The sequence below is a fragment of the Cryptomeria japonica genome, chromosome 7 (assembly GCF_030272615.1).
Source record: "Cryptomeria japonica chromosome 7, Sugi_1.0, whole genome shotgun sequence".
NCBI lineage: Eukaryota > Viridiplantae > Streptophyta > Pinopsida > Cupressales > Cupressaceae > Cryptomeria > Cryptomeria japonica.
The window spans coordinates 28987379-29131557 of record NC_081411.1 but is presented as its reverse complement, the minus strand read 5'-3'; the positions used below and the strand labels follow the sequence as shown (position 1 = coordinate 29131557).

Below are 144179 nucleotides of genomic sequence, written 5' to 3'. Positions count from 1 at the left end.
GGTGATGCATGACTAAATCAGGATCAAGCCTAGGCATGTCTGCATATGACCATGCGAAGTTGATCTGACGCTTCTGGAAGAACTCTATAAACTTAGGCTGTTCCTCTAGAGTGAGAAGAGATGCTAGATGTATGATATGAGGATTTTCAGGAGTCCCCACATTGTACTCTTTGGTTTCCTCGATGAGAATTGTTGATCGTTCTTGTTCTGTATTATCAGGGAGAATGTCAAACCCTTCATCCTCAGGTGCCTCAGAGAGGTTTTCACCATTGGATACGCTCTTTCTTTTTACTTTTGTGGGATCAAACAGTGCCACAGTGTGGTTTTCACTGGAAGATCCATGTTTCAATGTTATATTTTTGCAGCTGAAAGGTTTGGCATCCGCCCCGAAGTATGCTGCGCTATTAAGTTCAATGGCGAATCCAGCTTTGTGATCCCCGCTTGGTAGATTATCCCTTAATTCCAAAAAGTCAATGATAGCCTCATCGTTTTGGAAGAGGTCAAGACATGGAGGATTTGATTGGTTCCATTCGATGAGTTCAGGGTGGATAATGGGCATTACTTCATCGATTAGGTTAAGTGCGGGAGATGTATCAGTGAGGGTTAAGACATTATGGTGAAGGTCGTTGATGGTACTTTCCCTATCAGAATCAGGCGTAGGATGAGACGTAGGGTCTGTGGAAGATGTTTCCAGCTCAGGAACCCAAGTGGTCTTTATCTGTGCTTCTCCGTAAATAGGGATGTCTTTGCGTGGTGGAGGTGGTGATGTGTCTTCCTCATCTGAAGTATTAAGCTGTACAGAATCAAATTCCCACTCATGTGAGTCGGTCTCTGAATCACTTTCCAGCATCCGATTGCTATACCATACTGGGATGTCTTTAGAATTAAACACGGCAGGTGTGATTGGTTGATGTACCTTTGTAGTGATCGGTGCTACAGGAAGTTTGATGGGGATAAAAGAATCTAGCACAGGAAGTATCGGCAGTGTTGACTCAGTGGCTTCTGCAGGAACTGCTGGTACCATAGATGCTGCTGCGGATTCTGATACAGTTGTTGCTGCTAATGGTACTATGGATGTAATGGCTGTTGCGAATGGGATTACTGGCTTGATTGGTGGGATGATTGGTATTGTAGATGGTGGAGTTGTGAGCCTCGATGGGGCAATGGGGATAGTGCTTGATGGTGCTTTGATTATGAAAGGTGTCCTCTTTGTAGTAGGTGGGCAAAATGGTTTGCTGGGTTTTCCTTTGAATCTGAGTTTAGGAAGGATCTCTTTTTCAAAGCCAAGGCCTGTATTACCTTTGGGCTTGAATTCTGGTAGCAGAGGTTCGTGTCATCCTTGTTTGCAGTATCCCAAAGCACTCTGACCATCATATCCCATTCTTTGCATAATGAGAAGGCCTTTGCCATACTGATCTGTAGGAAGTGTAACTCGCGGTATGTCAGTGGTGATGGGATCTTTATAGATCCATTCCGCCAGGTCCTCATCTTGTGTTTCTTCCTCTTGACTCTTTCCAAGAACGAAAGGTGTCAAAGCACATGCTGGTATGTTTAGTGGTTGCTGGAGTAACTGCTGTGGCTTACCATGTGTTCTAGGAGAAGTGGGCATTTGTCCCACACAAAAGAGCTGACTCAAGTTGTATTCTCCGGGACCTTCCTCTGCTACTTTCATCTTAAGCTTTTCTTGCTTGGGTATAGGGGTGTTCGAACTGGCAAGAGAGGCGGGACTTACATATGATGTGGAGGAAATGGCTTCCCTATTATTAGGAACAGTAATTTCTGGTTGATGGCTGATCTTATGGCAAAATGCAAAGGGATTTGCATCGCCCAGGATTGTGATCTCTACACCGTTATGTGGGAACTTGATACATTGATGGTAGGTAGATGGAACAGCTTGCATGGCATGTATCCAAGGTCTGCCTAATAATAGATTATATGGCAGAGGAAGGTCCAAAACCTGACAGATGATGTGCTTTACCATAGGGTCCACTCGGATTGGTAGTACCACAGCTCCTTTGGATGAACGCTCTGCATCATCATAGGCCTTGATGGTGATCTTCTTGCGAGGATCCACTGATTCTATTGCATATCCCAATGCTGTGACCAACTATAGTGTACAAATGTTTAGGCCTGCTCCATTATCTATCAAGACTCGCTTGATCCTGTGTTGGTTGATAAAGCCTTCAATGTGTAGCGAAGCATTATGAGGTTGTTGGAAAGAAGAGTTGTCACTTTCAGAAAAAGTGAGACAAGGTGATGACTTTAGATTTCCAACCATGGCTTGAAATTGGTCCGTGTTCAGGTTTGCAGGGACTGACGCCTCTTGGAGTGCTTGATCCAAGATTGTTTTATGAGAGGGTGACAGATGCAAAAGCTCCAAAATGGATATAAGTGCAGGGGTTTTGTCTAATTGTTCCACAAGATTGTACTGCTTCGGGATGGAGGTGGTGCCTTGTGGAGCTGCCTTTATGGTGACCTTGCCACGACGTGTAACAACATTGCAATTTGAGGTGGGATTTTTGAAGGTGATAGTTGCAATTTGTTCACTGGCATCATACAGGTGATTTACAGTGTAGTTATACGCAGCCTGCGTATAATCAGTGGTATCAGTGCCTCGTCTGGAAGTGGAAGGATCCCTTTGATCTTGTGATGGAAGTGGATTTTTGAACATCAGATGATCATTATTGGTTGTTTTTGGGTCATGTCCTTCAATTTCAATTTCTCCTCGATCAATAAGATCCTGAATGAGATCTTTCAATCGGTGACAATTACTTGTCTTGTGTCCTCTTCCTTGATGGAATTCACAGTGTTCAGTATCTCTCCACCATGCTGGTTTGACTTGAGGCTCATAGTTTGATAGCTTAGGTAGAGTGACCAAATTTTGAGAGAGGAGTTGTCGCAACACTGTTTCAATGGGTTCCCCTAAGGGAGTGTATGTTCGTTTTTGTTTTTGCTGACGAGGTCTTGGTTCATCATGAGACGTGATGCGACCTTGATTAGAAGGAACATTTGTGTTATTCTGAGGTGGAGGATTTTGTCCTGCAAACCGAACCACAGGTTGTGCATTTTGGATAGTTCGAGCATCCACAACCCCATCGTTGACGATATTCTTATTCTTGTTCCAGAAGTTTGGTTTATCACTATTGAAGCGCGGGCGAGGACCATCTTTTGGTTCATTAAAGATTTTGATGAGTCCTTTCTTGATGAGTGCCCTTTCACATTTTAAACCCTTGGTGATCATATCGTTAAAAGAGTCTGTGTCTTTGACATCCAAGTGAAATTCCATTTCTTCGTTTAAGTTGGAAATGAAAATTTCCACTAGTTCTCGTTCAGGTAACTGAAGAGAATGTGTGCTAGACATTTGGCGCCATCGTTGCAGGAATACTGAGAATAGTTCACCTGGTTTTTGTTTGGTATTGCATAGATCAGCCATGGTGATGTCGCGTTCAATGTTATAAGAGTAATGAGATAGGAACTTCTGGATGAGTTCCTCAAATGTTCTAATGCCACCTGGTAGTCGGGAAAACCATGATGTGGTTGTTCCTCCCAAGCTTTGGGGAAAAAGGCGCATTAGGTAGGTGTCTTCATATGCCACTTCAAGACAAGTGGAATGAAATTCTCGGACATGATCACGGGGATCCCCCTTTCCTCTATATTTTTCAAATTTGGGTGTTTCGAACCCGCGTGGAAAGGGTGGCATATAAAGATTCCTATCAAAAGGATAGGGACAGATGTCATTGAGTGAGAATTGGTTAGTCTTGACACCACTATGAAGCTGTTGGGCGAGATTCTCGACTTGTTGCCGCAACATCTTCATTTCATTTGGAGGAGGAGGTGGTGGGTTACCTCGAGGGATGTTATCTCTGATGGGATCTCTACGCCCTTCCTCCTCATGGCGACTTTGTCTTTCTGATGCTTGTCTTAATTGGGCAAGATCAAAGTCTGAGGGGAGTTTGGCTCCTTCTTGAGCAAGTCTTAAGAAGTGAGCATCTGCATTGCTCCTGAGTATTTCGTCAAAAAGTCTGTTAAAGAGAGGGTTATGCTGAGCCCTTTCTATTGTTGCAGGAGTGGGAGTACTTGGGTTTTCGTCATGTGCATTTCCTCCAAGTGCTTCTTGAAATTCATTGAGATTTTCCTCTTCTTCTTCTTCTCTTTCTATTTCTCGTTGTCTCGACTGTGATCGGGTTTGAGCCATTTTGTTTGCAAGTTTGTGTTTGAAGTTGATTGAAGATGATGATGAGTTGGTGATGAAATGAAAGATTGATGGTTGGTGATTTGTGTTGTATGGGAATCTCTAGCACTTTAAGGTAGATGTAACCGAAATTCCTTCTTTGAATTGCTTGTTTGTTTTGAGGAGTTTGGATGTGATAAGGTGTAGAGAAATCTGAGATGTGTTACAGATTTTGACTACCTAGTAATGAGAGGATTCACTCATGAACTAGTTTTAACCTGCGTAGATGTGTCTCTTAGGATGAGCTTATCCTAGATGTAGAAACAATCTAAAAAGTGATGTGATGTGTTTGATTTCAAGCAATATCTAAAAGAGAACTTGGGACAAGAACCTCTTAATGTTTTGAGAGTTGGGACGGATTGATGATGAAGTGATGATGTATGAGTGAGATGATGGATGAAAATGTTTTCAACTTCAATAAAAACTTTGTGTTACAAATGGGACAAACTCTATCTCTTCCCTTTCAGGCATTGGTGGCGCTTCTCGAGCTGTGTTGTAGGTGATACAGATGTTTGGGAAGAAGTTGGGATTAATCTTTCCTCCTTGATTTTTGTGATAACTCAAAGCTCTATATTGCATAAAATCTCTACGATTCAATGATTCTGAATCAAACTCGTTTGTTTTACCTTGAAGGTATAGACGCATGCGATGTAGAAAGACTCTATGTGAGACAAAGATTTGTCTATTGAGATAGAAGAAGTTCCTCCTTTTGATCAAAGCCTTTGAGCTTAATGGTCTCCTTTTCAAGTTGATATTCTGATGACACTTCTTCTTTCGCAAGATGTGAAGAATGGTCATAAAATTTGTCTCTTTGTCGTTTGCACTTTGTTTTTGGTATTTTTGTTTGTTTTTGAGAAATGTTGGATGAATACTATGTTTTTGGGATTGATTTTCTGATTTTTCTTTGACAAGAAAACAAAGCAAGCACACAAACACAAGAATGTTGCCTCAAAGGCACAAATGAGTATGGGTCTAGATCAACCCAATCCTTGGACTTGTTTTTGACCCTTCCTTTAGATGTATTTTAAGGTGTATTTCCAAAGCCTGAAGTCGGTTCAATTTGCACTTGGTCTTTAAAACGAACACACTTCAAACACTTTTTATCCCTAAGGTCAAATGGCCAGTTGTGATAAATTTAGCCCACATCTTGATATGTCTTCGACTTTGGTACTACATACCTTATGAATCCCGCCTTGGCAGGTAAGGATGTGATATACTAAGTCTTGCACGAGCATAACAAATAGATGATCCCTATGATGGGGGAGTCACCACTTTTATCAAGCCACAAGTGACTTTTCAAAAAGCTATGTTTCTACTCAAGGAAATATGTATGGTGAGTATCTTAGGAGCAAAACCGTCTATGCTCTTGCACTAAATTATATCTCAAATATCCTCAATCAATAGAATAGGTGGGCTACTACTTAAAGGTGTTTAGTCATGTTCGATGTTTTTGGACATAAGTTCATTCTGCAGTGACTCACTTAAGAGCCTTGTAACTGGTGGTGGGGCCCATTTGTCCTTTCGGCCAGTTACACTGTAGGAACAGCTATACCCAAGGCTACAGCTTTCGCTCACACCTGATTTCTATAGCGGCTCGAAGGATTTACCGCTCAAGGTCGTTCCCAAGAGTGATGTGTCTCTTGGCAGGCCTCTCTTAAAAAGATAAAATTTTGAGTGTTACTAACACTTTTCTCTTGCACCTAGGACCACGAAAGCCAAGGGAGAGGATAGTGTGCGTTAGAAGTAGGACCACTCGACCAACTCTTTGCACAAGTGTGCCAAGCACGAAAAACACTTGTTCTTTTTAATCTATCATTGCAATGTGATATAACTATTTGGAGATGTTGCTCCAACAATCATGGTGTTCTTTTTAATTTTCAAAAGCAATTGTTTGAGTAAACTAGAATTTGAAAATCTTGGTCAACTTAATTAAAAACACGTTTGCATGAAGTAAAATTGCTTTGAAAATGAGACAAGTTGATTGTGAATTTTATTTGCACCAAAAATGGAAGTGTGGATTGTGAGTTTTATCTTGATGCAAGAAATAAAATTTGCCTTGTTGATTTTAAGCACCAAAACGAAGTTTGTTTCCTAACTTGCAAAAAAATAAAGTTGTTTTTGTATAAGTTTGTGGTTCTTTTTACCTTGGAACAATGAAATTCTTTTTAAGAGCCCCAAACAAATGTGTGATTCTTTTTTAAAAGCCCAAATTTGAAATGTGAAGTTAATTTTAAACCAAAATAAAAAGTGAATTCATTTTTAAAACCAACTTCAAAAACAAGTTAGTAAAAAATATAAATCTACTTTTTAATCTAATTTAAATCTGCACAAAAGAGAAAAATAGTTAGTAAAATCCGCCTATTTGGTGGGCTTCTACAAGCCTAATTTTTTTCTTTTTTTTTTTGGTTTTTTTTTTTTTTTGGTTACAAGGTGATTTGTACAACGTTTTGTTACAATAGCGCTAGTCTGCGTTTGAATAGAGGCACTATTTAACACAAACGCACTAAAAGAAAGGGAAAGACAAGAGAAGGCAAAAGCACTGAAACGGGGTGAATAGCACCAAAATAATGTCAAACACGCTAAAACAGTGTAAAAAACGCAACCTGTGTGACATTTTCAACATTCAAACATGTTATTGGTTAAAAAAAAAAAAAGTTGATCTTTTTGGTGTTGGATTCACGTCGGGTTCACCAAATGATGCTCTGCAAAAAGGATTAGAAAATTTGTTTGATGGCAACACACACAAGAGCACAAGAAACAAACATTAGTGTTAGCAACAAAAGATTATCCTCAACAGGCATATCAAGAGAGATATTAAGCATGAAATAGAAAGCATATAAACATAGAATAAAATAGCTAATCAAGATGCTCATAGTTGCTCCTCCCTTGTTCCTCTCCTCTCCAAGTCTCAAATGAGTGTAGCTCTCAGCAGCTTTTTGCACTATGGATGCTTATGGAGGATTGAGATTTAATATTAAGCTTCAAATATGAAATGAAAAGCTAAATACTATGCTATTGATGCTAAAATGATTGATTTTACCAAAAAGACAAGATTTTAGTTATGCTATGCTAAATTCTCTCTAAAAATGTCTATAGCCTAAATGCATACAAGTTTTCAGGATCTGGATTATGAAGAAATGGGCTCTATTTATAGGAAAAATGGAGCAATGGATGGCCAGGATTGAAAGGTTTAATCAAGGGTCAAGCTTGAAAGTTGGGGATCCATGTGCACAATTTGCACCAATGAAATGGTGACAAGTGTCAACATAAGATTGGGTTGAGAGAAGAGGTTGGAGGCATTAAATGCCTGAGGAGACCTCATGGTTATCTAGAAGGTAAGGGTCAAACCTAAATTAGGATTACCCACTGGATTAGGAGTTAATGCAAGGATAAACCTTTGTGCAAATGATTAAGAGATAATCATGGTCAAAGCATTAAAGGCTTGATGAGACCCTTGGGTTGGGTAGAGGTTGAGTCAAAACAAATGTTTTAACCATGTGGGAGGGTTTGAGGTAACCATTAATGGTTATTGGAGACTTTGGTGATTAAGTGGTAGAAGGTTGAAAGCCTTCAATGGTTATCAAAGACTTTGAGTCATTTAGTGGTTGAAGGTTGGAAGTTTTCAAAGGTTATCCAAGACTTTGAGACATTTAGTGGTTGAAGGTTGAAAGTCTTTAATGGTTATCAAAGACTTTTAGACTTTGAGAAGTGACTCCATTTTGCTTAGGAATGTGACAATAATTAGAGGATGGATTAAGTTAATTAGGAAGGGGTTAGAAGAATCTAGAAGGGGATTAGATTTTGCAAGTGGATTTGGTGGGTGAGGGAAAATAGGATTTTATTAAAATAAAAATTCATTTATTTCAATAAATGTGTGCAAGTTGTATTTGGATAAATATTCAAATAAATATTAATTTATTTAAATGAGAAAAAGGAAGATAAAGCATTAAAATGCTTGAAGACTTTGAGGGGAACCATTAAAGGCTTGAAGACTTTAAGGAAAACCATTAAAGTCTTAAGAAGACTATAGAAGGAAGCCATCAAGTTTGAAGACTTTAAAGCCATCAAGTTTGAATACTTTAAGGGAAACCATTAAAGGTTTCAAGTGGGTGAGGATAAATAGGATTTTAAATAAATAATTTATTTAAAATAGTTGTGCAACTTGCTTTTGTAGGAAAATACAAGTGGGTGGAGGATAAAGGTAATTTAAATAAATTATTTATTTAAAATAATTGTGCAACTTGCTTTTGTAGGAAAATACAAGTGGGTGGAGGATAAAGGTGATTTAAATAAATGATTTATTTATTTAAATGTGAGAGGTGAGATTTTGGGGGATTTAAATAAATATTAATTTATTTAAATGTGAGAGGTGGGATTTTGGGGGATTTAAATAAATATTAATTTATTTAAATGTGAGAGAAGATTTAATTAAACAAATATGATTTATTTATTTAATTAATGGTATGAATTTGGTTAAGTGAATTAAATCAAATAAATTGAATAATTTATTTAATTAATAGGAGAAGAGGGTTAAGATGAATTAATTAAATATTAATTTAATTAATTATTAATTGATGGTTAAATAATCAAATAAATACTAAGTATTCATTTAATTAAGTGGACAGATTTATGTGACTACAAAAACCATAGTTGAAAAGAAATTGAATACTTAGAATGATTTTCCAAATTTCTGCTATGAAGATATATGGGTAAGAATAGCAATGAGTAGATTCCACGATGAGCTCTTGTGGTTAGATAAGATATATAATATCACTAAGGAAGTAATGAGGGTTATTATTGGTTTAAGTGATTCTAGGACTATTCCTATTCCGAAATTGGCAAAGAACAAAGATATGGTGACCCTAACAGGGGCAATCTGTGATGGGCATTCCTTGTCCATCACTTCTGTTAAGAAAAAGGTTATGAAGTATTTGTCAATGATGATAGGAAACAAATTGTACCTTACCAACTAGGAAAATTCCATTCCTGCCATGACAGAAAACATGGCTTATGAGATAGCTAAGTTAAATAAGGACTTTGATCTTTGTGAAATTTTGAAACAACAATTCTTGGACAACCTTACGTAGTGCAAAAAGAAGAAATGCCCTTTCAAGCTTGGAACCTTGGCATTATGTATTTTGTTATATTTTTTGCAAGTAATTCCTAGTCAAGGAAGAGTGCTTTGGTCACTAGACAGACCAGTAGCTCATCAGATTGTGAAATGGCTAAAGAGATTTCCTAATAATGAGGCAAGGCAAAACGCATTCACCTCCTATTTCTCTCTCTTTCAACTCAACATGCAAAGGAGACAAAATATTTCCAAGGAAATTGTTGAGAAATACAAAGATATCACCTTTGTGTTTACAACTAACAAATGCTTCATGGAGGTCGTTGTCCCAAGAAAAATTTGGATTCCACCAATCCATTATGAGGTTACTGGGGAAATGATAGAGGGTATAGCTCAAGTGTTACTAAAGAGCCCTATGGATAACACACAAGAAAGGTTTGGAATGGCGACGGATAAGTCTTTGAAGATCCAATGGAACATACCAAGAAAACTCATGGAAACAACGTGAAGAAAGTTATTCAAGAATCAATGGAGAAAGAAAATATGACTGAAGACGAGATTGCAACGTACAGGCGCTCTAAAAGACTAGTTGGCTCATCCAGAGCCTCTGCCAAAGAGAATCTAAATGTACTTCCTCTATTTGGTTCCATCCCAGAAGAGAAGCAGAAAGATGCAAAAAGGAAAACCATATAAATTGAGTCTAAGAAAGAAGAAGAACTAGAGAAATACTAGATACACATCCAAAGTTAAGAAATTCAAGAGACCCCTTGATGCGAATAGCCTGTTAGAGTCAATTGCACAAGGAGAAAGCCTGAAAGAGGTAGGTGACCTTTACAATGAGGCTAGTAATGAAGTTAAGATAGTATAGTAAAAGCAATTTTACTATATTGTGTTAAGTTAGATGCAATTGTTGAAGAATTTAGAAAGGATACACAAGATGAATTGTGAAAAGATATAATTAGAATTAAACAAGCTGCAAGAGAAGAAGAACAAGTCATCAAGGATCATGCTTTTGATTGTATTGGTTCTGCTCTTTCAGAAGGAAAAAAGATAATCTTATAGAAGTCTACAAGATAGAATTAAGGACAAAGAAAAGTTTGGGTAGTTTCATGTTAAGAGAACCATACGCTAAAGAACGAATAAATCACTGAAAATATAATGTCTATAGCCAAAAAGCTTGGAATGTTACCAACTATTGATTCCAATACCCTTACCGGTGAGTCTGAGGATGTGAATACTAGTCCTATACAAAATGTGCCTATAATGGATGATGTAATGAGTGTACCTGAAACTTCTTTTGGTCCTCTGGTAAACACTGATTCCAAAAAAGATAAAGAAATTGAAAGCTCGAGTGATAGAGATCAAAAAGGTCAGGTGACAACAAAACAAGAAAGTCGTGAATCTAAACCCAAGGCAACAACAAAGGAAAAGACGAAGAATCAGAACACTATATCAAGTGAAAAAGTGTCTGACGTTGTGACTGTGATTGGTACCAGTTCTGGTACAATTGATGACTCCTCGAAGAGTCTATTTGCCTTGTCTTAAACATCCAACCCATAATTTCTTCTAAATTAAGAGTTGACTTTACTAAGGTTGATCTGATACATAAATTTCATAGTAGAGAAGCTTTTTTTATTTTTCGCTAAACATGACTTTATAGGTGAATCACAAATGAAAGATAAAATTGTTGAAGAAATACTTACTGCACTTCATGCTGCTATGCCTAAATGTGAATTAGATTCAATTGCCCCCAATGCTGATAAATGCAAAGTGCTGATAAGTTCTCTAAAAAATCATTCAAAAAAACTGAAAGAAAAATATGAGAAGACAGAGAGGAAGACAAGAGGAAACGGTTACAAGAACTTAAAGGTAAATGTGAGATCACATTTCAACAGCTCTCCAAAATCATCTCTCATGGTCAATCATGTTTGTTGAACAGGAATATACTTTTCTCATACAATATTCAATGGCCAGACTGCACAAAAAGTATTAAAGATGAAATTAGCATTATTGAAGACAAAATCCAGCAAGCCTATACCAATTACCAGTTAACTCAGGATCTATCGGGCTCCAGTAAATTGGTAATTGAAGAGCTACATAAGAAATATTATGAGTTGCAAATTGAAGAGCTACATAAGAAATATTATGAGTTGCAGCAACAAAGAGACAATGTGATCCTTCCTTTGGGTCAATTGAGGGACGTGTGCAGTGAAAGCAAATCTATTATGAACTGAGCTCTTTCCAAACCTCTACAGTTCAATTACTTTGACCCTAGTTCAGTGGAAGTAGCAAAGCAAGTGCATGTGTCCTTGTAGATGCAAATCGAGTTCCTGACAGAAGTCATTTCACATTGGGGCAAGCACAAAGATTCTTGGCTAGCACATGTTCAAAAGATCAAGCAGTTCTTTGGTTAACATTGTTGTTCTCCCATATGGGAAGTTAAGTATATGAACATTTCTTTCCTTGATTTTTCCCTTTATCATTGTTGTCAAAGGGGGAGCAATGCAATGTTATGTTATTTATGCAATACTTTCAAACAGTTTCAGTTGTTAATTTTTAACTTTAGTTTTCTTTTTGAGCAAACCTTTACATTATTACTTTATGTTCCCATCAATGACAAAGGGGGAGATTGTTGGCCTATTGTCATTGATGTCATTGATGTAGTCCAGTTCGGCATATATGTTTTTGGTGTGGTCCAGTTGTATGCTTCAGCATATGTTTTTCATGTAGTTTTTGCTCCTTTAAATATGCAATGTACGGACACTTGTTTTAGTATTTATCTCATGCAATTTTGTTATCCTATAAGGCATCTTAGGTTCGGTCCCATCCAGAGATGTTCAAGGCATGTTCTACAAAGCAGTTTTGGATTGGGTCCTATTTGGATATGAAGGCGTACTCTACACAGTGTTTTGAATTCAAGAGTGTAGCTGACATCGTATGAAGCTATTTTGTAGTAGCATGTGTATATAAATCTCATCCCCTCTTCAGTTGAGCTGACTTATCAAAGTTTTAGATTTGGATATATAAACAACACTTTTGCGAGATATAGCTATAGTTGTTTAAAAATAGCTAATGTGTACAAATTGTATATGCAAAATTTTTGCGAATATGAATTTTTGTTTATGCAATATATGCACAAAGGATGTAAAAGCATTGTGTACTTCAACAGAACTATGCCTCATGCATATGCGAGATGCAATTCTAGCAATTCAATTTTGTATTCCTATGCCTCATGCATATGCGAGATGCAATTCTAGCAATTCAATTTTGTATTCCTACTATAAGCCTATTCTCTAGTAGTGAACCTTTTTGCATTAGGGTAGTGAGCTTCCATCGACAGTGAGCCACCTTTGTACTATGTAACCAGTTACATATTACACTATACTTGAGAGTTCATCCTCTCTGTGGTTTTTCCCATATTGGGTTTTCCACATATAAATCTGGTGTTATGTGTTTTGTGTTAATTTCCCTGTACTGCATTTAAATTATATTATGTGGTTGGTTAGTTAGAAGTTTTAATAAGTTCAAGGGAATACTAATTTACCCCTACCCACTCAATCTTCTAGATATTCAACATTATTTGGTAGTTTTTATTTCAAGCTCTTGTTAAGTGGAGTTGATGGCATAGTGGTCTGATATTCTTGGTAGGTTTGAAGGTGGAGGTGATAAGGCATCTAAAAGATTTGAAGACAATTTCTAAGTTGGGAAGATGACATTCCCTTGTTTGGGTATGACTATTTGGGGAGGACGCTTGAAATCATAAGTGATTTGCATATGTGGTTTTGGTTGGGAATTTTCCTTCTTTCATCAATATTGAAAGCTTATGCCATGTGATTCTAACTTCATGAAAAAAATGACTAAATATCAAATTTCAATATAACCTTTTATGATGATGTTCTAATCAAAATTTGCATTCAAAATGTACAATACACAATAACTTACATCCCTATCATCAAAAAGATAAATATTGTATAATATATATCCATTCATTTTAAGAATAAGTATGTGTAAATAAAAACAAAGTGCTCTTGTGCATCTACACATGTCGTTTACATGTGTCTAATTGTTGAAAAAATATAGAATCAAATTGCTTATTTTTAACATGTTTCTATTCCACAAAAATATTGGTCTAATCACATATATCATCCACTGCAACTAATGGTTGTCTGCTAAATAATTTTTCTATTCAATGCAAAAATTATTTGATCTTAAATGATAAAAAAAATGTAAATTTTTTATGAGTATCAATCTATCCACATTTTTTAAGGTCATTCTATCCTCCACATGATCCACTTTCAATTATTTTTTAGCTAGCAAAATTCTATAGCCACTAAGCTGCAAAATATCCACATAAGAATGCGATCACAATTAGAAAACAAAAAATATAATACAATATGCAATTTTGAAAAAGAATCAATTTCACATATGTAAAAAACAAACCTATTACTAAATTTACAACAACAAAAAAAAGCATCACTTTATATGAAAGAAAATATAAATCAATCAAATAATGTCTCTCTAATTGAATTTTCCTCCTAATTCACCAAAACATAAGCTCTTACATCTGATTTAAACACATGGATTTAAGAGAATAATATAAATCATGAATTAAGGAGATTAAAAATTCATGTGGCCATTTTTTTAAAATGTCATCAAAGAATCAAACAAGCATTCCCCATTTATGTGTTGGTGCATCTTTCTAAAACATTCTCACTACATAGAAACAAGTACACTATATAATATTCGAATTGGCATGTTCCACATGTAATAATAAAAAATGCCATAAAATATTCTTGTAATAGTAAGTGATAATAAAGAAATAAACCTCATATTTGCATGTCCAATTGGCCTCTACCAAATTGTTGTCCCAATTTTAGCAATTTAGAAGGATATTATAACAAAGACAATATGTGAAATCACTAGCACATCTCATGACATCAATATTACTTAGTGGAACTAAAATTCCTTAGTAATTCAATGGAATTATCCTCAAATAAAAAAGATGTTTTCAAAGTGTTCTTTAAACTTATGTAATATTTTGCACAAATATTTATTAGCATTCAATATCACTACTTTATTTGTTGCATAGTTGATTGGTAAAGGATTGCGTTCTCCATATAAGATGTTAGATGTTTACATATAGAGAGCTATAGGGTCATACACTTCAATAAACAATATAAAAGATAAATAGAAAAACCATCCTAGACCAAGAAATAATAGAGAAGAGTCATGACACATACAGTGTTCATAAGCTTTATCCTTTTCTAAAATCCAAAGATCATCAAATATCTGTATCCTTTCTATCAATTTTTCTTCTAATAGAATTTCCCTTATTAGCCAAATCATTTGTCTATATGTATGAATAATATTTTTCTTCAGTCTACATCATAAATATAAGAAAAATGCAATATTTATCCTCATCAACAATTTTGCCACTTGATATTTTTCTCCATTTTCTGCTTAACATCCTTACTTAGGACACAAAAAATTCCAAGAAATTATAATAAAAAACATCCCAACTTAAGATTTGCAAGATATTATATTGGTTTCATTAAAAATTACCTAATTGTCACAACAAATTGTTAAAGAACTAACCCAACATAAACCACTCATAAGTCAACCCAATTGAGGAAAACCTTTCAGCATGTAAAATGCAATCAAGGAATGCATGGTTGGCTAAACGTGACCATTTCAAAATTTATTGACATTTTTATCCTCCAAATTCACCTATTTTATGTTCCTTCACAAGTTTTTCTTCCTCAATTTATTACTTCTCATTTTTTTAAGATATATATTGTGTCATTGTTTACAATAATTGGGTCCTAATTGCCTAAATTTATTAGGAGACACTTTTTGTTTTCTATACTCTGATCCATTTTAATGTGTGCATCCTCTACCATTTATTTAATAGTTGACTATGTTTCACTCATACAAGTAAGATATCAATTGAGGTGAATAATATACTTGCAACTGGTGGTTTTCTTTGTTTTTTATTAAGTTAAAAAAAAAGTTTTTAAGGGACACCAAACTCTGTACAAAGCAGGTTTAATAGGGAGGACATGAAACCCATAACTAAAAGTATTCAGGATTATCCTCAAGACAAAGCGGAACAAAGACGAGATGGATCAAAGTCAAGAAAAGGGAATCTAAGCAAACGGACCCCTCCATAAAGAAAAGTTGTCTGACAAACAAGAACATATGCATGGAAAGTCTACAAGTAGTTCGAACAACAAGTACCCCCAACCAAGAGCAGCCAACGAACATTAGGATTTCCCTTTAGATCCCTTCTTTTGGGATCTAAGGGTCATATCAAAAGAAAGCAAAGACCTTTTAGAATGTTTGCTTTTAACCAAAATTCAGCCTTCTTCAACCATAGCAACCTCAGCTTGCCAAACCAGCGAATCCAACCTAGGAAACCCAGCATCCAAGGAGATACCAAAAGACCTCGAAAAGCCAGCAGGACCAACAGAGCCAAGGCCAGGCACATCACTAGAAGACGAGACAGATAGTGAGATAGCTCCAGCATAAGCTGTAGAAGCAGAAGCAGGCAAAGGGGCAGCACCAGCAGACGTACCCACAAGAATCTTATCACATCCAACAGCAAGGGCAGCTCCGACAGACAAATCAAAACCACCAATTGTCTCAAAAGGAATCGAAGTAGGAACACCATTTGAGACGTCAGCTACAAGAACAACACCATCAACAAGGACCTTGGGGGAGAATCCAACAGAATCTACCACAAGAACTTTAGAGCCATTAATGGGAAGATCCTGCCCAACCGTTTGAGAAGAGCTCTTAAATATTGTGTAATGTTGAGAAGAGGCACCTTTCCACCATGAAGAGGGCTTCTTCACTTTAACTCTCTCTAAATCACATTTAGCCACGACATGCCCATGAGTGAGAAGACAAAAGGAAGGCTGGTGGTACACATGAATTGTTTCATCTATCGGTAAGGCACAAACCGGGATGAAGGTTGGTTGTTTGTTTGTAATGAAGAGGCGGAATGTAAAAACAATCACAACAACATCCAATAAGCATAACAGAGAGGATGACATGAATGATGGAAATGTGCCTCTAATTCACTCGACCTTTGTTCATACTGATCGAGTTAAATCTGGCCGATGAAATAGTGTGAAGAAAATCTGCGAGCTCTATCGACACAACCTTTGTCGATGAACTCAACATATCGGAGTAGGTGTCGACTATCGGGAGAGGTCTCAATCTGCTATACCGATACCCGATGAGTCCTCCTTCCTATGTCTTGAAGTGTAATGGAGCTTGGAGAAGCAGATTTGAAGTCATCCCGATGACCCGATAAAGTCACCTTCGGTCATCGGGGTAGTATCGGCTATCGCGTGGACTTGTTCGGCGTTACGCCGATAACCGATGAAGTCGCCTTAGGCGATCGGGTTGACATCAGCCATCAAGAGGACTACATCGAAGCTACGCCAAAGTTCGATGGATCCTCCTTGGGTCATCAGAGTGCTATCAGCTATCGGAGGAGTTTGTGAGAAGCTACGCTGATATCTGTTGGATTCGTCTTCGATGATTGGGTCTGCCATCAGCCATCGGAGATGCAATTTTGGAGTTATGTCGATACCCGATGGAGTCGACTTGTCTGGAGTCGCGTGTTTAGGAACCGCATACTTGTTCGTCGGGGATCGGGGTAACCTCGTTGAGGGTCTTCTGATGACCGATAAGGTGCGACCGACCGCAGGTGCTCACTTCGAACCGAAGTCCAAAAGATGAGCTCGTGGTCACATTAGAAGTTCCTGCCGGTCTATTTGAATACGAACCGGTGCGATTCCTGGGTGCATGTGGGATAATTGTTTTCTCAGGAATGCAGACCGACGCAGATAGTTAGATATCTAACCGATTGGTGCAAACTGACAATTGAACGGTCGACATGGAAAATGTATATGAAGCCAAGAGGAAACTCAAATATGGTTGTTGTTCTGATGGTAAGTCGTATAGTGTGGTATATAACTGAAGTGATCAGAGTGAACGTCTGTGTTGCGATAACAGACTTTATTGTAAATATTCTTTGTTGTGAATAAAGTGCTCTTGTTGTTGGTGGTGGGTTTTTTCCCGAAAGGGTTTCCCACGTAAATTCATGGTGTTTATCTCTCTGTGTGTTTGAATTTTGATGTTGTTTTTGTTTCGTATATGCTAGTCTTAGTATTCTGTAAAGTTTAAAACATACTAGTCTTATTTCCCCTACAAATTGACATTAGGGAAGCGTTTTTCCGCATTGTGCTTTCCTTACAAGTGGTATCAGAGCCTGGCCAGTTGTGTTATCCTGGTTGGGTAGGGTTGGTTTTTTGTGTAAATTTGTTTCAGTGGGAGTCTATTAGTGTGTCTACTTGTTTACAGATTAAGATGGCAAGCACTTTCGGAAGAATGGATATTGAGAAGTTCAATGGCTCCAATTTTGAGTTGTGGAAACTTAAAGTTGAGGACCTACTGGTTGACTGAGATTTTTGGATTGCAATCAATGGACAGAAAGCTTCAAGCATGAAGCAAGAAGATTGGGACTTAGCAGACCGGAAAGCCAAAGGACTCATAAGACTAAGCCTTGTAGACTCAGTTCTATTGAACGTACATGAGGAGAAGATTGCAAGTTCGTTGTGGAAGAAGTTAGGAGACATCTATCAGGGCAAATCCTTGGTGAATAAACTTTTCCTCAAGAAAAAGTTATATCTCTGAAAATGGATGTAGGAACACCCTTCGCAGATCATTTGAATGTGTTCAAGATGGTTCTCACTCAATTGACATCAGTTGGTGTGGCTATTCAAGAAGAAGAACGTTGAATGTTGTTGCTATGCTCATTGCCAGATTCATGGGAACATTTGGTGATGGACATTGGAAGCACTACTCTCCAATTCAAGATGGATACAGTAGTTGCTTCTTTGTTCTCAGAAGAAATGAGGAAGAAATCTTCTGAGACAACTAAAGAGACACTCTCTGTTTGAAGCAGACCAAAGGACAAAGGCAAAAAGAAGGACAATAAGTCCAACTCCAAGTCTCAAGAGAGGTCCAAGTCTCTTGGAAAGAAGTCTAAGGTGAAATGCTGGAACTGTGCACAAAAGGGTCATATTCGAAAGGACTGCAAAGAGGAGAAGAAGAGAAAGAACTCTTCTGATAATGAATCTTCTCACAGTGATGCAGATGGCTTTGTAGCAGCTATAGCAATACCTACTTCTGACAATGTGTGGTTGATTGACTCAGGGGCATCTTTCCATATGACGTCTCGCAAGGAGTGGTTCTCAAAGTATGAACCATAAGCTGGTGGGAAGGTGTACTTAGCAAGTAACTCAACACTAGAGATTGTTGGGAGAGGAAGAATTAAAATCCAATTTCCTGATGGGAGAATAAAGGGAATCAATGGAGTTCTGCACATACCAGGTTTGGCAAGAAACCTACTTTATGTAAGTAAGTTGAATGATGCTGGAGTCCAGGTAACATTTGTGTCTGGTGGTTGTAAAATGACTAGAGGGTCTATTATTTTGGCTAAGGATGAACGTATTGGTACATTGTACAAGTTAGATGTTGAACCTGTGTGATGTAATATAGTCACTAAGAAATCTGATAGAACTACCGAGTTGGCATATGATGTAAATCATATGGAAGCTAAACTTCCTGCAGAAAAGACAATGCTCTGGCATTATAGGCTTGGTCACATTGGTGAAAAAGGTTTGAAAACCTTAAAGAGTAAAAATCTGGTAGAAGGACTTACTAATTGTAACCTTGAGTTTGATTTCTGTGAACATTGCATATACGGAAAACAAAATTGTGTTCAATTTTATTCAAGTCCTTATAAATTTTCTGACATTCTGGACTATATGCATTCTGATGTGTTTGGTCCAGTGGATGTACCTTCTTTGTCTAAATCAAAGTACTATGTATCCTTTGTTGATGATTATTAGAGAAGGACATTTGTTTATTTTATGAACAGTAAGTCAGAAGTGTTCAGTCGGTTTAAGGAATTTAAAAACTTGGTTGAAAATCAGACTGGAAGAAGATTAAAATGTTTAAGAACTTATAATGGTGGTGAGTATTGCAATACAGATTTTGACAAGTACTGTGTAGACCATGGAATCAAAAGGCATAGGACTACGCCTTATACTCCACAACAAAATGGAGTTGTTGAAAGGTTGAATCGGTCTCTGGTGGAGAAAGCAAGGAGCATGTTGAGTAGTGTTCGGCTGGGACAGAAGCTTTGGGCTGAATCGGTTGCTACAGCATGTTACCTGTTGAACCGGTCTCCTACCGCAGCGTTAGTAGATAAGACACCTATGGAAGCATGGTCTAGTAAGAAACCTTCTCTAAGACACAATCGTGTTTTTGGTTCAGAGCCATATGCACATGTGCCTGATGTTAAAAGATCTAAGTTGGATAACAAAGCAGTTAAATGTATTTTGATTGGCTATGGAGTTGGAGTTAAAGGATACAAGCTTTGGAATCCTCAGACCGGAAATTTTCTGTACAGCAGAAGTGTCATCTTCTGTGAGTTGAAACCTATGTCTATAGATAAACCAACAGAGAAGGAAAAAGAGAAGGATGTGGTTGAAGTTCCACTAGGAGAAGAAGTGAATACTCCAGATCTACCTGAAGATGAGAATGAAGAGAGTTCAAGTAGCTCTGAAAGTTCAAAAGAAGAACAAAATGAAGCCTCAACCCAAGTGTTAAGAAGATCCACACGAGAGAGGCGACAACCTCATAGGTTTACTCCAGATAGGTATAATTTTTCAATGTTGAATGTAAATTGTGCCTATGTTTTACTTGTTGATACTGATGAGCCTAGGGCTGTAAAATAAGCCATGGATATGTCAAATTCAGATTATTGGTTGGAAGCCATGAATGATGAAATGAAATCATTGGACAAGAATGGAACATGGGATCTTGTATCCTTGCCTAAAGGTAGAAAGCATGTGGGCTGTAAATGGGTTTTCAAAAGGAAGTATGGTCCTGATGGCAACACTGACAAGTACAAGGCCAGATTGGTTGCGAAGGGGTATTCTCAAAAAGAAGGTATTGACTATGGAGAAATCTTCTCTCTTGTAGCTAAGATCACATCTATTAGATTTCTTTTGTCACTTGCAGCAGCATATGATTGGGAAGTCGAGCAAATGGATGTGAAAATGGCATTTCTTCATGGGGACATTGAAAAAGAAATCTATATGTCCCAGTCTAAGCATTTTGTGAAAAAGAGTAAAGAACATTTGGTATGCAAACTAAAGAAGTCTCTTTATGGTTTGAAACAGTCTCCCAGAATGTGGTATAAAAAATATGATACTTTTGTGTTGTCTTTGGGATTTGTGAGATTGAAAGTTGATCATTGTGTGTACTACAAGGTTGAAGATGATAAGATACTTATTATTGCTTTATATTTTGACGACATGTTATTTATTGGAAATAACAAAGGTATGATCTCGGACTTGAAGTCCCAATTATCCTTGAAGTTTGAAATGAAAGATTTAGGGTCAGAAAACTACATTCTGGGAATGGAAATCAAGAGGGACAGATCTAAGAGAAAACTTTGGCTCAGCCAAACAAAATACATCACCAATGTTCTTGATAAGTTTATTATGTTTGACTGTAAACAACAAGTTGTTCCTATTTTGTAGGGAACCAAACTGTCTGTGCATGACAGTCTAAAATCTCTAGAAGAGATAGATGACATGAAGAGTATACCTTATGCAACTGCTATTGGCAGCTTGATGTATGCAATGGTTTGTACAAGGCCAGACATTGCCCAAATAGTGGGAGTATTAAGCAGATTTATGTCAAATCCAGGAAGACCGCATTGGGATGACGTAAAGAGAGTTTTCAGATATCTGAAGGGTACTTCAAACTTTGTGTTATGTTCTCATGGTAATCTGAATTATTCAAAGAGAACTCTCAGTATTTGTGGTTAGGTGGATTCTGATTGGGCAAGGGACATTGACAGCAGAAGATCCACCAGTGGATATGTTTTTGTTTTGAATGGTGGAGCAATAAGTTGGATGAGCAAGCGACAGTTTGTAGTCGCTTTGTCCACTACGGAGGCAAAATACATGGCAGCCACACATGCTTGTAAAGAAGTTGTTTGGCTCAAGCGTTTGAGTACATATGTTAGTTTTGATGCAGGGCAGGTTGAAGTGCGAAGTGACAATCAGAGTGCTATATGTTTAGCGAGGAATCCTACATACCATGCCAGGACTAAACACGTAGATGTGCATATCTATTTTGTGCGTGACATGGTAGAAGATGGAAAGATTAATCTGAACAAGGTAGACACTCCGGAAAATGTTTCGGATGCATTAACAAAACTGGTGAGCACTCACAAGTTCAGGTGGTGTTCTAACTCGATGGGTCTCAGTACCCATCCCTCTCTATAATGTTCGGAAAGTGCTCAAGTAGTCCAGTGAATTCCTCGTCAAGTGGGAGATTGTTGGAAATGTGCCTCTAATTCACTTGACCTTTGTTCATACTGATCGGGTTAACTCTGGCCAATGAAACAATGTGAAGAAAATCTACGAGCTCTATCGGCTCAACCTTTGCCGATGAACTCGACATATTGGAGTAGGTGTCGGCTATCAGGAGTGGTATTGGTATGTTATACCAATACCCAATGAGTCCTCCTTCCTATGTCTTGAAGTGTAACTGAGCTCAGAGAAGCGAATTTGAAGTCATCTCGATGACCCGATGAAGTCGCCTTCGGTCATCGAGGTAGCATTGGCTATCGGGTGGACTTGTTCGGTGTTACGTCGATACCCGATGAAGACGCTTTAGGCTATCAGGTTGACATCGGCTATCGAGAGGACTCATGGAAGCTACGCTGAAGTCTGTGGATCCTCCTTAGGTCATCGGAGTGCTATCGGCTATCAGAGAAGTTTGTGAGAAGCTACGTCGATATCCATTGGATTCGTCTTCAATGATCGAGTCTGCCATCGACCATCGGAGATGCAGTTATGTCGATACTCAATGAAGTCGACTTGCCAGGAGCCACGTGTTTAAGAACCGCACACTTGTTCGTCGGGGATCAGGGTAACCTCGTTGAGGGTCTTCCAATGAACGATAAGGTGCGACCGACCGCAGGTGCTCACTTTGAACCGAAGTCCAAAAGAGGAGCATGTGGTCACATTAGAAGTTCCTGCCGATGTATTTGAATACAAACCGGTGCGATTCCTGGGTGCATGTAGGATAATTGTTTTCTCACAAATGCAGACTAACGTAGACAGTTAGATATCTAACCGATTGGTGCAAACTGACAATTGAACGGTCAACATGGAAAATGTATATGAAGCCAAGAGGAAACTCAAATATGGTTGTTGTTCTGATGATAAGCCGTATATTGTGGTATGTAACCGAAGTGATCAAAGTGAACATCTGTGCTGCGATAACAGACTTTATTGCAAATATTCTTTGTTGTGAATAAAGTGCTCTTGTTGTCGGTGGTGGGTTTTTTCCCGAAAGGGTTTCCCACATAAATTCATGGTGTTTATCTCTCTGTGTGTTTGAATTTAGATGTTGTTTCTGTTTCGTATATGCTAGTTTTAGTATTCTGTAAAGTTTAAAACATACTAGTCTTATTTCCCTTACAAATTGGCAGTAGAGAAGCATTTTTCCGCATTGTGCTTTCCTTACAATGAAGACATACCAAAAGGCAAGATGAATTATCAAGAGGTTGTGTTGTTGGTACAAAGGACGTTTGTTGGTCATGCCAGTAAGGTGAACTGAGTCGGTAGTCAACATTGGTCAACAACAAAGGTCAAACCGACATAGAAATCCAAGCAAAGGTGGATGTTGACAAACATGATAGCTGGATGCCAGGTGGTGATATTGCACAGGTCGGTTGAGTGTGCATCGATGTAACAAGTCAGCAAGCAGGTCGACTTTTATGAAGAACCTGCCAGTCATGAAGGATGCCAGAGGATTGCGGCTCGAGGAAGGCAAGCTGGCAAATGACTGAATTGATCCTACAAGAAGATTCGATCTTCGTACCTGTTTGTTGAAGGAAACAGCAAAGCCATTAATGGCGTATGACAGAGAAAAGCAAAAAAGCATGGTGCAAACCTCCAGATTTAGAAAACACACATTAGAATGCAAAGCTTTGCTGGTGTGGATCGATGTCATGAAGATCATATCCCTAGAAAAGCATATGAAATCAAATCAGATTTGGATCGAGTGGGAGAAGGCAAAACCTAACACGACATTGTTTGAATGCAGTTTTTGCCAAGAATCAAAGATTATAAATATGTGAGCTCGAGACAAAAATGATTGATGCTTGATGTGAAGGAGTAGAGTGAACAGAGCTTGAGCATAGAGAAGGATCATCTTCCTTAGAAATTATTCTAAGAAAGTTGCATAGTGAGTTAGCAGGCAAATCGGTGAGAGGGTTTAACCGGCAAAGACAGAGTATCGATAAACTGTTACAAGTCTGGCAGTTGAACCAACAAGTGAGGTGTGATCGGTTAAGAAGGCATCCAAGTGTGATGTGAGGTTGAGAGACAAGAATATAAGGCTGTTAACCAGCAAAAATTGTTGGCATATCGATAGGAAGAAGATATTGTTGGCATTTCAATAAGGTTATTGAGAAGGTTGTTGGAGATTATTGATATAACTGAAGAAGGATGACTACTGTCTTAATAATATTATTTTGTCATTGATGTCAAGAAATTGATTTTCTGATTCAGTATGATGTTGTCATATCTTAAGAAGTATGTTTTCATGAATATTAAGATGTCGGTAAGTGACACAGAAAGAATAAGAGAATGAAGGGGAGTAATAAGTTATTCAATGAGCAACTATTATCGAGTTAGACAGTGATGAGATTTTGTTGTTTTGATTATGTTGATATCCTATATATATATGTGTATTCATTGATTGAATAAAGATGTGAAAAGATTTTCATTCAAAAGATGAGTTAAGGTTTAATATTGTTCTATGTTACCGAGCAAAGAACCTAGTTGGTAAACCCTAAGGTTATCGATATCGATTAAACAAGGCTGAGTATCTACCTAGTAAAGTTCAGTATTTACCGAGTTACAACCGAGCTATAACAAGATGCATTGGATGAATAAAAGCATTATTAAATGAGGGATGCCAATGAACTGGAGATGTATAGTTGATTTGTATGTCGTGCATGAAGTTTGTTAAAGATCTACGGCATTGAATATTCACGAATAAGATCTACAGCGCAGGTTAAACGGTCATAACCTAGCACAAGTTCCAAGGAAGGAATGCAAGTTCCAAGGCGACATAAAACATTTTTCAAATCGAAGGATACAATGAATCTAGTCAAGATTAATGATCTGATGGCTAAGATTGATCATGGGAAATGTGATCAAGGAGATTAAGCGGTTAGGAATTGTTTATAAATAAGGAATTGTTGATGACCCATGGATGCGGGCAAATGGATCCACAGTGATGCTACAAAGGTGATTATCGAGCACAGAAGATTGAAGAACATATTGAGAAAGCCAGCAAGGAGTAAGATAAGTCTATGTCAAGATTATCTCAAGCATATTCAGCACATAAGAATCTACTTTAGAATTTTTAGATGTGAAGTTGCAGATATATTTTATTCCTATTATTTATTTTGTAAGTGACAAAGAAATCTCTTAACCGAGTAGACTTAATAGTCTTATTTGTAAATCCTCTAGCAAGGTGACATTCTAGTTGAGTGTTTGAAATCCTTTGACAAGGTCAGTTTAACAAAGTGTAAGATCCTAACAGATCTGAGGGAAATCCCTTAACCGGGTCACATCTAGCAATGTGTTTGTAATCTTTAACAGGATTTGATTTTAACAGAGCATACTCTAGAAGGGTATATTTCTTAGTGGGTCTGAAATCCCACAATGGTTTTTCCTATTTGGGTTTCAACGTTAAATCTGGTGTTGAATGTGTCACAATGCTTTAAGTTTATGAGTTTGTATGTTATATAGTTTTGCTAAAGGTTACCAAGGTTGAATCTGAAGTTTAAATTGGATTTGAGTTTATATGATTCACCCCCCCACCTCTCATACAGATTAACAAAAATCTATTTGATCAAGTGTTGCAAAACTCATTTGCAACTAGAAGCTATAACTGTATCAAAATTGTATTTCAATATACATCACCAAGTTGGAGCTTTGTACAGGGGTTGGTGTTCCTTGGGTTGGTGTCAAATCAACAGGGGTTGGTGCTCCTTGGGTTGGTGCCCTAAATCTTTGTAATTCATTGTCTCACTTGTGAGAATGGATTGGAGCAGTAGTCTTCAACAGCATTTATCACCGAGGTTTTTCCCATATTGGGTTTTCCTCGTACATCAGGTGTTGTGGATTGCATTTTGTGTGTTTATCTCTTTTGGTATACACATTTGTCTTACCGGTTTGGCTGTTTAGTGCTTAGAATAATAACCGATTTTCAAAGGTTGTTTTAAAAAGAAAAGAATTTAGGAACCACTGATTCACCCCCCTCTCAGTGGTACATTGTGTTCAACAAAGATATATGTCAACTACTCAATTCTCTAATCCGGAAGGTAATTTGCCTGGACGAAGCTCTGATACCATGATGGAGAAATTATTAGCCTATTAAGTTGCACACACTTCAATGTATCAACCAACAAATTTTCCAACCACACACGAGAATCTTGCAACTTGAGCAATGAAAAACAAGATCGAAGAGAAAAGATTCACATTAACCTACTATGAATTGCTATTTGATATGATACAATGTACAAATGAGCTTTCTTATATAGACAAGAGGCTAAAAATTTAAAAGCACAGGTAATAAAATGTGGCTCAATGAGATGATAAGGTAGGTCGGAGTAGGTACAACTACCCTACATAAAAATAACTTATCTCTATCTAAAATGACACCAAAGGTAACTAACATGAACAATATTAAATGATTGTGTCATGTGACAAATAAAGCTATCGTAAGTAAACTTAACTAGAGTAAATAGAATAAATCTAATTTACTGCAACACACCCTTCCTTCCTTGACCATATCTCTAACAAAATTATACTAAACATCAATGTGTTTGTTTTGGGCATGAAATGTCGGTTTCTTAGCTAGGCATATCGCACTTTGACTGTCACAATAAATTGTCGTTGCATGTTGTTTATATTTGCACATCACCTCTTAGGCCAAATGGTTTCTTTACAAACATGGGTAGCTGTCATATACTCTACTTTAGTAGTGGATAAAGCAACCACAACTTGTTTCTTCCTCATCCAATTGATTGCACCACCAAATAAAGTGAAGACATAAGAACTAGTGGATTTTCTACTATCAGAATCACCTACCCAGTCTAAATCCATCTAACCACGAATATAAAAGGAAATCTTGTCTCCTATCAAATTACCATGATAACATAAAGAATATTCTAAGGTACCATTAAATATCTAAAGACCCCTTTAACTGCATCCCAATGAATTCTACCAAGATTAAACATAGATATGGAAAGAACTTTCATTGCTTGGGTAATGTTTGGTCTAGTACAAACCATAGCGCACATCAAACTGTACTTTGGTAAGGTACTTTGCTCATGTCTTCCATCTTTGATGGGGATGTAGGACAATCTAAAATAGATAACTTTATTTCAATTATAAAAAAACAACACATAACATTCTACAATCCTACACATTCAACCTCTATAAAACTTGTAGTCACATAAATCTGTCCACTTAATTAAACGAATATTTAGTATTTATTTGATTATTTAACCATCAATCAATAATTAATTAAATTAATATTTAATTAATTTACCTTAACCCTCTTCTCCTATTAATTAAATAAATTATTTGATTTATTTGATTTAATTCACTTAACCAAATTCAGACCATTAATTAAATAAATAAAACATATTTGTTTAATTAAATCTTCTCTCACATTTAAATCCCCCAAAATCTCATCTCTCACATTTAAATAAATTAACATTTATTTAAATCACCTTTATCTTCCACCCACTTGTATTTTCCTACAAATGCAAGTCGCACAACTATTTTAAATAAATAAATTATTTATTTAAAATCCTAATTATCCTCACCCACTTGAAACCTTTAATGATTTTCGTTAAAGTCTTCAAACTTAATGGCTTCTTTCTAGAGTCTTCTCAAGCCTTAAATGGTTTCCCTTAAAGTCTTCAAACTTAATGGCTTCTTTCTAAAGAGTTCTTAAGCCTTTAATGGTTTCCCTTAAAGTCTTCAAGCATTTAAATGTTTTATCTTCCTTTTTCTCATGTAAATAAATTAAGATTTATTTAAATAACATCCAAAATTCACATTCACATTTAAATAAATTAATATTTATTTAAATATCTATCCAAATGCAAATTACACCATTTAATTGAAATAAATGATTTTATTTTAATTAAAAATCCCAAAATTGCTCCCACTTGCATTCTCCTACAAAATCCACTTGCATGCATAAATCCCTTCTAAATTCTTCTAACTCCTTCTAATTAGCCTAATCTTATGCTAATCATTGTCACATTCCTAAATAAAAGGAAGTCACTTCTCAAAAACCTCCAAAGTCTTCAATAACCATTAAAGGTTTTATGTCTTCAAATGGTTAACCTCTAAAGTCTTCCAAACCATTAAAGGCTCTTACATAACCATTTATGGTTAACTCACCTTTTACCTTTGGTTAGAGACTATCCTCTAGCTTAACCATCATTTTGACTCATGGGTCTCTTCAAAGCATTTATTTCTTTGACTAAGGTAACCATTTAACCCTTGCACATTCATTTATCCCTTGGATAAAAAGAATATCCGTTAACCTAACCCTAACCCAACCTCCTAAGGTAACCATCATGTCCCCTCAAGCATTTAATGCTCCTTATCTCTCCTCTCAAGCCTCCTTATGGTGACACTTGTCAACATAGAATTGGGTTGAAAGTCTCACATGGATTGAATATCTTTCAATCCTAACCCTTGTTAAGATTGCTCAATCTTAACCCTTAATTTCCCCATTTCTTCTATAAATAGAACCCTTCTCCTCAAGCAAAGAAGGAAGCATTAGAGTATTGTTGCTATACTGGTATTAGCATAGAGCTTTTTCATAGCATGACTCTCTACACTTGCATAGCATTTGTTTATCACATCCAACCATCTTGAATCTCCATATGGCATCCATGGTTAGTGCTAAAAGCTGAGAGCTACATTCTTTCGGGACTTGGAGAGGGGAGAAACAAAGGAGAAGCATCAAAAGACATCATGAAAGCATCTTAGGGAGGCTCTTCTCTTTTCTTTTGTTTTTTGTTAAACTTCTTTCATGCTTTTTGAAATCTCTTTTGATATGTTTGGAATGGTTTTTAGTTCTTTGTTTTGGTTTTATGGTTGAAACTAACTTATTAACATTGAACTTTGTTGTTGCCTTGTCCCCATTTCCATGACATCATTTGTTGAACCTGACGTGAAAGAATAGAATTTTGCTTTTAAATTAGTTTTCTTTCTTTTTTTTCAATAAGCCTTTTTAGTTAGTTGTTTAGAGTGTTTTTTTTTTTATTAAATGGTTTCTTTTTTAGAATAGACTTTTAAATTAGTTGTTTAAATTTTAATTTTTTAATTAGTCTTTTAGAATAGATTTTTTTTAAGTTTCTTAAAATAGTTTTTATTTAAAATTAGATTTTTTTTTTTTTTTTTAAAGTAGTCTTTAAATTAAGTTTTTTCTAAATTAGTCTTTCATTTAGTTCTAATTTAGATTTTAAATTAGTTTTTATTGTAGTTTTCGATTAAATTTAAATTAGTTTTATTAATTTAGATCTAATTTGTTTGTTAGTGTGATTTGTGTTAATATAATTAATTTAATTTTGGGTTTACATCTTATGCAGAACATAAGGAGCGTCTTTCTAACATATTGTTGCAGGTGTTGAAAGTGTCAAATTTGCAAATTTTTCCTTAACATGTTCTAAATTGGAAAAATTGATCAATCCTAGGACAGTCATTCACATTGTCTTCATTTTGCTATCTTGGTCTAAAAATGAACACACACATTGCTATCTTGGATTAAAACGAACTATCATTTTTGCAATCTTGGCTAAAACGAACATTCACATCTTGCAATATGGGCTAAAAAGAACAATCAACTTGTTATTTTTTTGAGTTTAAAAAGAAAAATCACATTGCTATCTTGGATTAAAACGAACTATCATTTTTGCAATCTTGGCTAAAACGAGCATTCACATCTTGCAATATGGGCTAAAAAGAACAATCAACTTGTTATTTTTCGAGTTTAAAAGAGAACAATCATTTTGCAGTCTTGGATAAACCGAACACTTCATTTTGCTATCTTGGCTAAAAAGAACACCATGGTTGTTGGAGCAACATCTCCAAGTAGCAAATAGATCACATTGCGATTATGGGTTAAAAAGAACAAGTGTCTTTTGAGTTTGGCACGCTTGTCCAAAATCTATAGAGTGGTCCTACCTCTAACACACACTATCCTCTCCCTTGGCTTTCGTGGTCCTAGGTGCAAGAGAAAAGTGTTAGTAACACTCAAAGTTTATATTTTTAAGAGAGACCTGTCAAGAGACACATCACTCTTGGGAACGACCTCACTCGATAAATCCTTGGAGCCACTATAGAAATCAGGTGTGAGCGAAAGTTGTAGCTTTGGGTATAGATATTCCGACAATGTAATTTGCCGAAAGGACAAATGGGCCCCACCACAAGTTACAAAGCTCTTAAGTGAAACACTGCGAAATGAACTTATGTCCAAAAACATTGAAAATTACTAAACACCTTTATGTAAAACCCCACCTGTTCTATTGATTGAGGATATTTGTGAGAAGTTCAGTGCAAGAACATAGATAGTTTTGCTCCCAAGATACTCACCATACATATTTCTTTGAGTAGAAACATAGCTTTTTGAAAAGCTACTTGTAGTTTAATAAAAGTGGTGACTCCCCCATCATAGGGATCATCTATTTGTTATACTCGCGCAAGACTTATTATATCACATCCTTATCTGCTACAGCAGGATTCATAAGGTATGTAGTACCAAAGTTGAAGAAATATCAAGATGTGGGCTTAAATTATCGCAACTGGCTATTTGACCTTAGGGATAAAGTGTGTTTGAAGTGTCTTCATTTTGTGTCAAGACCAATGATAAACTGAGCCGACTTCAAGCTTTTTGAAAAAACATACTCAAAAACATTTGGAAAGAAAGGGTCATAAAAGTCCAAAGATTGGGTTGATTTAGACCCACGCTTATTTGTGCCTATTGAGGCAACATTCTTGTGTTTGTGTGCTTGCTTTGTTTTCTTGTCAAAGAAAAATCAAAAGAAAAACCAATTCCAAAACAAGTATTCATCCAACACAAAAAAAATTCAAACACCAACCATAAATCAAAAACAAAGTATCAAACTATATGACCATTCTTCACATCTTAAGCAAGAAGAATCTTCATCAACACATCAATTTGAAGAGAAGACCATTGAGCTCAAAAGCTTTTATCAAAAGAAGGAAATTTTTCTATCTTAATAGACAAATCTTTGTCTCACATAGAACCTTCTTACGTCACATGCGTCTATATCTTCAAGAAAAATCAAACGAGTTTGATCAAGAGTCATTAAACCGTAGAGCTTTTACTCAATATAGAGCTTTGAGTTATCATCAAAACAAAGGAGGCAAAATCAATCCTGCCTTCTTTCCAGATATTTGCATCACATATAACTTAGCTAGGGAAGAACCACCAACCCCTGAAAGAGAAGAGGAAGAGTTTGTTCCTTTTGTAACACGGAGGTTCTATTGAAGTTCACATTTCACCATTATCACATTCACATCTCATCAAAACCATTCCAACTCTCAAAACATCAAGAGGTCGTGTCCTAAAGTTCTCTTCCGATATTGTTTGAATCAAACACAACACATCACTTTTTAGAGTGTCTCTACATCTAAGATAAACTCATCCTAAGAGGCATTTCTATGTAGGTTAAAACTAGTCTATGATTGAATCCTCTCATTACTAGGTAGTGGGGTCTGTAACACATCTCAGATCTCTCTAAACCTTATCACATCAAACATTGTCAACAAACATGACAAGCAATTCAAGGAAGGACTTTTGGTAACATCTACCTTTAGTGTTAGAGATCCACATGCAAAACACTTCACCAAACATTAATCTTTCATTCCATCACCAACTCATCATCATTTTCACCAAACTTCAACAAAAACTTATAAACAAAATGGCTCAAACCAGATCAAGATCTAGACAACTAGAAATTGAAGAGGAAGAGGAGGAAAATCTCAATGAATTCCAAGAAGCACTTGGAGGAAACGCAAATTATGAAAATCCAAGTACTCCTACTCCTGCAGCAATAGAAAGGGCACAACACAACCCTCTCTTTAATCGGTTTTTTGAGAAAATACTCAAGAGCAATGTTGATGCTCACTTTTTAAGACTTGCACAAGAGGGAGCCAAACTACCCTCTGATTTTGATATTGCACAACTAAGGCAAGCATCAAAACGACAAAGTTGTAATGAGGATGAAAGAGGATGGGATCACATCAGATACAACCTTCATCAAGGAAATCCCCCACCTCCTCCTCCTCCAAATGACAGACATGTTGCGGCATCAAGTCGAGAATTTAGCCCAACAACTTCACAGTGGTGTGAAAGCAAACCAGTTTTCACTTAATGATATTTGCCCCTATCCCTTTGATAGGAATCTACATATGCCACCTTTTCCATGAGGGTTTGAAACACCTAAGTTCAAAAAGTATCGAGGAAAAGGAGATCCTCACGATCATGTTAGAGAATTTCATTCAGCATGCTTAGAAGTGGCATATGAGGACACATACCTAATGCGACTCTTTCCCCAAAGCTTGGGAGGGGCAACCACATCATGGTTTTCCCAACTACCAAGTGGCATTAGGACATTCGAAGAACTGGTCCAGAAATTCCTTCCTAGCACATTACTCACACAACATTGAACATGATATCACCATGGTTGATCTGTGTGACACTAAGCAAAAACCAAGAGACTTATTTTCAATTTTTCTGCAACGATGGCGTCAAATGTCTAACAAACGTTCTCTTCAATTACCTAAACAAGAACTAGTGGAAATATTTATTTCCAACTTAAATGAAGAAATGGAATTTCACTTAGACATGAAAGGCACAGAATCCTTCAATGACATGATCACAAAAGGTTTAAAATATGAGCAGGATCTCATCAAAAAAGAGCTTATCAAGATATACAATGAGCCAAAGGATGGCCCTCGCCCCACTTCAATAGTGATAAGCCTAACTTCTGGAAAAAAAATAAAAACATCGTCAATGATGGGGTTGTAGATGCAAGAACTATTAAAAGTGCACAACCTGTGGTCCACTTTGCAGGGCAAAACCCCCCTCTTAAGACCAACATGGTTCCTCCCCCACCAAATCAAGGATGCAATGTATCGCAAGAAGAACCAAGACAACGCCAACAAAATTATAAACAAAAATGAACGTACACTCCCTTAGGGGAACCTATTGAAACGGTGTTACGTCAATTGGTCTCTTCAAATCTGGTGACCCTACCAAACAGGTCAAACCTTCATAGTGGAGGGATAATGAACATTGTGAATTCCATCAAGGGAAAGGGCATAAAACAAGCAATTGTCACAGATTGAAAGATCTTATTCAAGATCTCATTGACCGGGGCGAGATTGAAATTGAAGGACACGACCCAAAAACTACAAATAATGATCATCTTATGTTTAAGAATCCACTTCCATCACAAGATCAAAGGGGTCCTTCCACTTCAGGGCGACACACAGATACCACTGATTATACGAGAGTTGCTTATAATTATATTGTGAATCACCTATATGATGTCGATGAACAAATTGCAACCATTACCATCAAAAATTCAAGCTCTACCTACAATGTTGTTACGCATCGCAAAAGGATCACCATTAAAGCAGCTCCACAAGGCACACCTTCCATCCCAAAGCAGTATAACCTTGTGGAACATTTAGATAAGACGCCCACGCTTATCTCCATCTTAGAGCTTTTGCGCCTATCCCCATCTCATAAAACAATCTTGGATCAAGCTCTCCAAGAGGTGTCAGTCCTTGCGAATCTAAATACAGACCAATTCCAAACTATGGTTGGAAATCTGAGGTCATCACCATGTCTCACTTTCTCTGAAAGTGACAATACATCCTTCCAGCAACCTCATAACACCTCACTCCATATTGAAGGATTTATAAACCAACAAAGGATCAAGCGATTCTTGATCGACAATGGAGCATGCCTAAATATCTGTACACTACAATTGGTCACAACATTGGGGTATGCAGTTGAATCAATGGATCCCCGCAAAAAGATAACCATAAAAGCTTATGATGATGCAGAGCGTTCATCCAAAGGAGCAGTTGTGCTACCAATCCGAGTCGGCCCAATGGTGACGCACATCATATGTCAAGTTTTGGACCTTCCTCTGTCGTATAATTTATTGTTAGGAAGACCTTGGATACACGTCATGCAAGCCGTTCCATCCACCTACCACCAGTGTATCAAGTTTCCTCATAATGGTGTAGAAATTACAATCCTGGGTGATGCAAATCCATTTGCATATTATCACAATATCAATCATCAACCAGAGATTACCGTTCCTAACAACAGAGAAGCCATCTCATCCACCTCATACGTTAGTCCAACCTCTCTTTCCATTTCAAACACCACTATACCCAAGCAAGAGAAGCTCAAGATGAAGATGCCAGAGGAAGGCCCTAGAGAGTACAATCTAAGCCAACTCTTTTCTGTTGAACAAATGCCCACTTCTCCTAGAACCCATGGTAAACCTCAAAGGTTACTTCAAACGCCACTGGTCAAGCCTGCATGCACTATAACGCCTTTCATCCTTGGAAAGAGTCAAGAAGAAGAGACCAAAGATGAAGACTTAGCAGAATGGATCTATAAAGACCCTATCACCACGGACATCCCACAAGCTAAGCTTCCCACAGATCAATATGGAAAAGGCCTTCTCATTATGCAAAAAATGGGTTATGATGGTCAAAGTGCTTTGGGGCCTTCCAAGCAAGGACGACATGAGTTGCTACAGCCAGAATTAAAGCCCAAAGATAACACAGGCTTCGGCTTTCAAAAGGAGATTCTTCCTAAACTCAGATTCAAAGGGAAACCCAGCAAACCTCTATATCGGCCGACTACAAACATAAAGAGGTCACCTTTGATTATATCAGCAGCACCCAGAACCCCACTAATTGTCCCAATACAGTTGAACATCCCAACAATAACATCCACAGCACCAATCATCCCACCAATCAAACCAGTAATCCCATCAACCGCATCAACAACACCATTAGCAGTATCAGAACCCCCAACAGTATCAACAACATTGGCAATTCCAGCAGAAGCAGCAGATTCCACAATGCCGATACTCCCCGTATCGGATACATTGATCCCCATAATCCTTCTTCCAGCACCGATCATTTCATCTACAAGGGTACATCAACCGATCATACCTGCAGTGTTTAACTCAAAGGACATCCCAGTATAGTATAGTAATCGAATACTGGAAAGCAACTCAGAGACTGACTCACATGAGTGGGAATTTGATTCCGTCTAGCTTAATACTTCAGATGAGGAAGACGCATCACTACCTCCACCTCACAAAGACATCCTTGTTTACGGAGAAGCACAGATAAAGACCTCTTGGGTTCCTGAACTGGAAACATCTTCCACAGATCCTACATCACATCCTATGCCTGATTTTGACAGGGAGAGTACCATCAACGACCTTCACCACAATGCCTTGACCCTCACTGATACATCTCATGAACTTAACCTGATCGATGATGTAATTCCCATTATCCATCCTGAACTCATCGAATGGAACCAATCTAATCCCCCATGCCTTGACCATTTCCAAAACGATGAGGCAATCATTGACTTTTTGGACCTAAGGGATAACATACCAAGCAGGGATCACAAAGCTAGATTCGCCATTGAACTTAATAGCGCAACATACTTTGGGGCGGATGCCAAACCTTTCAGCTGCAAAAATATAACAATAAAACATGGATCTTCCAGTGAAAACCACGCTGTGGCACTATTTGATCCCACAAAAGTAAAAAGAAAGAGCGTATCCAATGGTGAAAACATCTCTGAGGCGTCGGAGGATGAAAGGTTTGACATTCTCCCTTCTAGTACACAACAGGAACGATCAACAATCCTTATTAAAGAGACAAAAGAATACAACGTGGGGACTCCTAAACCTCCTCACCACATACATCTGGCATCTCTTCTAACTCCAGAGGAATAGCCTAAGTTTGTCGAATTCTTCCAGAAACACCAGATTAATTTTGCATGGTCATATGCAGACATGTCTAGTCTTGATCTGGATTTAGTCATGCATCACCTCACCGTCGCAGAAGGAGCCAATCCTCTCAAACAGAAGCTTCGCAAGATGCACCCCTAGATTGCAGTGCTAGTCAAAGTAGAACTTAAGAAACTCCTGGATGTTGGTTTTATTAGACCAAATAATTATGCATATTGGATATCCAATATTGTACCTGTCGGTAAACCCAATGGGGGCATCCGTATCTGTACTGACTTCAGAGATCTAAACAAGGCATGTCCTAAGGATGACTTCCCCCTACCAAACATCGACATAATCGTAGACCTAACCGCAGGACATGCCATGCTTTCTCTCATGGATGGCTTTTCAGGGTACAACCAGATCAAGATCGCACCAGAGGATCAACATAAGACGGCATTCACATGTCCATGGGGAACATACTACTGGAATGTAATGCCTTTTGGTCTAAAGAATGCAGAAGCGACCTATCAAAGAGCAATGACAACCATCCTTCATGATATGATGTATACCATAATGGAAGATTATGTTGATGATTTACTAGCAAAATCACTAACAAGAGAAGGTCATCTGGACAGATTAGAGAAAATCTTTGACAGACTGGAACAATATCATGTTCGACTCAACCCAAAGAAATGTGTCTTCGGAGTAACTTCAAGGAGGCTTCTAGGATACATTGTCTCAAGCAAAGGCAGTGAGGTCGATCCAGCAAATGTCAAAGCAATCATGGGCATGCCACCTCCATGGAACATGAGTCAGCAAAGGACATTACAAGGGCGGCTACAATCCATCCGAAGATTCATTGCAAAACTGGCAGATAAGTGTCACCCCTTTACACACTTATTACACGAGAACATCTGCTTTCAATGGGATACCAGATGCCAGCAAGCATTCCAAATGCTTAAAGACTATCTCATGAATACACCATTGTTGATCCCACCAGATCTGAGCAAACTTCTATTGCTTTGTATTTCAGCAACAAATACAGCATTGGGAGTACTGCTAGCTCAACACAATGCAAAAGGGAAAGAGTGTGTTGTTTACTACATCTCTCACACACTGGTCGGCTATGAACTCAATTACACACCTATTGAGCGAGCTTGCCTAGCAGTGATCTTGGCAGCCACTAAACTAAGGCACTATCTGTTAACACATAAAGTACAACTCATTGCCAAGATCGATCGACTAAAATACTTACTCAGCAAAGCAGCATTGACTGGTTGCTTGGCCAAATGGGTGATGATTCTAAGTGAATTTGACATCGAGTATGAGGACCGTAAGGCTATCAAGGGTCAAGTTATTGCAGATCAGTTGGCCAATGCACCACTCATAGGCGATCATCCTCTCATTTCCAATTTTTCAGATGAAGAGATATTCCTGATCACAACAGCACAACCATGGAAACTATATTTTGATGGTTCATACACTAGGCATGGCTCGGGGGCAGGCATTTTGTTTATCACACCTCAAGGTGACAGCATCCCAAAGTCTTACAGGCTCACATTTCTATGCACAAACAACATAGCAAAGTATGAGGCCTTGATTATAGGACTCAGACTAGCCATACAATGGAAACTAAAAGAGTTACAAATATATGGCGACTCCCAACTGGTCATCCAACAAGTAACAGATGAATATCAAACAAAGGATGACAAACTCATGTCGTACAAGCAAATGGTGGATAGTTTAAAAGAATCGTTTACTACTATCACCTTTGAGCAGATACCCAGAGATCAGAATCGAGTTGTTGATGCTATGGCTACCATTGCATCTCTCGTAGATCTTCCACAGAATTCAACACGCTACGAGTTCTTGGTAGAACAACTTTGGATTCTCGCTTATGATATCCCCGAATCTGAGATGATATGTCGCCTTGTTGGTTTTGAATCCTCATGCTACGGTGAGTTCTACACATATCTCAGTGATCACACACTTCCTCCTAACCAATCGAATAACCAACGTAAAAATTGCATTCCCCAAACCGCTCGATATACCATCATCGTTGAAACCCTATACCCACGCAGTCTTGATGGTACTCTCCTTCGATGTCTGAAACAGGATGAGATAACAAAGGCCTTGGAAGAGGTACATGAAGGAATTTGTGGAACTCATGCAAGCGATCCTTCACTAGCCAAGAAGATCATACGAGCTGGATACTATTCGCCATCCATGGAAAAAGACTCTTACTACTTTGTTAGAAAATGCAAGAAATGCCAAGTTCATGGAGACCTGATACATGCACCAACACAGGAATTGCAACCAATCACAACTCCATGGCCTTTTTGTCAATGGAGACTTGACCTTGTAGGTAAAATCCATCCATCTTCATCCAACTACCACAAATTCATTATTACTGCCACTGAATACTTCACAAAGTGGATCGAAGTTGTTCCACTTACCCAAGTTACCGGCAAGTAGATCGCCTCATTCATCCTTAATTACATCATCTGCCGGTATGGTGTACCCATGTCCATCATCACAGATAACGAGCTTCCATTCAAAAATCAGGATGTTCGTGAACTCTATGAGAAGTTTCACATCCAACACCGTTTTTCCACTCCCTATTACCCACAAGGAAATGGTCAGGCTGAAGCATCAAACAACAACATATTAAGAATCCTCAAGAAGACAGTCAATGATGTCGGCCGTGATTGGCACGTTCAATTGAATCCAGCACTATGGGCGTATCGAACTAGCATTCGAACCCCTACAGGCACAACTCCCTACTCACTGGTCTATGGAGCAAAAGTTATCTTACCTATTGAGGTCGAGATACCATCTCTATGGGTTTCCTTGCATAATCTGATAGATGATGAAGCATACCGAGTCTCCCGTCTTCAAGACTTGGAACTACTTGATGAGAAACAACAAACTGCATACAATCACCTCAAGGCCTATCAACAACGCATGAGCAAAAGCTACAATCACCAGGTTAGGCCTCGTCCATTTGAGGTAGGTGATCTTGTTCTTCGAGAGAGTCCTCGTAACCAGCCAAACAGAGAACATCAGGGAAAGTTTGAATCAAACTGGTTGGGTCCATATGTTATTACTGTTGTATTTGGGTCTGGGGCATATCAGTTGGCTACATCAGAGGGAGAACCGCTAGCAGATCCAATCAACAGCATGCACCTCAACGGTTTTACACATAAGTTGTACAGAGCATCAGGCTCCCATACCTACCAAAAAAACACCAAAAACATTCAGATAAATGTCCTGAAGAAACTACAAAAAATAAATAAATCATGCATCCAAACGGTGAGCAACCACTCTGGTGGCACCTTGGGTAAGTACAATGGTGAAAACCTAGCAAACATGCGCCACTCGTAAAGGCTATGGCTCCATTGTCTTTCAGACTTCTTGTGATCACATTTATTGCATCCACTCATCCATTAGTCAAAGCCATGGCTTGTTATTGATCTACAATCAAGGATAGTACTTCATGCGTCTTGCATCCCGCTTTTTCATAGTCATGTCTAAACTGGGGGCAATGTCTTTAACCTATTTGATGGAAGTGCATTCTGCATTATTTGTGATTAATTGAGTTCTTCATTCAAAACCATCTCACAAAATACCAAAAACACTCAAAAACAATCACAAAATATCAAAAACATTCAAAAACACTCACAAAATCAAAAAAAAAAATATTATAAAACATCAAAAGTCAATCAAAAACATGGCAACACATTGTACATATGCATCTAAAAAGATACCAAGCAAACATTGTGAAATACTCAACCGATGATCACTTATCACATCGACCAAACAATCCTTCCTTACCAAAACAAAGACATGATACAATTTTTCTTTGACAAGAAAATTTTGTTTAAGCTATCAAGTACTTGGTCGGTTTGTTAGTTATTTATTCATTTATATCAGGTTCCTACGCTACTCCGAGATATCCACAAGTGATTAGAGTGGTTGGGATGGTTCCTAAGTATTGTTTTTGTTTGTGTATCTTCTGTGATTTATTCCAATAAAGTTCTGGGGCATGTACTAATGGTGTCTACATGGGAAATTCACTAAGCTATGTGATCTTATGCAAAATATAATCATGGATCACTATGGCTTGCTGACTACAGCGTATACCTCGACCATATGAGCATGAACCATTATGGAGGGTCCATATTCTTTATTCTTTACTTATGTTGCTTGTTTGCAGGTACAATGCTCCATCCTTGGTTCCTACTGCCTTGTCCAAGATTGATACTACCATGCTCAATGATGAAAAATAAAGCACTATGGATCGTCATTCCATCTCATCTGTATATATTGCATTTTGTTGCATTCCACTCATCCATAGATTCATAATAGATGCATATCATGCATACATAATAATGACAATGGATACTCTATTAAGTTGCATACATAGTTTGACTGTTTGACTGTTTAGTGCGTAGAATAATAACCAGTTTTCAAAGGTTGTTTTAAAAAGAAAAGAATTCAGGAATCATTGAATCACCTCCCTCTTAGTGGTACATTGTGTTCAACAAACATATATAACAAATCTTTTATCAACTACTCAATTCTCTAATCCGAAAGGTAATTTGCTTGGACGAAGCTCTGATACCATGAATACCCTTGTTAAGATTGGTCAATCTTAACCCTTCATACCCTTGTTAAGATTGTTCAATCTTAACCCTTCATTTCCCCATTTCTTCTATAAATAGAACCCTACTCCTCAAGCAAAGAAGGAAGCCTTAGAGTATTGTTGCTATACTGGTATTAGCATAGAGTTTTTTCATAGCATCACTATCTACACTTGCATAGCATTTGTTTATCACATCCAACCATCTTGAATCTCCATATGGCATCCATGGCTAGTGCTAAAAGCTGAGAGCTACACTCATTTGGGACTTGGAGAGGGGAGAAACAAGGGAGAAGCATCAAAAGGCATCATGGAAGCATCTTAGGGAGGCTCTTCTCTTTTCTTTTGTTTTTTGTTAAACTTCTTTCATGCTTTTTGAAATCTCGTTTGATATGTTTGGAATGGTTTTTAGTTCTTTGTTTTGGTTTTATGATTGAAACTAACTTATTAACATTGAACTTTGTTGTTGCCTTGTCCCCATTTCCATGACATCAAAACTAAATACACATATTTACTTTAGCCTAGCCATAGCTTTTTGTTGACTCTATCTCTTCTAATTTCCATCCCAAAAATGTGTTTACCTGCACCTAGATCTTTCTTTTTTATTTTAGCAGCAAGTTGGGACTTTAGTTTTGAAATCATACTTTTTCCTTTCCCAATTAATAACATATCAACATATAATGCAATGTATAGGAATTGATCACCATCAAATTTATAATAAACACAATGATCTAATTTAGAATGCTCAAATCTCAAACTCAACACATACGTGTAAAATTTTCAGTACCACACTCTAGGACTTTGTTTGAAGTCATACAAAGATTTCTTCAATTTACAAACCAAATTACTTTTACCTTTTACAACGTAGTGCTCTGGTTGTGTCATATAAACATCCTCCTCCAAATCACCATGAAGGAAAGCAATTTTGACATCTATTTGCTTAACTTCTAAATCATAAGCAACAACAATAGAAAGAAAAAATCTAATGAATATCATTTTTGCAATAGGAGAAAGTATCACCATAATCAACACCTTCAACCTAAGAATAGCCTTTGGCAACCAACTTTCCTTTATACTTCTCAATACCTCTATCTAAACTAATTTTTTTCTTGAACACTCATTTGCAACAAATAGGTTTGTATCCTTTAGGCAATGGTACAAGATCCTATGTATCATTAATTTTCAAAGCTACCATTTCTTCTTCCATAGCAATATTCCATGATTATGCATCATACATACATAATGCCTCTTCTACAAATCTAGGTTCATCCACATTAGTATTCAAAGCAAAAATACATCTCCAATCATCAAACGAATACTTTGCATGTGGTTTTCTATGTCTTATAGACCTTTGAACAAGATAAGGTGGAGGTTCTTCCTCCTCTTTTAAAGATTTAGAGCTAAATGAGCTCTCCTCAACTTCATGCATATCTAGGGGTCTCGATTTAATTATTTCAAATATAAAAGAAAATTGGATCACATCTTGTTTAGTCTATTCTAGCTGCAATGTAAAAGAAGGCGGCTTAGTTTCTTTTAAAATAACACTTCTATTATGTATTACATTATGTGGAACAAGTTCTCAAAGCTTGTAGCCTTTCACACCATAACTGTATCTGATGAAGATGCATTTCAGAACTTTGATCTCGAACTTTGTTCGATTCTATTTTGACACGCATATGCCTCACAACCAAAAAATCTAAGATGGATCAATGAAGGCTTATGAATTGACCATGCCTCATAGCCATTTTGTCAATAAGAGCTGATGTAGGAGACTTGTTAATGAAGTTGCAAGTAGTGGCAACAGCTTTAGCCCAAAACTTTTGTTCTAGATCAATGCCACTCAACATACTATTAGCCTTCTCCGTCAATGTCTCATTCATTCTTCCTGCAACTCCATTCTATTGTGGAGAATGTGAAGTTGTCTTTTGTCTATGTATGCTACAATCTTTACAAAATCATTAAAGAGAAATTCACCACCATTATCAATCCTCAAACATTTTGTTTTATTTCCAGTCTGCAACTCAACCATCGTTTTAATTCCTTTAAATTGACGAAAAACTTCAAATTTACTATTTAGAAAATATACTCATATCCTCTTTCTATAATCATCAATAAATGAAATGTAATATGCGGATTTTACAATGGAAGGAACATCTACAGAACCAAACAAATCAAAATGAACAAGATCCACAACGCCACAAGATTTATGAGAGCTTGGGTAAAATTGAATGTAGTTTTGTTTTCCATGAACACAATGCTCATAAAAGTCAAAATCAAGATTACAATCATTCAAACCTTCAACAAGGTTTTTCTTTTTCAAGGTCCTTAGCCCCTTTTCTCCAATATGGCCAAGTTTTTGGTGCCATAACATAGTCTTATCTGTAGATAAATTTGATTCAAAAGAAAACCCCCCTTAGGTATCCAAAAGCCATGACCATCTACTAAAGGTGAAACCTTTACCTCTTTCAATGAAGTGTTCACAAATTTACTTTTCACAAAAGTACTATTACACTTAATAGAGTATGCATCCAAATTGTACAATGTGCCAAATCTGACACCTCTAGCAATTACCATAGCACCTCTAAACAATTTGCATCCTACATCAGAGAAAATTACTTACACACTAGCATCTATTAGTTTGCTCATAGACAATAGATTTTGAGCTAGACCAAGGTTATGCAACACACCAATATTCATTTTTATTCTACCATCAAGAAATCTGATTCTAAAACCAATCTCTATTAAAAGTCATACAAAAATATGCAGCTGACTCTATTAAGCATGCATCGTTACATATATGAGTGGTCAAAGCTACAATGAACACATCACCATCTTCATTCTCAAACTCAAAATCAGAATCAAACTTCTTTTTCTTTTTCTTTTCTTCTTTGCAATCCTTACAAAAGTGTCATGATTTACCACAATTCCAACAAGTGACTTTAGACTTTCCAAGAGATTTAAATCTCCCTCTCGACTTGGATTTGTCACACTTCTCAATCTTCTTTCCTTTTTCCTTAGGTCTTCCACAAACTGTTAAGGCTTCCTTCTAACTAATGGATGCCTTTCTTTGCATCTCTTCACCAAGCAAAGCACCCACCAAATCTTCATCCAACTTCAAAACATTTAAGTGCTACATGTTGTGACCTTTTCACACATCGCCCCATTACAAATGGGGACACCCCCCCTCTTTCCTGCTTTTTGTGTTAGATAACTTAGGGTTTTGGTAGCATAGTGGGCAATTTTGAGTTGTCGTGCTTGAGTCTCGGATTTTTTATCATGCCTATTTGTCGTTTAGGGTTTTAAGGTTATAGGATCAAGTGCATAAAAGTTGAGATTTTAAATGATCCTGATTTTATCTAGGTATAGACCTTTGAGCATAAAAGTATTTTTTTTAACATCTTCGTCGGTGACATTTAAGTGCCTACTTGTTTTAGGACCTTTCGGAGTTGTTTCACTCAAATTTTGGTTAATTTGCCTAAGGCCCGATCTGTTTTATTGAAAATTCTAAGTGTCCAGATGACTTTGAGTGGTTAAATTGTTAAATTCCTAATGAAAATCCATATTCTAAGGATCAAAATGTCACATTTACGATGACCCATGATTTTCCCTCACTCAAAATCCTGATGGGAGGTGAATTCCCCCTAGATTCCTCATGGACCTCTTTTTTCCCCCACTCATTATCCAAACATGGGGCAATTTTCCACCAGGGAGGTGAAATTTTGACTAAGTGTTGGGAAATCTTCCTGATGACCCGTGTTTTTCCACTAGGACTGCAGATGACTTTGATGCTGACTGAAATGATGATTCCTAATGTCAATTGATTTTCCACCAAAGCTTTTCACGACCACTTTTCGAGAATTTCCACCAGTGATGACTTTGATGATTTTTTATCTACAAAATTATCTTGACAGGAGTCGATTTTCCCACGAAGTGATTTTTTTGAGTTGAATGATGAATTTAAGTTGGAATTTTTCATTCCAAACAAGGTTTGATTTTCCGTTCAAGGCATTTTTGTGCAAATTTATAGAAATTTTGTTGGGATTTTTTTTTATCCCAATAGGGATCGATTTTCCCCCAAATGACATTTTGATGATTTTAATGAATTTTCCATTGGGATTTTTATCCCAATATGGGGCGATTTTCCCCTAGGGGTCAATTTTGATCCACATTTTTAATATTTTTTTAATAAATGATCCCAAATTTAATTATTTTTGTGATCATTAATGATTATTTAAAAACAAAAATAATTAATAAATGATTTGCAATAAACATTAAATGATTTTTACCTTCTAGAAGCAAATTGATTTTGTCCAAGCAAGTATAAAGAGCAAAGTTTTATCCCACATTGCTTGTGTGGTGAAAACTCAAGGTGGAAGCATATTTAAAAGAGGGAGGCCAACAATATTTATTATTATATTTGTTGAGTGTGTGTCCAAGTGGCTAAGTCTGGCGATTTTTTTCAATTAGGCGATTTTTTGCTAAGTGTCTTCTTGACACCATTGGGCCTGAAAGTTAGCTTTGTTGTTCATTTTCTGATTATTCCTAGTTGGGCAATATTTTTGGGCTACCATTGGAGTGTGCTTGGAAGACTTTTTTTCAGACTTTTGCGATTTTATTGAGGCGCCATTTGTGGAGTTGGGTGATTTTCTTTAGGATGTCATTTTCCTCCTTTTTTGGTGCATGTCCTTCATCATTGTTGGCGCCATTGTTGGGAGCTTGTTGTTGTTGCCTTAAGACCTGCACATTTTCACCATTGCTGAAGATTTTTTACCTCCATGGCTAACTGGGAACACAATTTTCAGAATTAATTTTCATTGCCCAACTCTTCCACACTTAGGCAATTTTCCTTGCAGGTGATTTTCTTAGATTTTAGGAGCATTTTTAGACCTTATAGTTGTTTTTGCAGGTCCAAGACACCATTGCTAGGGGTTGTCCTCATAAATTCTTCATTTCCGACCTTCTCTCAACTTTAGTGATTTTGCTTGAAAGCCATTTTTTCACCATTTTGGGATCATTTCAGGGTTTCTTGTCACTTTGCAAGGTGTTGGTAAGTCTGAAACACACATTTTTCAGACTTCTCTTCAGAAAACTTTTATTTTAATAGCCAAACATACAATACCCGGATTGATTGTTTTCACCATGGGAGGATTATTTTCATAAAATTTGTGCATTTCCGCGATTGCAACATGATTTAAGTGACTAATTTGTAGATTTGTGGGTTGTCTTCAGACTTGCTAGTAGCCATTATTGATCTTGGGAAGGTGTTCTCAGACAAATTTTAAGTGAAAATTCTACTTTTCACACCTCTCCTAATTCGTTTCCTATTCCAATACACTCCTTTGCACTCTAATTTCGATGAAATTTATAAGTATAAGGAGGTGTCTTCAAACTTTGTTAAGTCTAAAAATTTATAATTTTAATGAATTTCATGAGGGTTTTGTACCCTAATCTTGTCACATTTTTTTGTTCTATTTTTCAAAATTCGTTTAGAATGTGGATAAAATTATTGATTTCCATTCCTAAAATTGTCTAATCATTAAGAAATCAGAACTTATTCAATTCTAAAAATAATTGTCAGGTAGATTTTCCGAAATTTCTAACTTCCAGCTTCATACAAGTACAATGTCGAAGTCCGAAATTAGCATTTGGAAGGAACAACAAAAGATAGTTGAGACGTGATTCTATCCAAAATCAAAGATGTCATCCAAATGGAAGGAGATTACAGACACGAACATGCAATTCCTGAACATGGACTAGATGTGGCAGCAAATGTTCGGAATTGGAAACCAGATTCGTTCCCCTACTTATGCAAACATTATGAAGAGTAGTATCTACCATGCCACTGGATATTCGCAGTCCATCTAGTGGAGCGAGCTAATCATGGAATGTGCAAGATGTTATGGTCCCCGCTCCCGAATGATCAAGACTCCTAAGGGTGTCACCATTGTTTTCCTGGCTGAAGATGTGATTCTTGTGATGTTTGGAATTCCACGTGGAGCAGACATGAAAGATAGGGCAACAGATGAATATGAAGAAAATACAAGAAAAGGATGGATGCGTGCAAAACTATAATGAACAAGGAGTGGATGATTGAACCTAGGGCTCATCATTCCAAGGCTCCCAAAACACTCATGTGCATAGATTTGAAAGAGGAATATAGCGACTTGGTATTCCTACTGAACCAAGTAATGGGAATGTCACAATGTGCATTATATCATGGATGCATGTTCTATTTTATCTAGGATTGTCTGAAGGGAACATTGATCAATCGGTCAAAAATCATAAGAGACAATTTGGATTTTTCAGCTGAGGAATGTGGATAGATCCAAATCATTTGCCATGACTTCATATCTCGTGTATATAATTGCATGATTTGTTACTTACAAAGGACTGATATGCAAGGGTGAAGTTGGGAATGGACAAGGGCAATATAGGAGTTATGAATGCTATCCACAGTTGAACATGTATCAAATTGAAGATTATAAGAGAGTGAATGATGCATTCACCATGTACATCACATAGATGTTGCAGGGCAGAATTCACAAGAGGTTGTTCAAGGACGCAACAAAGTTGATTGAGCAGTATGGATCATGGTACATGCAGTTTCCCACTTTCACATACCTAAGAATTCATGGATTTCAATGTGAACCTTACAAGCTTCTTAGGTATCCTACAGACAAAATGATATTACTTGAGGAGGTGAGACCGCTTCTGGAGTTTGATTCCATCCAGAAGGACAAACACAAAACAGGGATGACATTTCTTATTTCGGTATGGAACACATTGGAGGTTTGTCATTCCGCCACTACAGCTAACACAGTTATTGAGGAACTTGCATTTTATCACTTTGAGACATACAAGAGAAAAGAAAGATTTGATCCGCATAAGAAAGTTGGAAGGATCAGGGCAGATAAGTTCATACACAAGGGTGGACATAGAAGATTATTGGGCCAACCTAATGGACGAGCAAGCAGTGAAAAGAAGAATGTGGTCCAGAATGTCCGGAGATTTCATGAGGAAGTGTGGACTTTTCCTCATTCCTGATCAGATATTAAATGACAAGGATCATACGCATCCACAATATGAGAATGGAATGAAGGCCCTTCCATTGCCTAATTGGTCAGAACAAGAAGTGACAAATTTAAGTGTATTGATGAGAGAAGTCTTGAGTTTCTCCCAATGGGTGGACAATCAAATGAACAAGTTAGTTGACATGGGTGTTATCTTCACATATGGAAAGATGAAACAAGAGGAATCCTCTTCCAAAAATGATCAAAGAAGTATCAACGACATAAGGATTCATGCGGAAGAGGAAAGTCAAGCTCCTGAGCAAAGGAAGAACACACCGGGAGAAGTCAAGGCTAGAGGGAAGAAGATTGAGGAGGTTAAGAAGAAGCAAAAGATTACCATTCCTTGACCTTCCCTTAGTGTCTCGTCAATCAAGGAAATTGAAGGGTCAGAACAAAACAAAGAGATTGAACAATGTTCCAACGGAGTGATATTACCAAAGAATGTTCAAGACTTGTATGTCACCACTACATCCGCTCCACCTAATGAAGACGATGATCAGTAGAAATCTCGTACTATCCATTTGGAGGTTATTTTGGGGAAGAATGTATATGATTTGACTAAGCATAATCTTGATCATGATGATGATGATGTTATCTCGACATTGAGAGAGCTTGATCGAAAGATGTGTCTCGACGATGATATGGAGATGGCCGTTATTCCTGATTGGTTGATGAAAAGTATGGAGAAAAGTAAGAAGATGGTAGAGGTGCAGCCAATTGATGACATTAATGACTACTTAGCTAGGAGCAACAAGGGAAAATAACCAAAGAGATTTTGTCATGTATAGCTAGAGATGAGACAAGAATGCGGATTGCACAGCTGGTTGTTCCTATTAGAGATGTGACGAAGGATGTTGCTACTCCCATAGATTTTCAAATTACTTCAATTGCCCTTGGTCGTACTACAAAGGAACAAGAATTCCAGGAAGTAGATGATACTCTCAAGGCAATCAATGCAAGATTGAATAGGGAAATAGAGAATAAAGAAGAATATAAGGAAGAAAATATCAAACTTAGAGAGTACATTGCAGGGATAGGGTGTGAGAATCCCACCCTTATTTCCCCTATTGCAGTTGATCAATGACTACATACAGATTACGAGGCAATGAGAGACACTCTCGAAAGTGGAGAAATAGATTGAAGATACGAAGAGAGGCGGATGATTTTCTTACTTACTTTGTCCAGGCTTTCAACAGGACAATGACACTCATATTCAGGATACAATATCTAGAGGGAGTTTGGGAGGAATTCTGACCTATTCAAGAGAAGACTATTCCACACCTCAGAGCCTTGAAGACAATTCCTATGTCCGCATTTATCAAGGAGAATATTGTGCATAATGGAGATAGATATGATTTCCATGGCTGGTATTGTTCATTGACCATGAAGAAATCAACTTATGAGCACGCACAAAGGATTGTGCAGAGATGCAAGAATCAATTCATGATATTCAGTCGAAGATCCTTGCCTCAATTGAGGAATTATTGGGGATGGATGTCAGCGAAGCCAGTGGTTTATACTTAGAAGAATTGAGAGACAAGATGAAGTTCATGTACTTCAGTCAATTGGACTCTTTGAAATGACTCTTTTTCTTTGTTGATTCATGTTCACAATTCACAGAAGCTCGTGCCAGATTAGGAGAACACTTTGGATGCTTGCTCGGATGCATTGGACGTGATTGATTTGCAACAGGATACCTTACTCGACATTTCCATGGAGGAATTAGATTTTGTATTAGTTAGATTCTTGGATTATGCTATGAGAGAAAGAGATGCAGAAGATTCCCTATTTGATGACTAGGTGTCTTTCTATTGGGCCAGATGTTGGTGGTTCCATTTTTTATGTAAACCCTAATTAGGGAAAATCTAGAGCTTTGTTGGCAAGATCTTGGCCCTCGATTTTGATTTAATCTTGGCCATCCATTTTGTATGAGATTATAAAAACCCCATTGCCTCTAATTTGTAAGAGAGATTTTTTAGAATTGTTGGTAGGTGTTGCAAATTTGAATATAAATCATTGTTAGAATTGATGGTGGTTTTGTTTAAGTGTTATCTTGCATTCAAGGTTCTCAATTCCTCTAAGTTAGAATAGAATTAGCTTTCAAGTTTTGCTAAATTGAATAAAGGAATTTGTTGAATGTATTTGTGTGGAATCCATTTATCCATACCACTAGCATCTTGTTGATTCTAAGTGTGTCCTGCGTGGTCAACTGGAAGTTTATGCAAGCTTAAATTTGATTATTATGTGTCCATTGTTATGAAGAACATAAATGATCACTGAGAGGGGGGTGAATCGGTGATAATCCATAATTTAAAACTTTAAATTAAATTGTGCCAACACAAATAAGAAAAATAGACTAAGAAAGCACTTGCAAACAAGAGGCAGACCACAACACAAACATATACGAGGAAAACCCACGGTGGGGAAAAACCTCGATGAGAAATTTTACTGGAGTCTATTGCTCCAATCCAACCTCACAATGAGAAACTGATGACAATATGTTTTAGGGCACCAACCCAAGGAGCACCAACCCCTATTCTAAGAACCCACTCAGAGATTTACAATGATTCAAAAGCAATTTGATGCTATGAAAGACCTTGTTACAAAAGAGATTTGTAACACCATACTAATTTCCAGCTGCTTGCTCACAGAAAGTTATGCGTGTTCAGCTTTTGTGTTATGTTTCTACGTTAATTTCTCTTCTCTTGTATACCTCTTCCCTTTTCAGTTCTAACTTCTTCACCTCTTTGCTATATCTTTTTGCCTTGTTTGATCTACCTTCTTAATCCTCTATTTTAGCTCTCTACATCGACCTTTTGCTACCACTTATCTTCTCTCCACCTTCTGAGTATTCTTCTAGCAGGAATTTCTGTGATGTTATTGACTGCTCAAGCTTCGTGTTATTGACACACGCGGAATACGTTTTTTTGTCTCCTTTTTTACTCCTTGTTCACTCCTACTCAGTTTTTGCAGAGCTACTCTTTCTCTACACCTCCAACACTCTTCCACATCAATATCCTCAACTCCTCACAAACTTCACTAAGAAGCAATCTACATCCAACTAGATTTCTCCCACCAAGGATGAATTAAGAAATTAATCTTCTCGACATCTAAGAAATCTAATCTACCTGTTGATTTGATCCTTTGAACACTTTGTCCAAACAACTAGCCGTCAATAATAAATGATCCCCTTTGAATCATTATTAAATTAGATTGTATCTCTAAGCATAGATTACTATATAATTTAGTAATCTCGGATTTTGCATCCCTTTTGAAGATGTTCATATAATTCAGGAGCTACTCCACCTTCTGCAGTGTATGTCACTTCATCTTTGTCTGCAACTGCCATATTAAATTGCACACTCCTATTCTCAACAATCTCATATATCATATTTTATCTTGTACACAATTCTCATTCTGAGAATATATTTTTAACTGCAACTCTGCCCAACATTTACTTGTGTTTTTGTGTGTTGCTCAGACTAGAAAATCTTATCTGATACGTATGCTCTTGCTTCATCGACCAATCAAAATGATTTTATTGTCCACCTAACATGTACCTGTCACTTAGCCACTTGGTGAATGGTGGGACCCATTAACAAAAACCTCATCTCACAAAGGGTCCACGTTGGATTCACAGGTTGTGCAAATGTGTTCCACATATCATATAACACGTGTTATACGCGTCATGAATTAGCAACTCTTACTTCATGCGAGCTGGCAAGATAACGCACTTTCTACCAATTTCCTTATCTCGTGTCATTTCCTCTCAGGCCTTCTTACCATGCGAGCTAACAGGGTCCATCTATTCCCTTTGGTATTTTTACCCCGCACGACCATCCCTCTCCAAGTTTGCATGGCGCGGGATAACAAGGTGCCTTATTTACCTTTGTTTATTGTTACCCCGCAAGGTTATCTTATAGCAAATAACATCTCGTGGGAGAAGCCGAGCACATAACCTACGTGTTATTGACATCTTTGTCACACTTTAGTGGTACCCCACAAGGTTATCTTAAAGCGAATAACATACCGCAGGATAACAAGGTTCACTTTCGCGTCACTTAAGTGTTATCCCACAAGGTTAACTAAGAATGAATAACATGCTGCAGGATAAGCCAAGCAGCATAACATGCATGTTATTGACATTTCAGTCACAGTTTAGCGACTAGCCCGTAGAGTGTTTTGCCTTAGGTGTTTCTTGTTGCGGGATAGCAGGGCAACTAATTTGTCATGTTATTGACTTCATCTGCCATAATGCAGTGTTATCTCACATGGTCGCTTATCTTCAACCGTTCATGTTGCAGGATAGTGAAGGCCGCATAACCAACGTGTTATTGACTTTCCAGTCACAGTTTTGCAACTTTATAGGTAGCGATAACCTGCATGTTATTGACAACTGCGACTGATACTCACTGTAACTACATGCGACTAACATAGCGTGTTATTGACAACTGCAACTAACTTTTTTTTTGAGTCAAACCAAATTTCAAAATACATTTCCAACACAATTGTTTGTGTCCTCCTTGTCCATTTCCATGCCCCAATGACACATTCCATGCATTCCTTGTGTATCTCCTTGTGCAAATAACACGGTGTGTTATATGATGTTGCAGCAACACTTTTGCCAACATGTTGACCTAATCTCTCCACTGCATCTTGTCAATTGTTGACATCAAAGACAATCTAGCCAACATGTTATGCATCAACTTGGATGGTATCAATGTTTGATGGTAGTAATTTGAAAATCTATGAAATACACCTTAGATGATTGCACTAAGCTTGTGTCAAAATCTATTCCACTTGATGGTGAGACCTTGCCTAGTTTGATTCCAATGAATTCATTCACCCTTTCCTTGCATTCTTGGCTTTAGAATAGAATTCCTAAACCCTATTCCCTTTTTCCCTTTTTTAGAAAATCTTATTAGAATTAAGTCCAAAGATTCATTGCTAAGTCCCAAGTTATCAGCACACTCATTCCATATTCATGATGAGAAAAGTTGATTTGAACAATTGTGTAAGTCCCCAAATGAAAACAACAATTCACATCGACCATTAAGTTATCCACTCGTCAAGACCTGACTGTAGAAACCTTGGAATCATTTTAGTTGATCTTACTCTTAGCATCTAAGGTGATTTTGTTCGAGAAAGGGTAAAGTACTTTGGTATTGTATTTTGATGCTTGCATGTGCATAAAACGCACATCAACACTACGAATAGCCATAACAAGATAATCCCATGAATCAGGTAAAAAACAAAGCAAGACTTAACATTTCTCCTCCTCATCCATTTTGACATCAACATATGCCAATTAAGCCACCGAAATATTGAATGCTTCCAGGTGATATGCAATCCATCCACCCTCTTCCATTCTCAATGAATATAATTTATTCTTCAAGAAAATCTTATTCAATAAAGATTTGACTCCTTATATAGAGAATACAAGAGGATCTTTCCATAACGAAAAATGATTGAGAATAGAAACACGAAAGACAAAAATGAAACATCCTAAAACCATGTAAAGACAAAAGACAAACGAATTTTTTTAAATACTAAGTAAATGTCTAAGATGATCATTATAGCAATATTATAATATTATTATAATAGGATAAAGACATGACTTCCCATCACCGATACAAGGATACAAATAACCTCTCCAACACCCAAGGAAGAGGCATTTTAGTGATCAGATTTGATATATAATAAATTAAGACATACAATAGTTCGACCATATACTGTGATTTTGGTATGAGTTTCTTGTGATATACATACCATAATGAATCGTGTTTATGACTACTCATTGTTGATTAATGTACAAATTAGAAATATGATATTTGTTTAGGATATATATATATATATATATATATATATATATATATATATATATATATATATATATATATATATATATATATATATATATATATATATATATATGATTAATGTGCATACAAATTAGAAATGTGATATTTGTTTATGATTGTTTATATCATTGGGATCCTCTTCTAAGTATGCCACCTCATGGTGGTGATTGGGGTCCCATGAGGTGAAGGGGGTACAAGTGTTGCCCTTGGGCTTACAAGGGAAGGATTTCTGGAACACCCTATAATAGATCCAGACCCCAACCCTCTATCATGGTGGATCACTATGTTAAGGAATCTAATCATAGGAAGTGTAAAAGGATGTCATTATGAAGGGGAATAGTTATAGGACACGTCACTAAGTACACTGTCTCATATGGATGGCAAGGACCACATGGGGCCAAGAGAGATGGTATATCCACTCTTGACCCTAGGGTAGAGGATCTTTATGACACCCTATCAAGTCACCTTATTCTAGCTTCCCTAAGGTTGAAATTCCCCAAATGGATTTGAGATATCTTATCAATAAATTAATGTCTTCAACATAGTAGGAAAGATCTATGTTTCTGATGTCACGAGGAGTTACTTTCCCTTGCACTTCAGTTTTTGGACCACCCATATTGATGACACAAATAAGATGGTTCACATAGAAAGTGAATAGAGAATAATGTTTTAATAAAATCACCCTTCAAAATCGGTACCTTCTTATGAGGACAAATAATTTTTAAGACCAACTAATGCATCCTAGGTATCTTACTAAGTTGGATCTTAAGTCTTAGAATCGTAGGTATCAATGAAAGAAGGCACTTGGAAATTTGCTTTCAAAATGAAACAAGATCTTTAAGAAAGGTCATTACATTGTTTTGGTTTCAATAACATGTCTACGATTTTAATGAGATTGATCAATAATGTTTTAAGGGACTTACCAAATAGTTTTGTGATAGTCAATCGAGATGATATCCTAATTTTCAATGCAACTTGGAAAGAAACATCTTGTCCACATTAAACAAGTTTGCAAATGTTATAGGAATAACAAATACTATATAATCTAAATAAATGTAAATTTGGCAAAGAATCATTAGTTAGAATACTACATGTTGTAGGTGAAAGGAAGCTAAGATTGTGAAAATGCCTCCTACACTAATATGAGGAGAGATGTAGATCAAGATATTTTGCGAGAAAGAATAAGATACAAAATAAAACCATAGCATACTAGCATGTCCTGGAAAGACCTTTTCAAAAGAAGAAAAAATTCTCAATCTCCTAAACTCAAATCAACAAAGTTCCCAATAACAACAATCATAGTACAATTTTTAGGCCCAAGTCTTCATAGGAGAGTTACCAAAAAAAAAATTGAGAGATTCAAGCAACATAATAGTACTATGAAACTTTAATCTCTAGCATCCAATTATAGAAGAAGCAATACAAACCACCAAATGGTAATTGGGAAACTATGAGCCAATGCCACCCAAAATGTGGTACCTAAATCCCAAATCAATTGCAATGCCCAAATCCCAAAAGGAGTCCATGAGCTCAAGATAGCATATTCCTTGCACTTGTTGTCATGATCCAAGGAGACTCTCCCTCAACCACATAAACAATAAAATCCAAAGGTGCAAAAAAAAAAAAAAACCTAATAATTTTATTCCATTCGTCATTTTACATATAAGTTTGTTTTACAAAATATGAACTAACACAAACATTGTAAATGTTTGTTCAATTTACAATTCAATATGCAAGATGTATTCTAATTTTATTCTTTATATCTATGTATTTTATCTCTATTATAATTCTGACTATCTTCTTTGTTTGGCAGGTAAGAGGAGTATTTATCGATTTCAATATCCTCTTTCTCAAAAGCCAAATGATATATATATATATATATATATATATATATATATATATATATATATATGAGAGGGGAGGATCAAGCAATGCCTTGACCGGTCATGTCTTATGGACATGGCCGATCAAGACACTACTTGATCGTACCCTTTGGTATATAATATCAACCGGTGTTAAACATATTTGTCAGCCCGATATTAATCGGAGTTCACGTAACATATAACATATTTACCAACTCGATATTAACATATTAACATATTAACCAATATGCCAATCGGTATTAATGATGGCGTTTGGCATTGCAAATTAACCGAAGCAAATCGGTGTCTATGTTAACCGACACCGATCACTAACTAAGGACTATATTCATTAACCGGTGCATACCATGCCACCCGATAGCAATATAATAATCTCTTGTTGAGAACACATCCGATATAGATCAGGATAGATGGTTAATTAGATAACTATTGTTGATTACCAATATGTCATGATATGATTATCGATATTGATATACATGAGGAATAATCATCAAATAAAATAGCTTGAAGTTTTTCTTAATGATTTAATCGATAGGATAAATGATTGAATGAGAGACATCATTTATCTCTCATTCAATCATTTATCCTACCGTAGCTACCATGCATTAACAAACATCGCCTTTCATGACCTCTCAATATCAAACTCACACTCTCTCTATATCTCTTCCAACACCATGAAGTTTATTCTCTATCCTCAATGCAGCATCATAACTCTTATTTTGCTGTTCCAATGTATATTTTATAACTACTCAAAGTATCACCAAGAATGGGTTGAACTCGTCTCATCTTTTTCACGCTTCTTTTCCCACTTTCCAATTTCTTTATCGCATCCCACCTCTCTCATTTTCCATGCTGCTGTATAAAATAATTTTTTGTTGTTAATTGTCTCCAAAAATGTGTCTTTTGCTGATTTTAAAAAGCCCCCATAATCGGTGGTTTCCTCCATGATTCCCATGTCTTTTCTCCACTCTGTCTTTTAAACGAAGCAATCCCTTTATCTTCGTCTTTTAGACGCTCACCTCTTCTGTTCTTCTTAAGAGCACACTTCTCTTTTTTAAAATGCCAATTTTAAGTGACATTGATCTCACATAAAGGAGTTCTAATAAAAATAAATTTCAATGCCTCACAGAATGTTAAGGAACTGTTAACAATTTCATTTTGGTTTTTATTTTTTAAATGCATGATGCATCCTTTTGAAAAATAGGCAATTTGAATGTTGTGGAGATGTCAAAACCACAAGAAATTAATAAATTTGCGTTAATCATTTCATCTTATTCAGAAATCAAATAGCAACGTCAAGTTTTGATTTCATGATTGTGAAAGAAAATCACGTTTTGAGAGCCTAAATTATGTCGACTATATGCGAAACGACTTTTTGCATAATTTATAACCGAGTGCAGAATCACCTGAAAACGAACCTGGATGCATGGGATGATCTCCTTAAGATCCCTATAAAAATATTTTGCTCCAGCTTTTAAAAATATTGAAACTTAATTGTTCTGGTAAATCAGCTGGTAGAACAAAGAAAAATAAATTCTCTCAAATGGGGAAGAATTCGCTCACAAAATCTTTGCCAATTTAAATGAAATATATTCAAGAATGTTCCTGCAATCGCATTTTAGTTCAGCTCTCATAGATTTTGAGAATAGTCATTTCCGTAACTGCCTATAGAGCATTAAAACTGCAGTCGGACGAAAAACTTAAATTTTACAATTTTGATGAAATTAAAAGCCCCTTATTATAAAGAGATGTCAACATAAGCCAAACCAACCAAAAATAAGAAATAAAATTGAAATTTTTGTTAGACCCAGATGCTCCTACATTAGACACACCGAGTAACAAAAATTTTGTGAACATGGCTCACAAAATAGAATTGAATGATACAATCACGCTTCTTTCAAATATACAACCTAAAAAATTTCCATCGTTGCAACAAGTTTATTGGAATTCTTCTTCCTTCTCTTCCAGACTTAGCTTGCACAACCTTCATTCTCGTCCACCAAGTTTGCTCTTCACTCCTTGTGGAAATGAATCCACCACAAACTGACTTCCTCCTCCAATAGCCCTTTCATCTCTTTTCTTCTCTCGTAGGATTAAACCCACAATAATCCGACCTCCACCAAAATGTGTTTTCACCATCCTCTGTAGCACCTACATACAAATTTGCAATAACAATATCATAGAATATAAAGATTTACATCTGCATTTCCTTTTCACACTCCTTTACCTTAACTACCACCTTCTCATCCATCTCTTCTTCCACTTTTACCACCTCATTTGCACACAACTCAACATCATTTTCACCATTGATAAAATTAGAAAAATTAATCATTACCTCTATAATCTCTTCCTCTTCCACTACTACATCATCTTCTACCTTCTCATTCTCCACTTCATCTTGCACCACAATCAGTCTCTCTCTGCTCTACTACACATTTTCCAACACTTTCATGTCCTCCAAAGGAAATTCAACTGCATTTGCAACATCATACTCCTTTTTATCCTCTACCTCTATATAACCTAGTTCACGACGTTCTTCATGTCTTGCATGCTGCAACTTCTACAATCTCTTCTTTTTCTTCTTTCTCTTTCTTTATATACATTGGTTCACCCAGAAACAAATCTTTGTCAGACAAATAATGACTCGCCCTTACCCCTATTCTTCTTTTCTTTTCGATTTGCTTTCATTTTATTTTTCTCCAAGACGTCTGTTCTCCCAAAAATCTATGCACACTTCTTCCAAAATCTCTCCCTACTCTCTTCTTTTAACAAAAGAAACTTTTAAAGCCTTACAAGGCTAAACTCATACTCTTCTTCTATGGCATTTCTACCAACATTTGCGCACACTTACAATCTATACCTTGCACATACACCTACAACAAAACTCACACACACCTATCCCCTATCTAACAGAAATCTTAGAAGATGCACCTCTCAATGCTTCCTCCACCCACTCTCTCCTTGTGGAACGACTTTGTACACCTTCTACCCAGCTTAACATCTGCTAGAGAACATAAAACATACTTCATACACATTTTATCCAATCCTAGGTCTTGGTATACACTGCCTCACATTCGGCGATTTGTCTACACATTCAAGATCTCTAGCTCTGATATCATTTGATGCAAGGAGACTCTCCCTCAACACACATACTCACAACACAAAATCCAAAATACAAATAAAACTCATAATAATTTTATTTCATTCTTCATTCAGCATATAAATTTGATTTACAAACATGGCTTTTCATGACTTCTCACTATCAATCTCTCACTCTCTCCATATCTCTACCAACACCATGACGCTTCATCTTTGTCATCAATGCAGCAGTATAGCTCCTCTTTTGCTGTTCCAAAATGTATTTTATAACTGTTCAAAGTAGCACCAAGAATGGGCTATCCTCATCTCATCTTTCTCATGTTTTTGGACACTACACTCTGTTTACCACATCCAACCTCCCTCATTTTTCAGGCTGCTATATAAAATAATTTGCTGTTGCTTAATCCCCAAATATGTGTCTTTTGCTAATTTTAAAATCCCCTAAAATGGGTGGCTTCCTCCATGATTACCATGTCTTTACTTCTTTTCTATGATCTCCACATTATTTTTAACACAGCAGTCTGCAGATTTCGTTATTTTCCTTTATATTTATTATGTCACCTCTCTATCTTACTTTTTTACACGTCCACCTTTTCTTATTAAAAGCCACTTATCTTTTTAAAACTATCAATTTTAGGTGGCTGTAATCTCCATAAAAGGTCTAATAAAAATAATTTTCAGTGGCTCCCAAACCTGGAAGAAGCTGTTGGAGTGTTATTTTATCTTTAAATGCATGATAATTCATTTTTAAAAATACGCAATTTGAATGTTGGATAGACTTTGAAACCGTCAATAAATTAATAGAGTTTCATTTAATCAGCTCATCTTAGTCAGAAATGCAAATCTATTTGCCTCCAAACAGCAACTCCATGTTTTAATTTTATGATTTTCTTGATGAGTATAAATTACATTCACTATCTATAAAACAACTTTTTGCTTAATCTTTAACCAGTCACTCAAAATCACAATAAATATGAGACTCGTCTAGACTCACTTGGACTCAGCAAGTCCCAAGGGCCTGGACTCGGACCCAAATGAGTCCGAGCGAGTTTTGAGTGTCTCTTTGAACCCTCATTCCACGGGGACGCGTCCCCCCCCTTTTTGGGCGCGTCCCCCCGTCAGAAACGTCTCGGGGATGGGGGGATGGGGACGCGACGTCCCCCGCCGTCCCGCCACCACCACCCAAGCACCGCCGGGACGCGGAGACGTCCCCCGCGTCTCCCAAGGAGACGGGGAGACGTGGAGACATCTCCTTGGGAGACGTCTGGGCGTCTCCCAAAGAGACATGGAGACGCCTCCACGTCTCCTTGGGAGACGTTTGGGCATCTCCCCATCCTTCGAGAGACATGCAGACGTCTCTCCAAGGACGGGGAGACGCCCAGACATCTCCTGTCGCCCCCACGTATATGCAATATTTAATATTAAATTTTTTTTAAAAAGTGACTTTTTAAGTTTTTTGAGGGTTAAGGGGTAACTCTAATTGGACATGGGCCAAAAGAAAAATAACACCCGACACCTTTAGAAAATAATAAAAGTATTTTTGGCCTCGCGGGGCGCTGCCCCTCGAACCCACCCCGTATCGCGACAGGGAACACGCAAGGGGCGCTGCCCCTTGACCCCAACTTGGGGGCGCTGCCCCCAAACCCCCGTTGAAAAATATAGGGGGAAACCGTGCCGATAGAAGTAGGGAAAATCTAACCTCTGAGTCTGATTAGGCTCCATATAACAACACAACTTAGAAATCTTGGTATTTAGATTTAGTATTTCAAATTTCCTATAGTCTCATTTGAAATATAATTCTTACACTGTAATACTGTCATACATCTTTTCAAAACTAGTTTTTCAAGTACTATATGTATATGTATAACTATATCAGCACCACCACCCCGCCACCCCCCCGTCGCCGTCCCCCCGCCGTCCCCAAACTTAGGCCCTTGGTCCCCCCGTCCCCAACGCCCGTGGAACACTGCTTTGAACTTGCAACCCAGCTCGGACTCGATGAGTCCCGATGCCCACACTTGACCGGCAGCAGCTACTTAAAAAGTCCAAAAAAAACAATACAAATGAGTGATTTTACTTGCTATTTTTTTTGTTGTATATTATCTCTACAACCCTAAAATTGAGTTCATCAAGTTTTCATCAACATATCACATTCGATTAACTCAATGCTCACATTTGGTGCATCAAGGGCTCTCTACCAATGATCATATTTTCTCAATGTCTACTCCTAGAACCTCAGCTAAAACGGACCCAACTTGGAAACATGCTGAAATTTTTTAAGGTCAAAAAAAAGCGAGGCAAAATTGAAATATTGCAAAACAATTTTTCATGGAGGCATAAATAGATTGAAATACCATCTGGCCCTCATATGCGGCCATGATGTTGAACCATGCACCAAAGCACATCCTCTGCAAATAGAAACGTTTGAATTACAAAAGAAAATGAAGAAGAGGCAAAGGGAGGAGTTAGCAAACATTGGTGTGTTGGAGAGGCTTCTTCCAGGCCTTCATTTCGTCTTAGTGCTAGTGCTTCTGCTAGTGTTGGTACAGCCGCAACCAGTGGTAGTGAGAGCATTAGCATTGGTCCTAGAGTTTCTAAATCGAGGATAGATTCATATTTTGGACCACAAATTACTCCAAGTTCCCCACTGCCCCTTGAGAGCATGGGTTGGAACAAGGAGGTACATGATGCAACTAGACGTGAAATTGGCCAATTTAGGTACTTATGCACCATTCCATTCTTTGTATTCAAGCAACTCATTTTTATTTGATTGTTTTAAAATTTACAGTTTGATTCTTTGTCTAATGAATTTTTATTAGACATGCTTATTTAATTTATTTGTGACATGTGCTAGGTCTCCTTATTGGCAGAACATGGTTGATGTCATAAGTCTTTGTGGGGCGAGGTTCAAACCCCCTTTTGAAGCTACGTTAAGTGGCCCAAATTTGGTCGAAATAGTGGCCAATGAAAAAGCTAGAGGAGCAACATCAGATATGCAGCAGGAAGTGTTGCACCATCATGATCAATGGTTGGACGATAGAAGAAATAGGACATTCCTGAATTTTCTTGTTTCTTCAACAGGTGATTGATCATTCTACTTCCCTCAATGCATTGAATAATTTGAATTTGATTTAGTGATTAATATTTTAAATTTATGATTTATTGAATGATCAATGCTTTTCCTTCATTTTCAAAAGGCACCATGTTCCTCAAGTCAATTGATGCTTCCGCACATTCAAAAAATGTAACATTCTTATGTGAGGTTATAGAGGAAGTCATACTTGAGGTGGTTGAGGAGAACGTGATTCAAGTGGTGATTGATAATGCAACAAATGGTGTTGTTGTGGGTAGACTTTTTGATGGATAGACACACAACTATATTTTGGTCTCCATGTGTCACCCATTGCCTTGACTTCATATTAGAGGATTTTGGCAAGCTTCCATGGATTAGGACATGTGTGGATGAGGCCAAATATATTTGCAAATTTAGCATGGGTTCTTCGCCAAATGAGGCAATACACAGGGCAGAGGGAGTTGGCTTGTCCTAAAATTACTAGATTTGCCACTAATTTCATCATATTACAATCCTTAATTCAGTCAAAGGCAACTTTGAGGCATATGTTTGTTGGTGAGGAGTGGACTTCCTCATCCTATTCTATGACCATTGCAGAGATTGATGTGGCAAATTGTATTTTTTGATGAGTCGGGCTTTTGGGCCCCTTGTGCAGAGATTGTGAAAGTAAAACTTTTACAAATTCCACGTTATATTTTAATTTTTATTCATATTTTTCTTTTATTTGCTTATTTTCATTCATACTTAAGTTAACAGTTAATGTTTCACAATACTTGCAGTTCATTGAGCCCTTGGTAGTTCTCTTACGAGTTGCTAATGGGGAGAAGCCCGCAATGGGCAACATATATGAGGGCATGGATAGGGCCAAAAAGGCCATTAGATCCATCTATGGAGGAGATGAGAGTAAATATCAGCCCATTGCCCATTTGGGAGAGCATTGATAGGAGATGGCACCTCCAACTTCACAAGCCTCTCCATGCAGCCGCTTATTTCCTCAATCTAGCATTCCAATTCCGTCATGATTTCAAGGCAAATGAGGAGGTTCATAATAGGCTCTACTCAGTGATAGAGCAAATGTCCCCTAGTGATACCAACACTATAGTCGACGAGATAGAGGCCTTTTCTAATGCACAAGGAGAGCTCTTTTCTCATCAAATTTGCAAGGAAAATCAGACAAAATTGTAGTCAAGTAAAATATATTTTAAGGGAATAATTTTAATTTTGTATTATAAAATTTATTATTAAATATATAAAATTGAAACTCAAAGTCTTCAAGTTGGAAATGAGATTAATTATTTTTCTTTTTCTCATCTCAAGAAGATGGTGGCAAATGTTTGGTGCCCAAAAACCAAATCTTTCAAGGATAGCCATTCGCATTTTGAGTCAACCGTGTAGTGCTTAGTGTTGTGAGCACAATTGGAGTATGTTTGAGCACATACACTCCAAGAGGCACAATGGACTGTCTACGGAGAGGTTGAATGATCTAGTCTATGTTCATTACAACCTCCATCTTAGACAAAAATAGGTTTTGAACCACAACTCCAACTTGATCATGCTAGAGGAGGTCGATCCAAAATCTGAGTGGATCACTAAGGGTAGAGATCCTATCTTTAGTGATGAGGAACTTGATTGGGTTGACCAGGTAGATAGAGAAGTTGAGACTATAGCCATGGCAAAGGAGGAGGATAGAGCATGAGCAGACACAGGCACAGTTGATGTTGGTGAGGGTAGCATGGAGTCACATGCAAAGATAATGGTTGTCAAATCATCCAAAACCTACCTTAGATGCCTCTGTAGCAAGGATGCAGACTCCTTTGAGCCATAGACTTGAAGTTATTGTTTTTATATTTGTTTGGATCATTTGATGTCATGGATTTCATATTCCATGATTTTTGTATACATTTGACAATATTTATATATCTAAGTTTGTTATTTCCTTCATCTACAATTTGCATTTATACTTATGTGATTGATATATACTTGTGTATGTGATCAAATTAGCTTCTATTTGATAGTGTTAGTGTTCTTAAGTTTTATTTAATAAAAGGTGCATGAAACAAATTTTAAATCCTTAAAAATCTCTAAATTTCTTAGGTTTTTCACTTTTTTGAATCTATGTTGAGTTTTTTTCCCAAGTCTCGAGTTTAGAGTTGAGTCACCCTCGCTAAGTCCAAGTCTCGTTTCTATGAAAATCACTTGAAAACAAACTAGGATGCATGAAATGATCTCCTTAATCTAATTTTTCTCCAACTTTTAAAAATCATGTAAACTAATTGTTTCTATACACTAAGTGGCCAGAATAGAGAAAATTGAATTCTCCCAAATGACGAAGAAATTGGCTATAAAATTTTCTTTACTTTAAATGAAATATATTCAAAAATATCCTTGTAAAGAAAATTTTATATGTGCCCTCATGGATTTCGATAAACAATTGTAATGTAAAATGGCCTTTGAAGCATCAAAATTGTGTTTGGACAAAAACACCACTTTAGCAATTTTGATTAAATTAGAAATCCCTTACTACAAAGAGATGCCAAGATTAGCGGAAAAAAAAAAAAAAAAAAAAAAAAAAACTGAGAAATGAAATTGAAAAACTTTTTGGACAATTGAAGATCGTTTATGGCCCTAGATGCTCCTGCATCACATCAATCGTTGTGACTTTTTCATAATCCACTCACCAAATTAGGTGCTCTATTTTATCATGTCCATTCAAAAATGCTTTATGATGCATCATAAGTTGATCAACAAGTCAACTCAATGTAACTCCCCTTTGATATGCACTTAAATTTGATGCAGGGGCATCAACCCCACTTGTTTGTTTTCCACATTTCCCATCTTTGAACACTCCCTTTTGGCAAAATTCAATTAATGGACCAAAGGGAAAGTTATTTTGGTATGGTGTGACCAACAATGGAGGAGTCAGGGATAGGCCGATTAGCGAACCGATCAAGCAAAAGATGAACTCACGGGTAGGGGAAGTAAGAAGAAGGCGTGAACAAATGAAGGAATAAAGATTTGTAATTGTTTTTTTTCATATTGGAGGAATAAGACATACGTTGTGTTTTCTTAATAGTGATTGTCTCTATTGGAATTTAGTGTCATTAAAAAGAGGTAAAAGCGGTACCATAGCACAATGATGATAGTTCAAGGCAATGAAATACCAAAAAAATACGAAAGATCGTTCAAGTGATTAGAGAAACAAATTGTCTACTTTGACGAGTAGGTATACTATTCTCTAACATCTACTATTTAACAACCATTTGAGCCTCGTACATTGTAGATGCCAAAGAGTAACTTGAATCAGAACCTACCATAATAGTGGAGTTTGATGCCTAGGTATAAGAAGAATTGGACATTGTCAGAATTACCCCAAGGCAGGAAGTATACTGATGTAAATGGATTAATAAGGTTAGATGTAAACCAAATCTTCTCTACGCAAACATAAAACTTGTCTTCTTGCTAAAGGCTATGCACAGGGGGAATGGGTAGATTGTATAGACCCAACGTGTACCAAAATTACCACTATTTTATTTGTTTATTGGGTGATACCAAAATATTGTGCCCATCTTTTGCAACATTCTAATTTTTCTATATATAAGGTTTGAGAAGTTCCATTTAAAGGATTTAAATCACAAATGGTTAGATCAAACCCCCTTTAATAGTGCCCATCTAGTCTTAAATCATGCCTACAATGGAGTCTCTTCTGCACCAATCAAAATGCTAACAAAAAGCCACTTTTACTTTATCTTTGGGTGAATCAAATGGATTTATTTTGAAGTTATGTTTTGTATGTATATAGCCCTTATAAGTTTTACAAAAGTATAATTTTAAATATATTTAATTTGATTATTAGATTTATTTTTGTTTCTTGTGAATGTAAATTTTTCACTAAACATTAACGTCTTTGTTTCACACGTGGAAAATAGGAAGTAGGAAAAAAAATGCTAAAAAAATATTTGTTCCCTAGGTATTAAGGTGCTCATTTCAACAAAAAATGAATAAGTTAATTCAAATGCATACAATAAAAGTTATGCATAACAGTATACACCTCTATCCAAATTAAAATTATTTTGACTTCAAAAAGTAATTAAAAATATGAAAAAATAGCCACGCATTAGATATTGATGTGACAAATCTATATTTTTAAAATTATAATTTTATAATTGTTATAAAAAAAAAGTTATACATTTTGACATAAATGACTCTTTTTAAAAATGTTGTTTACTATAAAAACCAAATTATCAAAAGTTATGTAAAAAGATTCACAATTTTCTATATTTTTTAAATATATATGGTTTGCATCATCTTTGAATTCTAATTGGTTTAGTCGTTATAGGTATTAGAAAGTGAAGATCTAGTGTAAAACTTGATTTCACTATCATGATTTGACCAAAAAGTGGGACTCGTTATTGTGAGTTGACCCTATTATTATTTTTGCTCAAGTTGTTAGTGTTCATTCATCTACATACTCAATTACTTCCATCCATACAAGATAGGCATTTGTCCATTTGGAACAAGCATCCAACCACATATATGCCAAATACATTCTCTACCCAAACACTTAGACTTGCCAAGATCAAACAAATCTTGAATCACTCATTGAAAGTTACATTGCACTATGGAAAGTGCACCAAGGTCACTATCTTTCAAGAGTATATTTTCATATGTATTTGTAAAAAAATAGGTTTGATTCTCACTGCAAAATTTGGCCTAAAGCCTTGTGGAGTCCACCAATCTATCTAAGATTCAAATTATACAATGAGTGTATTTTATCTTATATTTATCTTCATGATTTCATCCCTAGTTGTAGTGAAATAGTTAACTAAATATAAATGTTTAAATTGATAATCAATTTCTTGGATACTACCCCAACCTTGTGCATAAACACTTGCATATTAGGAACCTCCTTCACTCACGAGATTGCCTATACATACTGCTCCCAGATAGGATTGAGGTGTAATATATGTCATTCTATTTTTTAGACTATGATGTGAACTATTTATGTCAAGATAAATTTAAATTTACTACTTCATAATTATCTCATTCTTGGCCTAATAGTTATATGGGAAAGTGAAGGATGCACTAGAATAATAAGAAAACAATTGCATTTCCTCGTAGTAGATTGCAATCATTGCACGATATACACATAAAATTCATTAGAATTTTAATCCACCTTTCAAGGGTCCTTAACAATACAAAATCAAATGAAAACAAGTCACAGAGATTATGAAAACACCTTTTCCTCTACACTAAAGATGGTAACTTTTCAATTGAATATCTCCATTGCAACCCAGTTTGGGTACAAGGAGTAGATTCATAAAGTGTCTTCTTGAATAGAGACTTGGAGGAGGAAAGTACAAATGGCTCATCTATTAGATTCTAAGTTCTTAGAAATAAAAATTTGATTTACGATTTGGTAAAGCCATGTATAGAATTAAGTAGGCTCCTCAAGCTTTACATTTTTTGAAATTGATAAGTACCTCAGATATTATGACTTCATAAAGAGTTATTCTAAACTAAAGCTAATAGCTTTAGGTAAGAAGCAACATAAAATAAACCAAATTTGATACCCGAATATTCACTTTGATAACCCGCTACCAATTCTTCTTCCCCTTCTAGTAATCAAAGGGCAATCTCTCACTATATATGTAAAAATTATCAATGATGTCACAGTAATTCATATTTTTTAGGATTAAAGTGTCATCTACCTTGTAAATCCTATGTCATATTGCATGGTTCCAACATCCTTGAAAAGTGCCCTCAAGCACTTATGTATTGAGAAAATAATTTGTAGCATTTATTCTCACTATTGTTTATAATGCATTCATTAGGGATGATGGGTTTCACTAGCAATGATAAAGGTGGGTTGTGACACAATAATTTAATGGTATCTTCTCTACATGTGGACACCTAGAATGGGATAATAAATGACATGAGAGGAAGACAAATGAGGTAGTTTTGAGCTGCTCAAAGTAGGTGCTTGGAAGAAGTGTAAGGAAGTTAAGTAGCAGAACAACTTCTGATACTAATCTTCAAAGGAGGCTAATGCAAAACTTTTACAGATCTTTACAACAGTTATAGAAAACTAACAGAAATAAGCATAAATTGCATGCATACCACAACACAGTGATCTATGTCGAGAAAATCTTTTTGGGAGAAAAACCCCACACTACAAAAGCCACCCAATATATTATTCAAAAATCAACAACAAATTACAATATACTTGCAATTTAGCAAGCTTCTCACAGAGTATCACCTACGAAGATCTAGATGCAACTCAACAGCTATTAGATGATTACCCACAACCTCCATCTAACACACCTAATATATAAGATACAATACATGAAACGGTCAAACAGTATTGCAAAACCATGGGCTAAAACCACCTAAGAGTGGCGCCAATCTTATCTCCAATACAAGATGACCTATGATGTGTCGATACACATACCAACATGTGTAACTCCGTTTTACAACTCATTTATGTGTCAAACATATTTTTTATATTTCCTATTTAAGGAGACCCAACTTTTAGAGGCCATAACTTTTGAACCGTGTGTCTAATTAACAAACCATTTAAAACACCAAAAAGCTCACAACATGTTCTATCAAGCTATAATTTGCTATGCCATTTACAGACAATGTTTGGTTGTTTCAGAGCCTCTAAGGCCCTCAAAATTGACCTGAAACTTTCATTCACAACATTCAAAAATAGAAACTTTAATATCTTCAAATCTAAACATGATCTTGCAGCAAAAATTTACCAGCATGCTTACCTAGCCAATTCAAAGCTTTGGAAAGAATTTCAAATCAATCCGTACTCAAATGAAAACTTCATAAAAATAGTAACCTTATTTATAAGCAAGGTTGAGACACCATTTTTCTAACATTATCCCGCTTGTTGAACACCTCGCAAGTGCTAAAAATATAAGTTTGTATGATTGTCATTGATGTCAAACTTGGTTGTTTAGATATGTTGCTTTGGTATTGGTTGTGGCAATATGTAGGAAAGAATATTTAATGCCTTTTTGGCCGAATGGTTTGGTTTTTCAGTTCATAGTTTGCATAAGTCAGTTGTTACTATTTTCTAAAAAGAAGAGTGTCTATCAGACTCGTCTGAAAAGTCCTCAGTGGCCTTTGGATATGTTGAAGTTTATGTTGTGGATTAGTGGACATGGTTATGTGGTTATTACAGCATTCTCAATATGATTCTCTCGTGGTGTTTTTGTTCCGCAAGTGAGTTGTGTTGATTTGAGTATGATACATTCAGTTACGTTGCGATTTGGTGTGTCCGTTTGGATTTACCTATTTGGATCATGTTTTTGGTCCCGATATGCATTGGATGACTAGCTAGAATTTTGTTATGGGTCTCACCTTGGTGTGTGGAGATCTGCATGTACTAATTTGCATCAAAAAATGTCTTTTTGGCCAACTATTTGACAAGCTTTATTGCCTATATACACGTTACGTTTGGTGCTGACTTTGGAGGATGTGTTAGCATGTGCCGATTGTTGGATTCATCTTGGAAGGATGTTTCATGATGTATTTGGATCCCCTCTTTCTCTTGGAGTGGACCGCCTTGAGTATTTTTGGTCTTGGTGGCTTATTTTTTCGATAATGTTTATTTTATCTTGGTCGGCCCTCAAATAGGTTTTTGGTGTTCTACTTCATATTTAAGGAGTGTAGATGGATGAGTTGTGTAATAAATGTGTGTGGATTGATGAGAAGTGTGTATGAGTGATATGCAAGCAGATTTGAGTTTGTGACTGTGCATAAGTCAACTTGTAAAGAGCTTTGAAGGTGATATATTCAGGAAGACGGTGTGTAAAGACAACGACAGAGTCCAGAGTTGTTTGACATGATATCAGTCGCTTGATTCTGATGTTCAAGGACAATTTCATGTTCAGGAGATGCTTCTCATATTGGTTCTACTATTTCTTATGTTGCTAAATGACAGTGAGTCTTTTAGCAGCATTTTTGTATCTTGCCTAAAGCAGTGGGCCTCAGTTGTGCAAGTCCTTATCTTGTATCTTGCCTAAGGTTGTGCCTCTTAGTTTTGCAAGTCCATCAAGTGTTATTTCTCCTTAGCAATGAGCCTAAAAATTTGTAATCATTGTTATTCATATTGTGAGTTAGATTCTCATTGTGGCTTTTTCCAATTTGGGTTTTTCCACGTTAAATCTAGTGTTCATGTGTTGATGGTTAGTGATTTTTTCAGTATTGTTTTGTATGGTTGAATGTTGTTAATAATTAATCTATTTTGAAGATTTGGGCTGATTCACCCCCCCTCTTAGTCTTGCCTTGAATTCAATAGCAACAGAAAAGGGAGTATCTACATAATGATTTAATTGCTAGGGGTCATAAAGTCGATAGACTCTGAACACCATATGAATTTATCAATGCTCATAGCCTTAACTAAAGAATCTACAACATTCATCAAAGACTCTACCTTAACCAACTTATACAAAGTTGAGACACTATTTTCTTAACATTATCCCACTAGTCAAACACCTTGCAAGAGCAAATAGAGTATCCACAAAATGATTTAATTGCTAGGGGGTCATAAGGCCCATAGACTTTGAACACATGAACTTATCAGTGCTCCTCTATCTAAAGGATACTAGACATCTGAAAAAATAGGTTGACCTCTCAGGGCCTGTTGTGACCTTTTCCACACATCGCCCCATTGCAAATGGGGACCCTCTCTTTTCCTGCTTTCTAGGGTTTTTGTTAGCGCTCGTGACCTTTCGCTTCAATTTTGCCAAGCCTTGCTCAGTTTCGAACAGTTCAAGCCCTTACGGTTGAAAGTTAGTTTTTGAAAATCATGTGATTCCAAAGTGCAAACACCACCAAAGCGCTTAGGGACGCCAAAGAACGAAGATCGCAATCGATTTGGATCAATTTGAACAACTTTCTATTTTTAGAAAGTTTGCTTTTTTGCTTTTTCCTATTTTTTAGGAAGTTTCGTTTTTGGCATTTCTAGCCCAATCCCCGGTATGTCTATTTTTAGAAAGTTTTCTTTCTATTTTTAGAAAGTCCGCCTTTTGACTTTTCAGAATGGGTACTCAGGGTTTGCACTGCCACCATTGACCTGCCTCGACTGGGATCCAAAAATCCAAGTTTTGACCTAAAAAAGCTCAATCCCTAGATTTTAGGCTTTTTTGCTTTTTCGGGATGCAAACCTAGGGTTCACATTTGCACCACTGACCAGCTCCGACCAGATCTCAAAAAATCCAAGTTTTGACTTGAAAAGCCAAATCCTTAGATTTTAGGGGACGTGATGCCTCAGATGATCCACCTAAGCATGGATTTCAAATTTCAAGTTAATCCGGTTAAATTAGATTAAACTGTGAAATTTTGGAATTTCTCTTAAAATTCTTTTAAGTCTGGCTAACAAAGGTTTTGAAGTTTTGTTTGCAGGTTCAAACCCCACCACGATGCGAGAGAGGCCATGAAGGAGCCAAGTCCAAAGTCCGCCCCACCTAGAGAGGCCACGGAGGAGTCAACACCAAAGTCCGCCATAGTCTAGGGAGCCATGAAGGCCCTCACTCTCAAGTCTGCCATGTCTTAGGGGGGTCACATGGGTGCTAACACCAAAGTCCGCCATAGGTTTGGAGGCCATGATGGAGCCAAGTCTAAAGTCCGCCCCACCTAGAGAGGCCACGGAGGAGTCAACACCAAAGTCCGCCATAGTCTAGGGAGGCCATGAAGGCCCTCACTCTCAAGTCCGCCATGTCTTTGGGGGGTCACATGGGTGCTAACACCAAAGTCCACCATAGGTTTGGAGGCCATGATGGAGCCAAGTCTAAAGTCCGCCCCACCTAGAGAGGCCACGGAGGAGTCAACACCAAAGTCCGCCATGAGGTTGATGCTCTAGCCAAAGTCCACCATAGGTTGGAGGCCTTGATGGAGCTCACTGCAAAGTCCGCCAAGGTTGAAGGGGCCAAGATGGGTGCCTAGTACAAGTCCGCCAAAGAAAGGGAGGCCATGAAGGAGCAAGGGTCAAAGTCTGCCTCAATGCCTTAGCCAAATTTTCACTTTAATGGAGACCAAGAAGGAGAGACCTCCAAAGTCCGCCATACCTTGGAGAGGTTGGCAAAGTGCGCCAAAACTTGAAAATGGAAATTCAAAATTCAAAAAATTCCACCTACACATTGAAAGGTCAAAATGATGTCACAAAACTTATTCAAAATTTCGAATTCGAAGACCAAAATAGAAAGTTTTCTGGAAGAGAATGTTGAAAGATTAACAAAGATTTCAAACTTGAAAGTCAAAATGGAAAGTTTCTAAAAAGGGAAATTCATGGATTGTCAGATATTTTCCAACCTCAACCAAAATAGAAAGTTTCCAGAGAAGAATATTGGAGGATATATTAATATTTCTAACTTATAAACCATAATAGAAACTTTTGAAAGATATTTTCAAAATTGGAAACATGACAAAAAACTTTCCGAAAGGACTGGAGATGAAATTAGAAGTATATCTTAAAGGGTTTCTACTTGAGAATTCAACCTTGCATACAAATACTTCATTATCAACTCCATTATTACTCCAACAAGTTCGAGTTTACCAAGAAGAGCTTAGTAAATAGTTCAGTTCGAAGATCATCTGAACAAGGATTTTGACATTTCTGAAGTTGGACAATCATCTTTAGGCCAGATTTTCGCAGTTTTTTGGAAGGCAATCAAAGCGTGAGAGGATTATTTAGCCTTTGCTGAATTTTTCTGAATATTTTCGAGAAGATTTCTAGCCCATTTCTGCACATTCGAAGGTGAAATAAGATTCATAATGCAGATTTATGGACTTTTTTCTGAATATTTTCAAGAACTTGGGAAATATTTTTTCAAAATTTTTGAAAAAAATATTTTTTTGGTTAAGTATGAAAATTTTTGAAAGTTTTAACACTTGATGGTAACTTCAACCAGCCTCAAGATTGAGGGTTTTGAGGTGAAAATTCCATTTTGGTGGCTAAGTATAAGAGTGAAAAATGGAAAATTTTCCAACACTTAGCCATTTCGCGACCCCGTTATTTTATTTTTTTTCGAAATTTTGCAGAAATTTTCTAACTTAAAATTTTCATTGTTCATCTGCAGGTCCTAGACACCATGAAATTCCAGGTAGATAAAGATGCTCCCCTAGAGTCGAGGATGACTTCAAAATAGAAGAACGTCAGCAACACCAACCTCGGACACATCAATCTGAAAGAATTCAAGAAGCCGATGTTTGGTCTGGACAACCTTGTGCCTACCACCATTGCGCGGAAGATGATGAAGAGCGGTATTGTACATGCCGCTAGCTTCCTTCCCACCATGCAGTGTAATAAGCTAGTGGTCGAGTGTGCCAAACCTTACAACCCCATCAGCAAGGACATTGTCGCACCTGATGGGAGGATACTAGCGAACATCAGTGATGAGGCCATCAGAGAAGCCTTCAGGAACTCGGAGTATCACAACGCAGTGTATATGGCTAAGGATGAAGCAGACAATATGTATCAGGACCACCTCGAAGAGTATGATGCCATAGTTAACCATTCCTGGCTAGACAAGCCAAGGAAGGGCGCCTCTAAACTTCAGAGGAAGAGCCTAGTGCGAGCATACTTCAAAGAAGACATCGGAGATATGATCGTCCTACTCAACAGAATAATGGGAAGCCCTCAGGGAGCCCCATTCGAAACCTGGATGTATTATTTCATTAATGAAATAATCAATGGAGTAAAGATGATAGACTAGGCCAGAATGATCAGCGAGAACCTGAACAGCCAGCTAAGGAACCTGGAGGCGAACAAGACTTTCTTTATGAGTTCGTTCTTGTTCTATTCCTTGGCCAGGACATATAGATACAGGGGTCTCACTTGTAGAGGAGAAGTAGGGAACAAGGAGAACCAGTTTCCAGTGTATGATTGCTATCCTCAGCTTCACATGGAAGAGAAGTTCCATTACAAGAGAGTGAATGATACTTTCCTTATGCATATCACTCGAACATTGCAAAGCGGGCTGCACCAGAGACTCTCTCAAGAGTCTATGGACTTCATCAGTCGGTTTGGATGTTGGTACATCCAATACCCAAAGTTCACTTACCTCCAAATCCAGGGATTCTCCGGACCTCCATACAAGCTTCCAGCTTATCCTACCAACCAAGTGGTGTTGCTTGAGGTTGTGAGACAGTTGGAGGAGTATATAGTAATTCAAAGGGATAAGCAGAAGAAGGCAGGGACGTCCTCACTTACAATAGGCAATGGGCTGGAAACATGTCCATCATCCCAAGCTTCTGCGACCGCTGAGAAGGAGCTAGCCTGGTATCCCCTCTATCAATACAAGGAAAGAAGGAATTTCAATCCATTCCACAGGATAAGGAAGATCGAAGGAATGACATTTGAGCATAGACCAGACCTAGAAGACTACTGGGCTAACGCAGCCGATAGCTTCGAGATTAGAAAGAGATTCTGGTCGAGAATTCCTTTGAAAATAGTGAGAGCAACAGAAGTATTCAAAGTTGCAGATCAAGTGGAAGAAAGCTTAGAGCTTCATCAGCCTGGCTTCGAAAAGATGAGGAACGAACCCCTATCTTTGATAGATTGGACAGAAGGGGAGAAATCAGATCTGGCAGACCTCATGAGGTCAGTAGTTGAGTATTCAAGGTGGTGGACGTCTGAAAAGACAAAGCAGTTGAAAGCCAAAGGTGTGACCCTGACCTACGACTTGATGGGAGCAGATGATACTCTGTCCACCAATCCTTGTACCTCTGTCGGTGATGCCCAAAATCCAAAAAGTGTTGGATCTAGGAAGTGGAAGGAGTTAGTGGGGAGCTCGGTAAAAGTCACAGGGAAGAAGATCATAGGAGAAAGAAGGAAGTCCAGCGAAGGCCAATCCATTTTGAGTGCCGCTTCTATCATGCCTAAGCAGACTGCCATCAAAGAACGAGAGCTAGACACCTGCGTAGTTGGTGATGAAGGGAGAATGCCTTCTCCTTCAGTTGAAGAAGTAATGAGAGAAGCTATCCAAAGTCCAGACAGAGAGCAAGTGGAAACACCTACAGTCTTCCTAGACGGCATACCAGCAAACCCAAGAGAGGCAGATGATGAGTTTGACCACAATACTGTCGAGCAATCAACTGTCCCGGATTGGCTAAGGGAGAGAATAAAGGCTAAGGTCCCCAAGGCGGCCTGTTCCGAAGAGGTCACTGCAGCATTCCTGGAGAGGGTGAATGAACCGGTCATGATCAAACCACCCAAGCCAGCTAGGAAGTTCTCCTTGATCCAGAGAGACACTGCAGGCTTCAGAACAGTCCAGATAGCAATACCCAGAGAGGGAAAGACTAGAGACAATGTCGTTGCAGATGACTACAAGGTTACTACCATAGAGCTAGGCAAGCCTACCCAGGAGCAAGAGGTCCAGTACTTCGATGATTCATGTAACGCCCTCAAGGCTAGTTTAGCCCAAGAGAAGGAACAGAGGAAGAAGATTGAAGAAGAGAATCAACACTGGAAAAGGTATGTCCAGCACATTACTAGGCCGCTCAACCGTGAGGTCCCCATCACCCCTCCGCAACCTCTTCAGCAGAAATCAATGAGAGATTACGATGACATGAAGGGCTCATACATTCAAGCAAGGGAATGGATGTCAGATGTTTCAGTACGAGGTGATACCATGGTGGAAAATCTAGTTTCAGCTCATGAATCTGCTACTTCATTAATCAGCCGCATCCAAGATCTAGCCATCAATTGGGAGGATGTGACTGAAATTCAGAATGAAGTACTTCCACACCTAAAGGTTATCCGAGGCTTATCGAAGAGAAGCCTGGTGGAAGCAGGTATCATACAGACCGGAGACAGGTACGACTTTAGCACATGGTACTATGCCCTGGTCACTCGGATTGAAATTCTAAAGAAATCCAAGACTAAGTGCTCAAAGAGAGAAGGAAGTGTTAGAGAGATCCTTGGCAAGGTATTCCGTGTGGTGTCAAAAATCTGGAAGAAGGAAAGCATAAAGGAGAAGCACCTGCAGGCAAAAAACCTAAGAGCCAGAATCTAGTCTAGCTTCTTCAGAGATTCAGGGATGATGGACAAAGGTGATTTCTCAAGAATTGCAAATTTTCTCTTCATCGATGAAAATTTCCTCGCCCAAGCCGTTGAGTGGGAGAGCATCCTCGCCACCTGTACTGATGAGGTGGACGTCATTGACTTCCAAATTAGCAACTCGCCAAGTGTTGCCATGGAGGAGGTCAAGCTCATTGTGTCCAGATACATTGAATCTCTAAATGAGGAAAGTGGACACTCACCGTAGTCAGATTAGCAGCTTCGCCACTTGTCGCCTTCTTATTCATTTGAACTAGTATTTGGGGAAACCCTAATTAGGGTTTGTAGCTATCAATCTTGGCCCTTGATCATTGTTCAATCTCGGCCATTCATTGATTTTCGAAAAACTATATAAGGTTGCCTCCTCTCATTTGGAGAGGGTAAGGTTTTTGACATATTGTTGCTTAAGGTCATTTCCAGATAATATATTGCATGTGCGTTGCTTTGTAGTCACTATTATTTGAATGATTTGCATGGTTTCAATTGGCTCAACATTTAGTTAAAGTTAATATAGATTTGCTTCATTGTTGTTAATTTGAGTAAAGGATTTGATAAGTATTGATTGATTGTGTTTCTCTGCTCATACTTTTGGTAAATGGATGATTTCCATTCTACCGTGCAAAGTTAATATGAGCCCATCCCCTGTGCATCCCAACATCTTGATCATAAGCACAACCCATTGAAGATTGCACCGGCCTTGTGTAGTTGTCCCTAGTGTGGCAAAGCAAGGTTTGGTTTCTCGAGAGCACCCAGTCGATACCGCCTCCTGAGTTCATAGGATTAGATTAGCCTTCCTAAACCCTATCTCCTTTTCCCCTTTCTTTTGAACGTCTGAATCCCAGAAAACCCAAAAAAAAAGAGAAGAGCCTAAAATTGCCAAATCTATCTAAAGTTCAACAGTTCAGGATACTGGTCAAACGTAAGTCCCCCTTGATATTTCAACATACACTACCCAAGAAGCTATTCCACTAAAGTCGCTTGTTTGCACATATAGACCTTGGAATCAGTAGTGATTTTTCAGGAGAGGATAGAATGCCTTCGGGTATCCTATCCTAATGTTTGCGAGATGATAAAACAGACACCAACGAGGCCCTATTATAGGCCTGCTATATATAGTTGTGCCAAAAAACCCTTGCTCTTCATTCATCTTTGCCTAGAATGAATGATTGTCGATCTGCTCCTATAAAGCCCCTTAGAATAGTAGAGCCTTGACTAAAGAATCAACAACATTCATCAAAGTCTCTACCTTAACCAACTTCACTGTAATGTCCCCAACTTTGTCTTAGAAAGCAACAAACAATTATGTGATCAAGTGTGGCAACCTTGATGACAATCTTTAAGTAGTTAGGAGGTGATAAGTGTACATAGTACCAAACTTAGGTTGTATATGTTTCTTATTAAGGAAACATGACACATGATTGGAATGAATTAATGAAACTGCTAAAATTATCTCATCACCAACTTAGCAACTTGTTGGACATTTTCTATTTAAACAAGGTGTTGGAAGTAATTATTCACGACACGTTTTGGAGAAATTCAAGCCAGAGCAAGAGTGAAGAAAAACACGGGTGAAGTTTTTTATTATTATCTAGAAGTTTTTGGAGGTTTTTATTTATTCCAAGCCTAGAAGTAGCAATGTGGGATTCTTCCCTTGGCAGTTTTTTGAATTCTCTTGTCAAGAATTTAATATTAGTTATTTTGTTTTGCAAGAATGGTAAAATCCAACAAGGTGGCAAATACTTCCTAGAAAGCACAGATCAATAACGAACAAAGAGGATTCCTCCTGGAGAAAAAAATCATTTCAAAATGGAGAGAAGTCGGCGATGCCAATCTGAGAACTTTAAAGTTGGGAGAATTCAAAAAGAGAGTATTTGACCAAGATGGGTATCCTCCATCAACTACTACCAAAAAGATAGTCATAGTGGAATTGTAGCAATTGTCGGCTTCCCTTCTGCCATTCAGTGCCCAAAGTTGATCATGGAATGTGCAAAGCATTATGATGCTTAAAGAAGAGCAATTTTTGCAACTGATGGCAAGTTGTTGGCAAATATCACCATTGAATCAATTGGTGAGACTTTTGGAATTCCAGCATTCCAATCCATGATGTATAAGACCGAGGAAAGAGCGACTTTGATTTATGATTTTGGCTTTGAGAGATACATTGGAATCATTAATAGAATATGGATGCAAAAGTCGAAGCCTCACATTTCGAAGATGCCCAAGCAGCTCACTAGCATGGATTTTAAGCAAGAATATGGTAATCTTGTGCTGAAGATGAGTCGAGTCATGGGATGTCCACAAGCTTACATCTTTGAATCTTGGATGTTTTACTTCATTGAAGAAGCAATGAAAGGCTTAAAGTTGGTAGACTGGGCAAAACTAATTAGCAACAACCTGGACGAGCAACTAAGGAATTTAAAGCAATCTCAATCTTTCTACATGAGCTCATATATTGTCTACCTTTGGCTAGAATGGGCATGTTCAATGGATTACCAAGCAAAGGACCCATGGGATGCGGCCCAAGACAGCCGAAGGTCCATGACTGTTATTTACAATTGCGCTTATATGATCCTACTTCTTTCAAGAAAGCAAGCAACACGTTCACAATGCAAATTACCAAATCTTTGCAAGGAGGACTCCACACAAGGTTGTCACAAGAGGCAAGGAAGTTTGTAAAGAAGTATTGGGCCTGGTACATTCAATTTCCAAAATTTACTTACTCCAAGGATTCTCTACCCAACTATATAAACTTTCAAGATATCCAACAAACAAGATGGTGCTATTAGAAGTTACTAGATAGTTGATTGCCTACGACAAAATTCGAAAGAAGAAGAAGAAGATTGGGCTCGAATTTCCAATTGTCATGGAAGATTACGAGGAAATATGTCCATCATTGGTGGCAACAAAGAAATCAGCAAATGAATTAATATTCTACCACCTAGCACCTCATACCGCAAGGACATTGTTTGACCCATATGATAGGATAAGGATGGTAGCTAGCATAAAGCACAGGCACAAGATTCAACTAGAGGATTATTGGGCTAATGCCAAAGATTAATGTGAAATCAGGGAGATGATGTTTTCTAGATTACCTCTTAAGTTGATAAGAATATATGAAATCATACAAGTACCAGATCAAATAGAAGAGGATGTGAATACCGTTGAATTGAACTATGAAGAGGAGAAGGATAAGCATATTCAAGCACCTAACAAGTCAAAACCAAAAGTTAATGATTTAGGTGTTTAAAGCAAGCTAATTATAAAGTTCACTAGGCACTAGGTTGAACAACACATTGCTAAGTTAAAAGAAAAAAATGTTCACCTACTTGCAATCTGATGAGAGACTTGGAATCCCATGATGAAGCAACTAAGGGGTCATTAAGAGCCCAAGCCGAAGAAGAAGCAATTCCACAGGGAAGGATAGTGCATGGAAAGGAGAAAAGTGTTCCTAGGAATTCACAAGGAAGGAAAAGGAAAGAAGTTCCAAGGGAGGAACTATAGCAAAAGAGGCCAAGGTTGGAAGAAGCGCAATCACCTGTTAGCTCCTTAAGCGTGCACGAAGTTGATATGTTCACAAGAGAAGTAGCAAGAAATCAGCAACAAGAAGATGACTAGAACATTTCACAAGCATAGGATATTCTCAGTGTTAATGCTTCCCAAAGGCCTATTCAACAGAGGAATGAAAGACAAGAACTTTCTCCGCCTACAAAACAGCAGGTCCCGGATTATTTCAGGGAAACAAACATGGGAGACTTAGTACCTGTTGAGGAAGTCACACAAGAACGGGAACAGCTGGACATACAAGATCAGTAGGCAACCTTTGTTATCTTTTGAGGATGTTCTAATTTTGCGAAGAAGAGATGGATCCTACGATGGAACTTGAAGAACTTTTGAATACGATAAGCAAGCCAGAAGAGAAGAAAGTGGTGTAGAAATTCTACAAAGTTACAAGGGATGAATCAAGATCCATGACTTTGCACATAGTTGTACCAAAAGTGGACAATGGCCAAAATGAGATTACTCTAAATGAGTATGATATTACAACAATTGACTTGGGGCGTGCCTCCAAGGCACAAGCGATAGAAGAATTCGATGAGTCTTCCTTAGCATTGAAGGAGTGGGTGAAGAAAGTAGAAGAGAAAAACAAGAATTTGAAGGGCGAAAACAAAGCCTTATGTGAGCATGTACGACACTTGATGCGTCCATTCAAAGAGGAAGATCAAACTTTTGTTCCTCCATCTTCTCTTCCGAAGGAATCCATGGATGGGCTTGAAGAAATAAGGAAAATATCTTAATGTTCTAAGGAATGGGTGGAAGACATCTTCACTGCAGCTTGTGAATTCATTGAGGACTTGGCTCATTTCTATTAGAGGATCCTAGCTATTCTAGGCACTTTGGAAAGTGTGGAAAATTCATGGGAGGATGCACACAATTCCACACCTTGAAGCATTAATGGAAACTTCTAAGCAAGCATTAAAAGATGCAAAGGTCATCAAGGAAAATGAGGCATATGATTTCCCTCGATGGTTCTATGCAATAAGCACTAGGAAGGAATTCTTTGAAAAATCCAACAAGGAGTTATAATTATTGAGGACATCAGTCAAAAAGGTTCAGGAGGAAATCCTTAATGCTATCAAGGCTTTGTTTGCAAGAAGATTAAGTGATGAAGAGCTAACAGTGGGCAACTAGAAGGATAGGTTGCAGGAATTCTTCTTCGTGGAATCATTCTTGAAAGAACATTTGGAAAATGTTTCCTTGTTCTCAAGCACAATGCGCAAGACTCGGGAGGTTGTGCCAAGATGGGAGAAGGATTTCTCCAAGTGTGATGATGAGATAACAGTGGACAACTTGAAGGATAGGCTGCATGAATTCTTCTTCGTGGAATCATTTTTGAAGGAACATTTGGAAAATGTTTCCTTGTTCTCAAACACAATGCGGAAGACTCGAGGTTGTGCCAAGATGGAAGAAGGATTTCTCCAAGTATGAAAAGGATATTGCCATGCTGGAATTCGAATTGGAGATTCTGTCAAGCGTCTCCATAGGAGAGCTTGAGGTCGTCGTGACCAAATTCATCGCATTCACCATTAAAGAAAGGGATAATGGCCATCCTATTTTGGATGAGAATCTATTAAATGCATGACGACATGATAGGTCATTTATTGCATGGTGGATGCCTTAACCAAGTGATGGGTCATTCATTACATGGTGGACACCATATTTAGGGGTTAGTGGGCATTGATGCTAAGTGGACAAGATTCTTCATTTATGACCATGCCCACTACTTGGCGCTATATTTGGTCTTTTTGGGTCAAACCCTAATTAGGGTTTTCCATGGGCAAATCTTAGCCATTGATCTTAATGTAATCTAGGCCATCCATTTTCATTTTGGGGCCTATAAAAGGGCTTCATCCCTTCATTTGTAAGAGGCATAATTTTAATAAATTATTGATTAAGGTTGTCAAGATAATAAGAGTGATTCATTGATTTTGGTAATTACTTGAGTTATTATGAAGTCACATGGTTTCGCTTCCTCACTTAGATTAGATTTGTTTTCAAAGCGCTTAGATGAATGAGATAGATGGCATTGTTTTATGGTGAAATCATGCACTCATACCTTTTGTAAGTAGATGATTTCTACTTGTAGTGCAAGATTGGATTGAGCCTTTCGAATGTGTATGTTTAACTTCAATCATTGAATCAATGTTGTTCGTCTTGATGGTATTGATTGGCGCTAGAAAAATATTATGCACAACCTTTGAAGATTGCACCTCTCTTTGCGTAGTTGTCTAATGTTGGCAAAACAAAGGGTGGTTGATTTCACTTGAGCCTTTGTTATATTTTGAGTTCCTTAGATTAAATTAGAACCTTTCTAAACCCTTTTCCTATTTACTTTTCGCATTTCATTGAGAAACATTTCCAAAAAGAGCTATATATTACTAAATCATTCGCAAATCTCCTTGAAGTTTCAAATTTGTTTAAGTCTTCTTCACTGCACATAAGTCCCCCTGGATTACCAGCAAACATCAAAGCCAAACAAGCCTATACCATCACAAAGTTGCAAGTCCACAATTGGAACCTTGGAATCATTGTATGATATTTTGCAATCTTAGCATACACGAGATTTTGCTCAAGAGAGGATAGAGTGACTGTCGGAAACTTTATTCTGTGTTGGTGTGGTCATAAAGCACCTGTCTACAAGTCTCCCCTCTGAAAGCATCTCTCCTTTTACAATGCAAAAGCCTTGAGTTTATAGGCTTGAGAGAATAACTACCTTGTAACCACTTAGTATAACCACCTAGGGTAACCACTTAGTATAACCACTTAGAAAAACTTCCTAAGTGATCATTTTTAATAACTACCCTTTAAAAGTAACTTAGGATTTACCTAGGTTTTATAGATTTTATGTCTAATCCCTAACTTTAGTTATAATAAGTGGTTGTCACTTTTACAACAAGTCAATTTAAAGCTTGTTACATCAATAGAATGAAAAGATATTGATTTTGTCAAACCAGCAATGTCTTCTTCCAATCCATATGATAACAGCTTGGTCTTTATGGACATAAACTAACTACATCTGTTGAGAAACTTCTTTTCTTCCTGAATCTGCAACCTTTCCCAAACAATTTGTAGTGATTTGTATCATTATGGACTTTTCTTTAAAAAACTTCATTAAGCCATTAATTAGTAACAAAAGAATCTATTTCTTGAGATTGACTTGGACCATCATTTTCTCCTATGAAAGAATGTCATATATATTTTTATATTCAAGTCATAATGTCGTGTTAAGGACATTCTTTCATTCATGTCGCTCTTTTTAATAAGATTCTTTGGCATGATGTGGTTTTGTACCTCCTTGGTAGCCTTTGTTTCTTAGAACTTGAAATCATCTTTAGTTTTGAATTTAGAGCTCTTAACAATTGTATCCTCCTCCCCTTTAAAGAACAACTTCATTTGAAAATAACAAAGGGAATCAATTATATTTTTGGGTTATCCATTTATATGCATCGACTGCGAGACCCAAGATTGATACTGAAGTCAATGCCAATCTACGGTTCTACTCTCTTTATCATGTGAACAAAAAATTCAGGACCACCTCTTTGAATAAAATTAACTGGTGATGTAGTCTTCTATTGTCCTTCATTTTGACTTGTGCAAATCAGCTTTTCCACTCTTTTAGCATCTTCATATGTAATGACATTCTCTCTGTCACACGTAAGGTAATCAACAAATCAATTTTGTGCATCTCCAAAAACCACGACATACCATGAAATAAAGTATCCTGGGAGCTTATGTCAAACAATTTGCATGCTTTGCTTGTTTTCACGCTTTGCATACATGTCTTCGAATAAGGAACTTGCAACAAAAAGATAGAACCGATGTCCTCTTACCCTTTGATGAATGCCCATACTCTGTCGCAAGTCTCCCATTTTAGCAGAGGCATAAAGATTTCAGCTTCGACACCTGCCAATTGCATTTGCTTGAAAGTTTAGAAAACATTATGTGCATATCTTTCAATCATAGCATTCCATGAGAGCACATTTCTTCGAAGCTTTTGGTCAAACAATTCCTGTGGGCCTTGTCTACGCCTCTACAATCATTTCATGTCATTCCTTAAGATGACATCTGTCTGAGCCATTCTATTATAATTCAAGTGCATTGTCTATGAGTCTACATTTTGCATGTAAATTTGGTTCTAAGTTTGGCACCCAACTTGTAAAGATAAAAATCAAAATTAAAATTATCTTTAATTTGGGCCAACCTCCCCTATTGTGGCGTCCACTTAGTGATGTTTACATTACAAAAATAAAAATATTATCTTCTGTTTGGGCTGACCCCATCTTGGGCACCTACTTTGGGCAAGCAAGCACAATCAAATAAATATTATTCTATGCACTTGGCTGACCTGTTTTGAAGAGGTTCATCATTTGGATAAAGGGGTGTAAATGCAAGTATAAATAGGAGATCATTTGGGGTGCATTTTATCAGACCTGAGAGAAGATATAAGGTTAATATATGAACAGATTTTAAGGTCGATTATTGCAGACCTCCAAGTAGAGATTTTTTAAGATCACAAGTAGATTTAAAGAAGCACTATTGCAGACCTACGAATAAAGATTTTTGAAGATCACAGGTTTAAAGAAGCATTATTGCAAACCTATGAACAAAGATTTTTGAAGATCATAAGCAGATCTAAAAAAGCATTTTTGAGAAGATTTGCAGACAAGAGTTAGGTATGATTCAAGAGGTAGATCAAGTACTTATCACATCGTTCTTTGGAGGTTCGTGCCTCATATTCAAAGAGATTGGTGTCTCTTGCTAAATTGGTGCTCATTGTGGGAACTGGGTTGGTGCCTACGAATCATCTAAAGGGGACTGGTGTCCCCTAGAGTTTGTTGCCTACAAACATTATAAGAAGTTAATACAAAAACAATATTTTGTCATGGTTTTCTCCCACAAGGGTTTCCATGAAAATTGTGTGTTAATCTTGTTCTTAATTGCTTGATCTTGCATTTATGTTACTACTATGGATTTTTATGTCTTTAAGTATTGCAATTGTGATTCACTAAGTTTTAATAAGTAAATATTTGTTATACAGATTCACCCCCCCTCTCAATATAACTAAGGGCTCTTCAATTTGTGATAAAGTTGGTTCCTTTGTATATAACCTAACCACTTGAAGGTAGATCTATAAGAGCACATGATCGGGCAAACAAGGATATGAATTCTCATCAAACAAGGTACCATTCTTCAATGCACTAGGATATGATATTTGGCAATCGGTTGTAAATGGTTTGACACCCCCATCATCTCCCCCGATAGATCAAACCAGGAAGAAAGAAAATGAGAACGACACAAAATCCACGCATGCGATTTTGTGTGGATTATCCAAACTAGAGTTTGTGAAGGTTATGCATCGCAAATCAGTTAAGGACAAGTGGGATAAGTTGAAGAATATCTATGAAGGAGATGATAAAGTGAAAAAGGAAAAGCTTCAAACACATCCAAGACAATTTAAAAGCCTCCAGATGTACGAAGAAGAGAATATACCCTCATGTTTGCTTCGTGTTGATGAGATTGTGGACACAATAAGAGGTCTTAAAGAAGAAGTTGATGAAGCCATAATTGTTCAAAAGGTACTAAGGTCCATGCCTTTAAGATTTGATTCCAAAGTTTCGGCAATTGAAGAAATGAAAGATATAGACAAATTGACAAAGGACAAGTTTCGTGAAATTCTTACCACTTACAAAACGAGGATTGAAGACAAATCATCAAAAAAAGAGGCTGCAACTACAATACTTGGAGAATGCGGTTCCACGCATATTTTCCACTGTGAGACTTAAGTATTGTAACCTAGCTGCAATTAATGTTAGAAGTAGTTGTCGGTTTCAAATATCTTGATTTTTACCTTACCTATACTTTTTTGTGAATATAGATGTGGATTTTAGGCATGATTCAAAGGAAAACAATGTTGATAGGTATGGATGCTCTTTATCACATACCAATTAGGAGATATTAGAGTTTCATGCAAGCTTTGACATTCTTTCTCTGAGTATTAAGGATTTAAAATCAAAATAAAATATTCTTATGAAAATATTTCAAACCCTACCCTAAAGCTACTCTGAACCTTAGTGTTCAAGCAAACAAAGTTGAGCATGCAAACCCTTGGATTCATAGGAGGTCAAAGGACAAAAACCCTAAAGATCTCAATTGCCAAAGCACAAAAACCTGAGTTGTCAATTCAAGTTCGGGTTCAAATTTGGGTTCAAGGATCTAGTTCACTTGTTCAACATTTTTTTTAAAATGGGTTTTCGATTTGTTTGGGTTCATTAGTACTATATATATATATATATGCACCCTAGAAGCATGAAATAAGATTAGTAAGCATCATATAAACAACAAATAATCATAGCATCATGATCATACCATATGCTTTGTGGCTCTGACAAGATAGGCCAAGCTCCTGGAGGAAAGAAGAGAAAGTGAGATAGAGAGAGGTAGAGAGAGGGGATAGAGGTAAAGTGATAGAGAAAGAGAGAAATAGGTCTAGAATTCATGCAAATAAACTAAGTGAGATAGAGAGAGTGAGAGAATGCTAATAGGAGCTTGTTGATTACTGAAATATGACTACCTGAAAAAATTATAAGATCTAAAACCTAGAATTTGTATTATAGCTCCTAGAGATCTCAAACCACTCTTAGACATCCTCCTAATATATACATGAAACGTAACTTAAAATATAAGGAAAAAGACATATTGAAATGTGGCTGATAATTAGATGTTATATTTCATGTATATATTTTGGGCAAGTCCATGTGAGTCTCTTCTTTGTGGTTTTAATGTTCACTTTTATGGTTCCCATGGTGTTGAAGTCAAACTGGATGCCAAAAAAGGTGTAAAATTTGGGAATTTTTAATTTTTTTTGCACCTAGGTGTTTGGGTTCACCCGGGTTTTCCCACGAGGAGCTAGGCCCCAAGATGGTGCACCCTACTCGAACCTATAGGGGAACTAAGTTCGGATCCAAATTGGGTTCAAGCCGGATCTAGCACCCCAAGGGAAGAACCCTACAACATAGACAAAAACCATATTGGACAAAGCAGCAATTCTCACCCAAAGGCGGTGTTTAACCTTTAATGGTGGCAAATATTGGTGATATTGAGTTGACATGACCCTTACAATTGTCATGGGAGAACAAACTAGTGATATTGGAGTTTTCATATTGTTCTTATTTTCATTGTAGTTGTTGCATTCCAATCGGATATTGTTGCAGTAGAAATCTTCTATAAGGCATTTTCAACCTATTTAATATAAATACAATTTGTAATTTATCTTCATGATATGAGTTATGCATGTAAATACACAAATGGAGCTGAATTTTTTTGGGTTTGCTAGATTCAAAATATATTAGGGTTTTCCATTTTAGGGCCCAATAATGAAGTCTAAAGCATAATAATGGGGTATCAAAGTTGTATCATGATAAATTAATCTAGGGTTTCATAAGATCTAATTTTACATATTTCCATGTTAACATTGTAAGTAAACACTGATACGAATTTTGGGTTTGTATGGTCCTATTGTGACCATTTCACACATCGCCCCATTCGAATGGGGACCCCCTCTTTTTCTTGGGTTTTGCTTTCCCTTAGTTAGGTTTTCTCTGCTTGCTTGGTGTTTTGAGTGAGTGAATGGTCCCCTGGGCTGGGTAGATTAGGGTTTCTTTCAAAGCTGAGTGAAGCCTGGTTTTAGGAAGTCATTGGTTGTCTGCCTTGAACCCTAAGGTTGTCTTAGAGGAGTTTTACCTTTTAGGAGATTGAAGATGGATAGATTGTGCTAAAGAGATGAAAGGGTCTCAGGTCAGGGTAGGTCAGGAGTGTTGGTCTTCATGTCAGAGTCCTGTTTTCCTCCAGGTCAAAGTCGATTAAGCAGAGTCAGTGGCCAAGGGGAGATTCAGGAGGCAATTTCAGGAATTGATGAGCAAATGCACTTGATGATGATTGAAGAAGTTTTGAAAAGTTATATCCAAGGTAAGGAAAGGAGTTTTGAGGTATAAAATGAGTCAAAACCATGAATTTCGCTCCTGACCCTTCCAAAGGGTCCAAGGCGAAATTAATATTCCTCAGCCCTGCTCCTTGTCCTGACCAAGTTTGAGACTTCTACTGCATGGTGTGGAAGACTGGGATATATATTTACCTTAGGAAGAAGGTTTGAAGCGACAAAATGATGGAAGTTAGCCTGGAAGAGGAAATTCTCTCTTGACCCTTCCAAAGGGTCCAAAGCAAAATCCTCATTTGACCCTCAATTTTGGCCAAAGGCATGAAAAATGAAGATTTATGAGCCAAGTGGATGGTAAGAAGGCATAAGAGTGATAAGAAGAAGTGAATTTAACCAAGTTTGAAGGTTAGGAAAAAGGTGTGAAATCAACCTAAAACATGAATTTCGCTCCTGACCCTTCCAAAGGGTCCAGAGCGAAATTCTTTTAAGTCACCTTTTTTCTCCTTGTTTGCACTGGAAACCTTGATTCCTTGGGCATGGGGGGGCAAATTTTCATATTCTAGCCCTAGGAAGTGATTGAAGATCTTGGAAAGAGTGGATTTTGCCTGAGGCATGGATTTTTGCTCCTGACCCTTCCAAAGGGCCCAGAGCGAAATCCACTTTTCCTCCACTTTGCTCAAGGATGTGACCAAGATTGTTGACTTTTGAGGCATAGTTGATAAGGTTTTGATGCATGTTTGCCTTAGAAAGGAGGTTGAGACTTTGAAATGGTGAAAATCAACCTGGGAGGAGAATTTCGCTCCTGACCCTTCCAAAGGGTCCAGAGCGAAATCCTCCATTTAGCCTTCTTTTTGGCCTTAAAGACCTAGTTTGACCTTGCCTGGAGCCAGTTGGATGGTGGATTGTCTTGATTGCGATAGGAGGAAGTTGAATTGATCAAGTTTGAAGGAGAATGAGATGAAAGAGGGTGAGAAACTAGCCAAGAGTAGGGATTTCGCTCATGACCCTTCCAAAGGGTCCAGAGCGAAAATCCCCTTAAAACTCAATTTCTCACTTGTCAAGACCAAATTCCTAGTTTCTAAGGCATGTATGGAAGTGTTTGACATGTTTTTGCCTAAGGGAATGACTAGAGGTGGAGGAGATGGAGGATTTTAGACTAAAATTGAATTTCGCTCTTGACCCTTCCAAAGGGTCCAAAGCGAAATTCTTGAAAACACTCATTTTCCCATTAGATGAGGTCAGGACCTTGGTGGAGATGCAAGGAGAATGGTCTATGTTTGCCTCCCAGAGAAGATTGGAGTTGGAAAAATCAAGAATCAAGCTCAAAACAAGATTTTTGCTCTTGACCCTTCCAAAGGGTCCAGAGCGAAAATCTACCTGGACCTCATTTTCTTCCTTGTTTGATCAAAAATTTTAATATCCAAGGCATGTTGAAAGGAAGAATGGACGTGTTTTGCCTTTGGGAGTGTTTGAAAGCAATGGAAGGTGGAGATTTTGTCCTAGCCGAGGAAATTCGCTCTTGACCCTTTCAAAGGGTCCAGAGCGAAATTCCACTAAACCACCTTTTTTCCAAATTTTATGCCAAGCCTAGTGCAGACTAAGGTGAATTGTGATGGGAGAGGTCCCTGGGAATGACTTTAAGTAGCTAAGAAATCATTGAATTTGAAGGAATTGTGCAAAACCAAGATTTTTGCTCCTGACCCTTCCAAAGGGTCCAGAGCGAAATTTCTAAAATCATCTATTTTCCTTGCAGGTCAAGTCAAACTTTGGGTTTTTATAGCTTGGATGAGTGTGAGGGGAGGTGTTTTTGCCTTTTGAAGTTGATTGAGATTGAAAAGATGGAGGAATAAGCTCAAAACAAGATTTTCGCTCCCGACCCTTCCAAAGGGTCCAGAGCAAAAAACCCTAAAACCATCTTTTTCTCCAAAATTTGTGTGAAGACAGGCCTAGACCAAGGTGAGAAAAACTCTTTGGATTGCCTTTGAATAACTTTTCATCATCCAAAATGAGAATTTTGAGCTAAGGCAAGAATTTTGCTCCTAACCCTTCCAAAGGGTCTAGAGCGAAATTTTGGATAGGTCCTATCCCTGGCTAGGTTTTTGAGCGAATTTTCCTTTTCAAGGCTTTTGAGGATCAAGCAAATGTTACCGGGTTGAGAAATGGATTCAAATGAGGATTTTTAGAAGGAACAAAGTGTATTGAAGTGAAGGAGATGAAGAATTAGGCCTAAGACTTGAATTTTGCTCCTAACCCTTCCAAAGGGTCCAAAGCGAAATTCATAAAATGTCATGTTTCCTCCAAGATTGTATTGAGCCAAGTCAGTGATCAAGGTGGATTAGCCTTAGAGATTGCCTAAGAAGGGATCGTGAATGAAAGAAAGGTGAATTTTGACCTAAAAGGTGAATTTCGCTCCTGCCCCTTCCAAAGGGTCCAAAGCAAAATTCTCGTCATCACATAATTTACCCATGTTGGAAGCCAAAAAATTGAATCCCTAGGCTTTGTTAAACTAAAACTAGCATATGTTCACCTTTAAGAGGATTTTGGAGTGGAAAAAAATGAGGCAATTGAGACAAAAATCAAGGAAATCGCTCTTGACACTTCCAAAGGGTCCAAGGCGAAATCCTTGGGAAAGCCTATTCTTCACCTTATTTGGACTAAGACAAAGGCAAGTTGCAAAGAAATGATGACAAGAGCATGAAGTGGTGATAAATCAAGGTTGTGAAGGTAATGATAGATGGAGTAAATCAACCTAGGTGAGAAGTTCAAGCAAGCCTCCTTGGAGTGATTTAAGCCTTCCTCATACCTTGAGCATTCCAGTGCCTATGGAAAAAATGTGCCTTCATCAAACCTTGAACAAACTCTAGCATCCACTAGGCTTACCTATATCTTCTCACTAAATTGCTAATCAAACCTCATTTAGGGGACTAAGACAAATTTGTAGGAGCTAAGGCACTTATAAAATTGATTAATTAATTTCTTCTAAGCCTTACAATAAAAAAAATTCATACTCTAGCACTCAACACATTTTTTTTGTGTTTTATCACCAAGTCAGCCAGCTTGTAGAAGGTTTTATTTTATTTTATTTATGCATTTATCAAGTCGGCCTATTAGCAAAATGATGTGAGCGCCCTATAAAGGAAAGGTGTGGTTTTTGAAATCATTAATCATTCATTCATTTTATCCTATGCGAATTTGAGGAGCAGAATTGGAAGTGCAAATTTCAGCAGGTTTAGGCGAATTTCTCACTTGAAGGCTGATTGAAGGCTGGTTGGAAGCTGATTGAAGGTTAAGTCATCAAAGGGGAGGACCTGAAATTCAGATCAAAGACCTTTCATCCAGCAAATCTTCATTTTCCTTTATCCATTTTTCAAGGTTGATAGCTAGGAATCAAGGAGGAGGTATGTACAATCAGATTTTTGAAGGCATATTGAAGATTAGATTTAATTTTCTATGTCAATCCTTTGTAAGGTTAAGTCTTGCATAATCTGATTTAATTCATAAGTAATATCAATTTGAAAATTCATAAATCTAAGGGTTTATCACATTATTTTCAAATTGTAATCTAATTATTTCCTTGAAAGGTCTCAAATCTCCTACCTTAAGATATTATGCTCAAACCTAACTTAAGCCTCTTTTGTAGGTATCAAATGACGAACCCCAAGGCAAGTGGATCCACTACCCAGCAGGCTCTCATTAAAGAAGATCAGAAGAACGATGATTTGGAGACCAGAATCGTGTCCAAGTGGAGCAATATCGGAGACACCAATCTAGGAAACTTCAATGTGAAGAAGTTTCGAGAAGCGCCCTACATCGGCAAGCCGTCACCTGTTATCAAGAGGATAATTGAGAGTGGCATCATCAAGGCCGCAGGCTTTCCTCCTGCAGTCAAATGTCACGAGTTGATGATTGAATGAGCCCGACACTATGATTCACATTCGAGGACGATCGTAGCCAAAGATGGAACTATCTTAGCCTATCTCTCAGAAGAAGCTATAAGTGAAGCTTTTCATCTCCCGGAGCCGAGAGATATGATCTACAAGAGCTTAGAAGGAGCTAGGTCTATCTACGAAGATGATCATGATACCTGTCTGAACTTCATCAACAAGAATTGGTTGCTCAAGAGTAGGCCTCGCTTGAACAAAATACCTAACACGCCACACAGAATTGATTTCTAGGAAGAATTCAGGGACTTGATAACCATGCTCAATCGGGTTACTGGTGCCTCTCAAGCCTTCTTCTTCGACAAGTGAATTTTCTTCTTCATACAAGTGATCGTCCAAGGAAAAGGAATGCTCAATTGAGCTAGAATCATTAGCAACACCCTGGACGTGCAATTGAGGAGGCTAGCCCCTACCAAGTCATTTCACATGAGTTCATATGTTATATATTCCTTAGTCAGAAGTTTTGAGTATGCAGAGCTACCACACAGAGGAGTTGTTGGGAGAGGACCCGGAGAAATAAGGGCTTGTGATTCTTATGTTCAACTGCATCATCCGCCAAGGAATGGCGACAAGCTAATCAATGATACCTTCACAATGTATATCACCAGGACATTGCAATGAGGGATTCACCATAGACTATCTCCGGAGTCACAAGAGCTCGTGAAGAAGCATGGTGCATGGTTCATTCAGTTTCCAAAATTCACCTACATCAGGGTCCATGGATGTCCTTCACCTCCCTATATGTTGCCAAGGTATCCTACGGATAGAATAATATTACTTGAGGTGACTAGACAGTTGGCAGCTTATGCTAAAGCATCAAGACATAAGCATAGAAATGGTATCCCTGTACCCATTCTACTATGGAATTCAATTGAAGTGTGTCCTAATTCTCAAGCCGCGGAGGATGCAGAGAAGGAGTTATCTTTATATTCATTCACATCCTTTGCCTCAAGGGAGAATGTCGACCCTCATGGTCACATGGAAGAGACAGTTGGGAAGAAATACAAACATGAGTTTCAAGTGAAGGACTTTTGGATGAATGTCCAGGATGATATAGAGGTGAAAAGAAAGATGCATTCCAAATTACCCTTGGATCTCATCAAGAAATGTAAAGTTTACAGAGTAGCCGATCAAGCCCAAGACAGTGGTAGATATCTCCAATCGTCCTATGAGAAGGAAGATAAAGCGGTGAAGATAGATTGGAACAAGCCAGAAGTTGCAGACCTAAGAGCATTGATGGATCCTGTTTTGAATTGCACTCGCAAATGGGTAGACGTATAGCATCAAAAGTTGAAAGAGCAGAATGTAGCCATGACATTCACCTTGGAAACAAGAACAGAGGAAGGAGAAGCAGGTGTGAGTGAGAATGCTTCTCATTCCAAAGGAATCGAAGAGAAAGGAAGGACCTGAGAAGAGAGAACATTCCAAGAAGAAACAAAAAGTGAATCTTGATCGTCCACCAAGTACATCTTTGAGGCATGAAAAGGAAATAAGTCAAGGGGATGACCAAAGACAGATAGTGTATGAGATTGATGAGTCTATGGAATCCATGGTGCAGAATGATAAACAAAGTAAAGGACAAACACCTTAACATTCATCAAGTCAATCTCTCCAGGTTGGTGCTAATGAACAACAAGAGGAAAGGAATGATGATGAAGCAACCTCTCCTTTCAAAGAAGATAGACATTTGCCTAAGGAAATACAAGTAAGGGAAAGAAAGTCTTCTATTCCAGATTGGCTAAAAGAAAGACTGACAAGGGTAGTTGTGGTTGAAGAGGAAGAACAAGTATTCGACTTGGAAAGTCTCATAGGAAATTCCCATGAAGAGATAGAAAAGAGGAAGGCTACAAAGATGTCAAAGGTAATTAGAGATGAAGCAGGATCCAAAAAGGTACAGGTAGCCACACCAGTGGTGGACAAGTATGAGGATGAGATTCTAGCAGAGGAATATGATCTAGAAACATTTGATCTTGGTCCACTTACCTCCGAGCAGGCCATAGAAGAAGCAACTGATTCAGTGAGAGCACTTAATGACAAACTCAAAGAAGAAATGGAAAAGAATAAGAAGCTAGAAAGGGAGGTTAGTGCTTGGAGGAATTACTTTAGTCACCTTAGCCAACCATTGAGGCGATAGGATCCAGCAATATCACCTTTGCATGCACTTCGTCCCGAATCAATAAATGAGGCAGAAAAAATGAAGAACTTAGCTCAACTCATGAGTTCTTGGATGATGAATCTTATAAGGTAGCCATTGAATTTGCAACAAGGATGATGAAGACAGACCATCGAGCTATCCAGGTCCTTGAAATCATTCATAATCTATTGATAATTGTGGATGCATTCGCTCACACTAGAGATGTTGTCATCCCGGTCTTGCAAGTGATAAGGAGGACGCCGAGACAGATTTTAACACGAGAAGATAATGGATGGAGGAACCCATAGCCTTCTGCAATGGTCAACTTTGCTCTAGATGAAGGAAGTTCTTTTTGAAGACATCAATACTAGATGCAGCCGAGTTAAAGGCACCATCCACCCTATTCAAGACAAGGTGCTTGATGTATTGTGTACGATCCTTGACAGAAGGATTGAGATCGAGACAGATGTGGATGTCCAAGAGTTGGAAGACAGGATCAAGATCATTTTTTGTAAGGAGGAGAACATTGTCACAGAGGAGCAACGAGGTCAGAAGTATGCTACTATGTTCCTGATCGAGAAAACAAAAGAGCTAGACCTGGATGGAAGACGACCCTTCTCACAGCTTTTGATCAAGTCCTCCACTTAGAAGAACAAATGAAGAACCTCCATGAGATTCCCATTGCTGAGATCGAAGGGATTACGTCCAGATTCATTGAATATGCCAAAAAAGAACATAGAAAAGGGAACAAAATCCTAGATGAAAAGTTGTTATGAGATGATGTGGCAACTTTATTTCCATTGGGCTATGTTTCCTCATTATTTGTGCCAATTTCTATTGGCTATGGATTGATAATGTTTATCTAAATGGGGACTTTTTTGTAACAAACCCTAATTAGGATTTAGGTGTCAAAATCTCAGTCGTAGATCTTCTTTTGATCCAGGTCGTTCATTGTATTTGAGAGTGCTATATAAGCCCTCACTCATTTCATTTTGAGGAGTTAGATAGTTAGAATCAGAAAAAGAGAAATAAGTTTAATATTGTTAGCAGTAGAGAAATAAGTAGTGAAGAGAGAAAGTTGAACAATTGTTGTTTTATTTGGCTATGAGATCAATGAAATATTGAAGTTATGGTGTTTTATTGCAATCCTTGTGGCTATTTTCATGGTTGTTTATCTTCTTGAATCACTCTTAGTAGAGATAACATTTAAGTTTTAAGATTTGAAAGACGAATGTTGTGCTTAATCTTTGATAAGACTCATATTCCAAACCACTAGCTCCTTACTAATTGTAAGTACACCATGTGTGGTCAACAGGAGACATTAAGATTGTTTAAGAGTTCAATCATTGTTGGAGGCATTGATATGTATCTTACTGATAGTATCTATCACATTGATGATTTGAAAACCATTGAATCCCCAGATCGCACCAATTCTAGTAGAGTTAGTAATCTTTTGGCAATACTGAAATTGGTAGAGTTTTATCAAGACCAATCATCATTGAGTCATTCTTAGGATTAGTTTAAGTATCAGCTCCTTAAAATCTTTATCTTTTGATCTTTTTTGAAACATCAGTTAGTATTAGGAGAATCCAGTTTCCTCATCAAAAAGTAGTTGCAAGAACAAGCTTTCCCAGAAAGTGTGTAAGGCCCCTTGTAAAACAGTAAACATAGCGACCACTAGTGCTTATCCATGAGTAGAGATCCTACATAACAGAACCTTGAAGCTTCTCTGATTGATCCTCCTGCGATATCTTCAGCATTCGGGAGCTTTATTCAAGAGAGGATAAGGTGTCTTTAGGTATTTTATTTTGTGTTTGGTCGTGTACAAAAGACACATCAACAGGTCCTAAATTAAATATTATTAAATCCATCAAATATTCACCCTAAACATTTGGTCACAATAGTATAATATTTATTAAAACATCTGATCTAAAAAATATAGGGAGGAGGTTTAAGATTTTTTGGGAACATTACACATTGTCGATGCGAACTTTGTGTTTGAATTTGCATAGAAGGACAAAAACCCTTTGCTGTATTTCTGCAATGCAGAAGGATGAAAACCCTCTCGGCTATCTTCTCTTGAGGTGAGGTCAAAACCCTGTCCTCGTCTCGGGCATTGGCAAATTCTTCGCAAGGTTTGCACGTTGAGCTGATTCAGATATTTGTGTGAATTTTCATAGTTTTGGTGATAAATATTAACAAGAAAATAATTTATTGCCATCAAGGGATCATATTTAAGAATTTGCAGACTTATTAATCATTTTATGTTGCTGATTTTTATGGAGTGACCATCAAATTCAGATTGTAGCACCAGCATAAGAAAAATTCAACAAGCAAATATTAGGAAATTAATTGTTGTTCATTTAGATGCACTTTTTTATGAATTTCAGGGCTTATTTCTCATATCATATTGGTGATTGGATGAGCCGCCCCAATCCCTGTCCAGCTGCAGTGAATTACCATGCATCTCATAAGGAAGGTACAGTGATTACAAAAAGAGTTTTATGCTCATTTGATTCTGTTCAGGGAGCCACACCAGTCCATTACCAACTCACAGCCTTGATTGCATGTTATGTGTTACCTAAGGAGGGCGATTGGCTCTATATTGTAGAATGGAGCAATTCTGAAGAGCATTCATTTGCATTTGGAGGAACTGTATGAGTTTAAGGGCAGCTTTGTAAGCTTCCTTGCTGAGCTGTCTTGCACATCTGAAGATTGTTAATCACTTATAAAGTGAATGGGAAAAGAAGAGTCAAGTTAACAGTTTTTGACAGAAAATACAAGTATTCATTTCTGCTGCCAGCATCAGTCAAACCAGTATTTCTGCCTTGTGAGTCTTGAAACTGAATATCAAATGAAAGCATTGCTGTTATGAGGAAAACAGTACATTGTGAGTAAATAATGTCTTATACTTCAACCGTTACACATTTCAACTAATTGCATTGGTGATAGTACTTATTATGTGAGGAAATTTTATTTAAATTGCACAATGTTCGATCTACTATTGAGCATGCAATTGAGGGTTTAATATCACCATATGAGGGGTTGTTTCATGAGTCTCTGGCCACATGCTTATTTTCAAATTCGCTACGCGGCCAACTCCAAGTGCTAGCAATACACCAAGCTATCCACAAGATTCACCTTAGTATAGACAGAAAAACATTCCCCCTCCAGGAGAGGAGTTGAAGCGGCTGAGTCTGTGTGTGTTAGAAGAATTCAAGAAAGTCAAGGTAAGCCTACCATTGTTCGAACTAATGAAGGTACCTGATATCAGAGATACATTAATGAATGGACTAAATGAGAATACTACCGGGAGAGCAACAACTGAAACCAATTCCAACATTCAGAGAGGTTCAAGTGTTCCTCAAGCGAGCATAAATGTGGTTCAAGATGAACCAAATAGTCAACAGTCATCAGAAGAGGCATGTGCAGTTCAAGATTCATCTAATATGCCCATTAAAGAAGAGTTAGTAAAGACGGCAAATGTGCCAAAGAAAGAAGATATGCTAGAAGGCAAAGCTTTTCTCACAAGAGATAATGTAAAGAGAGTTAAGGATTCACCAGTTATAACTGAAAATCCTACCAAGGGTGAAATCCTTCCTAAGAGTGAGATTGCTTATGTCGAAAGCACGGTTAAAAAAGATGGAATTTCAAAAGAAAGTGTGAAAAAAGAAGAAAGCTTTGAAGTCCATAGGGATAAGCCAGTAGTGAATTATCAAGATGAGCCAGCCCCATTCTTGCTTTCAGTAAGGATATTCGACAAGCTCTTACATAATTGTCTGGTGGATTCCGGAGCTTCAAGTAATGTAATGCCAAAGGCTATATGCGAGAAATTGGGTCTCATTCCCATACAGACTAGTAAAAGAGTTACACAGTTAGATAAGACAGAGGTACCTGTGATTGGAGAGTTAAACAATATTCATATGCAGTTAGCTGCAAATCCAAGAGTCCAGCACTTCATAGATATATTAGTTGTAGACATTCCAAACGGATATGGCATGCTCCTGAGTCGAGATTGGTCAAAAACACTGAATGGTTACTTTTCGACCAATTTTTCTCACATGTGGCTGCCATGGAGAGCTGTACCAAACCAGATCAAGATAGATAGTACCCCAAGATTAAGATTGATGATAACAGAATATGGGGAAAACAATGAAATTCTTTTCCTAGAAACAGACCTAGGAAATTACAGACCAAAAGTTGTAGAGGTTTTGATGCTTCAAAACCCAATTGAAAAGATAGAAGAAAATCATGAGATTGTGAATTCCACGGAAGCTGTAGTAGAAAGTGATCATGATACAAATGAAGAGATTGATATGTTTGAAAGTTTCAGAAGATTTAAATTCAAGAATATTCAGCAAGGAGTTGAGTTAGGCAACCGTGCTCGCATTCAAGATTTATTGTTGCCTAATTGGTGCCGAATCCACGATACTGCTCATTTTGAATTCTCTTGCGCGATGTGCAAGGTAGCTTTGAATCAGATACACAAGATAATTCTTGAAATTCTGACACTTGAAGAAATTAGAGAGGCCTCTCCTAGGCCAGATGAAGAAATTATAGATAAAACCAAAGAAGAAATACATGACGAAGATCAAGTTTGGACATTGAGATTTGATGGTTCAAAGTCAAAGAAAGGATCAGGAGCCAGATTTGAATTAATCAGTCCCTCAGGGGAAACTTATTTGGCCTCCCATAGAGTACAGTTTCCATGTACGAACAATGTTGCTAAGTATGAATCCTTAGTTCATGGATTGTTGTTGGCCATTCAAAAGAAAGTGAAGATTTTACATGTGTTTGGAGATTCAAGGATTGTAGTAAGACAAGTGCGGAAGCAGTATGTCTGCCATGACAAAAGATTGACAAAATACCGCAACAGGATATGGGATCTCATTGAGAGCTTTGACGCTTCCAATATCAAGCCAATATATAGATCACATAATCAAGTGGCAAATGCGCTTGCACAGGCTACTAGTTCCTTGGCACCCATCGCCATGGAAGGATTAAAGAAGTTTATAGTGGAACTTGCATCAGTTCCATCCGTACCAAATAATGTCACCAATTTCCAAGTTTTTGAAGATGATAAGCATATATTGGATTTTCTGACGAATACAGATATTTTCCTAAGTCAGGTTATTGATGAAGAGGAAGCCGAAGAAGCAGAATATGACTCAGATGGTATCCTAGATTTGAAGACAAACTTAATTCCTAAGGGAATGATAGAGCTAGAAAGAATATTTGATAGAGATAAAATGAAGATAGAAAGATTGCATGACTCAAGTGGATGTGCCTATGAAACGGTGAATTTGGGAAATGACAAAGAAGTTAAGAATGTATTCATAGGGAAAACATGCACACCAAGTGAAAGGGAAGGTATATTAAAGAACATGAGAGATTTTCCCGATGTGATTGCATGGGGATATGATGATTTGAAGACATATGATACATCAATCATTACACATACTATTCCCTTGAAACCAGACAGTAAGCCATTTAGGCAAAGACAAAGGCCAGTGAACCCTTTGCTGGAGCCTCTCATATATCAAGAAGTGAAGAAATTGTTATCAGCAAGGATTATCTTTCCTGTGCGACACTTGACGTGGGTCACCAATCCGGTCCCAGTTAGAAAGAAGAGTGGAGAGATAAGGCTTCGTGTTGATTTCAGAAATTTGAATAAAGCATCAAAAAAAGATAACTACCCGCTTCCATCATTGGATGAGGTTTTACAAATTGTGAAAGGATCGCAGATGATGTCCTTTTTGGATGGATATTCAAAATACAATCAGGTGATGGTAGAATATGAAGATAGATTAAAGGCAGCCTTCACCATAAAGTGGGGTACGTTTGCATACAGAAGGATGCCATTTGGCTTAATCAATTTTGGAGCCACGTTCCAGAGAGCTATGGATATTGCATTTCAAGATTTAATTGGAAAATGCATCATTATTTACATGGATGACATTACAATTTTCTCAAGGAAAAGAGAAGATCGTATTGAAGATTTGAGAAAGGTATTTCAAAGATGCAGAAAGTACGGGATACCTCTTAATCCCAAGAAATGCATATTTGGGGTTACAGAAGATAAATTGTTAGGACATATTATCTCGGAGAAAGGAATCTCCATTGATCCAGAAAGAGTTGAGGCTATATCTAAGATAAACCTCCCAAGCAGTAAGAAAGAACTGAAGTCCTTCTTTGGTAAGATCAATTTTGTGAGGAAATTTATCTCTCGATTTGCTGAGATAATACGACCACTGAATGAAATGTTGAAGAAAGATGCTAAGATGGATTGGACGACAGATGCAAAGAAAGCATTTGAAGAAATCAAGTGCACCATCGTTGAGGCTCCAGTTTTGGTCAGTCCTGATTATGCGAGATCTTTTTGTGTATTCATTCGCCTCAGAACATACTTGTGTTGCAGTCCTTAAACAGAAGAACGAAGATAAAGATGAACATCCCATAGCATTTATGAGCGCACCATTGAAAGATGCGGAGCTGAGATATCCGAACGTAGAGAAACAAGCCTATGCTTTGGTGAAAGCAATAAAGAAATTCAGATATTACATTTTGAGGACAAAAATTCATGCCATTGTCCCAGATGCAGCAATTAAGACACTCCTTATGTAGAATGAATTAGGAGAAAGAAGAGGAAAGTGGGTTGCCACTATCCAGGATTACGACATTGAGATACAACCAATGAGACTTGTTTGCAATTGAGGATTAGTCCAACAAGTCTATGCAATTGAGGATGTCACTCCAGATGAATGGTATAAAGATATTGTTTGCTATTTATTGAACCAAAGATGCCTCAGGCATATGGGCCCTGCTCAGAAGAGAGCATTAAAATTGAAGTGTCAACATTCTATGTTACAAGGCTCGGTTTTATACCGAAGAAATCATGAAGGAATATTATTTGAGATGTGTTGGAAAGAATGAAGCTAAACAGATTGTGGAACATTTTCACAACAGATTTGGGACTGGTCATGGTGCAAGCTTGGCTACTGCACACCAAATTTTGAGAGCAGGTTATTACTGGCCTACCTTGTTCCAAGATACTCATGAACATGTGAAGACGTGTCACACATGCCAGGTTGTTGCCGTTCGAGGGAAGAATCCAGCCATGCCGCTGCAGCCCGTAATCGAGTCCAGACCTTTCGCTATGTGGGGTGTCAACTTCATTGGTATGATCAATCCGCTTTCCTTTGCGCAACACAGGTACATTCTAACCGAGACTGATTACTGTACTCGATGGTTAGAAGGTCAAACTTTGAAGTTATGTACAACTGAGGCTGTGATTAAATTTTTAGAGGAGAACATCATTACCAGGTTTGGTTGTCCGCATGCTATTGTTTGTGATAATGGTTTTGCCTTTACGTCATTAAATTTTTCAAATTGGGCTTTTGAATATGGTATAACCCTTAAAGTTTTCATCAAATTATTATCCTCAAGGTAATGGGTTAGTCGAATCAACAAATAAGAATTTACTGATTGTGATTAAGAAATTTTTAGAGAAAAATCCGAAGGATTGGCACACATAATTGAGATTCGCCCTTTGGGCAGATAAAACGAGAGTTAAGAATTCATTGGGGACATCCCCATATTTTCTAGTATATGGCCAAGAGCCTGTCTTCCCTGTACAACTAAGAATTCCTACATTGAGATTCATACAAGATTACATGGAGGGCGAAGACAGAGTGCAAACAAGACTGACACAGTTGATGAATTTAGAAGAAAAAAGAGAAAGTATTAGAGGATCAGGGCGTAGTTAAGAGATGGTTTAACAGACAAGCACAGGTAAAAGCCTTTAGGATTTCTGACCTAGTGCTATATTGGGATAAAGCCCATGAAAGAAGGGGAGATCATGACAAATTTGACAAACTATGGAAAGGCCCCTATCAGATTGTTGAGATACTGGGAGAAAATGCATTCAAGCTGAGAACCTTAACTGGTGAGGATGTTTCGTTGCCCGTCAATGGACAATTCCTCAAGCATTACTTCCAACCATAGGTTTCTTTGAAGCCTACCCCTTGTATCATAGTTAGAATAGGTCTGCTTTGGTTTGCCTTAGTTTAGGTTTGCTTCCGGTTCTGCTTTAGGTTTTAGGTCGGCTTTGCTTAGGTGTTAGTTCCAAGGGATATCCGCTTGTGATGTGGGAGTTGTGTTAAGACACAATCTACATTTCACCAGGTTTTGCTAAGTCCATTTCTTGAGTGATACCTCATAAAGTTCTTTGAATTAGAGATTGTTTTTGTATAGTGTATCATAGGTTGAATCCATATTTGACAGGATGGGAATATACGAGTAACTCCACCGCGGCTATAGATGCCTGGCCGGCAATGGAGCAATATTCGTGGGGTTATAATTGGCCGCTTGCGAAGTATGGACATCTTACGTAGCTAGTCTCACTGGATCCTTTGACTTTACAATATTCTTGTGAAGGTAATGAACGCAATTGCACACACTTGGATAATCAATGACTAAGTAACTTGATACAATTCTTGGATTCCATCTTTTCAAATAAGTTTTTTGACCTTTTGCTATGTTGTGCAAGGATTAATTGAAGATTCTAAGAGCCGGATTGAGCTTTGTTCTTGAAATGTTCTGGAACATTTCCTCAGTGGAGTCGCCAGATGTTGTGACCTTTTCACACTTCGCCCCATTGCTAACGGGGACCCCCTCTTTTCCAGCTTTTTGTGTTGTCAGGTTAGGGTTTTGGCTGCTTAGTGGGCAATTTTGCATTTCCCGTGCCCAAGTCTCGGAGTTTTGATCATGCCTAGTGTCGTCTAGGGTTTTTGAAGTTATAGGATCAAGTTGCAAACGTTGGTATTTTAATGATCCTAAGTTTTGTCTAAGCGTTTGACCTTTTGAGCGTTAACGTGTTTTTAAACACGCGCATCAGTGATTTTAAAGTGCCAAGGTATTCCAAGACCTTTTGGAGTTGTTTTCCCGCTCCTAAGGTATTATTTAAATTGATTTCGCACTTTATCCCAATATTTTCCTAGCGTTTCGCTCATATTTTTGGAAAAATTGCCTAAGTCCAGTCTAAATTTGAAGTTTCTAAGTGATTTTGAGTGGTTAAAATGATAAATTCCTAAGGGAAATCCAAATTCCAAGGGTTAGAGGGTCAAATTCCATGCTAGAGGTGGTTTTCCCCTCACATTCCAAACTACCCAACCCATTCCCCCACTCAAAATCCATACTACACATGGGTTTCCTCTGAAATCCATACTAGCTATTATTTTCCACCACTGTTTATCCATACCTGGATCGATTGTCCCCTGGAAGTGCTAAAATTTGGTTAAGTGTCAGGATTTTTCTAGATTGCCATTGATTTTCCACCAAGAGTGCAGACTATAGTGTGGACAACGTTAAGGATGATTCCATGCCTAGGTCAATTTTCCACCAGGATGTTTTGTGACAAGTTAGTGCGGATTTTTGTCCAGATTTTCATCCAGACAGAGGTTGATTTTCCGCTGAGAGCATTTTAATGAGTTTTAAGTCCGGATTTTCATCCAGACTGAGGTCGATTTTCCACCAGGGAGTGATTTTTGCAAGTGAGTTTGGAGTGTGGATTTTCAATCTAGACTGCCATCGATTTTCCCCTGGGAGTTTTGTGTGCATTTTTTATGAAGTTATGCATGGATTTTTTATCCAAGCTAGGATCAATTTTCCCTTATGGGGAATTTTTGACACTTTAATGATTTTTAAAGGGATTTTTCAATCCCAACCCAAGTCAATTTTCCCCTGGAGGCTTAATTTGGACTTAAATTACAATATTTTAATAAGTAAGCCCCATTTAATTGTTTTTAAATAATGATTAATGATTATTTAAAATTTTAAAAGCAAAATTAAATAACTTGCAATAATCATTTAATATTTTGAACCTTCTAGAAGCAAGTTAGTTTTTGCCAAGCAAGTATATATACAAGTGTTTTATCCCACATTGCTTGTGTGGTGAAAGTAAGAGGTAAAAGCAAGTATAAGAGAGGAGCCTTAGCATTATTTTATTATTAAATCTGCCAGGTGTCTCCATGAAAGGCGATTTTTCTCCAAGCTGGGCGAATTTTAGCAAGGCATTGAAGTGAAGTGTTGGGTTGAAGATTCTTTCCTCCATTTTTTTCCAGCTTGCTGATCCATTCCCCTTGCTACCATTGAAGACCATTTCCAAATTTTTGATTTTCCAAGTTTGGCGATTTTTTGCAAATTTGGTGATTTTTGGTGAAAAGTGGCGATTTTGTGTTTGGAGACTTGGATGATATTTTCCTCCATTTTTTGTTTGTTGTTCAAAACCTCCATTGTTGCAAATCAAGGCTGCCATTGATGATATTTTCAGATATTTAGTATGGCGCCATAGTTGAGAAAATTTTGATTTTGTTTGGAGAAGTGTTTGGTGCCACATATTGATGATTTTCCATGCATATTTGGTGGCTGCCATCATTTCCAGCTCGCTGATTCACTTCAAATCTGAGGCTTGCTTCAGATTTGACCTCCATTAATGGCTGCCCATTCATTTTCAGACTTCAATTTTTATTGCCCAGCCAATTCCAACTTAGGCGATTTGCATTTGGAGGTATTTTATGGAGTTTTCTGTGCATTTTCAGACCATCTTATTGATGTTGCAGGTCTGAAAACTCCATTGTTAGGCAGTTGTCCTCAGAACTTTTCATTTCCAGCCACCTAACCACTTTGGCGATTTTGCTTGGAGCTGATTCCTTAGCCATTTTTCATCATTTTTCAGGGATTTTTAACTACTTTGCAAGGTGCTGGTAAGTCTGAAGTAATCAATTTTCAGACTTGTCTTCGGAAATTAATTTTTTACCAGCCACACTTACATTCCTGAATATGACTGTTTTCATCATTAAAACTGATTTTTATAGAGTTTATGCACATTTTTTAAAATTGCAACATGTTTTAAAGGTTTGATTTTCAGGTTGTCTTCAAAATTGTTGACCTCCATTGTTGATTGCGGAAGGTGTCTTCAGACATACATTGTGTGAAAACACAACCTTTCACACCTTTCCTTAGTCATCATTAATCTAGTATACTCCTTTGCATTTTAGCTTGCATATTTTCCAAGCATAAGGAGGTATTAGTGAATTTTATAAAAGGTTTCCATGCCTTAGTGTTGTCACACTTTGAACTTAATTGTTAAAATTCGCCAAGTGTATGGATTATTTTCGTGACTCCATGCTCTAATCCTTCGAAAGTCAGGAATTTTTTTAAGAGCATTATTTATTTTCCCAAGTCTAACTTCGAGCTTCGTACAGGTGCAATGTCAAAGTCTGGATATAAGGAAAGGAAAGAACTATTGAAGATGTTGGAGACTAGATTCTATCCAAATCTCAAGATTTCATCCAGATGGAAGGAGATCACTGATACAAACATGCATTTCCTGGACTTCGGCCAGATGCAGCGTCGGATGTTCGGAGTTGGAGATCAAGTTCCTTCCCCAGCATATGCGAATATTATGAAAAATGGCATTTTCCATGCCACTGGATTCCCACAGTCCACATAGTGCAGTGATCTTATCCTAGAGTGTGCACGATGTTACGATCCGCTCACGAAAATGATCAAGACTCCTAAGGGCGTTGTCATTACCTACCTTGCTGAGGATGCTATTGCAGAGGTGTTCGGAATTCCACGCAGAACGGACATGAAGGATGCGACCAAGGATGAATATGTAGAAAGATACACAAAGAAGATGGGTGTATGCAAGAATTTGATAAACAAAGAGTGGATGATTGAGCCTAGGTCTCATCATTCCAAGGCTCCCAAGACACTCATGTGCATAAATTTTTAAGGAGGAATATAGTGATTTGATATTCCTACTCAACAGAGTGATGGGGATGCCACAGGGAGCAATATTCGATGGATGGATGTTCTATTTCATCCAGGATTGTCTTAGAGGAACACTAGTAAACTGGTCGAAGATTATAAGTGACAACCTGGATTTTCAGCTGAGGAATGTAGAGCGGTCCAAGTCATTCGCCATTACTTCTTACATGGTATACCTGCTTGCACGGTTTGTTTCATACAGAGGATTAATATGCAAAGGTGAAATTGGGAATGGGCAAGGACAATTCCGGAGTCATAAATGCTACCCCCAGCTGAGCATGTATAGAATTGAAGACTATAAGAGAGTGATCGATGTATTCACTATGTACATCACACGGATGCTGCAAGGCGGAATCCACAAAGATTGTCCAAGGAGGCAACAGAGTTAATAGAGAGATATGGATCGTGGTATATTCAGTTTCCCACTTTCACATACCTTAGGATTCATGGGTTTCAATCTGAACCCTTCAGACTTCCTAGGTATCTGACTGACAGAATGATCTTGTTGGTAGTGGTGAGACAATTTCTAGAGTTCGATGTTATTCAGAGAGAGAAGCACAGGACAGGCATGACATTCCCTATTTCAGTTGGGAAGACATCAGAGGTTTGCCAGTCCGCCATAGCCACTAGCACGAGTGAGGAGCTTGCATTCTATCGATTTGCTACATACAAGAAAAGAGAAAGATTTGATCCAGACAAGAAGGTCGAAAGGATCAGGGGAGAGAAGTTCATCCACAAAGTTGACATAGAAGATTATTGGGCTAACCTGATGGACGAGCAAGCAGTGAAGAGAAGAATGTGGTCCAGAATGTCAGTGGATTTCATGAGGAAGTGTGGACTTTTCCTCATTCCTGATCAGGTATTAGATGATAGAGATCATACACATCCACAGTATGAGAATGAAATGAAGAAGACAATCCTATTGCCTAATTGGTCAGAGTCGGAAGAGATTGACCTGAATATATTGATGAGAGAGGTCTTGAGTTTCTCCCTTATATGGGTGGATATGTAGATGAGTAAGTTAGTTGATATGGGTGTTCCCTTCACTTATGAAAGGATGAAGTCGGAAGAGTCTACTTCCGAGGAAGATTAGAGGACTATTAATGATGTCGAGATTCATGCAGACGAAGAGAGTCAAGCTCCCAAGAGAAGGAAGAACACCCCAAGAGAAGTCAAGGCTAGAGGGAAGAAGATTGAGGAGGTGAAGAAGAAACAAAAGACTATCACTCCACCTATCATTCCTTCACCCCCACTCAGTGTCTCATCAATCGACGTGATTGAAGTATTAGAGCAGAACAAGGAGATTTAGCAGTGTTCCAACACAGTGATACTACCAGAGAATAATCAAGAATTTCATGCCACAGCGACATCTGCACCTCCGAATGATAATGATTATCAGTCGGGATCCCCTACTATCCTTTTGGAAGTTAGTTTGGGAAATGAGATATACGATTTGACCAGGAATAATCTTGATGATAATGATGATGTTATCTCGGCATTGAGAGGACTTGATCGAGAAATGTGTCTCGATGATGGTATGGAGATGGCCACTATTCCTTAATGGCTGATGAGAAGTATGGAGAAAAGTAAACAAATGATAGAGGTACAGCCTATTGATGACATTGATGACTACCTAGCTAGGAGTGCTATGGAGAAAGAGCCCAAGAGAGCGGAGATTTTGTCGCACATAGCTAGAGATGAGACAGGAATGCGGATTGCACAGATTGTTGTTCCTATTGCAGGCGTGACAGCGGACATTGCTACTCCTATGGATTTCCAGATCACTTCAGTTGCCCTTGGTCGTACATCCAAAAAGCAAGAATTTCAAGAGGTTGGTGAAAACCTCAAGGCAATCGATGCAAGGTTAGACAGAGAGATTGCGGAGAAAGAAACGTACAAAGAAGAGAATATCAGACTTAGAGAGTATATTGCAAGGATAAGGCGTGAAGATCCCACCCTTATTTCCCCTATTGCAGTTGACCATGGAATGCATTCACACTGTGAGGCAGCGAGAGGTACACTCTCGGAGGTGGAAAAGTGGATTGAGAATACAAGAAAGCAGGCAGATGATTTCCTTACTCAGTTTGTCCATGCATATGATAGGGCAACAGGGCTTGCATTCAAAATCCAATATTTGGAGGGAGTTTGGGAAGAATTTTGGCCTATTCAAGACAAGACTATTCCACGCCTCCAGGCTTTGAAGAAGATTCCTAATTCCACCTTGGTCAGCGAGAACATTGTGCACAGTGGAGACAGATATGATTTCCATGGCTGATATTGTTCATTAGCCGTGAAGAAATCAACTTATGAGAACACCCAGTCAAGTTGCATGGAGATGGAAGGATTAATTCAGGACATTCAGATGAAGATCCTTGCCTCGACTAAGGAATTATTGGGTGTTGATGTTAGTGATGCTAGTGGTTTACACCATAGATGAAAAACTCGGATTTTGCAATAACTCGGCAAGGCCAAAAAATTTTAAAAACTCGGGACTCGCAAAAACTCGGCAAAAAACTCGGCAAAACTCGGCAACTTTATCGAACATTTGAAAATACATTTTTTTTTTATATATAATTCAAAAACACACATTTACACCAAATTTGTATAACATATATGATTTTCATGATATATAAATCAAATTTTTTTGGTAATACATAGCAACAAATGCAAGTATCATAGCATAAACCAAAAACCAAGTGCAACATATGTATAAGAGTTCAATACATATCAACGTATCATAGTGACAGTCTCATAGAGTTATAGAGTCATAGACCACAAAACAAGAACCTCTGAAATTCTGATTACATATCAAGTTCAAAGTTTGGTATCAATGAAAATAAGAAATCATAAATTGCGTCTACGACTAAAGCTCAAAACAGATTGTGGCCGTTGGATGGGTGGTGCTGAAGTAGTGGCAACATCCTCAACACTAACAGGTGCCTCTGCCGCATGATCAATCTCCTGCTCCTCCTCACGTGCTGCCACTTCCGCATCCCATTCCTCTCCTGCCCTCTCCAACTCACTCAGCTGCTCATTAGTAAGCAATGGATCCAAATCATTATCAACATCATCAGGAGAAGCAACCCATTCTGCTGCATATGGATCAATGTCATCCAAGTCAAGTGCTTCATGTGAATCTTGCCCTAGCACCTTCTTCTCATGTAATCGAATGTTGTACCGCACATAGACAAGATCATTCAAGCGTTGTTGAGTCAACCTATTGCGCTTTTTTGTGTGGATGTTCTCAAAAACACTCCAGTTGCGCTCACAACCAAAAGCACTACAAGGCTGTGATAATATGCGGATGGCAAGCTTTTGAAGATTAGGCGTTGTGGCACCATAATCTTCCCACCACAAATCTGCAAGGATACAAAATGTGATTTATAACTTGTAAAGATTTCAATAATCTTAAAGAGAGAAATAAATGGTAAAAATTAAACATATGTTTTTTTTTACCTGGTCGTAAGGTGGCTCTCCTACGTTTGCAATCAGGTGAAGAAAACAATTCCCCTAAGGCCTTCTTATAACTCTGCAACTCATCAAGTATCAGGTCTCGAAGGATCTCATCATCAACTAATCTCCGAATGCATGTGTCAAGGCCAATTCTAACCTCTGCATCTGCTCTGAAACTCGGAGAGTAAAAAAACTTGGGATTCAAGAAGTAGGCAGCAGCATGAATATGTTGGTGGAGTTGATGGTTCCACCTCCGATCAATTATGCGCCATATGGGTTCATACTTGGTCTTGTTTGACCCATACAAGTGTTGAATCGCCTCTTTGGCCTTATCCATGGCCTCATATAGATACCCCATGGAGTTATGATCCCCATCCACCATTCGTAGCACCCTCACCAACGGTTCCGACACCTAGATATAAAAAATCTAACAAAATCAGCAGATTGAAATATTAGAAAATTAAATAATAAATCATCAATTAAAGTTTCAAAACTTACATTGATGATCTCCTCCACTATCTTGGCAAAATTAGTATCAAAAATGGCAATCACAACCTTCTCTGCTTCAGGCTTTGTAGCATGGGGACTCCCCAACCATCTTTCACTCACGAACATCCGCTTCAGGTTGGGCAATGTAGCAAGTATGCTCTGCAAGGTGAGGAAATTGGTAGCAAAGCGTGTGACCCCCGACCGCACAAGATCCTTACCTTCAGTGTGCTCTCTCATAAGATTCAGGACCCATGTGTGATTGTAGATGTATTTGGTGATATTCCTTCCATCTTCAACCACTTTCTTTACCCAACTTAGTTTCCCTATGTCCTCAAGGAGCAAGTCAAGACAATGGGCAGCACAAGGGCTCCAAAATAATGTCGGATGTCTAGCCATTAGAAGTTTGCCGGCTGCCACATATGCAGTTGCATTATCAGTCACAACTTGGATGACATTCTGCACTCCCACATCCATCACCACTTCATCCAACATGTTGCACAAGGTCTCCGCATTCTTCACTTCATTGGAGGCATCAATTGATTTTAAAAATACTAACTATCCTCCTGAAGCAACTAGAAAGTTGATGAGTGTCCTGTTCCTACCATCTGTCCATCCATCAGAAAGAATGGTGCAGCCATTCTTTTCCCAAATAGTCCTTTTCTCTTCCACTAATGCATGAGTGTTTTGGACCTCATCCTGCAATAACGGTCCACTTACCTCGTAACGGCTTGGGGATTTGAACCCCTTACCTGCCACAGTCAACGCGGTGACCAATTGGTCCCAAGATGGACTAGAAATAGCATTGAACGGAACATCGTTGTAGATAAAAAATCTAGCACACGCCACCTTGGCTTGTTGGTGAGCCTCTTTATTCCATGCAGTGCCAAGCAATCCAGGTTGTGCACCAGGAGTGTTACGTGGAATAAAGAAGTTTTCCATGTTGCTGTCCAAAGTTCCCTTTGCTCGTATCCGTGGCCCAAGGGAAGAACCAGATGTCCCCACATCTGTATGTGACCCCATGGAACTCAAATCTGCCCTTGGGGCTGCCATTGCCTCTGCTGTTCTCTTTTTTGTTGCCTTCCTTTGATCATATGCTTCAAGCGTTGCTATTGCATCTCTCGTAGCCTCTTCAGTACATTCCGTACAGCTTGTGGTATCTCGGCATTGAATTTTTGCAAGGTGATATTTGAACCTATTAATGCCACCTTTTACAATTTTTTTGCAATGGTTGCAAAAAACATCTCCTCGTTTTGGACCTGGTCTCCCATGTTTCCAACAAGGGTCTCTCTTTTTGCCACCAACTTTAACTGTAGAAGCTGAATCCATTTTCTTTCAAAAAGATGTGGAAAAGAACCTAGCAAAAGAGAGGCAACATTTAGAGATAAATAACATTGTTACCAAAAAAAATCACAAACATCCAAAAATTACAATGACTGTATAACTGTATTTTATTTACAGTCATCTATTAATAGATGACTCTCTAAAATTAAAATTTTTAATTGGTTGTGTATTTTTTTAAGTTTTTAACTTCAAATTTAAATTTAAATGAAATACTTTAATACACAGTTGACAGTCATTTCAAATGACTATGAGTATTTCACAATTGACTGTGTAATACACAGTCATTAATTACAATGTACATTAATGATTAATGTATTACACAGTCATCAGTCATTTGAAAATGACTATGTATTACACAGTCATTTCAAAATTTGAAAATGACTCTGTATTACACAGTCATCAGTTATTTGAAAATGACTGTGTATTACACAGTCATCAGTCATTTGAAATTTTGAAATGACTGTAATGACTGTGTATTACACAGTCATCAGTCATTTGAAATTTTGAAATGACTGTAATGACTGTGTATTACACTGTGTAATACACAGTCATTTCTCATTTGAAATGACTGTAATGACTGTGTATTACACAGTCATTTCAAATGACTGATGACTGTGTAATACACAGTCATTTGAAAATGAATGTGTATTACACAGTCATTTGAAATGACTGTGACTGTGTAATGATGACTGTGTAATACACAGTCATTTGAAATGACTGTGACTGTGTAATGATGACTGTGTAATACACAGTCATTTGAAAATTTGAAATGACTGTGTATTACACAGTCATTTGAAAATTGAAATGACTGTGACTGTGTAATACACGGTCATTTGAAATGACTGTGACTGTGTAATGATGACTGTGTAATACACAGTCATTTGAAAATTTGAAATGACTGTGTATTACACAGTCATTTGAAAATTGAAATGACTGTGATTGTGTAATGATGACTGTGTAATACACAGTCATTTTGAAATGACTGTGTATTACACAGTCATTTTCAAATGACTGTGTATTACACAATCATTTCAAATGACTGATGACTGTGTAATACACAGTCATTTGAAATGACTGTAAATTGTAATTACTAATGATTGTGTATTACACAGTCATTTGAAATGACTGTGACTGTGTAATACACAGTCATTTGAAATGACTAAGACTGTGTAATACACAGTCATTTTCAAATGACTGTGTATTACACAGTCTTAGTCATTCGAAATAAAACAATACAAAAAGATACCTGGTCGTGCGTGCAAATGCAAACAATACAGTCATTTTGACTGTGTAATACACAGTCATTTCAAATGACTGTGTATTACACAGTCAAAATGACTGTGTATTCGAAATAAAACAATACAAAAAGATACCTGGTCGTGCGTGCAAATGCAAACAATACAGTCATTTTGACTGTGTAATACACAGTCATTTCAAATGACTGTGTATTCGAAATAAAACAATACAAAAAGATACCTGGTCGTGCGTGCAAATGCAAACCCTATGCAAATCGCGTGGCGTTTTTTGTCTTCCGGAGTCGCGCGAGCCGCGAAATGGAATAAAGACTTCGGTTTTTTTTTTGCCTGCGACTTAAGTCGCGTTTTTCTCGCATTTTGTGCCGCGTTTCGGGCGGGTTTTGGCCATTAACGGCGATTATTTGCCAAAAAAATCGCGGCGAGTATATAAAAAAATCGGCCCGAGTATTTCCGCGATTAACTCGCGCGGCATTATGGATCGCGATTACTCGCGAGTTTTTGAATTGCTCGCCGAGTTTTGCAAGCCTGGTTTACACTTAGCCAAATTAAGAGACAAGATGAAATTTATGTATTTTTGCCAGTTGGACTCTTTGAAGAAGAGTCAAATAGACGACTTGGTCTCTTTGTTGATTCATGTTCATAGTTTGCAAAAGCTCATGTCAGATTGGGAGAACACTTTGGATGCTTGCTCGGATTCACTGGATGTGATTGATTTACAACAAGATACCTTGCCTAGCGTTTACATGGAAGAGTTAAATTCTGTATTGGCTAGATTCTTAGAGTATGCTAGGAGAGAGAGAGATGCAGGGAGGAATCTCCTAGAAGATTCCCTATTTGATGACTAGGTATCTTTTCATTGGGCCATATGTTGGTGGCGACATTTTTTATGTAGACCCTAATTAGGGCAATTCTAGGGTTTTGTTGGCATGATCTCGATCGTTGATCTTGGATCGATCTGGGCCATCCATTTTGTAAGAGACTCTATATATGCCTCCTTGTCTCTCATTTGTAAGAGAGAGTTTTTGTAGAATTGTTGGTATATGCTACAGCTATTTGAATCATAATCATTGTTCAATTGTTGGTGATTTTGCTCTTCAAGTGTTGTATTTGCATTCATGGTTCTCAATTCCTCCAAGTTAGATTAGATTTTAAATTAGAATTTATTTTCATGTATGTTAGATTGAGTGGAAGATTTGTTGAATTCATTTGTGTGGAATCCTTAGTCCATACCACTAGCCTCTTGCCGCTGGTAAGTGCGCCTTGTGTGGTCAACTGGAATTTAAGTAAGCATAACTTCAACTATTACGCATCCCTTGACAAGCATCAACTTGGATGGTGTCAACATTTGATGGTGATAGCCTGAAAAATCTTTAAGTATACCTTAGACAATTGCACTAAGCTTGTGTCAATACCTCCAAGTTAGATTAGAATTTAAATTAGAATTTATTTTCATGTATGTTAGATTGAGTGGAAGATTTGTTGAATTCATTTGTGTGGAATCCTTAGTCCATACCACTAGCCTCTTGCCGCTGGTAAGTGCGCCTTGTGTGGTCAACTGGAATTTAAGTAAGCATAACTTCAACTATTACGCATCCCTTGACAAGCATCAACTTGGATGGTGTCAACATTTGATGGTGATAGCCTGAAAAATCTTTAAGTATACCTTAGACAATTGCACTAAGCTTGTGTCAATACCTGATTGTGAGACCTTGCCTGGTTTGATTCCACTAGATCCATTCATCATTTCCTACATTCCTAGGCTTAGAATAGATTTCCTGAACCCTATTCCTTTTGCCCATTTTTTAGTAAGAAGTAAATCCAGAGCCATATTGATAAATCTTAAGTTGTCAACACACCTATTCCGCATCATTCATGATAATCCAAACATTTGCGTAAGTCCCCAAGTGAAACACAGCAATTCACATCGACCATTGAGTTACCCACTCGTCAAGACCTCACGTGTAGAAACCTTGGAATCATTTTAGTTGATCTCATTCTTAGCATCTGAGGTGATTTTGTTCAAGAGGGGGTAAATTACCTTGGTATTTTATTCTGAAATGTTTTGTGCATAAAAACACATCAACATTCTTTTGGCACTAGAAGGAGGGCTTGAATGCAGTGAATGCGTGAGCAGCTAGACAGCAAATCCTATCAATTTTGCAACGAGTTTTCACGCTCAACATTCTTTGCAATCATTCGAAGATTATGTTCCAGGATGGTGTTGCCTGAAGAAGAACTTATCCAAGGTGAACAAAGAGATATCATTTCACAATTCAACACTCTTGCTTGGAGAAACCAAAGTAGTCACGCTGAATTCAGAAAAGTGAAAAAAGTGATAGACAAAGGAGCGGTTGGGAAACTTGCCTCCGATTATCGTTGTTCCTGGAGCAGTTGATCGTGAGAACCAATCTACCAATTAGCCTGGAAGAAATTGAACCTGTTGAAGATTTCAAGTTAGTATGAAATACAATGGTGCTGCCTGATCCCGATAGAACGAACGAGCTTGAATTGGATGAACTTGAGTTCAAGCAACCAAACCTGGGAGACGAAAGAAAGATTATATCCAATTTGAACAACTTTGCCTGGGAAGTGAAAACAAGTGCACCACAATACATCGGAGTTTCTTTTGTCTTGGACGAAGAAGAAGAGATAGCTGAACGAATTGACGAACAAATTGAGGAGCAGATTAAAAGAGATTTACTTGCTCAAAGATTACAACAAGTACGGAATGATCCTAGATAGATCACGCTAGATCGCATCAATTCCTTTTCACTCGAGAGACTTCAGAGAATTCTAAGATCAACTCCTGGAGATTAAAGACATATTGAGTTGAGGACTCCTCGCAGATCCAGACTTGGAAGGCAGAAGGCTTCACCAAGTTCAGATATATCAGATAGAGATGGAAGGGACGTGCTGAGAGAAGACAATACTTTTCTAGATCCTCCAAATCCAAATCAAGAGGAAGCTCAGCAGTTTCAACAAGAAGACCAAGAGATGGCCAAGAATCAAGGACCACCTCCAAACGGTGCTACCTGGTTGGTTACCAACCCATCACCGCTCGCTTTCGAGGACATTCATGAGATGTCGAAGAATCCAGAGAATTTTTGTTCGAAGTACAATGCTAGCGACTCAAGCCGGACGACGGAAGATCACATCAAGAAGTTTGAAGACCATTTGAGAAATAGACCAATTGAGTATGGAGATGTTGCTTGAGGGCTCTTTTCCTATTCCCTGGGAGAAGAAGTGTATCATTGGTTCATCCATTTAGCTGCAGGATCCATCACCTCATGGGAGGAATTAAAAGAGACATTCATTGGAAAGTTTGGAATCCAAATTTCTCCATCGGAGTTGCATAGACAGTTTGTTGAACTTCTATATGTAACTAGGAAATTTGAGCATAAGATTCATAACCTATATTAGCTAACCACAAAAACTAACAGGCTATGAAATAAATCCCAATACATGCAATAGAAGAAGGAAAAGCAAGATTTCAACATATAAACATGCAAACCATATGAAGAAAACTCCTTCCTTGACTTCCATTGTTCTCCTTTCTCCTCCAAATAGCGGATTTGTGTGGATCTCACCTACAAGTGCAAAAGCATGAAGCAAGATTGATTTTGATAGCGCGAGGCTACTAGAAGCGTGGTTAAAAATGATGAAAAATGCATCCAATTTATAGAGAAATTGGAGAGATCGATCAAAGATTGGAATAAAATCAATAAAATTTGCAATTTACTTCAATCAAGGGAAAAATCAAATTGAAAAAGGAATGCCATGACACACTTTCCCATGCAAGAGGATAAGATCATGTCAAGATAAGATTTCCAAATCCTTGAATTTGAAAATTATAGAAGTAATATCTTCCAAAATATCCATAAAATAAGATAGATTTTAGGAAGGATATTAGTTGGCAAAATCAAAATGGAAAGTTGAGGAACTAGTTGGATATTGATGAATTGAAAATTAGGAAAATAAGAAGAAATTAAGAATTAGAAAGATTTGAAAAAAGGAAATTAGAAAGAATCAATAAATAAATATTCCTTATTCATTAATTCATAGTTAGCCAATTAAATAAAAATATTTAATTGTGACAAAGGGACCTAGGATAAAATAAATAAATTTATTTAACCTAGAAGGATAATGACAAAAGGATTAAATGATTAAATTAGAAAACCCTAGGAGATGAATTAGAAATGCAAGAACGACAATTAGGTCTTGACAAAAGATAATTGATGTAGGGTTGAGATGATCATGATGAAAATTGGGCAATTTATAAAGTACCGAAGTTGATTGATAAAGATAAATGATTATTTGATCAAAATTGACAAGGATGAAATTGATAGACATCGATTGATGAGGACCAATGACTAATCGATCCAAATTGACAAGAAATGATGATTGATTGAGATCGATGACGAATCGATCGAAGATTGATAAAAGGTTGACTTAATGAAGTTCAAATGACCAAAGACCAATGACATATTGGTTGCAAATTGATAAAGGATTGATAAATTGATGATTGATAAGGACCCAATTCGACATTGAAAAGGTTTGACGATGTCCAATTGACATGATAAGATTGATAATGATCAAATATCGTAATTGATGATGATGTTGACAAGACCTAATTGAGAATGCGAGAAACACAATTGAAGAGGGAAGAAATGAAGAAGAATGACAAGATGTCGACAAATGATGAAGATCAAGTGCGCGACATAGAAGAAATGTTAATAGGATGTTAAAAACCTAAAATAAGGTCACACAGACATGTTAAAGTATGACACCACAAGCGTTGACCATTTTTAGATGCCTACACTATATATTGTAACTTTTCCTCAGATTAATGAACTAAGATTTTTTACCACTGAATCTGATTTTCACATGGTATCAGAGCATAGGTAAAGAAATTTTTCGAAAATCCTATCCAATATAATATTTTCGAAATTTTTCAAAAACCCGCCTAGGGTTTTTTTGCGCTTGGCTCCTATGTCTGTTTTTTTGTGAGTCTGCCTTGGGAGTATTTTCTCCTACCCACGTCTATTTTCAGTCTGCCCTAGCGCATCCACGCATAGTCTGAAAAATTGCATTTTTTCTTGGTTTTTTCACGACCTTTCTTCGCGATTTTTAAATCGCATCACGTGATCTCTTCTTCCCTCTACGTCGCGATTTTCCTTCACATGTTTCTTTCTGACGAGGCCATTTCTGACGTTTTGTCTTGTGCCTGCACAACTTTCAGACACGAGATTTTTCGTGTTTTATACTTGCAACTCGAAACAGCCCTTTGTTTTTAAAAACCCGTGAGATTTTTTTTGCGATTTTTTTGGCGTACAATTTCTTTTTTTTCTTGCGGCAGCGATTCATCAGTTTTTTTGTCACACGAAAAAAAAAGGGTTCCATTTTTTCACGATTTTCAATGCACGGCCTGATATTTCAACCCGCAATCTTTTGCATTTTTGCCTTTTTTTTAGTGATTTTGGGACTTCCACGCCTAAGGTTTCCTCAATCTATTTTCGGCGCCAAAAATTTCAAAAAAAATTAATCTTTTCTGTGTCTACAGATTTTTTTTGCCTAAGGTTTTGACCCTATGTTTCAAGGCGAAATTTTTTTCCGGTTGCAAAATCATTATGGTTTTTCAAGATCTAAACTTGGTTGCTTTCAAAATTTTCAAGGTCCAACAAAAAAATTTGCCTCAAAAACCTTGCCAAGGTTTCAGTTTCTGCCTCAAAATTCGACTTGCAAAACTTGCTTTGATTTGCAGAACTTGTTTCCATTTGTTGTTTTTCGTGCCTTCACCAATTCAACCTCAGGGTACGTGATGGCATCTCTGATAAATATAGTGCTCAAAAGCAGCCAGATTTTCAACAACCGCAACTACAACACGTAGAAGCAACGTATGCTGACCATTTTTTAGTATCGATATCTTGATGCAATTGTTTTGGGCACGTCTCAACATCCAACCACTACCGAAAAAGATCAGGACAAATGGGATGAGCGCAACTGGGAAGCCATCATGCTCTTCAAACTCTCGATCACCGATGAGTAGCTACCTCAGGTACCGTCCGGCAAAACTGCGAAGGAGATATGGGATCATCTAAAGAGTCTCTATGAAACCTCTGACAAGAGCAGAGCATTCTTTTTGAAGAACATGCTCTTTTCGATTATGATGGACGAGAGGACACCTCTATAGGATCACTTGACAAAGATCAAGGACATCTGTGACCAACTTGAGGTGATTGGTCGTACAATGGAGGAAGAGGACATGGTCATCATCACACTGGAGAGTTTGCCCAAATCCTATGAGCATTTCATCGAAACGTTCAATATCATTTCCACTGACGTCGATTTGAAGATTTCCAATCTTTGTAACTGGTGCAAGAGCACCTAACACAAAGGCACAAAAGGAGTCTATAAGAGGATAAAAATCAATTCATAAGTATATTCAATTACATTTTCATTTGTAATGTCATTTTGAGTCAATAAGAATCAATATGTAAGGCTAAAAGAGCCCATTGTAATGAGTTGTCAAAATTGTCCCAATAAGGTCTTGAATTAGTCATTTGGTAAAATTTGTATAAAATAACCTTGGAGGGGTAAAATGGTGACAAAAATACATTATTATTGTATCCTAATATGTTTTGAAGGTTTAAAGTCGTTTGAGTCAAAAGTTGTAAAATTTGTAAAATGCAACTTTTCAAAAGCTGTAAAAAGGCCAACATGGGAAGTTGTATGGTCATAAGAGGAAGTTGGGTAGTTGTAACTTCCATGAAGACGAAAAGGCTATAAAATCTCTGTAATGGTCGTTCATAAGAGGATGTAAAAATTGGAGAAGGAACTGAAAAGCCTTGGAAACATTTTGGTATCATATTTTCATTGTTCTCAATCTCTTGTTTTGTGGTCTTGAAAGTTTTTCCTCTTGTTTCCAGGCCTTGTACGGCCATGTACAGCCTAGAAACAAGTGTATTTCTATAATGATAGTGTAGTATATTGAATAATATTTCCATTGCTTTTGGTTTGAGGTGATTTCATGAATTTCTGAGAAAGTTATGAGAGTTTTGGTGAAAACCGTTTGGAACTACCCAAAACCTTGATTCACGGCGACCAGTTTTGGAAAAATCATCATAACTTTGGATTTAACCGTTGGATCAATCTATAACTTGGAGAAAAGTTCTATAGCTAGCATTTCTAGAATCTGACCGGAGCGATTGCCCTGGTGATTAATATTTTAAGAGTTATTAATGACTGTTCATGACTGTAATTTCATGACCAGAATAGAGTAAATTTCATAGTTTGGGAAAATTCTTGGTTTTCATTTGCAAGAAATGAATAGATGAAGGGTTTAAATGATTCATATTTAATGCATAATAGATGGATCTACAAACATGATGGATTGATATCTATGGAGAAGATTTGATAATGGTTATTTGTTTGATGATTTTGTTGGGAAATATATGACAATGCCTCTAACATGTTGGAAGATTTGTGTTGATAATTGAACTTCACGAATGATTTGAGGTTCTTGGTTGGATTTTCATGATGCTCTGCATCAATAACAAGCTTTTACAGCAAGATCTGTGGCGCCAGCAATTTGGAAGTAGTACCAATTCCACCTCCATCAAGCAAGCGTTCTCTACCAAATCTTTTGCTAAGAACAAAGGGAAGGCTCCATTTTCTCAGCCGAAAGGCTCCATCTTCTCAAGGCAGCAAGAAGAAGAAGAACGTTCAATGCAATTATTGTCATAAGTTTGGTCACATGAAGGCCGAGTGTCGAACTCGTTTGGCTTCTAAACAGAAGAAGCAGGGAGGGTCTCAACAGAAGGCAAATGTCGTAAAGCACTTTGAGCAGAAAGAATCTGCATTTTATACTTTTATGGCCAAGAGAACCGCAGATCCAGTCCACTCTTCTGCCTGGTATATTGATTCAAGGGCTTCGCAACATTTTACTCATCGTCAAAATTGGCTCACAAAATTTGAACCATTCTCAGATTTAGTAATCTTCGGAGGAGGACAAGAGTACATAGTTGCTACTAAGGGCACCATCCAAATTCACTTAGGCGGTTGAAATTTAATTTTTCTTGATGTCTACTCTATTCCAAGCATGGAACACATAATCTCCTCTTCGTCAATCGAATCATGAGGCATTCTCCTCAATGAGATGTTGTCTTCAATTCATCGATCTGCATCATTGTAGATAAGGCGACTTGTACTACAAATGCTATGGGACTTGAGGATCATAGTTTGTATAGACTTGCTGATTTCGGCGATTCTCGAGAGCACGCTTTGGTTGCTTGGTGTGCATCCATCAAAACACTTTGGCATCAGTGTTATGGGCACTTAAACGTGCACTATCTCTCTCAGTTATATCGAGCGGGTTTGGTTGCTGGTTTACCTGAGATCCAACCTCAAAATCATGGAGTTTGTGCAACTTGTCCAGCTGGGAAGCAGCATGGCACACCATTCTTGGATGGTGATTCTTGGCGAGCCTCCAAGATCCTTCAATTGGTTCACGCTGATGTATGTGGGCCAATGAAAACTCCATCTGTTACTGGTTGCAAGTACTTCTTGTTATTTGTTGACGATTTCAGTCGTAAAATGTGGGTGTATTTTCTGAAAAATAAATCAAATGTGTTCACTACATTTTAGCAGTTTAAGGCCTTAGTTGAGAAAGAATCCGGTTCTCAGATTGTCACTCTAATGTCAGATAATGGGGGGGAGTTTTGTTCCAATGACTTCTCTACATTTTGTGCCACACATGGCATTAAACGCCAACTCACCACAACGTACACCCCTCAGCAAAATGGTGTCGTTGAACATAGGAATCGCACCATTACTGAAATGGCTCGTTCTACGATAGAGCATCGCAATGTTCCTAAGAAATACTGGGCTGAAGCAGTTTACACTGTAGTCTACCTTCTGAATCGGTCACCTACACATGCCGTCAAGAAAATGACTCCTGAAGAAGCCTAGTCAAGACACAAGCCTATAGTGGGTCATTTGAAAGTCTTCGGTTCTACAGCTCATGTATGGATTCCAGACGCTAAGCGTGCTAAGCTGGATTCAAAGAGCCAAACACTTATGTTTACAGGTTACATCGACAACCACAAGGCCTACAGGTTGATTGATGTGGAGACATGTCATCTCATTTTCAATCATGATGTTGTGGTTGATGAGACTACTGGTCCATTTATGCCTTCTCCTACTCCTAGTCCTACGACTCCGTCTATGAAGACTTCTGATGTTGGTGTTCGTCTTCCTCTTGGTTCCCATGATGGGAGGGCTTCAAAGCATTCTGACTCTGAAGATGAGGAATCTACTAATCCAGCACCACCTGATTTTTCACAAGAGTCGCATCCAAATGACTTTGTTTCGGCAACACCAGGGTGACACTAATTTGTATGTCAAACTCTTTGGTGATGATATCCTCTTTCTTGTTGTCTTTGTGGATGAGTTGATCATTACTGGCAATTCAGCACATTTGATTACAGCCATCAAACAAGACTTGTGCCAATCTTTTGACATGACAGGTTTGGGCCTTCTCCATTATTGTTTAGGTGTCAAAGTGTAGCAGACTAATGACAGTATCGTTATTTCACAGTCCAAGTATGCCTGCAATTTGCTTGACAAGTTTCAAATGAAGGATTGCCAACCTACTTCCACACCTATGGAGAAAGGGCTGAAATTATCAGCCAAGTCTGATTCACCTGCAGTAGACGAAACCAAATTCAGGCAACTAGTAGGCAGCCTCATCTACCTCACTACTACTAGACCTGACATTTGTTTTGTTGTCAGCTACATCTCTCGCTTCATGACGGCCCCAAAAGCTGATCATTAGATTGCAACGAAGCGAGTGCTGCAATATGTGAAAGGCACTTCAAACTATGGCATTTTGTATGGCAGGTGCAACAATCCAAAGCTGATTGGTTATACTGACTCTTATTGGGTAAGATCAGTGGATGACAAAAAATCCACTTCTGGGTACATATTCAGTTTGGGTACCGGTGCCATCACTTGAAGCAGCAAGAAGCAATAGGTCGTGGCTCTTTCCTCGACCGAAGCCGAATACCGGGGAACAGTCAAGGCTGCATGTGAGGCAATTTAGCTCCGAATTATGCTTTATGACATGCAGATGCTGCAAGAAAGTCCTTCTCCCTTGTATACTGATAATCAAGGGGTGCTCAAACTGGCCAAAAATCCAGTCTTCCATGAAAGTACCAAGCATGTCGAGCTTCATTCTCATTACATCCACAAGCTAGTAGAAGACGGATCAGTTCAGTTGTAGTATGATCCGACCACGAATCAGACTGCAGATATTTTCACCAAGTCTTTGAGCTCGGATAAATTTGTAAAATTCAAGGGGCAACTTGGTGTTTTTGATAGATTGACCATTAAGGGAGGGTGTTATAATAATAATTCCTTAATGTTAATCGTCAATATTGTAATTAATGTGTCAACAGTATTAGGTAGATAGAAGTAGGTGTTATAATTAATGTCTACAGTATTTTTTAACTTCTATATATTGTAACTTTTCCTCAAATTAATGAACTAAGATTTTTTACCAGTGAATCTGATTTTCACAATAATTTGGATGGATATACTTATTAAGCCACACCATTTAAAAAACGAGGCCAAGTTTTAGCCTCACCTACACTTTAAAATTAACGTGTGATATTAAAGATAAAAGAATAAGTTATCCTGAAGAACAAGATAATGCTATCGTGATAGGCCTAATTCATGAATAGGACATTCTAGCAGCTTGACAAAGATAAGTTGGCTAATTCCTCATTTACTTAATGTTAACCTCTCCTCAACATCAGCAATCATCACCCAAAACATGGTTCAGCAATCAGCCAATTCAAATATCTAGTACATCACATCAAGTGTTGGAGATGACTACTCCATTATTTTCAAATTTGCATATGTTTATGCATTGGCCTTTATTGCAGGTTGACACATTACATACAACATCAAGGTGTACTCTAACCTAACATCCTTTTCATCCCCAAGGGATCCATTCACAAGGTTAGGAGCTAATGATTCAATTATATTGTACACACAGACTAATTCAAGGGTGTTCATCAGATATAAAGCCAATTCCACACTTACGAAAGACACTAAACATCACCTCAAAACACTAGGACACATGTCCATGTATGGGAAAAGGTGAGACAAATTAATCAAGAATCTAGAATTCTGCATTAGCATACCTACAGCACTTCAACCAAATGCGCACAAGGTGCCAAAACGAGAATTGGGCTCATGAAGGAGTTTAAATGATTTAAATGTAGAGTTGATAGGCATGTCAATAACTGTAATCATGAATTAATGTTGTGCATAGAACTATCATATCTTCAAGAATCTCATGAATTAATATCGATATAAATAAGGTATTATTATGTAATTGTAGTATAGCAACAAAATATTTCTATCTTCATCACATGATGCTGTTGATTCTTTCAATGGGATTAATCCAAGAGGACCAAGTTCTTCCGATGATTATGCTTCTTTTGATGCTTTCCATGATGGTGCTTACGCTAGTGTCTTCCTATGATGAGGATCTTATTTTCATTAATGAGTCATTCTCATTGCTTGATAAATATGAGAAGCTTATAGAAGACATTAGTCCCAAATTGCTTCAATATATAGGATATACAAGTGGTGGACTTGGCAAGCATGAACAGAATATTGGCACTCGTACTGAGCTAAAGATGAGACCAGAGAAAGTAAGTATTGACTGCTTTCATATTGCCAAACAATTGTCAATATTAATCTTCTCCCACTCATTTACAAAATAAAGATCTCAACCATCAATTCAATTCTCCCATCAAAATAACTTCGATAATGAACCACCTGTAGATTCTTATTATGTGCAAGAATCAAAATGTTTTAAATCCACAACCAAACCATATCCATATCCTCATTTTGGACACAATATTGACAACATAACTTAGATAGTGAACCATCAATTAAATTCTCCCATCAAAATAGCTTAGATAGTGCACCACCAATAGATTCTTATGATGTGCAAGAATTAAAATGTTTTATATCCACAACCAAGCCATGTTCATATCCTCATTTTGGAGATAATATTGACAACATAATTTAGATAGTGAGCCATTAATTGAATTCTCCCATCAAAATAACTTAGTGAACCACCAGTAGATTCTTATGATGTGCAAGAATCAAAACATTTTATATCGACACCAAGCCATGTTCATATCCTCATTTTGATGAGCAAGAATAAAAATGTTTTATATAAACAACCAGGCCATATTCATATCCTCATTTTGGAGACAATATTAATCTTCTCCCATTCATCAACAAAATAAAGACCTCAACCACCAATTGAATTCTCCAATCAAAATAACTTAGAACTTAGATAGTGAACCACCAGCAGATTCTTATGATGTGCAAAAACTAAAACGTTATATCCCTAAACAAGCCATATTCATATCCTCGTATTGCCAAACAATTATCAATATTAATCTTCTCCCACTCATCAACAAAATAAAGATCTCAACCACCAATTGAATTCTCCTATCAAAATAACCTAAATAGTGAACCACCCGTAGATTCTTATGATGTGCAAGAATCAAAACGTTTTATATCCACAACCAAGCCGTGTCGATATCCTCAATTTCAAATTTCTGCCTAGATATCAGCGTTCCTATTACCAGTGATATTCAAACTGCAGTTGCTATCCCCTATCTTAATATGACGAAACATAGATGACAAGATAGTTTTTAAATGGATTGATGATTAGTCATGACAACTACTAAACTCACATTTAAGGGCAACATGTTGTTTAGTTTCCTCAACAATAAATCAGCTTGTTTCCCAAGGCAGATGGCCATGGGACTGCATGAATTGTGCTGCAGTATTGCATGATAGGGCATTCCCACTATAAACCTAAGTATTGACATTCTGATCATTAAAGATATTGCAATGGAAGCTGCTACGGTCATTATTTGAATATGAAGAAACACAGATCTAGCAGAATCTTCAACTGGTGAAAAGTTTCCACCACAATTCTATGTTTTTCCCTGAAACTTTTGCGAGAAAAATTGTTAATTAATTTCATTAGTGTCTGGCCTTTAAGAGAATTAACTGGTAGACCTTGTAAGACTCACATTGAAAAGAGAGCCAGAGAAGGTCATGTTGATCCAAAAAAATGCTTCAGCCAAAGAGCAACGGAAGAGTTATGTTGACACCTTTAAAATTTATATGAAATACGCAGTGGACAATAATATATTTTTTCAAGGTTGGGTAGCAAAAATGCACTATCATCTTGGCAAGAGTTCTAGGTGTTGACACCATTAATTGTGTATCCATTTGAGATGATAGAGGAAATCACATCCATGATCACTCCATTGCACAAGTGGAATCACTAAAATGTTGATTCAACTACTAGGGAGGATGCCAAGAAGTCATCCTTGCATCTTTTAGGAAAACTTCTGCGATTCAAGGCCTTCTCTTATACTCTAGGTGGTCCCTATATAGTCTATAAGCTTGCCAAATTTCTTGATTACCATACATAATTCCAGCTAAACTTGAGATACACTATGATGGCTTCATTCACCAACCCATGGTGTCCACATAAATTTTATGGCCTGCGACCACAACTCTGTCATGTTCAATTCCTAAAAACAAAAAATCTTCAAAAAAAGTAATTTTTTAAACAAAGTTAAAAATGAAAATGAAATGAAAAGTACAGACTGCAAGTAGAACTTACATTCCACACATTACCTCCAATCACCAGTTGCCAAGAAGTCAACAGAAAGGTGCACTTCAACAACAGCACTTTGGTTCATGTTGGGCAGAGAACACCATCAACTGATTTCTATGCTCACAAACTTCTTCCAACGAAATAGTGTCCCAATAGTTCAGAGCAGTCTGGTGTGAGAAAAATTTCAATCCTCTTCACTGATTTGAAAAAAGGCACCCACTTAAAGGCCAGAAATTAGGTTGCAAAAGCTGAATATCAATTTATAACCAGCCAAATCATTGTGTCTGTACGCAATGTACTCCATGTATCAATGGCACTGTACCATTTAAAATGAGGAGTTTTTCAAATCCAAAGGCCCAAAATGTCTGAGAAGCACCGAGTACTTATCCATACTTTGCATGAAAAAATATAATCCCCCTTCTGTATGATATTACCTGCCCAGAATCCAAGAATACAGAATTGATGTTGATATCATAGCGGCTTTGAGTAATTACTGTATTGCTCAAAAGAATTTAAAGGCTATTTCACCTTCAACTGAGCAAACATTAAAAATAACATTTCATAATCACAAAGTAGAACCAGTTTAAGCATGCCTACGGCCAGCTCTCGCACACTTGATAGAAACCACAAGGGACTCTCCTACTTCACCTAGACCTCTCCTTCCAACTAGCTTTACTCCAACGTTCTCACACAAATAGCGCAGTCTAGTTGCATCTCCTCCACTTACCTCTCTCAATTCAAATGCATGTTTTTGTGCCACTAATGTGTACAATTTAAGTTGTCTATTCAACTGTGACTGAAATTGATGACAAATGAATTTGCTTGAGGTGCGGTCTTCAGATTTTATATTGTCAATGCCTTCGCTTCTAGGTCCCTCAACAACAACCCTCAAAAGTGACATTGATTGAGGGCCATCTGATAGTGGATCAAAAAGAATGGAGAATTTCCCAAATTCTAGATCAGGTTCCCTAAATAGATCATCAAGAAGAGCAGCACAGGACCCATTGTCCTTTAAAAGTCTTCTTTCTGTATGCATTGTCATTGACTTCATATTAGCATGTTTAGAAATATTTGCTGCTTCCCGCAAACCACTTAAAAATGCACCATGCATAGTTGCTGGGTATCTACGACTAGTGGCCTCCCCAGCAAAGAAAACCCGACCATCTCCAACACTTTCTCCTAGCTTATCATAGTCACAGCCGGATGCTCCAACAGCAACATGAGAATATGAACCGTAAGACAGAGGATCACTTCCCCATCTCGTACACACTGTTTGAATGGGATCGGGTACATTAACTCCTCTTGGACCATAAATACCTGTGAGTGAGATTATAGAGCATTGAGAATAATAAAACTCTTGCACATAATTTCAAGGGAAAACTTCCCTGAAATTGACATAGTTAGTTATGAAAGTGTCTATAGCTTAGCTCATACCTCTGAGAATTCGAAGCACCCGATGAAGAGCATCTGTCGCAGGCATGCTCTCGAAGTTGATTGCAGCTTCTCCAGCTACAAGAGCAATCAGAAGTGGCCCTCCAGATACAGAAGCATAGCTATAGAACAAAAAGAATTCACCCCGCTGACTAGTTTCATAGTTCAAATGGCCAAATGTATCAAGATCAGCTTCCCAGAATACATAAGGAAAGAGCATAGCAACCTTGTCCAGTAGTCCAAACCCTAATCTCTTAATAGCTTCCACTTTTCTCTTAGGCAGCTCTGGAACAAATTTTATTGAACCACTTTTTAAAACCCCAAGCGGCACCGTACACAGAACTGTATCTGCTTCAAAAACTTGGCCTGCAGTTACTACCCGCACACCATCAATACCATATCTAATCTCATGTACAACTCTTTCAAAAAAAATTGGAACATCCTCTGCCATGGCCTGAATCAGCCTGTAATTACCTCCAGCAAGGAAACAGTGATCACCACCAATCTCATAGGGATCATCCTGATCCCAAAATGCAAGTGATAACTTGGAAAGCAATCCAGCATTTGCATACTCAAGGTTAGCCAAATGCCAATTCAAAAGTTGTCTTTCCTCTGACTTTCCAGCCACACCATACACCTGCCTGAATGTCTCCAAAGACGCACCCAAAGATATATCCACTGCTAAGTCGCCCATCAATTGTCTCAACTGACTTGCCTTGTCTAGCAATTTATTGAACAAATCTTCTACCTTAGAATCTATCTTTGCATCAACAAGCCTACCATCGGGCTGATAAAGAGGACATTGGTCTCTTATCTTGTGAAGTGGAAGGCACAACTGTCTGGCCAAAACACCCAGAGGATTCCCATGGACCCCTGTAATAACACTGCCCCCGAGGTCTGTTTCTGCCATCTGGCCCCCTCCTTCTAATTTCCTTGTATACACTCTCCCACCTGGCCTATTCCTGCCTTCAACTATAGCCACCGTAAACCCAAAAGCCATAAGTTGGCGTGCCGCAGCCAACCCAGCCAAACCTGCCCCTATGATTAAGACATTGGCCTTAGTAACCTTTTCTGGAATCCCTGGCCTGACTGCAGGGGCAACCCCAAAATTGATATATCCATACAACAAAAGAAAATTATATGCAGAGTCTACAACACTTTTATGCTCCTTCTTAATGGATTCCATCACATGTTGCTTGCCTAGCCATGCATTCACATTTTCTCTCCACCTAGCAAGAATATGATTCCGTACCACAATATAGGTGGCTTGCTCTGCTCCTCCCAAGGTTGACACAGCACCATGTTCAATCTCTTCTTCAGTCAGCGAATCAATAGGAAAGCCCACAGAATACGCAATCATGGCTTCAATGTCTGACTCCTTCTCAATGTCAATTCCCTTTCTTTTCCTGCCACTTTCTCCACCCAGGTGCTTCTCTATGAGATCATCCATCAAACTCTCATTGTAGCATGCAGCCCTGGGCTGTTGCCTCAGTGTCCTTGAATGCTTTGTAGCTGCCATTGCACACAAAATGTACGAGACCCTCCACCTCAAGGCGGCATTCGTAGGTTACATTATGTACGGACCCAATCTACAATACCATGGAACATTTGAGAATTCTCTTGCCAGGTACTCAGAGTGGGATTATTTGGCATTTGTGGTTTGACAATAAGGTACAGTCTAGTCAAATTAAGTACAATAATAATTATTTTTTCAAATACACCTGGGCAATACTATTGGATTTTTACCGTTTGACACCAAGGGCACGGGACATCGGATCCGGTTCAAATTCTCTTTCCAGATACACAGAAGTCAGACTATTGGGCTTTCACCATTTTAACAGCTAGGATGATTCCTCCTGGTAGGTCACTCTCCCTCTGCTAAGTGCAGGTTGACTTTCGAGTCAATCTGAGAATAGCTAGGGAAAATCTTCTTGTCAGTTACATAGTAACGAAACTACTGAACTTTCATGACTTTTGAGTCAACCTTGCAGTTCTTAGGGAAAATACGCTTGCCGGGTACACAGAGGTGTGACTATTTGCCTTTTAACCGATTGCATAGGATGATTATCGGTAAGATAAGGGTGTAGTTTCCACTTGAACAAAATATCCAGCTCTTCCTTTGCGAACTGGTATGCATCCTTAGATAATTTCTCCCCAATCAATCTTTGAGCGTGACCTCCTTACTAAATGTATGCTAATCATTGAGCCTTGGTAGAAATGGCTTTAGGGTTACGAATACCCATCTAGAAAATTACCAAGCATCTGCATTGCAATCACTAGGTCTATGCAAGCCATCTAGAGAATTACCCGAAACGTGCAGGTTAGCATTTGAGCTCTGAGCCTAATTCACTCAAAATTTAAAGAAATCCATACACTTTAGCATAACCTAATTGAGACCCACATCAATAAGGACTTCCTAAAGCCGTGTAATAAAAAGCTGAACGAGACCCACATCAAGACGAGACTTCAATTTCCAAAACTTTGTCAATCTCAATTAAAGTTGACATATTTTACAAAATGGGTATGTGCCATTATCGCTGCGGATCCCTAATAAAAATTATCTGATCATACTTTAAAAGACGGTCAACAATTTACTCACTCTCGATGCATTAAAATTTCTTCACTCGTTCGCAAAAAATTGTGACAAAATTCTTTTTTAATTTGGCTTTGGCTTTATTATTGCTTAGCATTCAGTTCCTCCAAATAAAAAACGAAGGGACACATATACCAGTATGTTCGTGTGAATTTTTTGCTACCCAAACCTGCCAGTCACTGATTTCGATTTCGATTTCGCTCTTCGTTTAAGTACTTCGATACTTGCATCCCTGTTTCGTTTCGATTTTCTCTATAAAGATTGTTTTAAATGTTGATTTAATATTATTTTTATTATATTGTTATATACCGATAAAAAGAAACATTATTTTATTTTATTTAAATATTATTCCCACAAGTTATGTCTAATAGTTTTTGATAGAGATGATACTAGCCTAACACACAGATAACTGGGTTTAATTGAGTATTAAAATTAAAATTAAAATCCAATAAATTAAGACAATTTTTCCTTTAAATTGATTTGTTCAAATTAGATTATTAAAAAATAATCTAAAAAGTAGATAAATTAATAAATCTTAGTTTAAAATTTTAGAAGTTGATTTGTAAAGGTTTTAGATTTGGGTTTAATTGAGTATTGAAAATTAATGTATAAATCCAATAAATTAAGACAATTTTTAGTTTAAATTGATTTGTTCAAATTAGATTATTAAAAAATAATCTAAAAAGTAGATAAATCAATAAATCTTAGTTTAAAATTTTAGAAGTTGATTTGTAAAGGTTTTAGATTTTTAGAATTCATATGAATGAAGATTTTCAATTAGGTAAAGGAATTTATCAAGACTAAGAAACTTTCTTTGTAAAAAAAATTAAAAAACATTGAGTCTTTCATTATTTTAAGAAAAAAAAATTAATTTTGTTGGTATTTTTTTCAAAATCATTATAAATTGGTAAATTATACTTATATTCAACAAATAAAATAATGTTATTGATGAATTGTACTTGTATTCAATAAATAAAATAATTTCTTTTGTAAATTAAACTTGTTTTCAAACAAATAAAATAAATTTAGTGGCAAATTATAGAAATATTCAAAATTATAAAATTAATTATTTGGCAAATATGGTGGTAAGTATTTGAAAAATCATAATATGGATGGCAAATATATCAAATGTTAAATGATAATTATTAGGTTTCTTGGCAAATTTATAACTTTAAATAGATTTACATATCATCATTGGATGCTCTTAGATCAACAACATAAGTTCTATTCTAAGCTAAAGTTTTGATATAACCAAATTCATACATAAATTCTCCAAAATTGAAAAAAATGTCAATTATCTAGGAAGTGCTCAATGTATCAGCAAGTTGATTAATTTTATTGGCCTTCGGTTGCAACATACATGAATTTTTTTAGTTTAAAAATAAATCATACTTAATATTGATTTTAACATACATTTTCGAATGATTGCAAATCAACGGCATAAGTTCTATTCTAGACCAAAGTTTTGACATAACTATGATGGTTCATGATCTTTATTTTCTTTCATGTTCTATTTGTAGTGTGTTTTCATGAAATTTTGGTATGTCAGTGTTTTAGGTGTCTATGTTGGCACGTTCATTTGAAAAAAGATCCTATGAAAAAAATTATAGTCATGAATCATTATGCTTCTGACTATCGCACATACCTCAACCTTTAACACACAAGTCCTAGATGGATGGAAACATTCAAGTTATCTGAAATTTGTTTGTCCATGCAATGGGAACACATAAACACCTTGGTCTTCTATACCTCGGTGCGCACACCTCCATTTTGTTATGATAACCGGTGGACAACTGAGAGGGGAGGATGAATCAGTTGTCAACATATTATAAAACTTAAAGCACACAAAACCTTTTACCGGAATGCATAAACCAAATACCAGAATAGCAAATATAATAATTAAGCATAAACATAAATCACAAAACAATTACCAACCATCCATAACAGATAACACCATGATTTGTACGTGGAAAACCTGGTAAAGGGAAAAACCACGGTGGGAAACCTACCCACAGTCAGATAATACTTCTGCAGCAAGTATGTGATTACAATAAGAGGGGCCTGCACATGCAGGCAAGCGAACAGCCTAGAGCGCATTGCTCATCACAAAAGGAACCTCACTGACTACAAAATAAATCCAGACTACAATCCAAAAAGATGAATGAACTACAATAATAGCATCTCCTATGCCTGAGTACAGTTCTGGTTAAGCTCAATACCGAAGGTCTTAAACCTCTTTCACAAACCTAATTCGATCACCTATGATCGACCAAACCTTATGCATATGATTACAACTTTATTCGCACACAGATAATCCCATAACCATGACCTACCACATATGATCTACAAAGAGATCTTATATTATATTTATACCAACATGGGACCTAAACAATTAGGTTGGCCACCTAAAAGATAATAGAATAGATCTGTTACATAATCTCGCAAACCAATGATAAACCAAGTCAGCCTAAGACTGAAACAATATAAACCAAACAATAAATCCAATCAGTGATGCATCAGGAGCATCAACCAACACATTACATAAACCAGTCCATGACCTAACAGAATAAGATCGGACCCAAAATAGGTCATCATAAGCCAAATGAAACACCACGAACAACTGCAACATGAACATGATAACCATCAACATCCTGATAACCTTCTAGAAGTCGCACCAACACAACTTATCAGATTCATCAAAAGATCTTCATCAAAGCGTTGTCGATAAAACCCTTACTGGTAACCAAAAGGCTTACTAGAACATATGATAGCATACGGAGCATCAAATCTTGAACCAGTTGGATGTGATACACATCAAAAACACATGAATAACCGATCCAAACCAATTCCAACATCTGAACCAAACCCGGAGACAAATCTCCACATGATAATCCAACCACTCTACCGGAAGTCGGTAGACAGCAAAACAACTAGTGTTGACATAAATGCAACACATAATCAATTCCTCCAAATTGCCAACAATCTCCCCCTTTGGCATTGATGGCAGCACTAGATGTGAAAAACATCCAAGTGCTAAGAAGTGACAAACAAGTCTCCCCCAAAGGAAGACATCCAACAATCTTCCCAAGATGATATGACAATGAAGTTATGAACCAATAGACCAAACTCCCCCTATGAATGATATCCATGTTAAGCTTTGTTTTTCACATAAATATCTCCCCCCCTTTGACATCAATGCCATAAATCTAACATAAACATCAAAGAAAACTCATAAGACCTCTGAACCACACAGCTGACTACTCCCCCTGAGTAGTAGCACCACCACATCAATCCAAAATGAATGATAGTTCTAATAATGCATGTCGGACTGATGCTAATCAGCATCACTCAAGTTTCTACCAGAGGGGCAGAAACTCTCAATCTGTCTCTTAAGTACTCAAATGATTCCTTAGGCAAAGGTTTAGTGAAGATATATGCAATCTTCTCTTTAGTGTTCACATAAATCAGTCTAACTTCATTTGTTTCCACCTTCTCCTTCAGAAAATTATACTTGATAGAAATGTGTTTAGTCTTAGAATGAAATACTGGATTCTTTGATATGTCAATAGCAGCAGAGTTATCACAGTGAATAACTATCGGTTCATTGCAATCTACCCTTATATCCTTCAACATTTTCTTCATCCACAGAACTGGTGTATAGTTAGTAGCAGCAACAACAACATACTCAGCTTCAGCAGTACATAAAGAAGTACATGATTGTTTCTTATTGATCCATGAAACAATTTTCTTTCTAAAAAAGATAGCTCCACCGAATGTTCTCTTCTAGTCATCAGCATCTCCAGGCCAATCAACATTTGTATATGCACATAGTGTAAATTCATCATGTATAGGATACCACAAACCATACTAAGTTGTTCCTTGCAAATACCTGAAAATCCTTTTCATCGCACTCTCATGATTCTCTCTAGGATCACTCTGATATCTTGATACAATACAAACTGCATTCATTGTATTTGGTCTAGTCTGAGTCAGATATAACAAACCTCCAATCATAGATTTATACCTTGTAGGATTTATCAGAGTTGATGCATCATTCTTTGCCAATTTCTCACTTGTAACCATAGGGGTACCAACCAATTTGGAATTTTCTATACCAAATTTCTTCAACAACTCTCTAGCATACTTAGTTTGACAAATGAAAATACCTTTATCATTATGAGTAATATGCAAACCTAAGGAAAATTTTATCTCCCCAATCATAGACATCTTAAATTCATTCTTCATATTTTCAGAGAATTCCATACATAACTTATCCTCACCTCCAAATATGATATCATCAACAAAGACTTCAACAATTAGTATGTCATCATCAGTGATCTTATAATGTAAGTTACTATCAACATTACCTTTAGTGAAACCAAGCTTCAAAAGCTATTTGTCCAATCTAGCATACCAAGCTCTAGGGGCTTGTTTGAATCCATATAAAGCTTTCCTTAACCTGCAAACCATTTTTTTGTCATCTGAAAGTGAAAATCCATCTAGTTGCTCAATGTAAACTTCCTCTTCAAGAGCTCCATTCAAAAATGCACACTTAACATTCATCTAATAAACCTTTTATTTCTTATGGGCAGCATAAGCAATAAATAATCTCATAGCTTCAATCCTAGCTACCGGAGCAAAAGTCTCATCATAATCAATTCCTTCCTTCTGAGAATACCCTTTACATACCAATCTAGCCTTATTCCTCACAACTTGTCCATCCTCATTTATTTTATTCCTAAAAACCCACTTAGTTCCAATAACATTCTTGTTTTTAGGTTGAGGAACTAAAGTCCATGTGTTGTTCTTCTCAATCTAATCTAATTCCTCTTCCATAGCTTTCATCCAACATTTATCTTTACAAGCTTCAATAACTGATGCCAGTTCCACTTGAGAAATTAAACATACCTCATCAGTTGCCAACCTTCTTGTCATTACTCCTTTGTTCTTGTCTCCAATGATCTGATCTTCTGAATGATTTGACCTTACATACCTAAGAGTCTTCTGACTTTCTCTTTCTCTACTTTGATCTTCAGTTACTGTTGAATTTTTTGATACTGTTGGGGTAACTGGTTGAACATTTTGTTTTGGTATAGGTGCTACTAGTTTAGTTATGATCATCTCTACTTACGGTTCTCTCTCATAAGTTCTAATTTGACCTTTGTACAACTCATCCACCTTGACATTAGCATTCTCCACAATTATCTACAATCTTTTGTTATAACTGTATATGGTGAAAATGGATAACAATAATAGCAATATTGAAAGGCTAAATGAATCCAACCACAAAACCCTAGCCTAATAACAACAAAGATCCACCATAACATATGAAGATTACCTAAGACAATGCAAATCAAATGAAATCACAAAGATTATACCATCACATGTCCAATAGGGTTTGAATCTCCATTCTTCCTATCTCCATTGATCTTGCTTGATATATTTGCTCTCAGATTTTATATGCACAAGAGCTCAACAAAGAACGGAATGTGGTTGCAAGTAGGATCGTAGTGTAGTCAAGTGAATGATTAGCCTGAGTGATTAGAATGATTGATTAGGGTTTGATAATGAAGGAAGTATCTCCTTATATAGAAGACACAATATGAAATGGAGGGATAAGATTGAGAGGTGTAAAAGGAGGTCGGCTATGATTAGAGGGTAGGTAAAAGAAATAATAAAATAATGAAAGGGGTAGGTAGTGTATGAATTAAGAGATGATTGACATGTGCCATGGGTAGAAAAGGTTAATGAATTAATTAATTAAATAAATATTTATTTAATTAATAGAAGAAGTGGGATAATTAAATAAATAAAAATATTTATTTAATTTAGGAAAAGGATAATTTAAATAAATAAATGTATTTATTTAAATGAGAAATAAGGCTAGAAGAGGATAAATGAATTAATTAAATAAATAAGGATTTATTTAATTAATAGAAGAATTAAGCTTAAATAATTAAATAAATAAAATATTTATTTAATTAGACTGGACAATTTTAGGTGTCTACAATAACATCTATATGTTTTGCTTTCATTAGAATAACCAAGAAATGTCCCTTCATCACATATAGGATCAAACTTTCCAATGAAATCTTCTCTTTTGATATAGCATTTACTACCAAAGATTCTGAAATACTTAACTATAGGTGTATGACTAAACCATAACTCATAAGGTGTCTTACCGATGTCTCCTTTGATATGAACTCTATTGAATGTATATATTGTCGTGCTCATAGCTTCTCTCTGATAGATATGACGTAAATTAGCTTCCATCATCATAGTTTTGGCCACATCAAAGATAGTTATGTTATTTATTTCCACAATACCATTTTGCTAAGGTGTTGGGGGTGCAAACAATTGTCTCCTTATCCCATGCTTCTCACAATAATTGTTAAATTCACTGGATGTGAATTCACCACCCTGATATGACCTTAAAAATTTAATCTTCAACCATGTTTCTCTCTCAAATTTATCTTTAAATATCTTAAACTTTTTAAAAGCTTCAGATTTATCCCTTAGAAAATTAACCCACATCATTCTAGAATAATCACCAATGATTATCATGAAATATCTATCACCCTGAAAACTCTTTATTCTAGCAAGACCACATAAATCAGTATGAATAAGATCAAGAACATCATTAGATTTGTCTTGTATACTCTTAAAAGAAGTTCTGACTTGCTTTCCCATTTGACATTCCTTACATACAGGATTATAGGGCTTCACAATCTTAGGTATATCTCTAACAGCCTTAGTTGAACTGATCTTTACAATGCAATCAAAATTCACATGACACAACCTCTTATGCCATAGCCAACTATCATCAACTTGTGCAATCAAACATGTCTTCTCACCGGAGTTCAAATGAAAGACGTTACCTTTAATCTGAGTACCGATAGCAATCTCCAATCCAGATCTATTAATGATTTTGCATTTTCCATCCTTGAACTGTAATTGAAATCCCTTATCCACCAGTTGTCCTACACTTGAAAGATTATGCCTTAAACCTTCAACATAATAAACATTATCAGTGTTATGCTTACCATCCAATGATATAGTTCCTCTTCTTTTGATCATACATGCTTTGTCATCTCCAAATCTAACCAGTCCACCATCAAATTCTTGCAAAGATAAAAACTTCCTTTTATCTCCATTCATATGATGTGAACATCCACTGTTTATCACCCATTCATCCTTGTCTTCAATTTTATCAGCAAGAGCCTTTTCCTCATTTTGAACAACAGGTGCTGGAGCATCTTCCTTGATAGCCAAAAATACCAATTCCTTTCCACTGTCGGATCCACTAGCTGAATCTTGTGTCGGTTCATCATCAGAATCAGTCACACCTTCCTCATCCGCATAGTAACATGATTTGTCTTTGTTTCTCCTGTACTTATGCTTGTTCTGATAATCATGGTTAGGCCTAAAAGATCTTCTAGCTTTCTCTTCAAATCTTGAATTCCTTTCAAGAAATCTAGATGCAAAATGACCTATCTTATTACATGAAAAACATTTAAAAGGTGATTTTCCTTCATACTTACTTCATGTCGGACCTTTAGGTACTCTTCTAGCAAATAGGGCTTCAAGTTGCTCAAACAATAATTGGTCAGTTAATCCCATAATATGTTGATTAGAAAGTGCATTTAAGAGTGCTTCTCTAGCTCTACAATCATTTTCAATGTCCTTATCCAAGGTTGTCGGAGGATAATTGCCAGATGCCAGATTATGAGGTGTATAGCATTTCTCCGTGACCTCCCAAATCTCTTTCCCAATACATCTCAAATGAGTCTCTATCTAAATCTTCCATACCCTATAATTTGTTGAATCAAGCTTAAGGCTTTCTCTTCAGAAAATAGATGTAGTTGAACTATTAGTTGCCATAGGATCTTCCTTGAGCGGTTAAGCTTCTACAGAGAGGACCAGGCTTTGATACCAATTGCTAGGATAACCGATGGACAACTGAGAGGGGGGTGAATTAGTTGTCAACATATTATAAACCTTTAAGCACACAAAACCTTTTACCGGAATGCATAAACCAAATATCGGAATAGCAGATATAACAATTAAGCATAAACATAAATCACAAAATAATTACCAACCATCCATAACACATAACACCATTATTTGTACGTGAAAAACCCGATAAAGGGAAAAACCACGGTGGGAAGCCTACCCACAACCAGATAATACTTTTGCAGCAAGTATGTGATTACAATAAGAAGGTCCTGCACATGCAGGAAGTCCAACAACATAGAGTGCACTGCTCATCACAAAAGGAGCATACTGACTACAAAATAAATCTAGACTACAATCCGAAAAGATGAATGAACTGTAAGAATAGCATTTCCTATGCTTGAGCATAGTTCTTGTTAAGCTCAATACCAGAGGTCTTAAACCTCTTTCCCAAACCCAATTTTATCACCTATGATTGACCAAGCCTTATGCATGTGATTACAACTTTATTCGCACACAGATAATCCCATGACCATGACCTACCACATATTGAAGAAGTTGAGGAAATACAACTTCGGAGATCCCAAGAACCCCTGCATGCAAATACCTATCACAAGAGAAGAATGGAGGCACATAAAGCAAAAAAACATAAATGCTCCGAAGAAGAAAATTATCATTCAGAAAGGGAATCAATTTAATGAACAAGTACAATACAATCCTTATAAAAGGATAATAGAAACCCTAAAGATATGCAACCCTAAAGAAACCCTAAAGGGATAATGTGTATTTAATAATTAGAATACCTACAATATTTATTAAATGCCTAAGTTTAGCTTAAGTGTAGAGTTTAATAGACTAATAATTAAAGAAATAATTATTAGCTAATACAAGATAACTCTAACACCCCCCCTTAAGATGAACTTAGGGAGTAGCTAAAAAACTAAATGCATGAAGCAAAAAATGCAACTACATGATGAAGGAAAATTTAGGTCCCGACAACAAGGCCTGATGAGGTACCCAATCACAACCAAATCTCTATGAACCAGAGAAATAGAGAAAACCACGTGGGAAAAAAAAAACTCTATTCCAAAAAGAGATGGAAAAGCAAGAAGAACACCATTGAAGCATGAAATAGATGTAAACATTATCGAAGAATAGTTGCTGATCTAAAGAACCTCCACTGAAATAGAACATGACTAGGTAGAGAAGACTGTAATCTGCATGAGTTCCCTCAAATGACACTACTCGAATCAGATGGCAAACAAGGGCAAACAACTGAACTCAAAGACACAGATGGCATGAGACACCAAATCCTGAAGAGTTGATCAATCAAACCACAAAAGCATTAGAACCAACAAGACAAACCTACCCATAATGTTGAAGAGGGAGAGGGACAGGTACATTGAAAAGAACGGCCAACAAGAGTTGCATGACAAAGAACTGGGAACATCGAAGGTGTTGAGAAAGTACATAGTGTCATGGAAGGAACACTCACTTGACACACACCATGAGGCAAATGTCATGGAAGAAACACTCACTGGACAAAGGCGGATGGCAAACAAAAGGCAAACATCAACCCCCCATGGCACTTTATAAGTAGTGCATGTACAATAAGGCACAAGATGTGCAAGATCCCAAGTAAACAATGCATGATGGCACTTTATCTCTGTGTGTTTGCATAAATGAAATGCTACAATGATAAGAAGAGACAAAAGACTGGAAACATAAATAACAGCCAAAGACAAGACATCCTACTCAAAGAAAGAAATCCCAAGACCTGAAACATCCAAGATATTCACCATAGTGCTGAAAAGCAAAAAACTGAATAAAATATACCTGGAGCATAATCTGGAAAGAAAAATCATATGAATGGAAAGAAAACAGAACAATCTTTCCAACGATATAAAGTTTTCAAAAAATGGAGTTCAGATGCTCAAAATGATTGGAAACACCCTTTGGAAGCCAACAATGAGGTCTTTTTTGGCCCAAAATGCTCTAAATTTTGTTTTTTTAATGATTTTTTGACGATTTTCTCAAAATTCGTGCCAAAAAGGCAAAACCAAAGAAAAAATTTCAAAACCCAAATTTGTCAAAATTTGACAAATTTTATATAGAAATGGGGGTTTTGGGGCATTCTGAGCTCAACTGTGAGATCCGTTTGAGCCCAAAATGATCAGATACAAAATAGCTACCCCATATCCAATAAAAAAAACTCTGAAAAAACTTGAAACCCTCCTCCAAAAAAATTTCTGAAAAATCAGGAACAAGCAGCAGCAGATGTAGGCTCTGATACCATGAAGAAGTTGAGGAAATACAACTTCACAGATCCCAAGAACACCTGCATGCAAACACCTATCACAAGAGAAGAATGGAAGCACATAAAGCAAAAAAGCATAAATGCTCTGAAGAAGAAGATTATCATTCAGAAAGAGAATCAATTTAATGAACAAGTACAATACAATCCTTATAAAAGGATAATAGAAACCCTAAAGATATGCAACCCTAAAGAAACCCTAAAGGGATAATGTGTATTTAATAATTTGAATAATTATTAAATACCTACAATATTTATTAAATGTCTAAGTTTAGCTTAAGCGTAGAGTTTAATAGACTAATAATTAAATAAATAATTATTTGCTAATACAAGATAACTCTAACACATATGATCTACAAAGAGATCTTATTTTATATTTATACCAACCCGAAAACCATATAATCATCATATGTCCATCAAATTAAGATATCCAGATAAAGCAAATAACACACACCAATATACATATGTATCCATATAATTGCCTATATTTCATACATTACCATCAATAGAACACCATAATAAAGCAATGCATATGCATCATAATACATTCATCCATCATACCATAGAGAATCAAATACAAAGTACATATGCATATAGAACATGTGTACAACATATACATCCACCCATAGAAAGCAAATATTGTGCATCCATATATATAGGTAACCACCTGCATCTCATATAGGATCATAATCATCATGCACATGCATCATAAGAACACTCATCCATCATAAACATCCATCACAAATGCATACATCATAGGACATCACATAAACATCATAATACATTCATCTCAATATAGAACAACATAACATAGAAAGTAAACATGCACATAGGACCATAGAACACATGATAGAATCATTGCCAAAATTGCACCCCATATATATTATAGACACCTAAAATTATCTTGTGTTTGCATGTGTCAATTTTACTAATTGTTCCTCTTTCTTAATTAAATAATTTTAATTATTTAATTAATTTTGATTATCTCCTTTAATTAAACGATCTTCATTGTTTAATTAAATTCAATTTGTGTCTTCTCATAACTAAATAATTATTTTTAAATTGTTTAATTATCTAACAATGTCCTTTTAATTAAATGAATTTCCTAAATTTATTTAGTGTCATTTAACATTAATTTCAAATAAATTTCATTTCCCTTCATTTAAAATAAATTTCATTTCCCTCCAAATTCAAATCAACTTCATTTCTCTCTCATTCCAATTGTAATTTCATGCTTTTAAAAATTCAAGTTTCCTCCAATGACATTTCATTTCAAATTTCCAACATCAAATGTGAAAATTCCTAATTGTCACTAACACTCGGTTCTAACTAGTGAGTCAATAATCACTTTTTCTAACTAGTTAGTCACTTCCCTCTTTTTGAAATCACCTTTTTCTGACTAATAAATCAATTTAGTTCCACTCTCAATCAACTCTCTTAACTAGTCAATCAAATGAGTTATTTTGTTGATCAGATTCAGTCACATTGAGTGATTATCTCCAACCACCTTCTCTCGTGAAATCTCAACCACTGATCAACTTTGTTCTTACAACAATCTCAATCGTAGAATTGAATTTCTCAAAATCTATAAATTCAAGTTCAATCCTCTATTATCATCAACCATTATCTTCATATTCTTGTGCATTTATTTTGTAGGTTTTTCATCAGTGATATTTTGAGAGTCATCATCCAACACAAGGATAAGAAGGACAATCCAACTGTTTGAGCATCAACATTCGGTTTATTTGTTTTGTAATTGTTTCATTTTGTTGATTTCTCTTAAGTATTCCTTAATTGTGTTATGATTGAGCTTTTTTATTTGATTTAAGGTTTAGTAGTTGCATTATCAAGTATAATTAGCATGTTGATTTTCCCCTCATACACATTTGGTGAACATGATGTGAAGTAACACCAAGCTAACTTCTTGTTTTTCTTGTTGCAGGTTCTCAGTTATGCAATTGACAAAATATTTATGCAATTGCATTCTTAGATTTACACAATTGACTATAATCTCTTACACAATTATTTATTTGTGCATTTGATGATTGCGATTCACGCAATTGTAGAGTAGATTCATACAATTGGTTGTTGAATTTCATTGGGTATAATTGTTTGTTTTCTACTTCTGTTCACATTTTCTATCATTTTCTATTTATGTTTTTTACATGTTTGATTCCCTACATTAGGATTTTTTATACTAATTTCTAATTATTAGTGTAGACACATAAATCTGTCCACTTAATTAAATGAATATTTAGTATTTACTTGATTATTTAACCATCAATCAACAATTAATTAATATTTAATTGATTCATCTTAACCCTCTTCTCCTATTAATTAAATAGATTATTCAATCTATTTGATTTAATTCACTTAACCAAATTCAGACCATTAATTAAATAAATAAATCATATTTGTTTAATTAAATCTTCTCTCACGAACTTGGACGCGATCACCAACTCGTCCTTGTTGCAGGCTCTCCGTACTTCGCAAGGGCTCCCTGGCACTACTGGGTGGCCCCTGCATTCATTGCTCTTATTTCATCTACTTGGAGGTCTTAATACCCGATTAATACTTGTTAATGGACCAAAGCAAATCAGTTGCTAATGGCACCCATAAGGAGAATTCCATTCGACAACCTGCGAGCGGTGGAGCGAAGTGATCTTTCAGCGAAGCCATGAAGGACTTGTGTGTTGCCCTGCCAGAAGGTGCTCATTTCGTCGCCGAAGATAGACAACATGCTCCGACCGATTCCAACAAAGAATAAGGTGAGGTTTTGTCTACTAAGCATATCCTCATTAAACCTAATTTGTCTATGTCAGCCGTTATTTCAAGTGAAGTTTCTAGGCTTAAAGAATCTGCCATATTTCTTGCGGCATTGGATGTTGATAATTTACCTTCTAGGTCTTTCATGAATAAGTGGCTGCCAGATATTTGGGGTAAAAAGCTTGGTTTGCAATACTCTTTTTGTTGTATGATACAAAAAGGTCTCTTTCTTATTTTCTTTAATGACCCTACTAGTCAACAGAAGGCCACTGAAAAACACTTCTGGAATATTGGAAATTCATGCTTTAGGGTTATTAAATGGTCGATTGACTCATGCTCTGAAGAAATCATGGCCTTATCCGACCCCAAATGGATTAACCTGGGTAATGTCCCTCTGTTTCTTTGGAACTGCATCCCCCACATCCTTGAACCGCTTGGGAAAGTCTTGAAAGTAGACTCCTCTCCCGCCCTACTCCCGCACATGAACGCCAGAGTCTTGATAGCCTTTAATATTGGCACCTCCTTCCCTTCTGAGATTGAAATCAATATTAAGAACCACCCTTTCATCTGCCCTATCGAATACCTTGGGGAAATTAATGTCTACTATGTTTGCAAGCGAAGTGGGCACTTCAAGAAAGTGCCCTGTTTTGGCTAAGCGGGCTCCCCACCCTCGTTCCTCTGCTCGTCATGGCCCTGCTCAGAATAAAATAGTTGTATCTTCCAGTGACCATGGGAACCTTGCTCCACACCCACCTCCTCCCCCCCCTCCTCCTCCCCACCTCTGACTCTGCCTCCCTTGCCTCCAAACATTCCCTCTTCAATCCCTATTGTTGAGAGTATTAATTTCTATCAGCAAGCATTAAGAAATGCTACTTCAGCCCAAGAGGTGCCTTCAAACTCTAGAGCCTCTCTAGACACTAGTGACCATCATAGTAATGGTCTGCGCACAAAAAATGTGCAACAACTAGTTCTTGAATAGTTGAAATATGTTGCAGATGCTAGAAATCAATTAAAAGCTCTACTTGACAAACAAAAAAATTAAATTGACTATGAAGCTAATGTGACTAGAATGAATGTGCAAATCCTTCTATTGGGTCCAGATGATGAGGTCAATGGAGACACCACTCTGTCTTCCACTGATTTGATGGCAATTGCATGGTTAAATCTTCTATCCCCAGTATGACCTTGGAGAGCCCCGCTGGGTTGAACTCTTCCTCTGTTTTGGCCAATAGTGCTTCGCCTTCTGGTGGCATCGTACTTCGAACTATCAAAGCTCCTCAGGAAACTCTTGACATTAATGACGGCCCCCATAGTGAGGGGGACTCCCCCAGATTAGCTCCTTGTGCTCCTAATGGGGATGAGAATATTAATTATGTTGTTCCCACCCAGTCCCTCAATGAAGGGCATACTGATGTGTCCACTGTGGCAGGGGAAAATCAGATTACTTTGTCCTACACTGATTTTGGGACCCCCAATGCCTCTTTCACCCCTAGTCCGAGTATCACCTTTGAGGAGCCCAAGAGTAAGAAATTTCATAAAAAGAGTTCTCCTAGAGTTTCTAATAACAAGAAAGACTCACTAGGCCCAAATCAAATCTCTGAAGTGAGGAATAAAAGGGGTAGACCCTACAATACTGTGGCATTTGATGCAAATAATTTGACTAATACTGAAAGTTGGCCCAAATGCTTTGTGGGGTTTAAGACCCCACAGGAACCCATGGTCCAATCTTAATATTGCCTCATGAAGGTTATTTCTTGGAATGTTAGGGGCCTTGAGGCTCCAGATAGGAAATATGTGGTTAAAAGATTCCTCAACTACAATAAAGATGTTGATTGTCTCCTCCTGCAAGAGGTTAAGGCCATTGGGTTTAACCTGGAAATTAGACTTAAATGTATCTGGAGGGATGTTGTCTCTTTCAATACTAGTCATACCAAAGGTAAAGGGGGCATTGCCATCCTCCTGGGTTGTAAATGGGCCAAATATGTGGCCAAATGGGGTCAATCCCCCTATGATCATGCTCTTTGGATTGTTCTTCATTACAATGAAAAAACATTTCAGATTTGCTCAGTATATGCTCCCAATGACTACAGGGAACGAGCCAACCTTTGGGAATGGATGACCACACTTGAGGAGATCCCCTAGCTGTTGGCAGGTGATTTCAACATGGTGGAAAGATCTCAAGATAAATGTGGAGGAAACCGGTTTGAATGGAAAGGATTTGAAAGAAT

General features: G+C 37.4%; 1 protein-coding gene across 5 annotated transcripts; it reads right to left on the bottom strand.

The window, feature by feature from the left end:
* Nucleotides 1-82047: 82047 nt before the first annotated feature.
* On the bottom strand, nucleotides 82048-129149 carry LOC131078141 (protein FLOWERING LOCUS D). 5 transcript variants are annotated; one of them, XM_058015816.2, is made up of 4 exons: nucleotides 126329-129149; nucleotides 124901-126211; nucleotides 82623-82695; nucleotides 82048-82437 (listed from the first exon to the last, which is right to left on the bottom strand). In XM_058015816.2, exons 1-2 carry the CDS (start codon nucleotides 127842-127844, stop codon nucleotides 125478-125480), a joined length of 2250 nt encoding a protein of 749 aa, XP_057871799.1. In that variant the 5' UTR covers nucleotides 127845-129149; the 3' UTR covers nucleotides 82048-82437; nucleotides 82623-82695; nucleotides 124901-125477. The 5 variants fall into 5 exon arrangements, with proteins under 5 accessions (XP_057871799.1, XP_057871800.1, XP_057871801.1 ...); XM_058015817.2 differs by having other exon boundaries at nucleotides 124915-126211; XM_058015818.2 differs by lacking the exons at nucleotides 82048-82437; nucleotides 82623-82695 and adding an exon at nucleotides 94931-94949 and having other exon boundaries at nucleotides 124915-126211.
* Between the last annotated feature and the right edge of the window lie 15030 nt (nucleotides 129150-144179).

Excerpts from the sequence above, each read along its gene's own strand:
- LOC131078141 (XM_058015816.2), bottom strand. The coding sequence starts at position 127,844 with ATGGCAGCTACAAAGCATTCAAGGACACTGAGGCAACAGCCCAGGGCT. Across the intron at positions 126,212-126,328 it reads GGTGCTTCGAATTCTCAGAG|GTATTTATGGTCCAAGAGGA; the intron begins GTATGAGCTAAG and ends TCTCACTCACAG.